This window comes from Malaya genurostris, chromosome 3, assembly GCF_030247185.1.
Source record: "Malaya genurostris strain Urasoe2022 chromosome 3, Malgen_1.1, whole genome shotgun sequence".
In the NCBI taxonomy this organism is placed as follows: domain Eukaryota; kingdom Metazoa; phylum Arthropoda; class Insecta; order Diptera; family Culicidae; genus Malaya; species Malaya genurostris.
In genome coordinates, this window is record NC_080572.1 from 74,542,444 (window position 1) to 74,686,622 (window position 144,179).

At 37.4% G+C, this 144,179-nt stretch overlaps 5 protein-coding genes and 1 long non-coding RNA gene across 6 annotated transcripts; 2 read left to right on the forward strand and 4 right to left on the reverse strand.

Moving 5' to 3' along the window:
• The first annotated feature begins 4,338 nt into the window (after nt 1-4,338).
• On the forward strand, nt 4,339-5,788 carry LOC131437351 (uncharacterized). The gene is made up of 2 exons (XR_009230749.1): nt 4,339-4,721; nt 4,791-5,788. It is a non-coding gene; the product is annotated as an uncharacterized LOC131437351 (long non-coding RNA).
• Nucleotides 5,723-8,300, reverse strand: LOC131437350 (WD repeat-containing protein 43). The gene is made up of 5 exons (XM_058606624.1): nt 7,340-8,300; nt 6,938-7,286; nt 6,619-6,875; nt 6,210-6,359; nt 5,723-6,142 (listed from the first exon to the last, which is right to left on the reverse strand). Exons 1-5 carry the CDS (start codon nt 8,164-8,166, stop codon nt 5,803-5,805), a joined length of 1,923 nt encoding a protein of 640 aa, XP_058462607.1. The 5' UTR covers nt 8,167-8,300; the 3' UTR covers nt 5,723-5,802.
• A 7,377-nt stretch (nt 8,301-15,677) lies between these two features.
• Nucleotides 15,678-48,208, forward strand: LOC131439347 (PHD and RING finger domain-containing protein 1). Its single transcript, XM_058610255.1, has 6 exons — nt 15,678-16,312; nt 33,906-36,540; nt 37,651-40,233; nt 40,297-40,352; nt 40,424-40,552; nt 46,801-48,208. The coding sequence occupies exons 1-6, from the start codon at nt 16,079-16,081 to the stop codon at nt 46,972-46,974; spliced, it is 5,811 nt and encodes a 1,936-aa protein (XP_058466238.1). The 5' UTR covers nt 15,678-16,078; the 3' UTR covers nt 46,975-48,208.
• A 4,798-nt stretch (nt 48,209-53,006) lies between these two features.
• LOC131439349 (dehydrogenase/reductase SDR family member 7-like) lies at nt 53,007-70,576 on the reverse strand. The gene is made up of 6 exons (XM_058610256.1): nt 70,014-70,576; nt 69,809-69,958; nt 69,383-69,738; nt 53,816-53,929; nt 53,592-53,758; nt 53,007-53,529 (listed from the first exon to the last, which is right to left on the reverse strand). Exons 1-6 carry the CDS (start codon nt 70,138-70,140, stop codon nt 53,475-53,477), a joined length of 969 nt encoding a protein of 322 aa, XP_058466239.1. The 5' UTR covers nt 70,141-70,576; the 3' UTR covers nt 53,007-53,474.
• Nucleotides 70,577-76,448: 5,872 nt separating this feature from the next.
• On the reverse strand, nt 76,449-78,163 carry LOC131438804 (dehydrogenase/reductase SDR family member 7-like). The gene is made up of 5 exons (XM_058609095.1): nt 77,962-78,163; nt 77,390-77,895; nt 76,940-77,053; nt 76,711-76,877; nt 76,449-76,650 (listed from the first exon to the last, which is right to left on the reverse strand). Exons 1-5 carry the CDS (start codon nt 78,083-78,085, stop codon nt 76,581-76,583), a joined length of 981 nt encoding a protein of 326 aa, XP_058465078.1. The 5' UTR covers nt 78,086-78,163; the 3' UTR covers nt 76,449-76,580.
• Nucleotides 78,164-89,776: 11,613 nt separating this feature from the next.
• LOC131437493 (elongation of very long chain fatty acids protein 4-like) lies at nt 89,777-103,940 on the reverse strand. Its single transcript, XM_058606878.1, has 6 exons — nt 103,440-103,940; nt 93,268-93,465; nt 93,037-93,199; nt 90,435-90,606; nt 90,231-90,358; nt 89,777-90,156 (listed from the first exon to the last, which is right to left on the reverse strand). Exons 2-6 carry the CDS (start codon nt 93,450-93,452, stop codon nt 89,938-89,940), a joined length of 867 nt encoding a protein of 288 aa, XP_058462861.1. The 5' UTR covers nt 93,453-93,465; nt 103,440-103,940; the 3' UTR covers nt 89,777-89,937.
• Between the last annotated feature and the right edge of the window lie 40,239 nt (nt 103,941-144,179).

Sequence of the window (144,179 nt, forward strand, 5' to 3'; positions counted from 1 at the left end):
ATTCATTTGTAGTCCGGTAGCTTACACGGACGCAAAAAAGCTATTAAAATCCATAAGAAACATATGGATTTCGTAAACCATACTCATGAAGTTCGTGAGGTAGACTTATGATTAATGTAGAAATGTAGACATGAATATAAGTTATTTATATATTTCATAACCCCAACTTATGAAATTCATTGCTACTTTCTTATGGTTTTCATTACGATTGCTACTGATTTCCATGGCGTTTGTTGTGTTTGAATAAATAAATAAATAAATATATATATATTCTGAACGAACGGGATATTCATGTCTTCATCTTCACAGGCGATCAATTGTAATTTCGAATTATGAAAAAGTGTTTTCCACGCTTCAGATGGTGCGCTTTGCACAACGTTTTGAAGCAAAACAACGTCTTCGTTTTCCATTTTTATGGTTTGATTGTTCGTCTAAGGAATGACATTTTTACAAAGTAGACTGTTATAAAAATCATAAATTGTGTTTTAAGGAATTGGTAGGTGAGAGAAACTCGATTTATTTAATTTTGTAAGATTCGCCCATCTTTGAAAAACAGCTAATGTGTGCTTACTGAATGCATAAGTCTTCAATGAAATCAAAATTGTGCAGGTTTGTAAGTCACAACTTATGAAATTATTAGGGCAAATTCAGCAGTTAAAAGTTCTACGTGGAAGATCTATAACATAACAGAAACTGAAACAAACGTGTCCCCAGCAAGCCGTTCTAGTTTTATTTATTCGACCAGTTCTTTTGTCAAATTTAAAACAGGTCTACGATGCCGTTCTATTTTTTGTATATTTAAAACATGAGTAAAACACTGCTGGGGCTGCCAGCTTTTCTTGTTATAAAATTCAGATTTAAATTTTGTAACTGACATAAATTATGAATCTAGAACTAAAACACTACTGAATATGCCCTTAGGTTTTTTATGAATTTTATTTCTTCGGTGTAATGTTCAGCAAGATTTATGTACGATTCAGACGATCCGTTTCCTTCCGTCACAGTCAACATTAATTACATGCATTCTTATGGAGACGTTCACACGTAACGTCACCGTCATGGAACGTTCTGGTAAAGAAAGTATTATGTACGATTCAGACGGTCCGCCTTCTTCCGTCACCGTCACCGGAACGTTAGCTCCCATCAAAATTAGTTTAATACTTTCTTTACCGGAACGTTCACACGCTCCGTCCGTCAAGACGTTCCGTGACGGTGACGTTACGTGTGAATGGCTCCATAAGAATGCATGTAATAAATGTTGACGGTGACGGTGACAGATGTTGACTATGACGGAAGGAGACGGATCGTGTGAATCGTACATTAAACTAATTTTGATGGAAACTAACGTTCCGGTGACGGTGACGGAAGAAGGCGGACCGTCAGAATCGTACATTAGGCGGCCATTACACGAGAATTATTAATGTCATTAATGATAACAAAAGTAATGACATTCCAAATTTGTATAGCACCCCTTACACAATTATTGAAAGTGTCATTATTAAAAAGTAATGTCATTTTTAATAAACGTGCAAGTAATGATGAATTCTGTATAAAATGTTCATTACGACTTAAGTAACAAAAGTAAACAAACCGAGATTTTTATTGCATTTTGTTAGGAATGTCCTAATACACGCACTATCCGAGCACCGTTTCTCAATTCACTATAGATTCACTAAAAAATCTGTCAACACATTTGATGTATGTCGAAATCAATGAAAAATAATCATTAATGCTACTTACGTCAATTGGCAATGTTTTGACCAATGTACCAAAGCATAAACAAAAGTGTATGCGCGGACATATGACAAAATAGTTTTCCACGAAAAAGCCGATCTAGTGTGATATTATGAACGTGCGACTTACTGTAGAGTTGGAGATATTTAATGAGATCGAGTTGCTACTAAGCTTGTTGAAAAATACGCTGATTAATTTGGAAAGAAACTGATTTGTTTCCAATCGTAGAAACCGTTATGAATATTCGTCAAACAAAAGCGAAAATTATCAAAACACACTAAAAACGATTCGACTGTCATTTTTTCCACTTGATATGCAAAACTAGCTCTTACTAATGTTTTCGATCAAAACTGGCTTTCACACAAGTGCGAGTAACAAAACGATGAATGAACACTGTGACTTTCGCAAAACGACGTAACTAACAGAAGCAAAACGACTTATGTGTCAAGTCAACCAGGAAAAAACGACCTATCATACTGTCCAATGTACATGATCAAATTACAAAACGACGTAAGTGTCGTTTTTGCCTAAAAGTTATCTTTGTAGTTGAAAATTGTGAATTAGTCACTATGATACGTTGCACGCATACAAATTGGACGATTTAGTAAAGAGATGAAGTTGTTTCAATTACTCATTTTTAAATAGGATTTAAAATTGTGCGATTATTTTTCAACATCGCTTTTCTCGGTTCAGCTGGAATGTTACATACGTCGTTTTGAACATTTTATGCAGCTGTATAAAATGTTCATTACGACTTAAGTAACAAAAGTAAACAAACCGAGATTTTTATTGCATTTTGTTAGGAATGTCCTAATACACGCACTATCCGAGCACCGTTTCTCAATTCACTATAGATTCACTAAAAAATCTGTCAACACATTTGACGTATGTCGAAATCAATGAAAAATAATCATTAATGCTACTTACGCCAATTGGCAATGTTTTGACCAATGTACCAAAGCATAAACAAAAGTGTATGCGCGGACATATGACAAAATAGTTTTCCACGAAAAAGCCGATCTAGTGTGATATTATGAACGTGCGACTTACTGTAGAGTTGGAGATATTTAATGGGATCGAGTTGCTACTAAGCTTGTTGAAAAATACGCTGAATAATTTGGAAAGAAACTGATTTGTTTCCAATCGTAGAAACCGTTATGAATCTTCGTCAAACAAAAGCGAAAATTATCAAAACACACTAAAAACGAGTCGACTGTCATTTTTTCCACTTGATATGCAAAACTAGCTCTTACTAATGTTTTCGATCAAAACTGGCTTTCACACAAGTGCGAGTAACAAAACGACGAATGAACACTGTGACTTTCGCAAAACGACGTAACTAACAGAAGCAAAACGACTTATGTGTCAAGTCAACCAGGAAAAAAACGACCTATCATACTGTCCAATGTACATGATCAAATTACAAAACGACGTAAGTGTCGTTTTTGCCTAAAAGTTATCTTTGTAGTTGAAAATTGTGAATTAGTCACTATGATACGTTGCACGCATACAAATTGGACGATTTAGTAAAGAGATGAAGTTGTTTCAATTACTCATTTTTAAATAGGATTTAAAATTGTGCGATTATTTTTCAACATCGCTTTTCTCGGTTCAGCTGGAATGTTACGTACGTCGTTTTGAACATTTTATGCAGCTGTATAAAATGTTCATTACGACTTAAGTAACAAAAGTAAACAAACCGAGATTTTTATTGCATTTTGTTAGGAATGTCCTAATACACGCACTATCCGAGCACCGTTTCTCAATTCAGTATAGATTCACTAAAAAATCTGTCAACACATTTGACGTATGTCGAAATCAATGAAAAATAATCATTAATGCTACTTACGCCAATTGGCAATGTTTTGACCAATGTACCAAAGCATAAACAAAAGTGTATGCGCGGACATATGACAAAATAGTTTTCCACGAAAAAGCCGATCTAGTGTGATATTATGAACGTGCGACTTACTGTAGAGTTGGAGATATTTAATGGGATCGAGTTGCTACTAAGCTTGTTGAAAAATACGCTGATTAATTTGGAAAGAAACTGATTTGTTTCCAATCGTAGAAACCGTTATGAATCTTCGTCAAACAAAAGCGAAAATTATCAAAACACACTAAAAACGAGTCGACTGTCATTTTTTCCACTTGATATGCAAAACTAGCTCTTACTAATGTTTTCGATTAAAACTGGCTTTCACACAAGTGCGAGTAACAAAACGACGAATGAACACTGTGACTTTCGCAAAACGACGTAACTAACAGAAGCAAAACGACTTATGTGTCAAGTCAACCAGGAAAAAACGACCTATCATACTGTCCAATGTACATGATCAAATTACAAAACGACGTAAGTGTCGTTTATGCCTAAAAGTTATCTTTGTAGTTGAAAATTGTGAATTAGTCACTATGATACGTTGCACGCATACAAATTGGACGATTTAGTAAAGAGATGAAGTTGTTTCAATTACTCATTTTTAAATAGGATTTAAAATTGTGCGATTATTTTTCAACATCGCTTTTCTCGGTTCAGCTGGAATGTTACATACGTCGTTTTGAACATTTTATGCAGAATTCTCGGTTGATTTTTGAATAGGGCGTATAAGCAAGTGACAGTTTCTCTTTAATCACTCTCTTTTTCGATTATTGTGATGTGATTAAAAAGATTTTCTTTGATATCACTATTCTGTTTGAAAGTCGAAAGTTTCGGGTATCATTTCATGCAAAGAGTTGAGTAATAAACGTGGGAACTGCTTGATAATTAATAGAAGAGAAAGTAAATAAAGAGAAACTGTCACTTGCTTATACGCCCTATTGAAAAATCAACCGAGAATTCTCCATACAAATTTGGATTTTCATTATTTTAGTAATCATTAAAAATGACAATAATAGTTCTCGGCCCTTGCACGAGTGAGGGCCGCTTCAGATTCGAGAACCACTTAATCAAGCGCGAAAGTGTACGTTAATGGTGAAATCATCTGGATGTTAGTGATTTTTTTTCTTATGTATTGATAAATTATAGTGTTTAGTTTTAAAGTTTTCCGTATTTTTAGTGAAATGGAATCATCAAATCCTCAAAAATGTCCGATTTGTGGCAAGCACTTTACAAGGAAGCGTCAACTCCACGAACATATGTTGTCACATGAAAACAAGGAACCATTTAGTTGCAACATTTGTTGAAAATTCATCCAATGTCTGTCGTCAGCAAAATAGGTTATCCAGCGTAAAAAACTGCCGGCAACCTGCCGCACTAAGGATTTGTTCACAATATTGAAGATTAGTCTATATTTTTCTTAGCTTTAAGTTAGTTCCAAAAACAATACATTTCTACACGAAATTTTCAAAACGACGAAAGTAACATTTCGGTAGAACAGAGAAAAACTATGTTGAAAACAATTTAAATTTATATTCAAAATTGAGTAATTATAAGACCCTGTTCTTGAATGGTGTTTTTTCACTATCACAGAACGTCTCATGTGGGTTATTCACACACAACGTCGCCACCACGGAACGTTCATGTACTATTCAGACGATCCGTCTCCTTCCATCACAGTCGACCTCCGTCACCGTCAACAACCGAAGGTCAACTTGCTGAAGTGGACAGTTCTCTACGACAGAGTTCAAATCGGTTCGATACTTTTTCTTGATTTGTGAGAGCTTCACCACCCCCTGGGTTCCATGAACACTAAATATGTTATATAGACGTGAAAATAACTTCACTTTTCTTTCAAATTTTTATGAGCCCCCCAGCTTTCTCCTCCCTCTCAATCTCCACCCCCCCTGAACCACCACCCTTTTGAACCATCCCTTGAAACCCGTCCACTGCAGAAAGTTCACTTGCTGATGAGCACAGCAATCATCTCCACAGGATTCCAGAGCCGCACAGAGGTGCAAGTCGGTTTGATACTAATTCTGTGTGAACGGGTTCTGTATATATAGTAGCGCCTATGTCATGCGAAATTGTCCTACTCAATAACATAACCAATTGTACGGAGAAATCAGTGTATTGTGAACAAAAATACAACGACGTAATCGAATGTAACACGAATAACTGATCTACACTAGTTAATCCGAGACATCCATCTCATCGTTTGAGAGTACTTGTTGTGTACCATCTTCCTCCTCACTCAGTTCGTCGTCGTGATTATTCGTTCCGTTGCGCAGACGAACGAAACTTCCGGCCATTTCGTCCTCCTCCTCACCTTCATCATCCATTACACCATCAAATTCATCGTCAGATGATCCTTCGCTAGAAACAAGCTCTTTACCAATAACTGAATCCACATCAGAGTCTTCTTCCTCTTGATATACGAGACAGTTGGAATCAGTCCGATCTTCTGGATTTGCTGCCAAACGTTCGGTCCGATCGATTTGTCCTACAAGCAGGTCTAGGCGGCCACTTAATCTGGAAGTTTCGAAGATAGATGATATATTAATAATATATTTAAGTAAACCACACTCGAGAAACTTACTTGGACAATGAACTCGCATGCTGCGCTCGATACTCAATGATTCCTAAGCAGGTACCGAAATTAGAAAGAAGGTTTTCTGATCCGAGTGCCATTAGCTGACTAGCGTGACTGTTGATAAGGGCTTTCAACCAGCACGTGGCCGTGGCGACACTGTGAAAAAGATGCGCAATGGAAATGGAAAATGGAATTCACAATTCTAGCCATTACTGCAATTTCTTGAAAGATTCCACTATAAATCAAAAGTTTGTGGTTGAAAACTTACTGCAAATAGTAAGGCGTCAAATATAAAATCAATTCTGTAAATCGTGAAGGAAAAATTGAACAAAGAGAAACTGTCATTTGCAGTTAGGTCCTCGTTTCAAGCAACAAAAATCACACGGTTGATTACAAGGGTTTACAGTCAACTTACTGGACAGTTTTCTTCTGCATCAAGCTGGAAATTTCACTCAAAAGCGTACTAACATATTGTGCCGGTATTCTTTCCACGGTTCGCTCTATCACTTCCGGTTCTGTTTTACTAAAGACTGTTCGCAACAGAGCAGCATCCTTACTGTGAAGACCCTGTATTAATAAGTGAGCCATATTTTTAGGACTGAAAGTACTTTTAGAACTAACGTCCGCAGTAAGAGCCAAGTTTTCTAGTCGTGCTTCCATTGGGATCTCAACCTGAAATAGAAACATTGCATAATCACAATAACCGATTTCACAATAGCTCTGACAGATATTACAGTTTTCAAAGACTTTTTGCCAGCATTTGCAGGATTCAAGAACTCGGCTACGGCAGAAACAACGGCGGGTGTTTTGCTTTTCATTTTATCATCTTGCCCCTTCCGTTGGAAGACAGACATTTGTTCCCGGATTATTACATTTTGTTTGATTCCTTTATCGATGGCGATTTGTTCAAACTTAAGACTGAGCTCGGTTCCGTATGCAATTAGCAATCGTTCCTGGTTCGAAGAGAACTGAATACTCGCAGTGAATATTGATAGCCGTTCAACGGTTTTTGAACCACTTTCTGTTGTGTTTACAGCTACTTCATATGTGTGGCTTGCCTTGATGGGCTTTGTGGATTTAATTCTGAAAAGAATATTTATGAAACTCACGAATTCAAGAATGAAACAAATACTTACTTCTCCACATCTTTGACATAGTAATACGCTACACCCGATTTGGAGACTGCCACCAAATGTATCTTGGAATCAACCAGTTGTGTAGAAATGTACTCCGGACTATCATCCATAGAAAACAGCCCTATCGGAGAATTCTGGTCCTCTTCCAAGCACCATAATGATATATTGCGATCGTTAACCGATCCAGTTAGAACATAGTTTTGCTTGTTATGCCCAATGAGCTTTTCGATCAACACCACACTGGACGTGTGACCCACCAAGGTTTTAACGATTTTCTCGCTTGACGTGTCCCACAACTTTATCTGTTTAGAACCCGTTAACAGGTTTGTACCCTCATCGAATACCGCCAAACAACTGAGTTTCTCTATACCGACATTGTAAACCTGTTTCTGCTCACATTTACTCAAGCTCCATTCCAGTACTTTTCCATCTACACCAGCTGTATAGATAGTATCGTTTTTCTGGTTCGCGTAAATGGCCGTTATCGAACCGGAGTGTCCAGCACCTTGGAACGTTTGTTCAATCTTGGCTACGGCTAAACTGTACAGAGCCACTCCACCTTTGCTGGTCCCAAACGCGACCATTGTTTGCGGTTCACTAAACTGACTAGTGCTGGATCGTTTTTTCTTTTTAACACTTTGTCCGCCGCCACCAGCAACTTTAATCCAAGCAAAACACGTACATGGAGAATTTAGGTGTAGGTTTGGAGTGTATACTTGACTCACGTTGCCTGTTTCAACCTCGTGTACTACGAACTTGCCTTGACTGTTGATGAAGGCAAAATATTTACCGTCACAGGAAAATTCCCGCGGAGTTGGGACGGACATTACGCTCAAGACTGTTTACTGCACTGTTCCAGCAATGAGGAAAACCCGGTAACTAATAAAGAAATGATCGAGAGACCGACTCAAAACTACGGACAGAAAAAGCGTGTTTCGAGACACGAGCTATAACACCTATAGAATTGTCAAACGATGTTTATAACATTACTGAACGTCTTCTTGTATAAAAATACACAATGACATATAGGAACGCGTTCTTGAAAAATACATTAACCGAGAGTGGCCCTCACACGTTGCCAGGTATACAGATTTTTGACTGTGGTACATAAATAGAAAAATAGAGTTTGAAATAACCTGTCTAAAAAAATTTATCTCCAAAAGAGAACATTTTCAGTCTGTGAAACAGCAGACCCTGTCAGCTTGGAGCGAAATCAATCTTCAGTTCAACAACTCCGTCGCACGGCATCACATTCAACATATCTTGTCAATTGTATGGGTGCGCAGCCCTGCTATTTTGACGCGCACGAATTTGACATTTCTCTCCCCTACTTATATGTATGAGATTCGATGCGTACTCACCTGAGGGCGACATGCTCGCAAAAAAGGATGTTGCCAATGATTTGTTCGGGAAATGTGAGAGCTGGATATCTTGTTAATATGATGTCTTTGGAAACAGTTAGCCAAGGAAAAGGAGTCAGTGATTTGGAAACAGCCGAGCAAGCAAGATGTCTCGTTTGGTAGAAGAGTTGCGTGAAGGGTGCGACATTGACCTCTATACCGCAATACAGATATGTACTCCCAAAATACCGATAATTCACGGATCATACAGATAAATACCAATTTTAGTTTTTTGCTGGAATAGACATTAGAAAAGGTTGTCGTGGAATCTTGTTTTTTTTTTGTTACCTAAATATTTATGTAGAAGAGATTTTGATACCGATGTGATACAGATAGATTTTTGGAAAAATGATCTGGCAACGCTGGTCTGCAAATTTGTTTATTCATTTCTGCTGTTTTTCAAAGAACGGCGAATCTAACATTGACAGCCAATCATTATCGTATACTCTCAGATCAATGTATGATTAGTCGATGAATCGTTAGTTTATCTTCAAAAGGCATGTAAATGTGACCACTTTCCTTTTATATCCACTGAATAAATCAACATAAAAAGAGTTTCGTCGACGACACGAGCTGCCACTCGACTATCAAAACTGTATCGCAAATTTAACTACCCCTGAGTAACTGGTAATGTCAAAACGGATTTGCTTGAAAAAATGTTGGAACTGGCAACACAAGTTGGTAAGTTATTGATTTTGAAAAACAGTTACCAGTAGCCTTGGTAACTACATATGGAATGTAAACAAAAACAAGATATTCTCACTTGAAACGAAACCACTGAGTGTAGTTGGCCCGCTGGCAAGTATTAAATTTATTCTTTCAAAGAGTTTTGAGTCATTTTTGCTCATTTTTTTAATTTGTATCTTTTTATTGCCAGGCAGTTACCTCTAGCTTCGGCTATCAGCTCGATGTTTCTTTCCATAATCTTCTCAAAGTTACGTGTCACAATATCAACATCGTCAGCGAAGCCAAAGAGCTGTACGTACTTTCAGAAGATCGTGTTGATCCGCGCTCTTCGAAGCAATATTGAACAAGAGACAAAAGAATCCAAAACCTTGCCGTAGCCCTCTCTGAGACTTGAAACGACTCGAGAGCGTCCCAGATACTTGGACGTAGCACATTACTTATCGTTGCTTCGATCAACTACGTCAAATTATACGGAAATCCGCATTCGTGCATAACCTGCCATAGCGATTGTACGCCGCTTTGAAGTCAATGGTGCGTTGTATTCTCGACACTTCTGGAGTACTTGTCTCATAACGAATATGTAATTCGTAGTGACGTATCGTACCGGAAACGCAAATTATTCACTACCAAAAATTTGATTTCGGTTGTTTAAGGCAATAAAAAATTTCTCGTGTGTTATCTTCAGAGGGAATATATTCATCTAACTAAGCATTTATCACTTTCATAACGTTCCCAGAATTACATCACTAGTTCAACGTTACTAGTTTGTAATTGCCCTTGCTGGATTGAACTTTGAAGTGCCGATTGGGCTAGATCTATGTAACCGGTAACCAGATTTCAGAGGTGATTTCAAAGCATTTATGAAGTCTTGTTCCAATCAACTAGATTGCGTTCCATTCGAACGTCGAATGCACTTCCGAATAATGAAAAATACATCATCCAACATGCTGGAGCATTGCTGCCCCGTTTCAATGCTGTCCAAAATTATCGCTTTCAGGATGATTTCTTCCATGAAATAACACTCAAAAAGTAAATATATCCCAGGATTTTCCTGCATTTGCGTATTCAATCGGGACTTTTCAATCAACTTACAAAATTTGGTTCCAGAGAACTTTTTTTCGAAATCAAACTAAAAAACACAAAGCGATTAGAAATCTATTTATACGAAGATAAACCACTCACCAAGAATCGGCGTTTGACCAATTTTATAAATTTTATATATTATAATTCAGCCCTCGAATGAATTATTGTTATTCCACCAATGAGGGCATCAATGTCTTTCGCATTCAGTTTATCAACCGATCCTCCACCAGATGTTTTCCTTGATCGTGCATTCCAAGTAAAGAAACAATTTTGAAGAATCGTTCTACCGATGCCAAATTAACTTTTTTGATTGCATCATCAAACTTTTGACAAACGACGTCGCGGATCTGTGTCGTATGTTGTTCTAGTGTAGAAACAACTTTTCGAACGGAAGCTATCGATCCAGACACGTCATCAGCAATTTTTTAATAATGAAATGTGGAATTATTCCATAACTATTTAAAACTGTTTGTTTATTTATTCTGGTGCTCCTTGGTAACTAGTTCATAGCAACCTAAACAGTGTTGCTCGAATAGTTAGTTTTTGTCATTTTCAAGGGGTCGCTATATTTATGGTAACTGGTGGTAAATCGCTCACGAACACTTTTTATTCCGATTTTTCTTAGGAGTGTCTGGTCGTGTCGTCGGTTTCGTCCTTTTTCGATTTGTTTACATTTATGCTTCCTGTATGAATTATAAAGATAAAGATTGCGATAGATAATTTTATCGTCTCCTTTACTATTTCCAGTAGTAAAAAGTTCGGAAACCATCTAAAATACAAAAATAAAAAAATTTCGCCCTTCCTTACTAGCAATTGAAGTATCGCCCTGTTTGTTGGCATGGAACACGGAGGGCGAAACTTGCGTAAACAAATGAAATGACAGTTTCGCCCTTTATAGTTCTTTGTATTACTAAGATTGAGATTTTTGTAGAATACGAATTTTTAGACAAAATTTTAGGATTTTGAAGCATTTATTGGTAGGAGAGAGAAACTAGATTTGTTTACTTTTGTAAGATTCGTCCAGGTGAGTAAATTTTTAATCGCATGTATTGAACGAATCATCGCACAAAACGTATCGTGCCAACCGACACATCAGTGATTGAGGGCAGTTGGATTACACGTTTTGTTTGCTAGTAAAACCCACCAATTATTATACATCACGAGTATTTTTAATTGATTAATATGAAGATACATTTCTGCATGTAGTTTAAGGCGGCCAGTTTAGTTATTCAACTTAAAATAAAACTGCTCTTATAATCGATATTCTCGCATATAGCGAAATTGTTCATTCATTGTAAATGATTCCAACTATGCATCATTTAAAAAAAAACAACTAAATAATATTCAAACAAGATCGTTTTTAGATGGAATTACTAATGGCTTGTAATATGTTCAATAAAAATATCTAGATTGTGAAGTGCGTATCATATCAGTATATAAGTGAATAATATTCTACCGTTTCTCTTGAATTTTTGAACAAATTATAGATACTTTGTGTTCACGCTTGGCGAGTTGATATCAATAATTTGTAGTTTTAGAATTCCTGAAATTAAAGATGGCGGCTTTCGATGCATATATTCTTCCAAATCGCTATATAATTTGTATGTTCGAGACGGATTTGACAAGTAAGTAATTAAATGTCATAATGTCATTAATCCCTAACTTAAATTCAGAAATCCTAGATGGTCTCAAACAATTTGAATAAATTTATGAATGAATTTTAACATTTGAATATTTTTTATGACATCGTCCCCTACCCAACCCTGTAATTTACTGACACCACATTCATCGAATGCATCATAACTGGTGATGAGGTGTGGATCTATGAATATGACGTCGAAACCGCACAACAATCGACTGAATGGCGCTTCGAAGGCGAGCCGTTGTTCTAAATTTTCATCCATTATAAAAATCAACTTCTTTGTATACACCCCAAACAAAAACTAATCGTACGATATGCGTCAAAATTTGACAGAATGTATATAAAAGTGTTGTCAATGTTGAGAGAATAGAAGTTTACCGATTGGACAAGCGCGGGAATTTTAAAATGAAAAATTCCGGTTCTTTTTTGATCATAAGGTATATGACATTATCCACCCGCCTTTTTCTAAGTCTCATTTATGATTTTATTTTATAATGACAAACACGTATCCGAGAAGGAACAATTCCTGTAGAAATTTTCGATTGGAATATGACGATGGTGACTGAAGGAAGGAACACTTTTTATCACCGACGATAATTAAGGAATTTCGGTTGATCCTCGACGATTTGGTTTTTTATGGCTGTTGTTGAGGAACATCAAATCCTGCTGCAGAGTGGCATTGTGTTAAGCTGTCATCATTCGCAATATTGCTGCAGCTAAATTTGCAACTACAGCAAGTCTCTCTGGAATATGTCGATCAACAGCAATATTGATATTCAAGCCGTATCTGTTCCTGCTTCCAAGGAGCACTGTTAGGTTTCACTCAACTACTTGTATGTACAAGATTCGATGTGGACTCGCCTGGGGCCATACTCGCAAAAAATGATGATGTGAGAGCTGGATATCTTGTTAATATGATGTCTACGGTTCTACTCAATTTTGGGTTAAACACCAATTTGTGCTACTGAGTAGCGGTGCTGCCAATGATTTATAAACCAGTATTTGTCGGCAAAATCTAGCTGTACAACATCTATGATGAAAAATCTATTGTTGGTTGGCCGGTTTGATTAAATGCAACGGAGTTATACATATTTTTACAATGATATTACAAAACTGAAAAGGGCGATTATTGGACTCTTATAGGATTATTACTCTTATAGATATTATTAAAATTTCGTTACTCCAAAATATAACATTGAATGTCGCCAATCGAATCCTGTTGCAAACGAAAACGACTGAAAGCTGGATCTATGCTTCTCGAGCATAGCAGATGTTGCATCTATAATTAGTGCCTCACCGTTCCCTTTTGTCAAATCTGTTCGACATCACCCGCCACTTCATATTGTGCTCAACTCTAATCTTCCACCAGACGGCTACAATACGACCGACATCATCAGCTAAAATTTTAATAAAGCTGACTACACTAAAATGACCGACTTTCTAATGCATATTGACTGGGACGAAATTCTCGACAATGATGATGTCAACGCTGCTGTACAAACGTTCTCTAACGTCATGAGCTACGCGATTGACTTATTTGTACCAAAACGATCCAAACGACTGTCCCTGCATCCACCATGGCAGACCACCTTAGTGAGACAACTGAAAACGACTAAAAGAGCCGCCCTAAAACGGTATTGAAAACATGGAGGGTATGCACTGCGTAATCAATATGTGCATATCAATCAATTATACAGGAAAACTGTCAAGAGTTGCCATGTTAACTACTTGGAAAATGTACAACGGAAATTGAAATCCAATCCGAAGGCTTTCTGGAAACACATGAACGAGCAAAGGAAGGAGTCTGAGTTACCTTCTATAATGAAGTTTGAAGTGTTTACTGGTTCGTGTAAGCGGGAAATCTTTACAAACGAAACCTTAAGCCCGCGACAAATTACACTCGCTGCGCTTAACGTTCCAGAATCTTTAAATCTCATTCATATTGACGAGGATTCGATTCGGACGGCAATCGCTTGCATGAAGTTTTATACCTCCTCTGGCCCTGACAGCTTACCGACAGTTATATTGAAAAATTGCTCGACTTGTGTAATTGCTCCCCTTTGTCGACTATTTCGGATGTCACTCTCTAAAGAAGTTTTTCCCAACTTATGGAAATCTTCTTTTATGTTCCCAGTGCCTAAGAAAGGTGACAAAAAAGACGTGAACAATTACCGTGGCATCACATCGCTTAGTGCAGCTCCTAAACTATTTGAAAAGGTTATTCTGACACCGATTTTCAACCACTGCAAGCAATATATTGTCGACACTCAACATGGCTTTATACCTAAGCGCTCCGCAACCACCAACCTATAGTCATTCATGTGCTACGCGACTGATGGTATGTCAAAAGGTTTACAAACCGACGCTATTTACACCGATCTCTCTTCTGCCTTTGATATAATAAACCACAATATAACAATCGCTAATTTGGAAAGACTTGGATTCGGCTCTAACATCATTTGATGGCTGCAGTCATATCTTATAGTCGTTTAGCAGTGAAAATCGGCGACCACGTTTCCAATGAGTTTATCGCTTCGTCCGGAATTCCGCAGGGTAGCCATCTCGAGCCTTTAATAGTTTTACTGTACTTCAACGACGTCAACTTTACTGTAGAGGGCCCTCGTCTATCGTTTGCCGATGACGTTAAGATCTACTGTTACATTCGAAGCCCAGTAGATGCAGGTTTTCTCCAACGACAGTTGTTGAGCTTCGCCGAGTGGTGTAAAGTAAACCGTATGAAATCGAATCCCAACAAATACTCGACCATCACGTTCTCGAAGAAGAAAGAGCCATTTCATTTTGATTACTTTTTGGAAGGATCCCCAATAGTCAGAACGACGTGTGTTGAAGACCTTGTTGTCTTTCTCGATGAGCAAGTGACATTCAAGCAACACATCAGCTATATCGTTTCTAAAGCTTCTCGCAACCTTGGATTTGTAATGTGGATGGCTAAACATTTTACAGACGTGTACTGTTTAAAATCTCTGTTTTGCTCACTTGTTCGTTCATCCCTGGAGTAACTCTTGTTTGAGATTAGACAAAGTTTTAAGTGATTTTTCCGAGATTTCCCCCTTCACTCTATTTGTAGATGTGGAACATGAAGGGCGAAACTTACTCAAACACTTGGATTGATAGATTAACGTTTTTTGCTGTACTTAGATTGAGAATCGAAATTCTGAAACTGAATTGTTTGTTTTTGAAACATTTATTTAAAAAAAAACGAAAAGTTCGATTTGTTTACAATTGTAAAATTTGCCCATCTTTGAAAAAAAGTTGATATTTAATGAATTTAAAAAATATTTTTTTCCGTGTTTAAATTGCAACTTTTCAGTTGCCGTGTGTAGATGTAGAAAAGTCATAACATCAGCGAACGCACCCTGTACTGATCTAGATATTAAAAAGAGATAACTTTATAGCTGATTCCAAAGGAGGAAGTGAGAAGCTGACTATTGTGGCATTTCTTGTGTGATGTTGGTTTAATAATTTTTTTCTCGTATCTTCGTTCTCGAACGAGTCTCTCTCGAAGTCGCCATTTTTGTCCTGACTCTTCTCCGGTGTTATACGTCAAGCCTTTCTATCTGCGATTGCCTGCATTTTTCAAGTGTGAATTATTGTTGCAAAAAGTTGAAATCAGGCAGTGAAAAGTGCTTTAAACAATAGTTAAACTTACCAGGAAACGTTCTGTGGTAATAGAAGCCAGAATAAGACCCATTGCCGGGTGATTTTGGCAGTTGAAAAGTTGAATTTTTCAACCCATAAGACCTCCGAGTGGGTGACGAAGAGGAAAAAATCCTGTGTTTATTAGGCACAATAATGGCTGCTTACGGCAGCAGCGATTGAGTAGCAAAGCAAGCCTAATATTCTGTTCTGTTTGAAAGGTGTGAAGCCAGCACGGGCCAAGGTGGCCACCGTAATCATACCGTCAGCATGAGTGAGTCCGAGGAGGAATCTGTAACCCGCGGTGGTCGATCATTGCGACGTCGGGGAGGAACACGGGTTTCAGGTGCAACCGGCAGACGGTTGCAGGATGATAGCGACACGGCAGAAAGCAACGGTAGCGATAGTGGAAGCGAAATCGAACAACCTGCACGCAAGAAGAAGGGCAAAAAAATTCTAGAAGAAAAAGATGAGGCGGGTCCGAGCGGAATGCAGCAGCAGCAGGTATTAGCAAGGAAGAGGGTGCGAACGGGTGCTGGTCACGTTCGTGGGTTTGTTAACGAAGTGGGTGTGGGTAGTGAAAGAGTACTGTGATGTGGAGGGCAAGGGTTCATTGTAAGCTATCGTACATTCGGAGTGCAATTTTAGTTTGGCCCTTTAAATCTTTATTGATGTTTGGAAGTGGTGTGATGTGTGAATTTGTTGATTTGTGTGAGTTGATTTGTGTATCGAGTTCCACTTTTCTGAAGAAAATACTAGTTTTAGTATAGTTTTGGAATAAATTAAGGTGAACAAATATCGTTGTTTCTAAGCAAATATATTTCTTTTTAATAGTAACTAATATGTCACTAGACACATTGTAGTGAACTTTGTTTTTAAACACTAACAAAATTGACAACTTAGTGTATAAAAACAATGCAAAGGTTTTGGCATTATAGAGGCATTTTTTTGTTTTTGGAAAACTAAACAAGTGCCATTTTGTTACTGTTATTTTTTATATATTCAGGTGATTAGGTAATAGTTAGAACACCAACAATCAGAAAAAATAGCTGTAATTTGATGATGTAAAAATTTTAGTACGTACACACTTAAATTTTTTAGCTGAGTCTCGGCAAAAAAATGCCGAGATTCGCACAGCCGAGTAATCAGCAATCATCTCGGCAAAAATAAAATAACTGAGCGTCTCGGCACCCTCAAATTTGACAAACGTCAAATATTGCCGAAATCGCCAGCATAAGATTTACTGTTTGCTCAGTGAAACGTTCGCTGAATATTCGGCAATAAAATAAAACGAAAAAATGAAAAAAAATTACCGAATCATCAGTAATTAAAAATCCAGGCAATTAATTTTGTTTGTAATTTCTAAACATTATAAACACACCATTCAGGATCAAAAATTCATTTTATTAACACTTAAAGGAGGCTTACAAATTTGTTGCCAGTAGTGCTTAAAGCCTCTACCTTAAAACATGTAGCATAATAAAAAGCGGCGTTTCCGGATTCGGCCACCTTGAGTCGAGCTGGAAATATGAAAATTAAAATAAATATACAAAAATTTTCGATATTTAATGATGCATATACGGTATTGTTCAAAAAATAAACTTACTTGGATCTATTGAATTTGTCCATGCATTGGGTTATTTTTTCGCATATTCCCCAAAGTTTTGTCTCGAGGACTCTGAGCCCCGTGTTGGGTGTTTTTCCCTTATAATGTGATCTGATAAAGTCGCTTTTTATAAAGCGAAACATGTCACTATATTTATTCAATATTTTTACTTGCAAGTTTCTTCGAAGATTATCCATTTTTTCACTCGAGAATTTCATCAGAAAATAATCGCGCAATGCGAAGCGAAAATGTAACGCGGCAATAAATGACAGCTGTCGTGCTGAATCTCGGCAACAGCTAGCGCATATTCCGAAATCTCGGCAAACGTCTCTGCTGATGTCGGCATATCTGTTGTTTACTGATAAATTCAGCAAGCAATTATGCCAAATTTCGGCAAAGTGAAGCATTTTACCGAAATATATGTGAATGCATTTAACGAAGTTCAGAAACATGCGTATTGATTACTGAGCAATCAGCAAATTTAGGTGTTGCTGATCAGTTTCGGCATTTTATTATGCCGAGCTCAAGAAATGGTTTTAAGTGTGTATCCGTTATCCGGTCGCAAGAACAAATTGTGCTAGCTGTTCCTAAGGTAAATGTACTTTTTTGTAAACCTATCGGTTACAGGATTGTGAATATTTCTTTGCATACTTCAGTTAGGTACATTTACCTTAGTTATGAACATGCGACAGACAAAGATTTGACAAATTTTCTTGCGACCGGATGACGGATTAGTACCCAAATTTTTGTTTTCTGTTTTGGGTTGCATTTCAAAACTTGGAGTACGAAATTCGGCCATGGTTCGTATTAGCGATATTATTGCTTCAGCCGCTTTGTAATATTTCTACGCATTGATTAAAATGGATAACGTAATTGTAATTCGAAGAGGACTTTCCCTTACAGACATTATTGAAGAAATGAGCGACATATTCATTTATTTAATTCGCTATAATCAATAGACACAATCAGGCTTATTCTGAATAACGACGTATCGATTTTTCGATCGTATCTCATTTGTATTCCTAATAACGCTAGCAAAATCAAAGGTAGCTAGGATTCGATCGAAAAGTCAATACGTCGTTATTCAGAATAAGGGCGAATATGATCATAATGAGAATGTATAACTATGTGATAGATTAAAGCAAAGACATCATATTAACAAGATATCCAGCTCACAGATTTCTCGAACAAATTGTTGGCAACATCCTTTTTTGCGAGCATGGCGCCCTCAGGTGAGTCCTCATCGAATCTCGTACATAGAAGTAGGGGAGAGATATGTCAAATTCGGGCGCGCCGAAATAGCAGCACTGCGCACCGATACAATTGATATGATATGTTGAATGTGATGCCGTGCGATGGCGTTGCTAAACTGAAGATTGATTTCGCTCCAAGCTGACAGGGTCTGATTGAAGTCAAATTCTAATGATACGTGATTGAAGGATCTCTGCAAGCAAATAACAGCATTGTTGGCACCATAGTTGGTCGGACGTTGATATTAGTTGCGCGAAGCAAAGCGGGGTAGTCAAGCTTGTTTAAAACCTCTGCTATTGATAAAGCACGTGAAACATCTTGACGAACTTGTAGTGTATCGTGTCCGATTAGTAACCAACGACTTTCGTAACTTGGTAGTTGTTGAGGATTGCTCCACGATAAACGCCGAAGAGTGAAGCGAATAAATCTGTATTGTATCGATTCGATTCTATAAGTACCGTTTAGGTAGTGAGGATTCCAAACGACTGAGCAGTACTCTAGAGTACAAGTAAAGAGATGGAGCCGTATACGCCTGTAAAATCATTTAGGGGTTAGCCAAATTGAACTGCTTAGTGATGAACTTGGCAGTTCAATTTGAACCGCTAAGCAGACGTAAAGTTTTTGCTACTTACAGAACATTTTTTGTTTTGCAACGGAGTGCAATGTCTTTTCTGTAAAATGTTTAGCCATCCTCACAAACGATAGATGAGGGTCCTCCTGAGAAAAGTTGACGTTGTTGAAGTACAGTAAGAATATCAAAGGCCCGGATGGCTGCTCTGCGGAATTCCGGACGATGCGATGAGCTCATTGGAAACGTGATCGCAGATTTTTCCTACTTATAGACGATAGCAACCATCAAAGGAACCGAATCCAATGGCGTTTTTCATTGAAAAACACTGGTGGCGTGGATTGCTCTGGTTTTGCACTTTCGAGCAGAAATGGCAATGAAACACCGTCAGAATGTTGCATTTCTGCTCGAAAGTGCAAAACCAGAGCAATCCACGCCACCAGAGTTTTTCAAAGAAAAACGGCACAAGTCTTTCCAATTTAGCGATCGTGAATCAGAGTAAATAGCGTATGTTTGTAAACCTTTTGACATGCCATCAGTCACGTAGGACATAAATGACAATAGGTTGGTGGTTGTGGTTCGCTTAAGCATTAAGCCATGTTGAGTATCCCGGGTTGGCGGTTCAATGCATAGGACGCTGGTCTTACAAGCCAGTTGTCGTATGTTCGAGCCCCGACCTGGAAGGATTCTTAGTGTCAGTAGGATCCATAGTACTAGCCATGCAATGATTCTGTACTCTAAGAATCAGCTGCGAAGTCTGTTGAAACAGAAAGGCTAAATTCCACAAAAGGAATGTAATGCCAGGACTTTGCTTTATGTTGAGTATCGACAATGTATTACTTATAGTGATTGATACATCTTTTCAAACAATTAAGGAACTGCACTGGGAGATGCGATGCCACGGTAGTTGTTTACCTCTTTTTTGTCACCTTTCTTATATACCAGTAAGCTCTCCAAATTTTATAATAGACGATAATTCAGATTCTTTCCTCTACTCGATCACATGTTTCCAAAAAGCTTTCGAATTGGATTTCAATTTCCGTTGTACATTTTTCAAGTAGTTGACTTGGCAACGGTTGACAGTTTTCCTGCATAATTGATTAATCTGCATGCAGTAATTACGCAGGGCATATTCTCCTCGGTTGAAGGCGGCTCTTTTATAACGTTTTGCATTGAAAAACACTGGTGGCGTGGATTGCTCTGATTTGCAATGAAAAACGTCATTTAGTCATTTAGGTTTTGGTACCTCGTTAGTGGGGTTTTGAATTGTCTCACTATGGTGGTTTGTCATGTCTGCCTGACACAAGGCCTGACATCATCATTGTCGAGAATTTCATCCTAGTCAATATGCATTAGTAAGTCAGTCATTTGAGTGTAGTTGTCTTTATTAAAATTATAGTCATTTGTAAGAGATTAGAATTGAGCACAATATGAAGTGGCGAGTGACGCCGACCAGATTTGACCAAAGGGAATGGTGCGGTACTAATTATGGGGGCAACATCAGTTCTGCTGGAGAATCATAATCGGTTATAAAGCATCATCCTGATTAGTCGGACATATGTAAGTAACATTTTGTTCACTGTTAAATTCTTTTGAATTACAGCGGCGTACGAATCAAATGTAAGACCCGAAATTCGAGAATAGATTTAATTGTATTAGAGCTGTTCTTCAAATGAGGGCGAAACTAACACTAAAAACAAATTGGGGATAACAAAGATGAATGTTTTTACTGTGGTTTCCATTATTATACAGGAATTATCGTAAATTTTCCGATCAATGTTTGATAAGTCGATATAAATTGATGGTTATTCTTTAAAACTATTAAGCCAGTGCTTATCACCTTTAAAGTTGATGTTACCACTGTACCTTCATAAGGACTGTTTGAAGATAGTTTCGAATCTGCTTTCAACGTTGTTGAACTGAAAATCGAGTCAGTTTCGAACCTGATTTGTATATCAGCAGTGATGGCATTTCACCAGAGTGATACACGCTAGTGTCAGATTCTTGTCTACACAGGGGATGCAAAAGGCGAAATATCGCACAAAGAGGAAAGCGCACACTCAGTATCGAATAGACAGCATTTGAGTGTGTGCTTGTGGTTAAAGCAGCTGGCGCGAGTGAAATACATTCTCTTCGCATGAATCGCTCTCACGCGCTCTCGCCTAAGTACACCCAAGTGGCCACTGGTGCGTGCTAGTGAGCGAACACTTCTGTGATTTAATTTTTAAATTTACAGAAGGTAACGATGGCTTTGCTATGACAATCTTTTTCGCAGCAAGGAAAAACTAAACTTTAACGATAAATTGTACTTTTGCTGAATATGCGTGCCCCACGCTTCTCTTATGCGAATCATACACCAGAGTCCTCAGCGGAGAAAATATCTTCATCCACCTCAGAATTTCAGAGCTCTGATCTAGCAATTTAGTGTGATCGAATGCTAGAGTTAAAAATTAAATACTCGCTCTCATGATGCGTGCACACTTTATATAACAGTGGTTTATATGTGTGAAAGAGAAGAGCTCTCGTTGATGTTGTCAGTGCGAGGGGAGAAATTATACTTACTCTTCGTCACAAATAGGAGATGGACATCTCTATATTGCAGGTTTGGTCAAACCCCCGTTGCTAAGTGCGAACCCAACACAGTTTCGTGAAAAGTGTTTGTTTGATGAAACTACCCTGGGTCAGTTTCAGTTTTCTCAAGCGAAAACGACATGAATAATATCGAATTCATCACTAAGTGATAAGGTAACGGTACTACTATTCATCTCAGCTCCAGTAATCATTTCATATACGAAAACCATTAGTCAGAGTGAGATCGGTTGTCTCTGTTCGATAGATTGCCTTTAAGAGTAAGATGAAAGGTACATACGCTTCGAGTTTTCGCGACGCTATAGCAGCAGTATTGCACCATTTTCGAACTATTTTTATACTGTATAGCTTCTAGCAGTAAAGACGTTGTACTTCGATTATTGTCACAACATTTCTTTCTTCTTAAGCAAACGACATGATATAGGTATATAACAAAATTATTCGGATACAAATACATTTTAAAATATCATATATGAATAGCTCAATAATTCTTTCAACTTCAAATTTAATTCTCGACAGTAGCTACTTCCAATGTACTACACCTAGTTGCTACGAAGCTTTCGATCGCGTAACTATGGAATTTCTCTTGTTCGCCTTGGCCTTGTTCCTCTCGAGCCTATATCCCGTAACCGACCGAGACATCCGGAAAGCATTTGGAATTATTTTCCTTGTTCAAAGATATTCTTGAGGCAAATCCTCTCGAGGGCATTGATTCTGCGATTTGCGTCTACTTCTCTCGAATGCAATCTTCAACTGATGCCTGTGTGCATTAGGTTACAAACTAACTTGCTTGCTAACTAGGACATGAAAAACATTTAATGACAATCTTTCAATCATCTAGGGCAATTCGATAGTCCCACGACAAACGGGCCATATTGCGAATGAGAGTCTCTCTTTGTTTACCTTATTTTTTGAGCCATTACTGTAATTTCTCGAAAGTTTCTAATATAAATCGAAAGCTTGTGGTTTTTGCTTATAAGTTTTGCGAAGATTAATGCGTCAAATATAAAATCAGTGCGGCAAATCGTGAGAGCAAAGTAAACAAAGAGAAACTGTTATTTGCGCGAGACTGTCGAATTGTTGACATTCTGATGTGGAACACATCTTTATTTTCTATATACGGATGCAATCATAAACTAAAGGAAAAATACACGTAGAAATGTGGTCAGGTTTTAAACACTTACAGTTTTTTTTATATCAATTATTTATATTTATTTTATATCAATTATTAATATTATTACATCGTTTGATTGGAAATATTTCTAAGTTTCGATTTGAATGTATCAAGCCACATATTTTCAGTTATATATGATTGAAATTTTGATTAGCAGCGAGTAGTGTCCTATTTTGTCTGCTAAAAATCTCCGGCATACCGGATTTCCCTGCCATATACGACGGTTTTGAAGGAGTATATCAAAGGGAGAGCATCCCGAATAAAAAATATTGTAGAAAAACAATACGATTTGCTGTTACAAAACCTGCCAAAATTTTGCTTTGACCATTGAAAAATATTTTAATGTATTGTTACACACTATTCAATTAATTGTGAATATGCTTTTGACAATAGAATGTATAGGTTGTTAAGTATCGTAACAATTCAAATCATAAAATTTTCTCATACATGTTTTCTTGAAAAACCATCAAATGTACAGTTTGCATATTGTTTGAAACACCACGTGTACAATAAGTTCAATTGTAGAATCGTAGGAACAATATATTGAATCGTTGGGAATGAAAAAAATCTTGTCAAGATACAATGAAATGTATTGTAACCCATATGTCTAATTGTGAATCAATTGTTTATGCTGTAAAATCAATGGTTTATTATTTTACGGGATCGCTCTGATTGGTCAATCGATGCAAAAGCGAAGCTGTTTTAAGCACGTGAATCTATAAATAGAAACGAAATTATAGCTACCGTTTTAGTCCTACGCGTAGCTTGCTAGAGGTAGGTTGTTACTAAACAAAAAGTACCATAAAACGATTAGAAGCTTTAATTGGTATGCTCTGATCTTGTTGCATGCAAGCTCGGATGAAATTCCATGTTATGTCGTTTCACCTGAGAAATTGACAACTACTCCAGGGTAAATTTTGAGTGCTTAAGATTAATTTCTATTGTATATAAGATGTACTCGATTTATAATGAGAAAAGTTTATCGCTTCAACCGAAATCGCAGAATGGTAGAGAACGCGATAAAAATAACTGCTTGCATTCAAAACTTGAAGAGAAGCCTAAATATCGAAATCCGTATCGCAAGTAAGTAAGAAAATATAATTGCATACATTTGGGATATTGGTGTAATTTCGTCGGCTAAAAAACAAATACAAATCAAGACAAACAATGTTCGGTGTTGGTTCCTAATCAAGATCAATCTAAGCAGACCTTCGTGTAATTGCAGCTTCAAAGGTGTGACGATTTATTGACCTGTTTGATTGTAGAACATTAGAAATTTTGGTTGCCTTGTTCCACATCAATGGCTCGAACAACCCCATGGGACTGATCCTTGTAGTTTTATAGTATAGTTTATAGAAATGTAACTTCTATACCCGAATATTTTTATCAAGCAAATATATTTTTAGGAATTCTTTTGTTACCCTTACAATCCTTGGTCAGCTTGACCATCACTACCTGATTGTCAGAATCAGAACTAATTGGCTCCCATCAGTGTTTACCACGTCTGGAAGTCCAAATCGAGCAATCACTGAGGGGAACTTCTTAATAACCAATCTAGCTGTTGTACCGGAACGCATCCGTTCGATCCTCTCGTCTCACCACTTGTGCTGTGAACCATTTCGCGGTTAAAATCTTAAACTTTTGGTTAAAATCTGACACTTAAGTCGTTATTTTGTGTCGAGTAGTTAAATTTAACTAAAACTGCGGCTCATTTCAAAGTTTGACGGATGGAAAGTTATTTAGGTTTATTTTGCACTGGAAATAATTTTGACTAAAGAATTAATATTAGAATTTTCTTTGCAAGATTTTTTTCAGTGTCGGAAAATGACCATCGATCTGTCGGTCTTTGGAGCAGGGTTATTTTTGACAACATCAAAATAACCACTCAAGTATCAAATTTCAACCAAAAGTTGAAATTAACCACGAAATGGTTCACAGCCTTAGTATGACTGTCAACTATTAAAAGAAAATTGTTCCCATCTAAATAAAAGACAGGTTGGTAATGTCAGTGACATAATTGGCGAGCTGAGCTGAGTGATTCCTTTCCTTCTGGAATCTGTTCAGTAACTCATGTCAAATAATTGAATGCGGATGAGGCTGCAGTGATTTCCTTCAATTGGACCAGTTGTGCAGTGCACGAGGTGCACATGAGGACGAGACGCCACTGATAATTGAATGATGTGAATACGAACAAAACAGACAAGCTTCTTTCACACTTCCGAATATCAATAATCGTTCGTATTAGTTGATTGTGTGAACTTCGCAGCTTTTACCGATTCGCTTCCAGAATTGTAACGGTTCATCAATACTGAAGTATGACTTATTGACGAAAAAAATATTCTTCCACGCAAATAACGCTGAACGAGAGTAACACAATTCAACAAACATTGTTATTCTATTAAGAATATTTTAATGGTTCTAGAAAGAACCGATTTGAAAAGTTTATCCGATGTTTACAACTGTTGCCACCGTTTATTTATCTACACCACAACCTGAAAGCTGGAATTCAGGAACTGGAACTGAATTAAAAGAACTAAATTCGGAACCTGGAACTGACTTCGATTTCAGTTGCAAAATTCAAGTTCATGAATTTAGCTATAGAACTTAGATCCAGATTCCTAATTTAATTTTGGAACTGTATTCTGACCTTGAATTTTGAACGTTTATTAAGGAATAATTGTAGAATCATTTTACTATTGTATGGCTATCGCTACTTGAACAATATACATATGTATCATTATAACTCCAGTATATTTATTTATTTATTTACAATCAACAGACACAATTTGGTCCTAATGATAATTCCTAATATTATTCAGAAAATTTGTACGTATTCTGCTTCGTGACACATTAAAATCATACCCAGATGAAACGCGGTTGAACGATCTCTGTAAACCAATAATAGAACCGTTTGCGCCATAGTTGGTACGTCGTATAGGAAGTCGAAGAAAAGCACTGTTGCGGAGAGCTCTGGGTCGCACATTAATATTAATTTCGTTAAGCAAAACGGGACAGTCGATCCTACCGTTGAATATATCTGCTATTATCAAAGCGCGTGATAATTCTCGTCGCACTTGTAATGTGTCGAGACCCATTAATAACCCACGACTTTCATAACTAGGTAGTTGATGAGGATCGGTCCACGGCAATCGGCGAAGAGCGAAGCGAACAAATCTGCGCTGTATTCCCTCAATTCTATGAGCACCGTTCAGGTAGCATGGGTTCCAAACTGCCGAGCAATGTTCGAGAGTTGAACGAACAAGCGAGCAGTAAAGCGATTTTAGACAGTGAATGTCTGTAAAGTGCTTAGTTATTTTCATTAAGAATCCTAAGCTACGGGAAGCTTTAGCTACAATGTAACTGATGTGATGCTTGAATGTGAGTTGTTCATCGAGATGGACGTCAAGGTCCTTAACGCTAGTAGATCTTCCAATCAAGGATCCATCCAGAAAGTATTCAACATGCTTTTATGTATTCAAACGGGACAGGCTGATGCTATACAGGAATAGCAGTCTCTGAGGAATATAGATCAATAAAGAAATAACTACGTGTTTTCGTGTCCAGTAACCAAAACGTTCTGCTCCAGTTTTATTACTCTCATACCTTCGACCCTTTATTCTTACACTCGATCACTCATTCGTTTAACGAGAGGGTTCATGCATTTTACCGAACGTATTTTAAATCGAATCATATAGTATCGTATACTACAGTCCTTCCTTCTCAAGAACTGTTTTACATATTATTAAACAAGTTGGAAATACTTTTTCAATCGATTATACCTCAAAAGTAATTCATGATCAAAATATTTACAAATCGATTGCATTACATGCATAATTTTTCATTAATCAATTAAACATTTTTCTTGACAATTCGAGCCCGACTCCTGGTCATAATCAGGCTATCGCTCGCTTTTCGATATTTCATTTGACTGGGGTTTTGATCGCCTATATCTTCTGAGAATCCTAAAAATGGTCCTTCCTCGACCTCAGATCCCGTACAGCCCCGAAATTCTTCCGACTCTGCACGACTGCGTTTCCTTTGATTGACTTCCGGGAGTAAAACCATCGAGCTTCGAATCGGAGAATGAGCCAGCTTCAATTGGTTTCTGTGGGCCATTATCGTAGAGCTGTGAAGTATAATTTGAAATGTATTTTTAGAGAGCTGTTTGATGAACTTCGCCTCGATCCATCTTTGAGGATCGGTTTTCTTATAGTTTTTGTAATAAATTTTATCACCTGCAACTAGTTTTTTAAATGGGTCTGTTTGAGGAAATTGTGGCGTTGGCGAATTTACGAGACTAGAATTTTCTAAAAATTGCTTATGTTGTTTCTTTGGATGAATCAAATCAATTAAAACTTTTGGTTGAAAGGATAAAATTTTGTGTGATGGTGGAGTCCCTTCTTTAGTAGCAATTTGGTTACGATAGTTGATAAGAAAATAGTTTATTTTACTCGTTAAATCTAACTGTCGCAATTGATGATCCAGCAAAAACTTTTTAAAAGAATCTTTTACTACTCTTACTAGACGCTCTGCTTGACCGTTACTGCTTGGATTGTAAGGAGGGCTTTTCATTACCCTCACACCATGTTTTTCTAAAAATACAACAAATTCTTTGGAATTGAAGGGAGGACCTCCATCTGTAACCATCACATCAGGAAGGCCGAACCTAGCAAAAAGAGTCGTGAGTGGGGCGATTACTCGTTTTGCGTCTGTTCCGTGTAGCATAACCTCTACTTCTACCCATTTTGAGTTACTGTCGACGACTAAAAGAAAAGTTTTTCCATCGAAATGAAAGAAATCTGCATGCAAACGACTGAAAGGCCTTGACGTTGGCAACCATTGACCATGGTCAGATTTTGAAGAACCCGTTCCCATTTTGATACATGCCTCGCACATCTTTACAAAATTCTCTATATCAGAACTAATTCCTGGCCAGAAAACTTTATTACGTGCTAACTGTTTCATCTTGACAATGCCGATATGATTTGCATGCATGAGCGTGAGCACATTTCCCTTCAATATTGATGGAATTATTACTCTATCTTGGTAAAGAAGGCAATTTTGTACCACTTCAAGATCTGCCCTGATTGAGAAAAAATTCTTAACCGAACTATCCGGATTTTTAGGCCATTCAGTTTCTACAAATTGTATCACTTTATTTAAGTATGGATCTTTTTCAGATTCTCTAGCAATTAAGTAATAATCCAACGGAAATACCTCTGAGAAGTTTAAGCTGTTTATTTTCCCGATATCCAGGCTTTTGGGAACAGGTTGTTTTAATGGAAATCGCGAGCAGAAATCCGCGTTTCCCATATCTCTTGATGCTCTGTAGGCTATTTCAAAGTCGTAGATTGATAACTCCATGGTGTATCTCTGAAGTCTAGTTACAAATAGCGAATTGTTACCAGATTTGCCAAATATTCCCACCAAAGGTTTATGATCAGTGTACACCTTAAACCTTTGGCCAAAAAGAAATTTATGAAATTTCTTCACTGTACAAACTAACGCCAATGCTTCTAAGTGAAGGATAGGGTATCGTTTTTGAGCAGAATTTAGCGAAAATGATGTGAAACAAATAGGTCTTTCTAATCCATTAATTTCATGGGCTAGAACACCTCCTAATCCGCTTGAACTAGCATCCGAGACAACAATTAACGGCTTACTAGGGTCGTAGAATTCCAGTATATCTGCGTTTAATAAAGCATTTTTGCTAGCCTGAAATGCCTTCTCGCATTCCTCTGTCCAATCAAAAACTGTATTATTTGCTAGAAGAGCGTATAAGCATTTTAATTTTGTAGATAAATTAGGGACAAATTTATTGTAAAAATTTATCAACCCAAGAAATGCTCTCAGCTGAGTTACGTTTGTCGGAGGTTCAGCTTGACTAATCGTCGAAACTTTTTCAGGAGAAGGTGAAAGTCCCTTATCAGTTACCAAGTGTCCTAGATATGGTAATTGTGTAACGAAAAATTTGCATTTTTTTAAATTCACTTTTATGTTTGCTTTGAAAAGTCGTTCAAGCACTGAATCTAACGTTTTTGTGCATTTTTCAAAATTTTCAGATGCAATGAGGACATCATCTAAATAGCAGTTTACACCTTCTAGTCCGTGTAACACCTTGTCCATAATTTGCTGAAAAATTGCCGCAGAGCTTGATGCCCCTTGCGGAAGTCGATTGTAGATGAATAACCCTTTTACTGTGTTGATAACCGTGTACTTTTTGGAGCGCTCAGATAAAGGAACTTGTGTATATGCTCCTGCTAGGTCCAGGCAACAAAATATTTTGCAGCCCGCCAAGGAAGCGAATATGTCCTGTGCTAGTGGTAGAGGATATGTATTAGGTACTAATGCTTTATTTATAGAGACCTTGCAATCTATTACTAAACGTATATTTTGATCCCGTTTAACTACCACTATTACAGGTGACGCCCATTCACTAGCCTTTATAGGTGTGATTACCTTTTGTTGTTCCAGTATATCCAAATGTTCCATAAGCTTGTCTTTCAATTTGTAGGGTACCGTGTATGCCTTCTTAAAAATGGGTTGTTGATATTTCAGGATCAGCTCTCCCTCATAGCCTATGATAGGTTCTGAAAAATCCTTGTCGAAAATTTTCTTGTATTTTAATTTCATATTATCAACCACGTCATCTATACTTTTATTGAATTTCAAATTATTTATTAACGCTGTGTTCAAAAACCCAGATCTCCAACCAGAAAAGAAACAATCCAGCCACGATCGTCCAATCAGAGGAACAAAGCTGTTGCCACATTTCAACACAATCAAGTTTTGTTGCATTTTTAACCCATTTAACTCTACTTGCACAGAAATTTCCCCCAGAATCCTCAATCGAGCACCATCAACAACAATAAGCTGTCTACCAGAGCTACGTATTGAGATTGATTTGAAAAATTTCCTATAATCGGTCTCACTGATCACGGAAACAGCTGACCCAGAATCAACTTCCATCACCAAAAAACTGTCCTCTATCTTTGCCTTAATCATGCACGGCTCATTCAATTTGTTTACGGCTGAAATCATTAGGCATTCAACATCATCAGTTTCTTCCCCTGAGTCTTCATGCACACCTCTTTTAAAATCGTAGCTCGTATCATTATTAACCTTTTCTATGTGATTCACCAAATTTCGATTTCTCAAACTGTAACAGTCTCTCCGCAAATGACCTCGCTTTTTGCAATAATTACAAATTGCATTAGCATACGCATTACGTCTTCTGATTTCCGATGGAGATCTATCACGGAATGTAACTCGCCTGTCATTCCAATTTCCGCTTCTACCTCTGTATGGTTTGTCTCGTCCATAGTCTTTACCACTATCATTAATTTTTCCACCTAATCTATTCTTAACTGAGAACACTTCATCATTTCGATGATCACTATTACTTATTGCTTTGGTCTGTTTATTAGCTACTTCACTACTGAGTATTTTTTTTTCTATGGCTTCTAGTGATAGAGTATCCGACATAAGTAAGGTTTTTTGCAACTCCCGATCATGTAGCCCCATTATTAAACGATCTCTAATGGCAGTTTCCTTAAATTCTTGAAAATTGCACAGCTCTGCCTGAAGTTTTATAGACAATATATAACTTTCGGCGGATTCGTCTAATTTTTGAAATCTGTTGTAAAAATAAAATCTCTGCATCATTTCAGGATCAACTTTGTCGAATCTCTCTTTCAGTTTTTTTACCATATCTGCATAATTCAGAGTAACTAACTCAACTGTCGGAAACATAAGTTTTAATTCATCATATACCACTGGACCGGTAAGAGCAATCAACACCGATTTTTTATTCTCTTCCGACCAACCATTGAAAGAACTGAGATGCTCTAAACGTTCCAAATAATTTGTGAAGGACGTGCCCTTCACGTAATGGTCAAGAGTTCCAAATGAAGGCATGCTGCTATTGCAGAACAAAAGTAATAAAATATTAAATGTCACTTACTTGAAAACTTTCGCTCACCGAGAATGAGAAAAACTCTTGTTTTTGCTTTACACTAACGAGTGGTTCTTTCCCACAACTCACTGTGAGAGCTCTTTATCTTTTGAGGGTTTCTCACCCGGAAACTCACAATTATGAATTCTACTATCACACAGTCACTCACACTGCTACCAAATGAGTGTCTCTTTCTATCTCTCTCTGTGTACCGAGTCTTGTTCGATGATTTACTAATTCTCTGAAAGATTGAACAATGCCTCTTTTGTATAGATGACAATAGCCAAATCAAGGAACCTCTGACCTGCGAATAATCATAAAAGGAAACAAAATGGCCTCAGTAAGTGGAATATTTAATCAAAAAGGAAGCCTAGCTTCGAATGTATAATATGCACTCTATTTCTATATCAGCTTTATTAATTTGATCAAGGTGTGACGACCTCTTCCAATTGATTCAAACACAGCACAAGTTCTCTAGAGCTTACCACTCCCCAAAAACTTTACTTTATCTTACTTACTCAGCTCACTCTGAAATTTCCTTGCTACAGGAGTTATTTCGTTTGAGGAAGAATAAAAATGTTTCCCTCGTCGCCAGCTTTTATGTATTCAAACGGGACAGGCTGATGCTATACAGGAATAGCAGTCTCTGAGGAATATAGATCAATAAAGAAATAACTACGTGTTTTCGTGTCCAGTAACCAAAACGTTCTGCTCCAGTTTTATTACTCTCATACCTTCGACCCTTTATTCTTACACTCGATCACTCATTCGTTTAACGAGAGGGTTCATGCATTTTACCGAACGTATTTTAAATCGAATCATATAGTATCGTATACTACACATGCAATGGCATTTTTCTCCTCGTGAACGTAACGGCCGAGCATTTCTCTGGATTTACAATCATACGGTTAACTTTACACCAATCTGCGAAGATTAACAATTGCCGCTGGAGAAAGGCTGCGTCTTCTAAGTTGCGGATGTATCTTGACATCATCAGCAAACGATAAGCGAGGACCTTCCAAGGCAAAATTGACATCATTGAAGTACAGTAAAAATATTAACGGTCCTAGATGACTTCCCTGTGGTATTCCGGATGATGCGAGGAACTCTCCGGAAGTATGATCGTCAATTTTAACTGCTAAACGACGATTCCTAAGATACGACTGCAACCAACGAAGAATGCTCGAACTGAATCCAAGTCTGTCCAACTTAGCAACCGTGATGTCGTGGTTGATTATATCGAAAGCGGAGGAAAGATCTGTGTAGATAACGTCCGTTTGTAAACCGTTAGACATTGCATCAAACACATAAGATAAAAACGATAGTAAGTTTGTGGTTGTTGAGCGGTTAGGCATGAAACCGTGTTGAGTATCGACGATATATTGCTTGCAGTGAGTGAAAATTGGTGTCAGTATAACCTTTTCGAACAGATAATTCAACGTGCGTATTTCTTGCTGTTCAGAAGTTTTCAGAAGAGTATTTTTCCGATGGATGGGAGCGTCCCTAACATAATATAAGATAAGAGATATAGGATAAAACTAAGCAAATTTGGCAAAGATCGTTACTATTGACAAGTACAGATACGTCTTGTGCAACTCAGGGAAGATCATAAGAGTGGACCAGAATCCAGGTTCTGATTACAGTTTTAGAATTCAGTTCTAGCACGAAAACGCAATCAAGCGTTGTTTTTAAGTTATTTGTGTACTGTATTTTACTTTCTCTTTCGATTACTGCGAAATACTCCTGCTTTTTTCGGTAATTTCTTCAGTGCAGATTAAAAGATGATAGCTTTAGTTATCATTATCGGAAAATAATTTGAGAAAAGGATGGCTAAGAGTACCGTAATAATCGAAAGAGAAAGTAAATATAGAGAATCTGTCATTGTGACATTCGTCGTTTTGAACTTTTTATACAGATTTATGGTTACTTAGCAACGTTGAAATTTCATCATAATGTTCAGCAGGATCATAATTCTGTTGGCATAGAGCAAGAATTATTGTGTTGTCAGTATAATTCTAAATTATAAAAATTAAATTACGATAAAATTCTACCCATTATCTTACAGGACGAATTTTGAAAAGGCACCCCATAGTAAAGTAAGCCGTATTCACGAAAAAAAAATCCGCGTGCAAACGACTAAAAGGCCGCGTGGTGGCCCGTGGCTTACCAAAAATCAGTAGCTTTGGTTTTACTTACTAATTCCATTTTTGCGCATATGTCACATGATTTCACAAAATGCTTAATGTCTAACGATAGACCGGGCCAATGCACCGACTTTCTCACAAAAAAATTTTTTTTTGATTGTCCATTTTAATTGATTTTAATGGTTTATGATCTGTATATACCTACCGCAAAAGCCTGACCAAAAAAGAATTTGTAAAACTTTCATTACTCATACCACATTTCAGCTGTTTTTCAAAGAAGGGCGAATCTAAACTTGACAGTAAATGGAGAAAAACATCGATGGATGTTTCGGCTTTGGTTTCAAATCCTATTTAGAAATTATCGTATATTCTCAAAACAATTTTTGATTAGTCGATTGGTCGAATTAATATAAAAAAAGTTTCGCCTTTCTTGCAAATTATGAAAACGAGATCTATGTCCAGTAAATGACAAAAGCGAACCAGTAGTTTTAAAATTTTGTTCTTTCTTTCTTATACTCTCAGTCATTTTTGGGTTTTCAGTGAAAATCGCGTACTGTGCAGTGTCGGTACTCAACCGATGCTTCGAATTGGTGCTTGAACTATAGTACTTTTGGTCTATAGGACGAGACGCCACTGTATTATTTATTTATTATATAGGTTAGCAAATATTCGAAATTTAACTGAAGCATAAAACCAGTCGCTCGTATGAAAGCTTACAGAACCTTTTCTGTTCGGATCGTTCTCCCTAGTCTAAACTTTATCAGTTTGATGTCAGATATTAAAACAGTTTCAATTTTGCTTTCAATTCCAGACACCTGGCAACGAGAGCTCCGAGTGGGAATCGGACTGGAACAGTGATGACGAGCAGCTGCTGAAGGAAGGTGGTGAAAAGGCAGCCGCCGCTCTAATTAGCAATCTAGGATATGCATCGGATTCGTCGACCAGCAGCAATGAGAGCGAGAAATGTCCGATCTGTTTACTGTCGCTGCAGGGACAGGAAATCGGGGTCCCGGAGGTATGTGAGCATGTGTTCTGCGCTCCCTGCATCGAGGAGTGGGCTAAGAATGTGACGACTTGTCCCATCGATCGGAAGAATTTCGACGTGCTTAACATCTACAGCACTGTCACGAGGAAGGAACTGTTACGCCAGAATAAGGTACAGAAAAAGGCTCCTGAGGATGTACCGCTGCTGGAAGATCACGAGCTGACCTACTGTGAAGTTTGCCGACGTCCGGATCGGGAGGACACTATGCTGTTGTGTGACTCGTGTAATCTGGGTTATCACATGGAATGTTTGGATCCACCTCTGACGGAAGTTCCCTCGGGATCGTGGTACTGCGATTGTTGTTTCGCTTCCGGTTCAGACGAAGATGACGAAGAGGTACAGGATCTTCTCAATGACCTCAACGAAATTGGAGGAATCCGTCAGAATCGCTTGCGCGAGAGGTTGAACAGTCCACCGAGAATCGTACGCACACGACAAAGCGAACGCATTCGGTCGGCAATTTTAACTCGTACTGCAACTAATGTCCGCATAAACGTAGTTCAAGATTCAGCTCAACCTGGTCCTTCTTCTAGAAGATCCGGTGCTTCATCAAGCGCTGTCCGAACATCGTCAACATCAGCAGCAACACCCGCGAGAACAACGCGTAAGCGTTATAAACGGCGTACTCGACGTAAAATTCTTCGCATGATCATCTCGGAATATGATGTCAACGATGGTGATGACAAATTTGCTATAAAAAGAACTAAAATTTATAAGAAACTCAAGAAACTTAGCAAGAAACGTTCCAAGCGTAAACTCGCCAAATGTCGCAGCAACCGCAAAAAGAAAGCAGTTGGTTTGACACCCGGTTTAACGGACGAAGCCGAGGCGTTGCAGAACCAACGTTTCAGTACAGGCATTCCGACACTGAAATTATTCGGTGGGGCAAATGATTTGGATTATTTCTCAGACGAAGATCGGGAAGATATGGATGCAGACATTTCTACTGGTCCGCTCGGAGAAACGGCCATCCAGAGCATTCGTGCTTCTCTACGAAATCCTCTTGGGCGTCGTCGAGTTTTGAAAAGTGGATTCGAGGCGAGCTCTAGCAGTGGACCAGTCGACCTACTCGGAAGCATTTTGGAAAGTCAAGAGCGCTGGCACTCCAGCAAGGGTCTCGGAGATGTCAAGATCAACAACGGCAAAATAGTTTTTCAAATTGAAAAGCCTCAAAAGAAAAATGCCAATCCCCCGGGAGCCATGCAAGCGGGAATCGGGCAAAACTCACAGAATAATAACAACTTTTCCGCGGGAGCTCACACAGGAGCGGCTGATTCTACCAGTTTCAATCGTACTGCGGGCCCAAGCCAGTCAGTAGAATATGGACCGAGTTTACAAGGAACGAGCTCTTTGAGTGGATTTGGTGCGAATGATCCGAACGAAGATAGTGTTCCTGACCCTTCGGATATGTCGATTTTCGTTGATCTACCTCCTTTGAAAACACCGCCTCGCGAGGACGAAGAAAAGAAAAAGAAGAACGAAGGATTGGATATGTTTGATATAGACAGTCCGATTCCACTGCCCCCGATGAATCCAGCTCCTGAAATATCGGAACCTGAAGATTCTAGCAAAACTGTTGTCGATGCGCTGGCACCGGGGACATCCAGAGGATTTGGAAAGTTCAAATTCACCATGACCACGGAAACCAACAACTGTCCGAATTTTTCTGTATATTCTTCTGAGACTCTTCAGTATGCTAAAAGCGGTGGTGAAGAGCCATACGATCCTTTTAACAGTGAACAGAAAACTGATGATGAATTTGACGAACGAGATGAAGATCTCGTTCAGCTTGACGACGAGGAACCGGTGGTAGCTCACAAACCCGCAGATTCTCCAGTCGACACCGATCAGGAAAATATCCCTAATGGAACGGACAAATTACCAACTGGAGTACCGGATCACGATGCGTTCGAATCGGACTCTGAAGATGAATTGAAGAAAATAGAAGAAGTTTCCACACCTGTTGGACCTGAACCAGAACCCACTAACGAACTGGAAACGCTTACTCCGCCACTCACGACGACGGTGGTTGCCGCATTAGCATGTACCACAACCGCTGTCAAAATCACAGATAGTTCCGTGCCGGATACGGTTATCACCGGCGATGGTATCACAACGACACCTCCGGTTATTGCGGACAGCATCACCGCTTCTCCAGTGATTGCAGACAGCATCACCGCTTCTCCAGTGATTGCAGACAGCATGGCAGTTTCACCAGGCATTGCGGACACGGAAACCCCTCCCGTCTCTTCACCGATAGAAGCTGCCAATGTTACTGTTAACTCCGCACAAGGCGAAGAAGATCGGAGCTACACGCCCTGTCTGGACGAGAAATACCAGGAAGCACGCCGAGAGCAGGACAGAAGAAGTAGTTCACCGACATTGCCGTTGTCGACTGATGGTAAGCTCTTTGTGTCATTGCCATTAATTTCTGTTTCATCGACACATTCTCAATAAAATATTGTTTACCTTTTTATTGAGATAATTTCTAACACTAATTCGGACTCGCTTATTCAGATTGATTCGGTAGTGCATAAAAGTATGCTTCAGCGATTAGGTCACATACTCGGCAACATCTCTCGGACCAAGCGCATCAGTAATAATACATTTGAACTTGTTCATTGGCCACATTCTGGAATAATTGGGGGCAAGAAAAATTGATTCGTTGATTACGCCATTTGTACGAATTGATCTTCGAAATCTCGAACGAGCCTAAAATTATTGATATCAGCTAATCCATTTACAAGAAAATTGAGCAGTAATGAGTTTTGACGTTTACGTCACTTATGCCGTATGTGATATCCAAACCTGTTCAATGTACCAATAGTAGTTTCCAAGTGAGTTTTACTTTGTTGAAATCGGTTCGGCCATCACGGGAAAATTGTGCGGTAATAAAACAACGCGATTCGTCAGCTACGTCACTTATACCAATATAACTCCGGAAACAGAAGTCATTTGTTCTTTGAAATTGATCAACGTTCCCATCGCAGTTTTCAAACGAGCCTATTTATGTTGAAATCGGTTTAGCCATCTTCGAGAAAATTGAGTGGTAAAGAGTTTTGACGTTTAGGTCATTTATGCCATTAGATCACCAGAACCGTGAAGTGATAGCCATTTGAACTTCAAACTTGTTCAATGTACCCATAATGGTTTCCAAAATGAACCTAAGTTTGTTGAAATCGGTTCAGCCATGTTCGAGAAAATTTAGCACGAAAAAACAACGCGTTTTGTCGGTTACGTAACTTATACGATTATATCTCCGGAATCAGGAGTCACACTCATTCGATCTTCAAACAATGGCCTAATAGTACTTTTCAAACGAGCCTATGTTTGTTGAAACATACTTTTATTTTAAAAATTGTGCCATTTCAAAATTTCCACTTACATTCATTACTAATGTACCGAATGTCGGTGTTCTTATTGAATACACAAGAATAAGTACAATTATTGCACGTTCGATTTATGTAACAATGAATGATTGTCTAGTGATGGATAAATCGCTTCTTTTCAGGCATCGACGGGATGGACACTGAGTTGATCTCGGAAGAGGAGGAAAACAATTTCCCAGAGGACGAAACACGGCCGTCATCAGCTTCCAAACTGTTGGCGGGTGCCAAGAAGAAAGAGCTCGCCTTCAAAAAGGTTAACAAAAGAGGAAAGGATCGAAACTATCGCGACAAGGACGGTAAGAAAAAAGACCGTAACGATGACAAGGAAAATGAGTCGCGCCGTTCGCGGGAACGTAACAGAGATCGACGTCCGAAGCGTAAGGAAATGCCTCGTTACGACGTCCGCACCATGATGGAGAAGCGACCAAAGCCAGCGAAGGATCCATTCGGGCGGGATGTTACACCGAAACCTCGCTCGAAGACACGCAGTAGAAGTCGAAGTCCGGAACGGCGACGGGAACTGTCGATTTCACTGAGCCCCGAACCTCCACGTCGATACACCAGACGGCGATCATTTTCGCCCAGATTCAGAGCACGTAACCGAACTCCACCACATTTCCGTAGAAATGTTTCCAGATCACCTTCCAGAGGACCTCGGATGAGATCTGCTAGCAGATCTCGCTCCCGATCAGCAGTTATAGTTCGACATCGTAATCCTTCAAGGTCGCGTTCACCATCGCCACTTCGTTTGCGTCTTCCTCCGCGACCAGTTTCCCGGTCTCCAAGACCTCGATCCCGGTCACCGGAAATCCGTGGAGCGAAAGTAAAGAAAACCAAGAAAAAGAAGCGCATGACATCGCCACCGGCTAGCAGAAGCCGCAGTCCAAGTATGGATCGTAGCAAAAAGAAGAACAAGAAAGGACGCAAGAAGAAAACCAAGCGTCGGTCAAGTACTCCTGCCAAAAAGAAAAAGACTAGAAGACGATCTATCTCACCGATTGTACTACGCTCTCGCTCGAGGTCACCATCAATTTCGAACATTGGAACGACCGGAGTATTGACGGAAAGATTCACCAAAGTGCGACAGCGAAACACCTGGACACCTCCCCAGCAGATGCGACCGAAGACGAACGGCACGAATCTAACAGTGATTTTAACTAACGAGGAAGCCCTTGCAAAGCAGGCCAGAGAGCGCGATCGGAAACGGAGAGAAGCTCGTCGTCGAGAACACCGAGCTCGTGACAAAAACCTACCCTCGAAGGAAGTATTTACATCAGGTGATAATATATTAGTTAGTGTTAGTTTTAATGACAAAAATCTGAATAAAGAGAATCAGGAGACGGCCGATGGTCCGGTTTCGGTGGCAGCGACACAGAAGAGATTGAAAGACATGGCGAAGAAACGAACGGATGCGGAAAAGGCCAAACGAAGGCGAATGGAACGATTGAAGAGAACACGTGGCGAAGCACCCAAACCAGTGGTTATAATTGATCTGGATCGATCGCCGTTCCGTGTAATGACACCATCACCTAGGGCTATCATTGTGCTCAGTGACAGTGACACGGAGAAGGAGAAGGATCGCCGTGAAGTGGAGTCCAGTCGAACTGGAACGGTAAGCACTCAGCAACCAAGTGTCGAGGTTAGCACGAATGTACCATCTTCGACGTTACGTAAGTCACCGGTCGAGCGACATATGGAGGAGGATATGTTCGGACCAAAAACCCCGCCCGGTTTCCCAGCACAGCAGCAAGCTCAACCGAATAAAACTGCGGCACCAAAATTCACCATGCAAGTCAAATCCAAACAGTCGAGCATTCGTCCGTTAAACTTACTCTATGAACCAGGGGAGCTGAACGAAGATAAAACTCCCGAACGAATGGATAACACGGACAATTCTAATATGAACTACAATATGGTTGGTCCTAACACTCCTCCGGAACCGGCTCCACAGTCACCATCACCAGATGTGTACGATCCTTTCGAACCGACGAAATCTCCTTCACCGTCGCCGCCTCGACGAGACAATGCTTCAATTGAGCGTCTCTCAGATTTGGATGATGCGGTATTACCAACTAGCAGTGGTAAAGTTGATGGTGCCGACTCGGGCACTAGCGGTGATCCAAAAGTGGATTCTCAAAATCAAGATGAAGTCATGAACGGTGAAATGGAACCTCCACGGGGAAGCAAAATCACAATTCTCAGTAACATAGTCATCAGTCAACCCGCCAACAGCGGTCAAGGTGTGGTTAGTGGCTCGGGGGTTTCCGCTAGCCAGCACAACACTGGCGATGATTCCGACGTTATCTTCGACGATTTTGTTTCTTCGTCAGCACCGGCACCCAGTCAATCCGTCGGTTACAGTTGTACCAACTCGAATCCAATCAAATCGTACAGCACAGCCGCTAATTCATCGAGTTTAATCTCGAAATTACCACTGCCACCGGGTGTTAACGCTAACCAGAAGTTTACTGACTTCATTAATCCGACTGATTCACCGTATTCGCCTGGAGCGAGCGACTTCGAAGATATGTTCGAAACGGGAGCGGGTGACATAGATTCACCGCCGGCTGCACCAATCAAACAATCCTACAAACCTATGAAGATGATGTCCAAAGGCGCGAAGAAAGGTGTGTTTGACAATCTGTTCGGAAGTTCACCCAATAACAACTTCAAACGCATGAAGAAACCACCGCATAAGAGACGAAGTAAATGCATTCTACGGTGCTTTTTATGTCTTCTCTACTAACTTTGATTACTTTATTTTCCAGGCAAATTTAAGGGCGACGATGACGAAGATCTCTCCAAATTGTCAGCGAAAGAAAGGGTATGTTTTGTTCAACATTGCTGGACTAAACGAGATTTGGTGATCTATAATTGACTTTTTATCGTTTGTAGTTCCTCAAAAAATTAAATCGCTTGGAACGAGTAGTGGAAGAAGTGAAATTGGTCATAAAACCCTTTTACAACAAGAAACAAATCAACAAAGAAGAGTATAAAGATATCTTACGGCGTGCTGTTCCGAAGGTAAGTGTTGTTGAATGGTTCACTGTATCAATACAAGGTAACTTTAGACTGCAGAGCATATGTTAACGAAATTATCTAGCTGGAGATTACCTAGTTGGGAAATATAAACACTCAAGTCCAACTGCAATTCTCTTGATTCTAGTGTATTGCCTTGAAAATTTGTCTCCAAAAAGACAATAATTACAATTAACCAGTTGTCTAAGGAGAAGTTCAAGAAATGCACTTCAAATATATTTATTTATTTATTGTAAAATCAACAGCCGCATTGTAGTTCTAATTAGAGATGGTCGGGTATAGAAATTCTTATACCCGAACCCGACCCGTACCCGAGTGATCAGCAAAAAAATTTACCCGTACCCGACCCGTACCCGATCAAAAATTTAAAAAATTACCCGTACCCGACCCGTACCCGATCAATAATTAAAAAAAATTACCCGTACCCGAAAAAAAATTAAAAATTTTACCCGTACCCGATTAAAAATTACCTGTTCCCGTACCCGACCCGAATGAGTAGTAAAAATTTTACCAAAACTCAGTTTGGAAAAATTAAAGTGTTTTAGATATCGAGCCGTATCAGGCTCTAGTTGGTAAGTAAAATACATTAAAATGCTTGTTTACATTTAAAAATATAAATACAGTGTGAAGCATGAATACAGGGTCCGCCATGTAACTTTTTTTTAAACATGCAATAAAACACAAACGGTTCATCCGATTTCAAAATTTATTTTTTTCATATTAAAGTACAATCCTTCCGGTTAATTGTGGAATATAATTTCATTCAAATGGCTGCCTCGGCTGGCCTTGCAGTACGCCATACGGTCGGTCCAGTTTTTTAGTACATTTTCGATTGTATGCAGTTTTATTTCAGCTATGGCTGCACGAATGGTGTCCTTCAAGGCTTGAATTGTCTCTGGCTTGTCCACATAACACTTATCTTTGACAGCTCCCCAAAGATAATAGTCTAACGGCGTCAAATCACAGCTCCGAGGCGGCCAAACGACATTCGAATTTCGACTGATAATCCGATCTTCGAGGACTGTGCGCAGAAGATCGATCGTAGCGTTGGATGTGTGGCTCGGAGCGCCATCTTGTTGGAACCAAATGGTGTCCAAATCTTCCTCTTCAAGTAACAGGAAGAACCAATCGCTAATCATGGTGCGGTAGCTCTCGCCATTGACCGTGGCGACGGTTCCTGCCTCATTTACGAAGATAGATGGGCCAATGATACACCAAACCATCACTCTCTGAGGATGCATCGGCTTCTCCACGATAACGTGCGGATTTTCCGTCCCCCAGATGCGACAATTTTGCTTATTAACAGACCCGCCGAGATGAAAATGTGCCTCATCAGAGAAGATGATTTTTTTGCACACATTCCGCAACATTACCATGATTTTGAAAGTAAAACTGCACTATTTTCACGCGGTCCTCAAGCGTATACACAACCATTTTCGTTCAGCGGAAGGATACAACTAAGTTTCTGTCAAATCAGAAGTGACATTGAGGTTACCAATGTCGAAATAACCGCTAGTTCAAAAATAAATGTTAGATGGCGGACCCTGTAGATTTCCAATGTTTTTGGTACTTTATACTCATTTACAAATGTCAACAAAAGGGAGTAATATCTACTCAAATTTTTCGAGAAGCATATTTACCCAAAATGTCGTAATACCCGTTGTATTCAATTTTGGGTAGGTATGGTTTTTACGAAACAGTGTGACTTTTGATTCGATTCTTTAGAGCCACAAGTAAGCGTGCTCATTATTTTGACACACAAATAAAAATTCACATTCAAATCACTTGAAAAATCACGTAAAATGGTTCCAAATGTCTAATTGAATATTATACGTGACGAAAATGAATGTTATGCGAGCATCCCCTAAAATGAATAGAGTATCATCAGTTCGTTTACGTGTATTGACCAAACATCAAACAATGTACGTGTATTCCCGGTGTGAAAAAATCAATTTTGAAAATGGTGAACAGTGAGTCCTTCAAGTGTAAGTAGCTTGAACATTCGCAGGAATTTTTTTTTGGTTACAATTTTTTACTACAAAGCAAAATGAATTATGATTTTGATTTAAATTTATCTGTCAACTGTGCCCGTTTTGTAAGCCTCACAAACCCACACCCACTATGTTAACGGTAGCTGGTGGTTTTTGCAGCAATTGAACTTCTTTGCCACCTCCGGTGGAACCCTCAACGAGTGAACACGGTGAAAATTTCGCGGTGAGTATTTCGCGAGAAAAGATTTTCACCCGTACTTTTGCGACTCCACGTTGTCACGTATCGAGATTTTCACTTGTAGTCCAGTGAAAAGAAACGAAAATTAACTGGCAATATAGCCCAACTTGATGTGCCATCAATCGGTGTCATTTCAAGTGAGGTGACACCACCCAGAAGTGAAGAATGAGAAGAACTTCTATGCAGAATTTCTGAAATAAATGTTCATGTTTTTATGGCAAAAATCGTAATGATTTATATGAAAATTTTGAAAATCTCAAACCAATATTTAAAATAAAATTTTTCTTGTTTCTGAATGTGATATGAGTACTACACTACATTTTATATATGAATCAAATAATTTTTACTGGATTGTGCATTAAACAGCTTTAAAATGGCAGTCCATTAAAACCTACGCGAAAAGTAGATTCCGACCGCAACATCTTAGAGCTAAGGCAGTGTGTCTTATTAAATATGTTATAAACAAAGTAGGGCGGGAAATATTCACATAACTTTTCACGTAACTATGATTGATCGCTTTTTTTTTTAAATGAAGAAAAGAAATGTTTTTTTTTCTGGAAATATCAAAACCCCTTGAATCAAATTGTTTATTTTTCGGAAGAACTGTTTTGCAATAAAAAATTCTCGTCAACCTGTATGTGAAGTACAAATGGTCGGGTAATCGATCAGAAAAAAAAATTACCCGTACCCGAGTTAGCAGTAAATTTTTTTACCCGTACCCGACCCGTACCCGAGTGAGCAGTAAAATTTTTTACCCGTACCCGACCCGTACCCGATTGAAAATAAAAAATTTTACCCGTACCCGACCAAAAACCCGTCGGGTACGGGTACGGGTCGGGTTTCGGGTAAAATACCCGATACCCGACCATCTCTAGTTCTAATGATGACTACTTAAAAAGTTACGCGGAAGGTAGAAGTCGAATCTAGATGATACTCGATTGAACGATCTTCGATACATTCGAAGGTCATTTGCGAAAGACACTCGTGGTACGTCCAGGAAAGAATTTACCTCGTCGAATTACAGTAAGAAAGTTAGAGGAACAAGATAATTCCCCAGTGGAATTCCGGATGCTGCCACCTATTCGGATCAACGTCGATTGTTGAAAAAAGTGACTGTATTCATTGAATGACGTTTCTACCAAAGCCGAGTCGAGCCTTTGTGGAAAATTCGTACTCGACTGAAATACAGAATGCAAGATTTCGTGTTCGATCGGAATAATCCGACTCGAACGAAATACAGAATCGAGGTGAATATTAGAGAAGAGAGCGTCGCATCAGATAAATGTTCCACCGAAGGAAGTCTACAGCGATAGCTTATTCTGAGGACATATAAATCATGAGATGGCATGGGATTTCAAAGAACAACTTCGACAAATCGCTGTAGCTCAAAGGATTTATGAAACTGTAGTCAATGAGTCAAAAAAGATTGTATTTACTGAAACCTGAGTTTTTTGGGATGGCATTCCCATTAAAAAATAAAGATGTTTTTTTGAACTTGCACAGACGAACGTTTTCAGTTTAAAAAAATGTTGGGATACGACATGGCAGTACTTTTCATATATTTCCTACATCATAAATATTATATTTCCTACATCATAAAAACGTGAGACATAAAACACACAAATATATTTTGCAATTTTGCTTTCACAATTGTTTTTATTTCTCAACCATGAATTTAATTTGTTACAAAACTGTTTCAATGTACAATGGAAGGTTTCTCGCTACAATAAACCTTCATTGGTATTTCTTGCTAAAGTTATTCAGCACAATTCTGTATTTTGTTCAAATTAATTCGATTCAATACGATATTTTGCATTTTGTATCTCAATCGAGTTCGAGTTTTCCTTACAAAAGCTTCACTCGATCGAATTACAAAATAGGGGTGATTACAACTCAATCATTAAAACACTAATCAATGCTTTCTACTTTATTTTAATCCAAATTGATTCACTTTTCAAGCTAGTTATGCAGATATGTATCTGCTGCTCTATAAAATTATTGTTTATTTATTCTAGGCTCCACTTGTTCGTTGTAACTTGAACAGTGTTGCTCGAGAAGATTACTTTTATCATTCTCGAGGGGTGAATCGTTACCGGACAATTTTAATGCCGATTTTTCTTCGGAGTACCTGATTGTGTTGTCGGTAATACTGACACCAATTTTCAAAAATTGTTTCGATAAAATTAACTATGACATCACAATAGCAAAATTAGATCGACTTGGTTTTGGTACAAACGATACAATCATATCTCAGAAATCGTCATCTTGTGGTTAAAATTGACGATTGTGTTTCGGAAGAATTTATTGCAACATCTGGAATTCTGCAGGGGACCCTTTATTCGCAGCTCAGAGGATGCTACGTTTCTTCAACGACAAATGGAATTCTTTTCGGATTGGTGCAAATTGAATCACATGACTGTTAATCCAGAAAAATGCTCGATCATTAGATTTACGAGAAAAAAAAGTGCCTTTGGAATTCGAATACTTTATTGAGCGACCTGGGCGTTTTTCTTGACGAGCAGTTAACATTCAAGCTACACACCAACTGCATTGTGGCCAAAGCTTCTCGCTGCCTTGGATTCGTGATGAGAACGGCTAAGCATTTTACGGATGTTTACTGCTGGAATATTGTTCAGTTGTTTGGAACCCTCACTACCTCAATGGCGTTGATAGAGTCGAGTCGATTCAACGTAGATTCGTTCGATTCGCTCTTCGCCGTTTACCTTGGACCAATCCTCATCAACTACCGAGCTATGAAAGTCGCGGATTGCTAATCGGTCTAGACACACTGCAAGTAAGACGGGAGCTATCGCGTGCTTTAATGATAGCAGATGTTTTGAATGATAGGATCGACTGCCCCCCTTTGCTCCGTGAATTCAACATCATTGTTCGTCCTCGAGCTCTACGCAACAACGCTTTTCTTCGACTTCCTTTACGCCGCACCAACTAAGGGATAAACTATGCGATTATCGGCTTACAACGGTCATTCAATCGAGTGTCATCTGAGTTCGACTTCAATCTTTCACGACATAAAACAAGGACCAAATTCTTACATAGTATCTGAATTAACCATTAGGACCCCATCGTTTCTGTGGATTTTACAATAAATAAATAAGTATCAGTACATCAAAATATTACGAAAAGTGTTACATTGAGGAGAAAGAATGTGGAATCATATTATACTGGAGTTCTAAAAATAATTGCATAGGAAGTTCCGCAGAATATGGGACAATTATTCGAATAACGGCAGTATAGTGTTTGAAAGATAATGTTTATTATAACAATTGAAGTTTTGCAAATGCCTATAAAATATTCTAGCTATTTAATCTTCATTTTTTGAAAAAACACTAATCAAATTAATGCCAAATGTTGGTTTTAATGAGAGGTTTAAAGTAAATTTATAGCAAAACGTTAAATATGCGTTGATATTTTTTTGTTTTTTTTTCGGTTTAATTTTTAGTTATTGGAAAAGGTTAAACTTTGTTTCATTGAATATTTATTTTAGAGAGTCCATTTAAATTACTTCTTCCTGGACATATGTCTTGAGTCGAATTGGTCTATCCATCCGTGCAAAGTCAATGGCTTTTCATACTAAAAACGTTTAAAAAGTTTGATTCAGATCGATGTAAAGTCCCCGGTTTGACAAAGAAAAAAAACTTAGTTTTAGATTCCGTTTTTATTCTTCAATGTGTTTTTCTTGTTTCTACTGCGTTCCACTATTCCCATATACTACGATTTCTCCTTAGCCTCTAAAAAACGCTCAAGTCTCAGCGATGACCTCATCATTCGATATAGGTCTTTGCAGCAAACTTTTTTCAAATCTGATTGCAAATAATTTGTCGGTTAATGTGGATGGGAAGATGGTACCTTGTATATTCATAATTGCTTTCTGAACTATGTAATCTTCAGCCCACTGGATGGTATTAAACAAAAACAAAATATTGCTTATTAGATTAACAAATTTTTAAATTCCCAAAATTGATAAACTAATTGTGTACTTCCAGATCTGTCACAGTCGAACCGGTGAGATCAACCCGATTAAGATCCAGAAACTAATCAAGGCATACGTGCGCAAGGTGCGCGCCAGAAGACGCCTCTTGAAGAAAGGCCAAGGGGCTGGATTGGCAGGCGGTCCGCTTGGGTTTCCGGGAGTCAATAGCAATCCGATGATTATTTAAAAGGCTGGATACAATTCTTCCGTTACGTATGGCAGCACGATTGCCACTACAAAAAAGCAATGCACTTATACCCGGAACATGTGGGTAACGTGAGCGCAGGGTAAAGTTGAATGATTTGCTTCGTTGATTGCCCATTATATATTTTTATCGGAGTTTTCCTTTCGGTTTTACGCGTTCCACACTGTTTAGTCGCGGCGTTAACGCGTATGTATGTAAGTCCTAGTAATACTTTTGTTACATTCTGACGCTTTCACCTGTGCGTCAAGCGTGAGTTTGTATTGCCCGGGTAGAATTTTTTTCTGTTCCGGAAACGAATCGGAACCATTGGAATGAATTGAACATACGAAAGAAAGTAATACAAATATTGCATTCTTAGATTCCTTATCGAAAAATAAAGTTATGCTGTTAGCAGTTCGTAACGACGGAACACACGATCACGCATCAAATTAACTCGTAGTTCTGGTAGCAACAAAGACTCAACAGAAAAGGGCGAGTCTAGTAGAAAAAGGGGTATTTATAATAACTATCATGAAATATTTATTGGATATACACAATTACTAGAGTTAAAGTAAGTTGATTAGATTGTGCTATTTGTAGGAAATAATCTCTTTAAGATACATTATCAGTGTAAAGTTTGTCCAATTACATGCTAGTGTTTATCGAATCTACGTTTGCCAACATTTTTTATTTCATTTCCATCACCACGCTACATTTTCTGTGGCTACCGGACCGGTTGTTCGCTGGTGAACAATGTTCGAGCGTTGGTTCTCGAAAATCAACATGCTTCCCGCTTAACCTATCGTACTTTTTTCTTTGGTTTGAAGTGATTTGTGTAAACAAAACCTTTCACATCCAGGTACTACCGTATGGACACACAATTATTTTTTTATGAATTTACGAAACCACAGTAGAATTGGCTCCTACGGCTGCATTAGGAAATCACTAAGCTACTGTTAGTCTACTTATAACCGGATTAGTTCCAGGTGTCCCATCACCGGTCGCAGAGGAAAGGTGAAAATAATCATCTGCAGTTCCCTGTGTGTTTGACCGCCCCCGCAATCAGTAAATCAGATAATGGAACGAAGCTGTTTCGCTAAACTAGCCGATCGAAATAATGCGATTTATTTGAAGCATACCTAAAAGTGAATAATTTTAAATTTGTAGTATTGCCTACACACATATGAATACAATTATAACAGAGAAAATGCTAATAAAACATGAATAGTTTAAGTCATTCCCCGGTCGCAATTTATTTAGAAAGAAATTTTTGTCCTGTCACTGAAATTGCAACGGAGAAAGTAAGGGAGTCTGGATCGCCGAGTGGCTTATACGATGAGGCTATTATGCGCAGTGATTTGATGGGGTATTATGTCTTATGCTAATGACAGACATGTGATATCGAAATCACTTCCATTATAATATTATATTACAGCCTAGTAGACCATTTTTCATAAGATTTATGAAGCAAAATGAAGCATCAAGCCTATGTCAAATCTATTTCGGAATCACTTCAATTTCAAAAAGCTTTTTAAATCAGTCTTATGATAAACATAATAGTTTTTATGTAAATTTCGTAGTGAATAAACTGTTACGTTGATAGCATTTTTCTGGAATATGAGTGTGCCATGCCGGTTTTGATGGTTACATACTAAGGCTGTGAACCATTTCGCGGTTAATTTTAACTTTTGGGTAAAATCTGACACTTGAGTGGTTATTTTGTGTCGAGTAGTTAAATTTAACTAAAACTGTGGCCCATTTCAAAATTTGACGGATGGAAAGTTATTCGGGTTTATTTTCCACTGGAAATAATTTCAACTAAAGAATTAATATTAGAATTTTCATTGCAAGATTTTTTTTAGTGTCGGAAAATAACTATCGATCTGTCAAAAATAAACATGCTCTCGAGCAGGGTTATTTTTGACAACATCAAATTAACCGCTTGAGTGTCAGATTTTAACCAAAAGTTAAAATTAACCACGAAATGGTTCACAGCCTAAGAATATCTTAGATTTGTATACTATTTTGAGGCTCAATGTTAAAAGTTTATGCGCTCTTATTTATATCGTGAATAAGTGGGTAAAAAAGCAATCATGACTGAACACCTTGAAATTTATGCGGATTTTGCAAAAGTCGGCATGATTCACAAACAAAATTCATTACCTGGTATGGTGGCGATGAAATCTAAATTTTGTTCTACCCTAATGTGCACTGTGATATTCGTAAAAGGCTTTGGAGGGTGTAAAAAGAAAAGCGGGTATCGTTGCGAGTGGCTTAGTCGATATATAAATCTACTTCTACGAACGCACCGGTAATAGTAAAGAAAAGCATCCAAAAACGGAACTCACTTCGATTTCTCAGCAACGGTTAAACCGATTTTTACAATCATGAGTGTCTTAAAAGATACTGTGCAATTTAATCCGAAATTATAATCAAACTGTCATATAAAATGATGCAAAACCGGTATGGTTATGGTAGTGTATACCCAAAAAAAGTTTTTGATTTTATTCAAGTTGAACAAAAATCTTGACAGAATGTTCTAGTGATGCTTTTGAAAATATAAGTAATATAAGAAAGGCATCAATACACATCTGGGTGGATTAAAAAGGGTTTTTTTTAGAAGAATTGACGAGCTCTTCTATGAGCTACCCAAAATTAGATAGGAAACAAAATTGGCTACCACTAAAATTTTGGGTAAATAACCGATTACTCTTTCTAAGTTCATAGTGGTTAGTAACTGAATCGTAATCAAACTTCGATTTGATCGTAAAAAATGTCAAAAATAGGTAGCAAGCATTGTTAAAGTTGCCATAACAACACTTTGTGCAATCTTACATCATACATTAAGGTCATCGCTCGTTAGTCTTCACTTTTGTGACTGACACACAAAGCTCGGTTGATTTTTCATTAGGGCGTATAAGCAAGTGACAGTTTCTATTTGTTTACTTTCTCTTCTATTAATTACGGAGCGGTTCCCACGTTTATCACTCAACTCTTTGCATGAAATGATAGCCGAAACTTTCGACTTTCAAACAGAATAGTGATATCAAAGAAAATGTTTTTAATCACATCACAATAATCGAAAGAGAGAGAGTGATTCAAGAGAAACTGTTACTTGCTTATACGCCCTAATGAAAAATCAACCGAGATATGACATTATCATTGTCAAATCCGTATGACGTTTATGAAGTACTACCTTGTAAGCTTAGAGAGAAACCAACAGTTTCCTTCTAGAAAGCATCCTTCTGCAAGGATAAAACAGCCAAGAAGAATGGCTAACAAAAATTCTGATATTACTAATTCAATATGAATTCAGTGCCTGTGATCATACTATCGCACAAATTATCGATCAGAATATTTTCACTACGGCAAAGAAATTACGACTTCACACGATTTATAATGCTCGATTGTTTACCATATTGTGAGCAACATGATCATCAATTAAATTACCGAGATGTTGGCTACGAAAAAATTTACTAGTTTTTTTCTTGCTACCGGGCTGGAAATCAGTCTTCAGTTCAGTTACGCCATCGTACGGCATCACATTGAACATACTGGCTCTTATTACCGTTCTCACTTCCACTTTCACATTGCATATCATTTGAGACATTAATTAAAATCGCGTGAAAAGTATGTTCATCACATCATTCCATATAATCCATATTTAAAATCTATATACTTTAAAACATAAAGCCTGGATTTATGTTGCAAAGATCAGCATCGTAGCAGCAACACGCCTGAAGTTATACCCATGAGTGTAATGTGCGTTACACTTAAATTTCATGCCAAATTGTTGATGATCCGAGAATCATGGTGTATTATCATAACATGAAAATATACTCTTATTCCCAAATCATGACTCGTTTTGCTCATTTCTAGAATCGAAATTTTGCCCGTGCAGCTTAAAATCAATTCTCGATATTGGTAAAGTAATTTTTAGGCTAATTCTTGGGCAAAGTTTATCTGTTTGCCGAAAATTAGCAAAATCTTGTGCTGAACTCATCAGTTAATCAAATTAAATAATTATCCCGAAATCAACAAATGCGTTTTCCGAACATTTGAAATATGTGTGAGATTTTGCCGAAATTCGTCGTCATTTACGTTGTACATTTTCGATTGGCACTACGCAGTTAATTTCTGACGAAATATTTCGAAGTTATTGTTGATTATTTAAAAAAAGAATCTTTCCAGATTGAATTTTTACTGTCGGGAAGTAATTATAGAATATGCCACAGAACTTCAACATGTCAACTAACATATTCGACAATCGACGTTTAGTCCGAATTGCATATTTTACAATTATACGTCCTCGAAATATAAGTAATGAAATGTAAATTTTCTGTATGTTTTGCTTTTGTATCTTATGCCAAACATTCAAATACCATTTAGGGGTTTTGTTTGTTTGTGCAAAAAGCACATATTTTGTTTCTATTTCTTCGTGTTTTGCCTTCGGCTCATCAGTGCTTAAGGCAGTTCAAATTGAACTGCCATCTCGTGCCTAGTAGTTCAACTTAAACCGCTAAGCAGACGCAAAGTTTTCACTATTTATGTAACCCTTAAATAATATAACACAGGTGTTATATTATTTCTATTTCTTCGCGTTTCGCCTTCGCCTTCTGATACTAAGAATCCTGCCAGGTTGGGACTCGAACATACGACAACTGGGTTGCACACAACCAGACCCTGTCAGCTTGGAGCGAAATCAATCTTCAGTTCAGCAACGCCATCGCACGGTGTCACATTCAACATATCATGTCAATTGTATGGGTGCGCAGTGCTGCTATTTTGGCGCGAACGAATTTGATATTTCTTTTCCCTACTTCTGTGTACGAGATTCGATGCGGACTCGCCTGAGGGTGCCATGCGCGCAAAAAATGTTGTCGCCAATGATTTGTTTGGGAAATGTGAGACCTGGATATCTTGTTAATAAGATGTCTTTGACACAACCCTGTATCGGTTCCATATATCGCTATTGCATTTTCTCCCGATCCGACTTCCGGTTCCGGAATTACAGGCTGATATGCACGCTCTTTTGGTGTGACCGATTTTCGCAAACTTAGATTCAATCGAAAGTTCTTATGGTCCCATAGATCGGAATTGAATTTTATCATTATTCGACTTCAGGCTCCGGAATTACAAGGCAATATGTGCTAATCTATAAGAAAATGCGCATTTAATTTTCTCGGAAATTTCTCAGCGGATTTATATAAACTAAGATGCAAATGAAAGTTCTTGAAAATAATTAAAAAGTTATCGAAAGGTTGATCCAGATTCGACTTCCGGTTCCGGTATCACGGTGGGATTAGTAAAAGTTTTCAATTTCATGAGTATTTTTTCACAAGCGATGACGAAACAAGGTGCACATTTATAAAAAAATTTACTAGTAAATTCATCTAATTGGCAGACCATGTTAGTTGGTGAACATATAAATCTACTTTGGGACTACTAGTGCTCGGCTTCCGCTTCCGAACGCACCGGTAATAGTGAAGAGAAGCTACTCACTACGGAACTAACTTTGATTTCTCAGCAACGGATAAACCGATTTTCACAATTCAAGATTCAAATTAAAGCTCTCAGTGTCTTAAAAGATACTGCACAATTTCATCCAGATCCGACTTTCGGTTCCGAAATTATAAGGCATCGAGTATCAAAACTTTCAAACTGTCATACAAAATGATACAAAATCGGTACGCATTGGTACGTGCTGGTATGGAAGAAGAAGAAGAAAACGCACCCGCCTAGCACACAGCGTGCTTTGTTTAATTTTGTATAGCGGTTGCCATATTTAAATCTATATTAACTTGACATGAGTGTTTTCAAATTGAAAAGGTGATGGTAGTTTATACCGAAGAAAGTTTTTGATTTTGTTCAAGTTTAAAAAAAAAGAAACTTGACAGAATCTTCTAGTGATGTTGTTGAAAATGTAAGTAATATGAGAAAGGCATCATTAAACCACTAGGTGGATTAAAATAGGTTTTTGTTATGTTCATCAGGGTACATGTTTGCTGAGACATCAACAAAATGAAACAATAGCATTCCGATAGCATCGATTACTTTATTCAACGGATAACTTGTGGTTGACAACGGTTTTTTTCAAAATACTTCATTTATACTGTGTGGTTTTCCAGGTGCATCAGTGAATTGTTATGAATTTTTTTGAATATATGTAGAAAAGTATAAAAATGCAATTTTGTGTTTTCATATTATGGCATTTCCTTTCGAAAGGAAATTTTATTTTGCTAGCAACTTATTTCCATTAGTTACTCTGAAACAAAGCTTGTAAATTAACTATTTATTATGAATTAACAACAATTTCTAAACTTTACAAAACTACAAGTGCTTTCGTGGTACAATGCAACTTACAACCTGTTTTATGAAAATGCATTTCGAACGATGTGCTTGTGCTGCCAATTAGCATATAAGCGCTGTGTAAGTAGAGTCGAAGCTGGCTTAAGGTTAAACTTTGCAATAAACTGCGAAGTAAGAAGCAATGGGTTTTGTTTCTATCTACTATCTCGCACCTGTCGCAGGCGTCGCATGCCGATAATTTTCAATAACCTAACAACGTAATAGTGATAATTAGTTTCAGCAATTAGAAGAATGTTAGCATAGGTACTTACAATTTCTTGATATTTGGATAGTAACAGCCAATGTAGAGTATCGGATTAATAGGAAAATTGCCGACCCAGCTAAGCTGAGTTTTGTTGGCCAAAGCAATTGCATACAGATAGCCACACCGTTCACTGGTCATACGTTTGTCTTCTGCACGTACAGCTTGGTTGTGTTTCTATTCAAATGTATGTATTTTAGAAACTAAAAACTTTTTCTACGTAACATACAGTACCTGTCCTGGTGTATCCGTGAAGCATTCCTGCAGAAAGTTGGTAGCGGTGGGCCCCGGACAGAAAATCGTAATATTCACATCGAACGGCTCGTTTCGAAGTGTTTCGAAGTAGCCCTAGTGGAAAGAGAAAAAAATAATATGCTTACTCATAAGAGTTACATAGGGACATAGTATTTTGAAATTGACACTGTTGTTACTGAAATTGAATACTTCGAACCTAATCGGTTCAGACATCTCGGAGACAATTGAGCGGTAAAAAAAATTCGTTGATAGATGCACACATCATACGCACACACACAGACATTTTCCGATCTGCAATTGTATTCGAATTGCATCTAGAACATAATTCACAGTGTCTGTATTTCCTCTGATTGATATATGGCTTTCGCAAATATTATTTAAATTTGTATGTGTGTATCGAATGTCGCTTATCACAGAAGAGCTTCCAGCAGTTTGGAACTCTCTTTCATGAACCCGGTTTACATAAGAGGAGAGAAAACTGAAATCGATAACTACCGCACAATTACATCTCTAAGCACTATTCCAGAATTGTTCGAGCTAGTTTTTTCGGATCCTTTCTTCAACCACTGTTAGCTATACAGCGTCGAGACTCAGGGGAACGTCGAGACCTAGGGGAACGTGCCACTAGGGCTAGTTAGTTCTGATTCCCGGGTCCTTTGATCTTCCTACTTTACTTCAATGATGTCAATTTTTGTCTGAAAGGTCCACGTGTGTCGTTTGCCGATGATCCTAAACTGTTTTTTGAAATCCGCAACAGCGAGGATGCTGCTTTTCTCCAACGACAAATAGAGAATTTCTCCGAATGGTGTAGAATCAATCAAATGACACTGAACCCGGATAAGTGTTCCATTATAACGTTTTCTCAAATTCAATTATCACATCGGGGGATCGTAAGATATATAGAACGACAGGTGTGAATGATCTAGAAGTCTTCCTTGATGAATAATTGACGTTTGAACGGAAGCTGTACCGCACGTGGTTGGTGCAGTTTAAATGCATCGTAATGGACGACGAGACGTACATAACACCAATCAGATCCCAGGTCTGGATTCCGGAGAAGTTTCAGAAGAATAAGGGCTAATAATTTGCCAAAAAGTTTCGGGTTATCTGTGGGTGCATTTAATTGAGCAAGCCAAATATTGTATTGTTCATATCGTGCGATTGCGTGAAACCGGTGACGCAGTGGTACAAAGCATACGATGCGGTTTATATACCGAATGAGGAAAATCCGACAAACTTTTCGGAACTTCACCCAATAGAGAAATGTTGAATAATTATGAAGGAAAAGCTTCGGAAAACAATAAAAATCCCGAAAAGAATTTGAAAAAAGAGAGAACAAAAGTGTTTAAGAGTAATTGCGCACAGCACTGCACAGGTCAGTTCGCTTTCACATCTCATCCAAGTCAGTCGATAAAACAAAACCGCTTACGTTCGGGACAGAAGAAACCAAGTACAGTATTGTGTGGTGAACAATAGAACGACCTCGAAATAAGTGAACCAAACGAACAAAAGCTACCGCCGACACGAAAGAATACAATTGTTGTTGACTTCACGCAGTGCAAAATTCGACTTCGATATGAGAACTTGAAGGTTTGCTTAAGGAATAAATGCATCTTGACATTAAACGTGTGCATTTACTTCAATGCAATAAGACAAATAATGTTGTTTACATCCAGTTTTATAAAGAGTTGGATGGAATTCAATTCGTAAAAGACAATAACAATGTGCACTATGTGGAGCACGAGAACATTAAGTACAACATTCCAGTATATATGGAAGATAGTTCTATAGAAGTGCATGTGCATGATCTTCCCTCAAGCGTCACCGATTCATATATTCGCAAAACTATGTCCCGATAGAGAGAGATTCTCTCTATCGAAAAAGAAAGGTGGAAGATTTTTTTCCGCGGTTTTCTAAATGGCGTACGTTTATTACGCATACACTTGAAGAGGCCTATATTTTCTTATGTGATTTTCGGTCAAAATACAAGAATTCCGTGCAAATCACTTGTTACCTATGACAATCAGATGGCATCATGTCAATAAAGCTGTTCACTACGGTCCCAAGTAGCAAATGTAACTTATTAAAATTTCAAGAGGTTCTACAATTGATTTAGAATTGTTTTTTATGTTAGATAAGTTCAGAAAGATTTTATAATCGGTTGTGCAACTTATCACTGTTAAGTTTTACAATACTACCCAAGAAATCACTATAGAACAATTTAAGGTACACCTGAAACAATTGTGCAGCAAATCACCAACTTGCCCACGTTGCACTAGTAGTTATAGAAACTCTGCAAAAATTTTCACATTGTCATGTAAAAACGAAGTAACTAAAAAAATTGTTCAACTTATCGACAATTTTCCAAATGACTGTCATAATGACTCAATATATGCCGAAATGGTTGTTTATCTATTGTGAAGAAAAAACCAGTGAAATTATACTCTCCGCAAGGCAAAAAATGGTAAGCTGAATTGAAAACCTCGCAGTAAAAACTATTTTGCTGCCGAGCCTGCACAGTCTTGGTTGCTTAATGAAATATTAGGTCAGTGTGTGCAGATTTCTTCATTTTTAGAAACACAATTCGAAACTTGCAAATAAATTGTACCAGATTTATCTGCTTCAAATGAACGCAAAACTTGCCGACATGAGAATATTATCATGAACGTTTCAGAAATACAGTATTACATATGCAATGAAAACAAAAATACAATGAGATAATTCGTATCCGGTTTTGATCTCGCGAAAAAAATGAACAGACCTGACATCACTTTTTAAAGATATTGAACGAAAAGTTAAGTTCATCATAGTTACTCTCCAAGTTATATATTACCGCTTGTGCAACTGGGTTTTGCAACTAAAGCACACCTACAGTGCGTATCACAAAAGTCGGGTTCACTAAGATGAATGACTAAACTGTATTGTTGTTCAAGTAAACTATAGTTTGATAAAAATAAAAACAACTATTTTTATAAAAATAACAACAAAAATTTCTCTTTTCAATATTTACATGTTTATATTTTCTTTTATTTAGGTGAAATATATCATTACGTTGGGTGAACCATTTTCTTTTCAACACACTGTTACCCTCGATGCCATGTTGGAAAGTATTGAAAAAAGTTTATTTCAAGATTTTTCAGATTAATTGAAACATCAATATGTTTAAAATCGTCTGAAAAGGTGTATGGATGTTTGATAGCTTTCTTATACATATTTTGAACACTATTTCGATCATATTCATTGAAAAGAATAGATTGTTATTTTCATAGAAATTGATGTGCAATCATCAAAACACGTACATTCAAAGGCGCTTGAAAATTTCAGGCGTACAAAGACATGTTTCACCATAAAAATGCAGTTCGTTGTCGATTTTTTATTCACTAAAACCTAAAAGATCAATTCTACAATATGTAGTATTACCATTTATTTATACGCAGAATATTTTTAAAGTTCCATGTTTGTGTTTCTAGCAGTTGTATAGAAAATCAAATGTGAAACTTATTCATTAGAAATTATATTTGCTATGTGCTTGTAAACACCAATTCAATTTTTGTTTACATTAAGAAGTAGTTTCCATGAGTTTCACAATTGTTTTTCGCTGATTTAATTGCTGCATTTGTAATGGGATCGATGCATGAGTTTTTGTAATAGTTGCACAATAATTGTGAATAAATGTTCGTAACAACGGAAGAACTTAAAGATATGTTGCACAACAAAGAAAAATTGCGCTTTTTCCATAACACAACAGTTACAAGAATAGTAATATAAACTTATTTGATAAATTGCACAATCAGTAGAAAAATACAGGACAGCAACTTAACGTGCTATTTGGGGTGAGTCATGTGATAAACTGGATAAGGAGACAACTACACCAAAGAACAACGGTGTTTCCTTCACACCAACCCCAAGCAACCCCAGTACACCTGTGACAGCCACCAACAACAATGAAGCATCCCCCTCAACGAAACCATCAGTATCTCCTATAGAACAAAGTACACCAGCTGCAGTTAACAACTTACCCTCCAACCAACCAGCAACTGCAACCAATGTACAACAAGGTGCATCTACAGCAACTAGCAATGAAAATAAGACGGAAATCGACAACAATACCATTGATGCGGCAATGGATGACGAGACGAACCACGAACGAAGTGCCCCTCAATCCTCGCAGGAGGGAAATGGAAGCTCCTCTCCCCCTAGAAAACGGGTGACTACGAGATCCAACTAAAAAAAAAATTATTAAAAATATCGGCTCAATCGGCCACGTAAAGCTTGTACGCAAATAAGCCTGAATAAAAATATCTTTAAATAAAAAAATGTAATAGGTAGTGTTAGGTCCAAGATACGAGTATTTACCATTTGAGAGAAGGTCCGGTAGTCGGTGATTGGTTGCCAACTAATAAAGTGGCACATTAATCAACTAAACAATCAGATATCTTCTCAATGTCCTCTTTTTTGCACCTTCTACTCGGACAAGAAAACTACTGCAATGCAACAATATCGACGCTACGAGTTTGTTACTCGCTTTTCTGTATTTGATTGCATCTCGATGAATTCAGGCGATTTAAAGTTCCATGTGTCGTTTCCGATTATTTCAAGTCAACCTCTGTTTCGCCGTAGGTTTTCTTTGTCATCCGTCAGTTCACATAACCAGCACCCCTACGGTAGGATTATAACACTCGTACGTGCTAGCACCCTCTCATTTTGCTACTACCACAGAAGACGATAGCACCAAGAATGCAAAAAAGTACTCTCGAAAATATCTTTGGCTAGGTGATGAACAGATGAAAATATAAGTTAATTATATAATTTGTGGATTATTATACAATGACAATGACTAAGAAAAGAATTTCATAAGACTAAGGCTGATGAACCAATCAGAAATCAATTCCATTGAGAAGTAGAGATTTTCTTAAACAATCATATGCTTTCATTTTGTTGCAAACGAGGAAAGAATGATTTCGAAACTGAAAATATTGATAATTGAATCACAAATTTTATTATTTGAGTCTCAATATGTAACTGTAAAAATGTACTTTGGAGAGAATCCTTCTGAAACCCGCCATGCATCAAAAATGTATCATATGTGATGTAAGTAGTTTTTAGTATGGGTTGGTTTGAACTGAAAATATCTTCAAAATGTTTTTCAACAGTTGGTGCATGGAATGTTCTAAAAACAATTATTGAATTGAATTACAGAACTGAATTTATTATACTACAGAATAATTATCACAAAACGTAAGCTCTGGGATTCATTCAAACATTTTTGTGAATTTCATAAGACTATCTTATGAATATCTGAAGTAAAATATTGAAGAATGTCCCCTCTACATCATAAGACAAACCTATATAATACATTTATTATACTTATATCCGAAAATCCAATTTCGTTCATATGACTTTCGAAGAAATTTTTGGCTGAGTGTAGCTACATCACTGATAACAGATTGTTACAGAGTGCAGTAAGCGAGACTAGAGGGAAACAATTAAAAGCAGTTGATTTCTGAACTGTTCTGATCGGTGGTTAGGTTTGTACTGACGAAAGGTTTTTCTTCTCTAACAGCTACGGTTGTTATAGCTGTTACTGTTGACGACAGTTGGAGTCGTAGTAACTTGTCAGCTACTGCGTTAACAAGATATATAGTCTTGAATAAAAATTTTCAAAACCTAATTTGGAATTCGCTATACGTCGGAAATAAGAAATCTTCTACTGCCGCCTACTCGAATGTTTGCTGCAATTTTTGAAACTTTTCATTTCGTTCCATAACGAACAATAACAAAGTAATACCAAAGATAAATAATAAAGACATGTACGTGCATATAAATATTTTTTAAAAATGTGGTTCATTCCCGGTGCCTTCTGAAATGACCGCACTCACCGCTTGGTGGAGCGCGAGATTAATTGCATTGTTATCATTTCAACCAAAGTGTGCCATAAAATCTCAATGTATACAAATGAGCTACCGAATCGAAAGTGTTCTCACGGTTTGACATTTGCATTATGAATGCGATGATGGGAACTCAGCAGTGCAACCAATTTATCAGCATTGGTGCCAGTTTCACGGAGGACCGTAGATGTGCGCCAAAAAAAGATCGTGACTGTCATGTCTGGAAATTGGTTTGTGGTAATACCACACAAAAAAAATGCACTTACAACTTTACAAAACCGTTTCATTGATCGACTTTAGGGACAAAACACTGGCACCGTGCGAGTGGAATCAATGAAAAACAACAGAAATTTGCCAACTACAACAATTGAAACACTTTTCACACAATTTCCACAAGTGTAAAACACATATTTTATCCCGGTGTCGTTTATCTTATGTTACATCAATCGAAAATCGTGGTTGTCAAATGGTGAGATAACTAAGTCCTCCCAAGTTCCTATCTCATGCCTCCCCGAGCGTCTATGATGACATTTGGTCAATAGAACATCGTCGACTGGGTGCTATCGCCTTCTGCGTTAGTAGCAGAATGAGAGGGTGCGAAATGGCTTGTAGTTGAAGCTCATCCTAAAGTGCAATATTTAATGGTAGTACAGGGTGATTTTTTAAGAGCTTGAGAACTTTTTTAAACAATAAAACGCATAAAATTTGCAAAATCTCATCGGTTCTTTATTTTAAACGTTAGATTGGTACATGACATTTACTTTTTGAAGATAATTTCATTTAAATGTTGACCGCGGCTGCGTCTTAGGTGGTCCATTCGGAAAGTCCAATTTTGGGCAACTTTTTCGAGCATTTCGGCCGGAATAGCCCGAATTTCTTCGGAAATGTTGTCTTCCAAAGCTGGAATAGTTACTGGCTTATTTCTGTAGACTTTAGACTTGACGTAGCCCCACAAAAAATAGTCTAAAGGCGTCAAATCGCATGATCTTGGTGGCCAACTTACCGGTCCATTTCTTGAGATGAATTGTTCTCCGAAGTTTTCCCTCAAAATGGCCATAGAATCGCGAGCTGTGTGGCATGTAGCGCCATCTTGTTGAAACCACATGTCAACCAAGTTCAGTTCTTCCATTTTTGGCAACAAAAAGTTTGTTAGCATCGAACGATAGCGATCGCCATTCACTGTAACGTTGCGTCCAACAGCATCTTTGAAAAAATACGGTCCAATGATTCCACCAGCGTACAAACCACACCAAACAGTGCATTTTTCGGGATGCATGGGCAGTTCTTGAACGGCTTCTGGTTGCTCTTTACTCCAAATGCGGCAATTTTGCTTATTTACGTAGCCATTCAACCAGAAATGAGCCTCATCGCTGAACAAAATTTGTCGATAAAAAAGCGGATTTTCTGCCAACTTTTCTAGGGCCCATTCACTGATTTGCAAGCGTTGCTCGTTAGTAAGTCTATTCATGATGAAATGTCAGAGCATACTGAGCAAATAATAATGCATGAAAATCATAACCTCAAAAAATCTGAGCAAATACTAATGCATGAAAATCCTAACCTCAAAAAAATCACCTTTTATATTGCCACATGTGGTTCTGTTGTTTGTTGCATTATTTGTTATATAGGTATAAATTGAATTGAATTAAATTACATTGTATTATATATTGTTGTTATTATTATTATTATTATTATTATTATTATTATTATTATTATTATTATTATTACTATTATTATAATTATTATTATGATTAACAAATAAATATTATATTTCCTGCAGTACTGCGACGAAAGAAGAGCATAACTTACACTGCGACATCAACTGTTATACATTGTATCATAGCATATTATTTCATATAGTATCTTCTGTTATGTTATATTATGTTGTATGGTATTATACTGCATTGCATTATATCATATTATATTGTATTATATTATATTATAAGTATATGTATTGTGTTGTATTGTATTATGTTATAGTAAATTGTTAGAATATATTCTGTAATGTTATACTATATTGTGATTTTTTATATTATATATTATGCTATATTTTATTACATTACATTATATTATATTATGTTATATCACAGAGAACAGATATCCAACAGACATTCATACGTGCAAAGTCATGTGTAACGGTGATTTTTAACGGATTTTCACTTGTATGCTTTACACAGCTTTTTAAAAAAGTTTGTACTAGCTTGGTAGTATACCGTATTGCATTAAATTATGTTATATTATGATATATTGTGTTATCTTTAATGAATTATATCATATTATATTGATTTTTATTGCATTAGGATGTGATATATTATATTGTACTGTATTATATTATATTTTTTATATAAATTTATATTATATTATATTATAATATATCAGGTGTACAACTTTGCTTCCGCCGTTTTTTTCCAAAATTAAAAGCTTTATTGCGAAAAAGTGCATACAGATGTATTATTCAAAGTATTGTCCGTCGCTAGCGACAACTTTCTCCCATCTTTCCGGCAATTTTCGGATCCCGGCTCGAAAAAAGGAGTCCTCTTTTGACGCTATCCATGAAGCAATCCATTTTACCAACTCTTCGAAGGATTGAAAATGGTGATCTGCCAGGCCGTGTGCCATCGAACGGAATAAGTGGAAGTCAGAAGGGGCGACATCTGGGGAATACGGCGGGTGAGGCAAGACTTCCCATTTCAGCGTTTCCAGATACTTTTTGACCACTTTTGCGACGTGAGGCCGAGCATTGTCGTGTTGGAGGACGTCTTTGTCATGTCGCTCTTGATATTGTGGCCGCTTTTCTTTTAGCGCGCGACTAAGGGGCATCAGTTGCGTTCGGTAGTGATCTTCTGTGATGGTTTCACCCGGTTTTAAGAGCTCGTAGTGAATCATACCGAGCTGATCCCACCAAATTGAAGGTTTTTTTTTTCTTCCACCACCATGTTCGTCTTCGACATCGAAATCACCATTTTTAAAACGTTGAAACCACTCCCGACACGTTCTTTTACTCAGAGCATCATCACCGTAAGTTTCTGAGAGCATTCGATGCGCTTCAGCTGAATTTTTTTTCGAATTGTAATAGAAAAGTGAAACTTCCCTCAAATGGCGAGAATTGGGCACATAAACAGACATTTTCAAGCGTGAATAATACGAAAACAAGAACAACTGTCACTGAAACGGCGATGACAATTCGTTCGGCACTGTACACTTCCACTTTAAAGGCATTATCATCTATGTATTTTGACCAGTCTCAGCCGGTACAGCCACCTATCGGAAAGCGGCGGAAGCAAAGTTGTACACCTGATATTATATTATATTATATTACAATATATTATATTATTTGTCCCGCGTACAAACTGCGAGGTGATCGAATGAAGCGTTCCCTAAAGGAGCACTCCAAGCGTTCTTTCGCCGAGATGCTTAAAAGTGCCACCCCTCCTAAACAGACAACGAACCCATATGCCTGCTTGTCAACTGACGAGAGCGATTCTGACGACCCTTTGGAAGGTCCATCTTCGGCGGTCCCTCATAGCTGTAGGAAAAGAATAAATAAATCCTCTCATAAGCTACCTAGTAAGGGTTCGAAGGTGTCTTCCGAAGGGCTTCGAAAAGTTACAGCTAACGGGAATCGGGACACAACACCGAAGCAAAAAGCTCCTGGTCTCGGAAAACTCAATTCCGAGATGGAATTCCCACGACTTCCCGGGACTACAAAATCCCCAAGCGTCCCAGAAAATCTACCAGAGAACCAACTAGGTGCTGGACTTATCAAGTTCTCTGATGTTGTGGACTGGATTTTTACAACTTTCAATATTTCAGACCCTCTTAGAAGCATTTTAATTGCTTTCATGCCAACAGTAAAAACATATTTGAAGCAGTTGACTGCAAATTGGCCCCTTCTCTCAGCGATTGTATCCTTCGATGGCTAAATCATCCACCGAGGTCACGGATCTAATCACTGTTTTACAGTGGAATTGCAGAAGTATCATCCCAAAAATAGATTCTTTTAAATTTCTAGTAAATAATCTGAAATGTGACGCATTTGCATTGTGCGAAACATGGCTAACTTCTGAAATATCCTTAAACTTCCACGATTTTAACATTATTCGCCTGGATCGAGATGATCCCTATGGAGGAGTACTTTTAGGGATCAAAAAGTGCTATTCTTTTTATCGAATTAACCTCCCCTCGATACCAGGTATTGAAGTTGTCGCATGTCATGTTACAATCAAAGGTAAGGACCTTTGTATTGCTTCCATCTACATTCCCCCTAGAGCCTTGGTTGGGCATCGGCGGCTCAGTAATATCATAGAGCTCCTTCCCGCACCGACGTTGGTTTTAGGAGACTTTAACTCACACGATACGGGATGGGGCTGTCTTCACGACGATAACAGATCAGCTATGATCCATGATATTTGCGACAACTTCAATATGACAATCTTGAATACGGGAGAAATGACACGGATTCCTGCACCACCAGCAAGACCAAGTGCGCTGGATTTATCCCTTTGCTCGACATCGCTACGGTTGGATTGCACGTGGGAGGTAATTCCTGATCCCCACGGTAGTGATCATCTACCGATCGTAATATCAATCACCAGCGGCTTAAAACCATCGAAGACAATCAATGTTTCGTATGACCTCACACGAAATATTGATTGGAATAGCTATGCGACCGCGATATCTGAGAAACTTGAAAGAACTCAACAACTTCCTCCGGAGGAAGAGTACACGTTTTTGGCTGGCTTGATTCTCGATACTGCGATTCAAGCTCAGACGAAACGTGTACCCGGCGCAAAAACTAACATCCGTCCTCCCAACCCGTGGTGGGACAAAGAGTGCACAAATTTAAACGCGGAGAGAGCCTCCGCGTATAAAAAATTCAGAAAAAATGGAACACCTGATAATTACCGGAATTACGCGGCGTTAGACGTTAAAACTAAGAACTTGATTAGAGCCAAGAAACGCGGTTACTGGCGTCGGTTTATAGACGGCTTAACGAAAGAAACATCTATGAGCACTCTTTGGAACACAGCCCGACGAATGCGCAATCATAACACCACGAATGAAAGCGAGGAATACTCCAACCGCTGGATATTCGATTTCGCTAAAAAAGTATGCCCAGACTCTGTTCCGGAACAGAAGATCACCCGCGCCGCGACACCAAATACAAACGAATCACCGTTTTCGATGGTAGAGCTTTCACTTGCACTTTTGTCATGTAACAATAAAGCCCCGGGATTAGACAAAATAAAATTCAACTTGTTGAAAAATCTGCCTGACCCCGCCGAAAGGCGCTTGCTGAATTTATTCAACAAGTTCCTCACGAGTAATATTGTCCCACACGACTGGAGACAAGTCAGAGTTATCGCCATTCAAAAACCAGGGAAACCAGCCTCCGATCACAATTCGTATCGGCCGATTGCTATGCTTTCCTGTATCCGGAAATTGTTCGAAAAAATGATTCTTTTTCGTCTAGACAATTGGGTCGAAACTAATGGTTTACTTTCAGATACACAATTTGGTTTCCGCAGGGGCAAAGGAACGAACGATTGTCTTGCGTTGCTCTCAACAGAAATTCAAATGGCATTTGCTCGTAAAGAACAAATGGCGTCAGTTTTCCTAGACATTAAGGGGGCTTTTGACTCAGTTTCTATAAATATCCTATCTGAGAAGTTGCATCAGCATGGTCTTTCGCCAGTTTTGAACAACTTTTTACATAATCTATTGTCTGAGAAACACATGTACTTTGCGCATGGTGATTTGTCGACAATACGATTCAGCTACATGGGTCTTCCTCAGGGCTCATGCTTAAGCCCCCTTTTATACAATTTTTACGTAAGTAATATCGATGAATTTATCAACACATCTTGCACGCTAAGACAACTTGCCGACGACAGCGTTGTGTCTATTATAGGACCCAAAGCTGCCGATCTCCAAGGACCATTACAAGATACTCTCGACAACTTATCATCATGGGCTCTTCAAATGGGTATCGAGTTCTCTACGGAGAAAACTGAGCTGGTTGTATTTTCGAGGAAGCGAGAACCAGCACAATTACAGCTTCAACTAGGGGGTGAAACCATAGCTCAGGCCTTCACATTTAAATATCTCGGGGTCTGGTTCGACTCCAAAGGCAACTGGGGATGGCACATTAGGTATCTGAAACAAAAATGCCAGCAGAGAATCAACTTTCTTCGTACAATAACCGGATCATGGTGGGGTGCCCACCCAGGAGACCTGATCAGGTTGTATCAAACAACGATATTGTCCGTGATGGAATACGGATGCTTCTGCTTCCGATCAGTGGCGAACACTCATTTCATCAAGCTGGAAAGAATTCAGTATCGTTGTTTGCGTATTGCGTTGGGTTGCATGCAATCGACTCATACGATGAGCCTCGAAGTGCTGGCGGGCGTTCTTCCACTGAAAAACCGGTTCTGGGATCTCTCATATCGTTTGCTCATTCGATGCGACATTTTGAATCCTCTGGTGATTGAAAACTTCGAAAGGTTAGTTGAGCTTAACTCTCAAACCCGTTTTATGTCCTTGTATTTTGATTACATGGCTCAGAATATTAATCCTTCTTCGTTTGTTTCCAACCGTGCTCATTTCTTGGATACTTCTGATTCTACTGTGTTTTTCGACACATCCATGAGAGAAGAAATTCGTGGAATTCCGGATCACGTGCGCCCTCAAGTGGCCCCAAATATTTTTTATAATAAATTTAGAACAGTCAACTGTGAAAAGGTGTTTTACACTGACGGATCAAACATCAACGAGTCCACAGGCTTCGGCATCTTCAATCAAAACATCACCGCTTCTTACAAACTCAGTGATCCGGCTTCAGTTTACGTCGCAGAATTAGCTGCTATTCAGTACACCCTCGAGATCATTGAAACCATGCCCAAAGACCATTACTTCATTGTCACGGACAGTCTAAGTTCAATAGAAGCTCTCCGGGCAATGAAGCCAGGAAAGTATCCCCCATATTTCCTGGGGAAAATACGGGAACATTTGAGAACTTTATCTGAACGGTCTTATTTAATATCGTTAGTCTGGGTCCCTTCGCATTGTTCCATTCCGGGCAATGAAAAGGCAGACTTATTGGCTAAAGTGGGCGCATTGGAAGGTGATATTTATGAAAGACCAATCTGCTTCAATGAATTTTTCAGTATTTCTCGTCAGAAAACTCTCGAAAGTTGGCAAACTTCATGGACGAATGACGAACTGGGACGATGGCTACACTCCATTATCCCTAAGGTATCGACGAAACCTTGGTTCAAGGGGATGAACATGAGTCGTGATTTCATTCGCGTTATGTCACGGCTCATGTCAAATCACTATACATTCAACGCACATCTCCGGCGTGTCGGGATCGTGGAGAACGGGCTCTGCACCTGTGGCGACGGTTATCAGGACATCGAGCATGTCGTGTGGTCGTGCGTAGAGTATCGTGACGCCAGGTCGAAGCTACTGGAATCCCTCAGGGCCCGAGGTAGACCGCCTGAGGTGCCGGTTCGGGATGTGTTGGCGAGTCGGGATAGTTCATATATGCTTCTCATATACCAGTACCTTAAACACATTGATATACAAGTGTAATGTGTTATTCCTCGCTCAGAAAATATAATCTCCACCTACAGGTTCGACACTAACATCCGCCCGATTCTCTCGATCCCCGTCCCTGTTCACCATCTTCATTGGAATTAACAAGATCTTTTTTTTGTCACTAACTTTTTCGTTCCCCTTTCCCTGTTTTTTCACCATCTCGATGGCAACTAATTAGATCTCTGTCGTTTTCAAACATTTTGTTCCCACACCCCTTTTTACCCCGTTTCCCACCATATTTACTTCTTTTTTTCATTCTCTTCCGTAACATCACCATCACCGGAAGACCGCTCCAGTCAATGACCAGCATGCGGGCCACCCGCCGGGCCTTCGTAGCCTGGGGGTGTTTCCCGCGGACCCTCACGGACCGAAGAATGCGGCCAACATAGAAAATTACCATCGCCATCTGGAATCATCTCATCCTAAATTCAATTCACCGGCCACTACCGATCGCCAGATACTATATTACATAATGATACTACTCTAGTTTTAAGTTAGACGATAATTAAGATTAGTAAATACCCTTGGCATCTTAGAGCTTAAGCAGTGTGCCTTAATATTATATTATACTATTGAATAAAAAAAAAAAAAATATATTATATTATATTATATTATATTATATTATATTATACTATATTATATTATATTATATTATATTATATTATATTATATTATATTATATTATATTATATTGTATTATGTTCAAGTATATCGACAAGTAAATGACTGGATGATGGAGTGGATTGCCAACCTGAGTCACGTGGGGGAAGCTTTGTGTTTTTCCTGAAGGTCTGAAATGAGTAAGACACACCCTTCTAACAAACAAACCATCAGGCTGGTTTAAGCTGGTACAGCGAAATTCTTTATTACATGGCCGGATGTTCTTGCTGGGAGGCACCGGGTCCTCAAACCCCATTTTGGCCTTCTTAACAGCAATTATATGAAAGCTATCTGATAATCAAATTCGAATCTACTGTAAGTCTACCCGCATACACTGGTAATGCCTTGAACTGATGGTGGCTTAAAACATACATACAACATACAAAATTAAATTTGTAAAATGAAAAACAACTAATGTCTATTACAGAAATTTCCCAACTACAACGATTTAAACACTTTTCACACAATTTCCACAAGTGTAAAACACACATTTTATCCCCGTGTCGTTTATCTCATGTGATATCAATCGGTAAATCGCAAAAAAAAACAACATTAAATTTGTAATTTTAATCTAAAGTATCATCATCACAGAGAATAATGTCGATCGCGGCGACATCTGCAAGTGTTCGCTCGGTTGCTCATTCCGAATTTTACACACTTTTTATCTGTGGCTACATTATAGCTCACTTGAAGTTAGTGATCCTATAATCAGAGATCAGCGGAGAAATTGTTATGATTTCAATTGAACTGTCAAAAGCGGATTCTAATCGGCATGTTTACAATTGCCTTGTTGCTCGTTGTTCACCATCCGTGGGGAGTATTGATACCAGATAACGAGTATATGATATTTGAAAGAAACGTGTAACAATACACAAATGATTATTGCAGTTTTCTCCCTGAATTCCACCAATACAGATGAATACACTTAATTTTTTTTTGTTTTGATACAAGTGTAATATTCCACAAGCAAATAAACTCAAACATTGAAAAAGTCACTCGCACACAGATTAAAATGAGAGCGGTGCTAGAATTTTTGTTATGTATATCACGTTCCCAGATCTACGACTTTTCTATCCGCTTGTCTCTGGTTTTAGGATCTCTACTTGATGGCAAATAATGAGATTTCAACACCTTCGAGTTCGGTTTCGAACCAGATTCCTATATCGGGCTAGTACACTACCGATGTTCAGTGCGAACTCAACTCAGTTTCGTGAAAATTGTTGGAAGAAACCACCTTGGTCTAGCTTCAGGTTTTTAAAGTGAAATCTGACATTAGAGACCTCAAAAAACAAAATATGGAAAGACGGTTCTTCCGGGTTATAATTCAAAACTGGAAACTGCGCTTGATCGGAATATACGGTAATCTGCGTATTGATCACTTAACACTAAAACTTACGTGCAGCGCATGTTTAGCGCCAGTGTAGCTGGCGGAATTGGGTGCTCCTATCAAACCGGCTGTGCTGCTTGTGACTGCCAGGTGACCCTTAATCGAGTTGCGCAGAAAAAAGTTCAAAGCAATACGTGACAGATGAATCACTGCGAAAACGTCCAATTCGAACAATTCCCGATCGACCTTAACGCTGATATTGTTCCACTCGGCTCGTTGTGATCGACCTGCATTGTTGACTAGAATATCGACCGATTTGAAGTGATCTATCACCATGTTGAAGTAATCGTTGTGATGATTGATATCCAGCATATCCATCTGTAATACGTAAACGTCATTCGGTCCGAGGGTTCCATTTGATTGCGCTAGTCATAGAACAGATCGATCGATTAGTTGATTTCTCACAGCATAGATATTTATGGTCTTAGCGCTTACCTATACAATCTTGTTTGACCCTTAATAACTCGGATATATTGCGAGCTGATAAGCACAGTCGAACACCATTCTTAGCTAGGGCGATTGCCAAATCTCGACCTATGCCACTTGAAGCACCCGTAATCCATACAACCTTTCCTTTTAATGAAGCTACAGAGAAATCAAGATAGTAATGAATTAGTGAACATTAGTATTAAATACCTACCAATGGGTTTTCCTAATTTGGATAGGAGAAAAAGTTCAATGTCCGCATCCAGTATCAGCCATAAAACTATTTGTACTAAATAATAGATAATCGTGCAGAAGGCAACAAAATTTAAGATAAAGGCCATAATTGCGGCTGTTCAATAGCTCGGTAGCGGAGGCATACGCCCCTGCAACAGTAATCACTTCACAAAATTCCAGAAACGGCAGACGGCAAAGTTACTGCGTTGATTACTACGACGACAAATCGTCGTTTCCACTGACCCAAAACGAAACAATACTATCAACAGCGAAATGCAGCACTGCTGACTGATGCGTATACAAACACCTATGCGCAGTCTGGAATAGTCATACGTATGCGCGTCGTACACACCTCGCAGCTGTCTCTATAGTGACACTTATTTACTTGTACCTCCTGTGTCACTTTCTTCGGAAATGCAACCAACAAGACATCAATCAACCAATCATCCGGCTATATAACCACAGTACAGAGTTTTGATCTTTGAAGAAAAACACAGAGAGTTGGAGAGAATCCTCCCAAACTGCGAGATATCACGGCTAATGTCAATGGCGAGTGCGCAACGCACTTACGTCAGTCGATTAGTGTGGCTCAAATAAACAGTTGAATGCAAACATCGAGCAAATGCATCCAATTTCGATAAACTATTTTAAGTAGTTTTGAATGCAAAAGCCGGGCCAAAATGAGAGCAATAGCTTTTCAAAAAATCTCTTGTGTTAGAAACGAACAACAACCTTTGAATTTCAACGTCCAACTTTGTTGTCCGTTTCTTTTTGCACTTATAACAGTTCTTAAATATGTCTCGGATGCTATCTAAAAACTACCTGTTGAACCTGTAAAAGTATTTGTTGATTGCAATCGAAAGCAGTTTAGCAGTTCACGACGGTCTCTGATATGATGTATGAGCCACCCTATTTTTCCTCTACAACTACCTGTTTTAGACTCTTTCGCTATCTCTCTCGTCATGTGGACACTACCCGAGCTATGCCAAATATCAATCAGTATCAAATTTTGTTTACCTGTCTGAAAAATTCTACACGGAAAATCATGTGACAGTAAAACAACTTAAATATTAGATATTTTGCTGAATTTTATTGGTGTTAATTTGGCACAACTAATTGAATGTTGATTATTTTTAAACTGTTATTTTTAAACTTGATTTATGACACACGCCGGTAATGAAACACTACAATTGAGCAATTTTGTGCCATTGTTATAACTGAGCAATGGTTTACCTGGATTGTAACAATAAACGTATTTGCTGATTTTGAAATTTGCTTATGTTGAAATCAAAAGGTGTCTCAGTTGTGTTAACTAATATTTAGTAGATTGAGCTGAATTGCCTATGGCATTGCAATTTTTTTCTACTGTTGGTTCCTTCGCGATATACCACAATGTAATGTTATTCATTTGGGTGTAATAGTACATTTTTTGTTGAATGTTTCACTGAATCAAGGCAATTTTGGTTTGAAAAAGGCTGTGAAATGCGTGGTTTGAACAAAACAAATTTTGCCTAAGCAGGTGCTCTTTAATCATTACATTAAACTTGATGTGTCCAACAATGTACACTATTAAGAATTATTTAATTAGTTCAAAGGATTTCATTCGTTTTAACATCACCATGTGCCAAAAACGCTCATGAAATAGATTTTTTCTGTATCACCCTGAAATTTCGGAACCGAATGTCATATCGAAATTAAATTTAATAGTGTTCTATAAGATTGTAAGGCTTTTCATTTTAATCTAAGTTTGTGAAAATTGGTTTAGACATCTCAGAGAAAATAGACTGACATTGTTTCACATAGCAAAGCTTGGCATTACATTCCTTTTGTGAAATTTGGCCTTTCTGTTTCAACAGACTTCGCAGCCGATTCTTAGCGTACAGAATCATTACATGGCTAGTACTACGGTCCTACTGACACTATGAATCCTTCCAGGTCGGGGCTCGAACATATGACAACTGGCTTGTAAGGTCAGCGCCGTATGCATTGAACCCGGGTCGACATTGTTTCACATGCTTTATTTTATTATTTAAATCATTTCATTATTTCACATACTCACACATACATTTAGCGATCCCGACGAATTAAATCGAATGGTATATGTCACTCGCAAAATGGCAAAACTATCGTTTTGTCCTTTATGTAACTTATACCATTATATTTTCGGAACCAGAAGTGACCGCCATTCGATCCTCGAACTAAATCAATGTCCAAAAATTAGCTTTCAAATGAGATTAAGCTTATTGAAATCGGTGAAAGCGGCTCTGAGAAAATTGAGCACTAATAAAAAGTGAGTTTTGGCGGTTACGTCACTTATACTATTATAACTATGGAACCAGAATTGGCAGTTTATTAACTTACTACTTGATGAATGACACCCTAATAGCTCTCAAACGAGCGTATGCTAGCTGAAATCGGTTCAGCCATCTTCGAAAAAATAGACGATGAGTGAAACATAGGTTTTGTCGTTCACGTCACTTATATCATTACATCTCTGGAACCATAAGTGATAGAAGTTAATATTCGTACTTGATCAACAGTTCAATAGTAGTTTTTAAACGAGCCTAGGCTTGTAGAAAACGGATCAGCCATTGCCAAGTAATTGAGCGGTTAGTAAAAACCTTGAAAGGTAGTTGATTAAGTTGCAACTTGAAATTGTATCCGAAAATAGCGACATGTATGAAGATGTCAATAATGACATTTTTCGTTGTTTAGTAATTATTCACAATTTAATGTGATTTTTTCTGAAGGAGGAAAAGTAATGTTGGTTCCAGGTGCTATTCCAGTTTACGAGTCGGTTCCGAAACTTTGCGTTTCAGAAAATTGTTCTTGCAACGTGGCTTATAAGATTAACTTGACCGACCACACTTGGTTACCACTCCGTTATTGATCGGGGTAAGTGGAAAGTGTACAGAGAATTTTTAAAAGATCAGTCCTGGGATTGGCAAATCTTCTTCTGAGTTCATTGATCAGTACCGGCGCCGGCCAAGCCCGGTCGATCTACGAGTAAGGAATGGGAAGGGATGTTAATCCAAGTTTTTTTCTTACTAGAGGCCGTATAGAATTAAACATTAAAATGAAAATTGTTGGGTGAACGAAGTGATAGTTTAGCAATTAACTGACACTGACCCAGAGTAGCTTCATCGAACAAACACTTTTCACGAAACTGTGTCATATATCTTAAATTTTCCGCTATCCTAAAAGGCATCAATTATGATTGATAGAATATTAAAATTTTAAATTCACAAACTTTGAATTATTTCGGAATGTATAGGATTCGAAAATTATTTGAATTTTCTATTAGTAAACTCCACTCGAAAATCTATCATATACTTGTTTTACAATTCAGGAAAAGAATTCCGAATTTAACACAAAAAATTACACGAAATTAAGTAAAACCTGTTTTTATCCACTTGGTGGTGTAATGAGGCCTTTCTCATATCTCTCTTATTCTCATATAAAAAAGGTATTCTTCAAACTATTTTGTTTAATTTTTGAAAAACATGAAAGATAGTGCATGAACTAGTGAAACCTACAAAATGAAACAGTTCTCAGATCGGTTAGGCCGAATTCACAGCTCAGTGAAGTGAGTTCCGCTATTCCAGGTATCTATGAAACTATTTGCAGCTTCGTCTCGAAAAACAACCTCTCCGTTTGAATGCTTTTACTGAATGAAATTCTACACCTATGTTATCAGAACTAATTGGCTCGAGTAGCACGTTCCCTTAGTTGTTTGGAGATTTGTGCCTTACCGTAGCTTCTCATCAACTTCCTGATGGGAAGAGAAGGATAAAAGAAACATGGAAGGGTATTGGGAAGTGGGTAAGGTGGGAAAACAGCACAAAACATAAATAAATAAATCGTTCTGCATCCCCGAAAGGATGCTGAACGATCTGCAGGTGCCAAAATGCACGGTTAAAAAACCTCCAACCCCGAGAGGATTTAGAGATTTTACAAAAGTGACACCATTCTGCATTCCCAGAAGAATGCAGAACGATTTCTTCCCGAATATGCACAGGAATTAATTTAACACTTTAGAAGACAAAAATACCTTATTTTAATATATAGCTAATAAATGCCTTACATGATAGAGTATTTCTCAAAAAAAAACCCAATGTTTGAACACAATTTAAAAAAAATTGAAAAATATCTCCTCCGCCTTTTTTTAATGAACATGCTCGAAAATATTTTCTGTTAATACCTCAGTGTTAGATATAGCAGTTTAAAATTAACCTGTTTTTTAACTAGTTTTTCTCATAACTTCGGTTCAGAAAACTCTACCTGTTTGTGCCAGTGATTGAAAAATTGGTTTTAACAAACTCTAAAAGATGTTCAAAGAAACCTAATTTAAAATTTCCTATCTTCTACCTATTTTTTGAGATTCTACGGCAAACCTTAAACAAAATCAGAATTTAGGTAGTTATCAATTGCGTTTGAGTTGTGCATAAAAATTTTTTAGATCTTTTGTCCAATAAAGTATAATTATTTTTAGAGTTTAGGTATATTTACCAAATTTTTTAAGATTTTCATTGAAATCCAAGTTTCAGTTGTTTTTGTAAAGTGACTGTGCAGGAATGGTAGTTGAGCGTAAAATTATAGCTGGTATCACTAGCAATCGAATGATGTGTAAAAATATATAGGTAATCGCTTTGAATTTCGATATATTTACGATCATTGTAAAAAGTCTCACCTTTTTTTAGGGCATCTATCTACAGTTTTCATTATAACTTTGGGTAGACAACCCTATTTTTCAATTGGACTCGGTAAAGTTGAAGTTATGACTCGGTAAAGTTGAAGTTCTCAATATCCGATTCGCAATGCAGGTGCCGCATGAATGCAGATAGGGCACATTTTGAGCTTGAAAAAAAACTTGGAATGGGAAAAATTTGATTTTCATTAGTTTTTCCTAAACGATCGTCAATAATGATATACTTAAAATAATCTACAAACTTCACAAAATTCGTGGGTGTAGAATTTATCGAAATTGGTCAAGTAACAACTGAGCTATGGTAGCTCAAAGTTACCCGTTCCAACTTTTTTTGAGGTTTGGTGCTCCGTGTAACCTTTTCAGGCTTGGTATTAGGAGTGTTAAAGAGGGAACCCTGTTCAATGTATTGAATCAAAGGATGAGATGACAATCTGTGCATTCATTTTTGCTTAACAGAAGAAATGCAAATTTTAACATTAAATTTTGGTGATATTATTTTTGGGTCAAAGCGAATGTGTGGCGCATTCCGTTGATTGTAGGTTAATTAATCAGTACAATAATGGAGAGAGACGTTAACAACTTAGTCGTTTGACAATTTTACTGCCCGAACATATAAATTCGAAAAAATAATTTTGGGCGAGTCGTAGTTCGATGGGTAGTCTATCTATATATAAAGAAAGATGTAAGTTTGAATGTTGGTAACGACATAACTCCGGAACAAGTTATCTAACTTGACGAGAATCGATACTTTTTGAAGACCATAGATACTTTATAATAATTTATAATCATATCATATTTAAGGGTTTTCGTAGGGAATGTAATGTTTGTAACGGTATAACTCCGAAGTTATTGAACGGATTGCTACCAAACTTGGCACAGGTACTTCTTGCTCTTTAGAGATGGTCATAAAGACATTTTTAGGGGGGATAGTGTGTAGTAAGTATCCATAACAGGGAGAGTCATGACAAATTTATATAAGACCATACATAATTTTTGTCAAACTTCTTATATTGTTTTAAGGGTGTTTGTTGAGAGTGGATATAATGAGTGCGAGTTTAGATATTATTTGCACTTCAGATGATCATAACGGTATCCTAAGGAAGGGGGAGGGAGGTTGAATGAAGTAAGGGTGACATCCCGTCCGCAAAGGATAAATTGTTTATATGATCGAACATAACTCCGAAACAACTCAACAGACCACCACCTACCTTGGCACAAGTATTTCTTGCTGTTCATAGGTTTCTATGATACGACGATGATCGCTAGGATATTTATACGCGAGAAAAGATAGCAAGTGTTTCTAATAAAGAAGCTCTCTGTCCAATTGATTGTATATCGAAATAATTCTATAACAACTCAGTAAAGTATCACCAAACTTGATATAGGTACTTTTTGAAATTCAGATGTTGCCATAAGGATACCTATAAATTTTTTTTGCGAGTTTAGATATTCATTGCAGAGGTGAACAAAAGGATGGAGTTTGTAGCAAGTGCCTCTAAAAAGCGGTGTTCATAGATGGGCTAGAATTTTTAAGAACGTGCTAGATAGTATTGCTATTGTTAATTTGAATGAAACGTAATGCTTTTAAAATATTTTCAAAACAACCAAACTAATCACCACCTAATTTGGCACATGTACCAAAGGTGTAAGTCGATACTTTTTGATGAGCACAGAAACTTTCTACACTTCGTGAATAAAATCGAAGTGTGTGGATCATCGCCATAACTGTTATTTATTCAATTCTTGTTGGCAGTTTGCATAAAATTTAATAATGTACGTATTATACAACTTTTTAATTATTATTGATTGAATTGTTCATTATCTGCATTTAGATATTCTCTATTTGGCCTTGAGTGGACGTCCATTTCGTAATCTATCGATGTTTTCAATCCCGAGGAACCTAATCAATCTGAAAAAAGTAAAACGTGGAATTAGGTGTTGCTTTTAAAGAAGTTCTAAACTTCGTTACAGTCGTCTGAGGTTCGGATAATAACATCCAATGTAGAAGATAAAATTCATCGGTCGTGTTCCGGCCCAGCTGAAGGGAGTCTTGTTAGCCAAAGCAATTGCATACAGTTCGGCGCACCGTTCACTGGTGAGTCGCTTGTCATCGGAACCGACTGGTTTATTGAATTTCTTGAATGAATTTAAACAAAAAAATTATGGTGAATGAACAAAAAGTATAATCATTGAATCACCTCTCCTGGCGTATTGGTGAAGCACTCTTGCAGGAAGTTGGTAGCGGTTGGACCAGGACAGAAGATGGAGACATCAATCCCGAATAACTCGTTTTGTAGCGTTTCGAAATAACCCTACAAATTAACAATTTTGTGAGAACAGACATTTTTCTAATTTGAATTACCGGTTGTATCGCATTATTTCAAAGATCGCCAAGCACGCATGTATGCTTTCTGTATGACATAACCATTTCACATTAATTATTAAATAAAGTAGTGTCAATAATTACGATAACAATCATCACAAACAGGTACATTTTAATATACGAAAATGCATGTGCCGAAATGCTAAACAACTGTGTGATTTGTTTGCCGTAGGTAAATTTAAATAAAACGATCAAACTGTTGTTTTGATTTGTTTCGATGCTGACACAAACTGGTTTCCTGCCTAGATACAAAAGCGACACTTACGTGCAGAGCATGTTTTGCTGCGGTGTAGGTGGCGGAATTAGGGAAAGCAACGAGTCCTGTCACACTACTAGTAACAGCGATGTGGCCTTTCACGGAGTTCTCGATGAAGTAATTCAAAGCAATACGAGACAGATTGATCACGGCAAACACATCCAGTTCGAACAGTTCTCGATCGACCTTTAGCTGGATAGTGTTCCATTCGGCCCTTTGGGAGCGACCCGCGTTGTTGACTAGAATATCCACTGTGCTAAAATGGTCGACCACTTTGTCGAAATACTTTTGATGACTTTCAATTTCCAGCATGTCCATTGGCATCACGAAGATATCGTCATCGTGCAGTTTTCCTCCACAAGCAGTCAAACATTCTTGTTTCACTTTTGTAAGTTCGGGTAACTTTCGGGATGATATGCACAATCGGACTCCATGCGTCGCCAAGATAATTGCAAGATCCCGACCGATTCCGCTAGATGCACCGGTAATCCAGACTACCTTACCTTGAAGAGTGCCTTGAATGATAATGCTAGAGGTAGTATTTTGTATTTTACGAACCAGCCCTTTTCAATAACACTTACTGATAGGCTTGCCCAGCTTTGATAGTAAATATAACTCTAGGTCAGAGTCCAAGTAATAGAAAACACATAATTGAACCACGTAATACAGAATGAAACAGAATCCTACTATTGAAAGTAAACACATCCTTATAGTAAACGTTCGAAAATAAAAAACAGACTGAACCAAAGCGCGATTGACTACGAACTGTGGTCAGCATCACAAACGTTCTGAATACTTATCTGATGCTGAGTGGGTTTCCAAGCAAAACGAAGATTAACGTACACTCATAGACAAATAGATCTAATCCTTCTGTCAACTTAGATAGTGCTACGGAGACCATCACGACTACCGAGTCGGTTTTAATACAATTTAGTTCTTTTATTGAGATTTTTGTATATGGTCAGAAATTTCCAGCGTTAAGCTAAAAAAATTTTGTAAAGCGATTCGGAAGTACAGGGTTGCGCAAAGGAACCTGACACACTTTGAGCTCCGGTTACACTGGAACCAAACAAGGGATGGAGGTTATAGGGTCAGAAAGTTTTTCTGACCGGAAGAGGCGAATTACCTTAAAGTTAAATCCTCTAATATCGAAAACAAAAGAGGTCGAGATCTCAGAGATGACTGGAGCGATTTTGATCAAACTAGTTGCAAATGAAATGTCTCCTCGTCACCCTGAACGTTATTGAATGTTTTTAAGATCGGATGTACACTTTTCGAGATATACGAAGTTTTATGTCAAATTTTTCATTTTTTGGACAATATCTGTCACAATTGTCAATATATCTTGAGACTTAGATTTTACACGGTAATAACTATCCAACAATCCAATTGTTTTCTCGAAGAAGACCAAATTTATAAACAAAAATTTAAATTAAAAGACTTATGGTCCCAATCAAAATTGGAGAAGTTTGTGCGAGCTCGACTTCCGATTCTGGGGTTACAGGGTGATGAGTTTTTAAAAATCAAACCGTAGTAAAGGATGACGATACCAACAAATCCTCAAGGTTGTGTTCAAAACTATTCCAATGTATTCGTCAAAATTCGGAAATACGAACCGTTATGGGGTTTTCCGGTCCCTCAATACAGGTTCTGGAAGTACCACAAACTCTAAAGCTGAACTCACTTCGACATCTCATGGAATGCTGAACCGATTGTCACACGTTAAGATTCAAAAGAATAGTTTTATGGTTTCATAGAATTTCTCTTTTAGATCCGAATTGTAGTTCCGAAATTACCGGGTAAAGCAATTGAAATTTCAAACTGTCATTTAAAACGAAGGTCACTGAAATAATTTCATGAGAATTAGAAAAACACATAAGAATATTCATGCAAAAACACAAACGGATTGATAAAAGGCTATCCTCTCACTGATAGGTGGATTAAACACGTTTATAAACTCACGAATAATTGTAACGACCCGATCAACAGAGCATAACAGGATTCTATCAAAATTATATATGATGTTAATATTTATATCTCATTATGTTATATGATTCCAAATCAGAAGCAAACATTCAGATTTTATTAGGATTATAGCAAGTCCAGATATTATATTAGGGGCCGTTATATTTCAGGTAAAACTATACTAGAGGATTGAGAAAAAAGGAGTTCAAACACTTTTGTCGATCAGGTTTTCGACTTTCAACCCAGAAAATGCTATGCTTCAATAAAGACCAGTAACAAACATTTTTTCTAATTTCACATACCTGTAGATGCTTTTGAAAACAATAATTTGATATTTGATTTTGAAATGACGGCCTAAATTTTAAAATTGAGAACGTTCCTAAGTAATTCCTACTTAAATTGTTTAAAGTTTTTATTCAAATATTAATTAAAAATCGAAAATAAATATTTTTCAAGATAATTTTGTGCTTTTTCTCTTACGAATAAAGAAAGGTAAGGCAAAAGCTTTAAAATTTGCAATGTTTTCTCAGATATGATTTTCACAAGCTTGGAATCGAATGAATGATTCAATTCTTCAATTTTATCGGTGATCGATTTTTTTCCGAAATCACATGTCCTGCAAACACCACCCTCCACATAAAAGGTATGTACAGGCTCTGTACAACACTCTCAATAATAAAAACTTTTTTTTAAAATAACTTTTTATTGGAATATGAGTTAAAATTAAATTATTAAGATTTAAATTGAGTGTTCAGCCACAAGTGGTACTTTTCAGCCCTATTATATATATGATTTGGTTATTACCATGAAGACATCATTTGCTTCCGCAATTCTGTGATTTTTGTATTTGGAAAATTGTAAGCCTACTTGTATTGTGTAACGGGGAAAAGGAACTTATATATTAACTTACTAACTAATACAAAGAGCGAAAGAGCGAAGAGGAGATAAACATTTATTTTTTTTTATTCAATAATGAAATATAATTTTAGGCACACTGCTTAAGCCCTAAGATGCCAAGGGTATTTTCTAATCTTAATTAACGACTAACTTAAAACTATAATAGTATCATTAGACTATGTCATCTCGGGTTCTCGTAAATCGTAATGGCGATCGGCAGTGGTTTTTTTTTTTTTTCATAAATACGTTTATTTCTTAAGGCAGTTTACATAAGTTTTTCTTCGCCGTAGCATCACTTTTACATAATATTCTTATCCTAATTTAATTCTAACATAGTCACAACGTTTTGCATTTATTAAAACATATTCTCTTATTACTTAAATATCATCTTAGGTAACTCGTCATTAATTATGAAATCTACTCGGAAATATTATTTGAACCAAACGATTAACTTCTATAAATTATAAAATAAGCTGTTATTTTCAGACATTTTGTTAATAATTTCATAAACTGTTTCGAGTTTGTTTGTATCATTACATTATTTTTATTCTAATTTAGCTATTGGTTGAACTCATGGACGCAGCTGGGATCAGAACTAAGTCTTGAAAGGGGCCTTTATTAAATTGAAACTCCAGTTTTCTTTATGAAATGATAAATAAGTTTCATGTATGAAAGGTCACGACAAGCAAGAATGTCTCGAACTGGGATATTGGATAGTCTACCTTGGGTACGCAAAGAATTTATTAGTTGAGATCTGACATCACGATACTCCACGCATGTCCAAACGACATGATCAATATCTCGATAACCTTCGCCACAAGCACAATGATTAGTCTCGGAGAGCCCAATTCGAAGGAGATGTGCATCTAACGTGTAGTGATTGGACATGAGTCTGGACATCACACGAATGAAATCTCTACTCACATCCAGTCCCCTGAACCATGCCTTTGTCGATATTTTCGGAATAATTGAGTGCATCCACCGACCCAGATCATCTTTATCCCAAGAAGCTTGCCAGCTGGCAAGTGTTCTTTGGCGAGACGAGCTATAGAATTCGTTGAAAGCAATTGGTCTCTCATAAATTTCACCCTCAATAGCACCACGTTTGGCTAAAATATCGGCTCTTTCATTGCCAGGAATGGAGCAATGAGCCGGGACCCAGACTATAGTGATTAGATAATTATTGTTCAATATGTCGTTCAGGCACTGTTTTATTTTGCCCAGGAAAAACGGTTCAGTCTTGCCAGTCATGTTTGAGCGAATGGCTTCAATTGCACTCAGACTATCTGTGAAGAGGAAATAATGGTTTGGAATTAATGTGACGATTACACTCAAACTATAATGAACTGCTGCTAGCTCTGCTATATAAACAGATGCAGGTTCTTGAAGCCTAAATGAGGCCGAAACATTATTGTTGAACATACCAAACCCTGTCGCTTCTTCAATTCGCGATCCGTCCGTGTAAAACATTTTCTCAGAGTCAATATGCCTGAACTTACTTGAAAATATTTTTGGGATTTCCGTCGAACGTAGATGATCCGGGATTCCACGCACTTCGCGCTGCATGGATGTATCGAAAAATAAAGTTGAGTCAGGGACATTTAGGAGGCTGACACTGATAGGAATATATCTTGAAGGGTTGATTTCCTGTGACATATGGTTAAAATATACTGTCATGAATTTTGTTTGAGATCGAAGCTCGACTAGTCGTTCGAAATTATTAATTACCATGGGATTCAGCACCTCACATCTTATTAGCAGGCGTGATGAAAGCTCCCAAAATCGATCTTTTAATGGAAGAACTCCCGCCAGAACTTCAAGACTCATTGTATGTGTCGAATGCATGCACCCTAAAGCAATTCGCAAACAACGATACTGAATTCGCTCCAGTTTGATAATATGAGAGTTTGCAGCGGAACGAAAGCAAACGCATCCATATTCCATCACTGAAAGTATCGTTGTCTGATACAATTTTATTAGATCTTCCGGATGAGCACCCCACCAAGATCCTGTTATTGTTCGAAGAAAATTTACTCTTTGTTGGCATTTTGTTATCAGAAACCTTATGTGTCCTCCCCACGTGCATTTGGAATCGAACCACACCCCGAGGTATTTAAAAGTTAAAACCTGTTGGATCATTCTTCCCATCATATGGAGCTGAAGCTGCGCGGGATCATGCTTTCTTGAAAAGACGACTAACTCTGTTTTCTCCGCAGAGAATTCGATACCAAGATGAACAGCCCAATCGGACAAGTTATCTAAGGTATCTTGCAATGGTTTATGCAGATCAATAGCTTTGGGTCCAGTAACTGAAACCACGCCATCATCTGCCAATTGCCTTAGTGTACATGGGGTTACTAGACAGCTGTCAATGTCATTTACGTAAAAATTATAGAGGAGCGGACTGAGGCATGAGCCTTGCGGGAGACCCATGTAACTATTTCTGAGTGTTGCCAAATCGCCATGTGAAAAATGCATGTGTTTCTCTGACAAAAGGTTGTGCAAATAATTATTTATAACCGCTGGGAGTCCATTTTGGTGAAGCTTGTCTGAAAGAACATCAATGGAAACTGAATCAAATGCTCCTTTAATGTCTAAAAATACAGATGCCATTTGTTGCTTTTGAGCGAAGGCAATTTGGATGTCAGACGAAAGTAATGCAAGGCAATCATTCGTCCCTTTATTTCTACGGAAGCCAAACTGAGTATCTGACAACAAACCGTTCGTCTCGACCCAAGTGTCGAGACGTCGTAGAATAATTTTTTCGAACAATTTTCTGATGCAGGACAACATCGCAATGGGTCTATATGAGTTGTGATTGGAAGCTGGTTTCCCCGGTTTTTGAATGGCGATAACTTTCACTTGTCTCCAGTCAGGTGGAACAATATTTTGCTCAAGAAACTTGTTGAACAATTCCAACAAACGTCTTTTTGCGAGGTTGGGCAGATTCTTCACCAAGTTGAATTTAATTCTGTCCAACCCTGGAGCGTTATTGTTACAAGACAAGAGTGCTATAGAAGATTCCATCATTGAAAATGGGTTATTAATAAAACCATTATTTGGAGGAGATTCCCGTATAATGCTCTGCGTAGGAACAGAATCTGGGCAAACTTTCCTAGCAAAGTCAAATATCCATCGGTTCGAGTATTCATCACTCTCATTGCCCACGTTACGATTCCTCATTCGTCTGGCCGTGTTCCAAAGAGTGCTCATTGAGGTATCTCTTGACAAACCTTCGACAAAATGTCTCCAATAGCTACATTTTTTGGCTCGAAGTATGCTCTTGTACTTGGTTTCTAAAACCATAAGTTTTTCAAAATTCTGAGGAGTTCCTCCTCCCCGTTTTAGAAACGTCTTGCAAGCATTTTGTTTTGCGAGTTTAGCCTCTGAGCACTCTTTGTCCCACCAGGGGTTGGGAGGCCTTCTGTTAGTCGTTGGCCCAGGAAAGCGTTTAGTTTGGGATTGTTCGGCTGCCTCCAGAATCGAACAAATGAGGAAGTCATATTCTTCAAGTGGAGGGAGCTCTTCCATTGAATTCAAAATACTAGAGATACTACTTTGGTATTTAATCCAGTCGATATTTTTTGTCAAATCATATGGAATACTAGCGGAAGTAGCAATGCAACTGCTACTGCTAATTGAGATGATGATTGGTAAATGATCGCTACCGTGTAAATCAGGCAGTATTTTCCAGGTGCAATCTAGTCGAATTGATGTTGAGCAAAGAGATAGATCTAATGCACTTGGGCGTGCCGGAGGTCTTGGGATCCGTGTCATGCTACCCATATTTAATACCGTCATGCTAAAATTGTCACAAATGTTTTGTATTAAAGATGATCTGCTATCATTGTAAACGGAGCCCCACATAATACCGTGCGAATTTAAATCCCCCAGAATCAATCGTGGTGCAGGAAGGGCTTCAACCATTTCATTAAGCTGTTGCTGTCCAACTTGTGCTTTTGGAGGAATATAAACCGAAGCTATGCAAATATCTTTGCCTTTAATGTTTATTTGGCAAGCAACAACTTCTATACTAGAAGTTGAAGGGATGTTTAATCTATAAAAGGAATAGCATTTCTTAATTCCCAAAAGCACTCCACCATACGGAGAGTCTCTATCGAGACGTATAATGTTAAAATCATTAAAATTTAAAGCTATGTTTGAAGTAAGCCATGTTTCGCATAAAGCAAATACATCACATTTTTGACTATGCAATAATATTTTAAATGAATCAAGTTTTGGCATGATGCTTCGACAATTCCACTGCAGGACAGTGATTGTATCATTTGCGACGGGTGATAAATTATCCATCAAAAGATACAAAACCTGAGACAATTGGCCATTGAGCTGATAATTGCTTCAAAAAGGTTCTAGCTATTGGAAGGAATGCCATTATGAGGGTCTTTAAGGGTTCAGATATATTGAATGCTGAGAAAATCCATTCAACAATTTCCGAAAACTTCAGTAATCCTGTTGGTGGCTGTGAAATGGAGCCCACTGGATTATTATCTTTTTCTGTACTAGATCCTGGATTGGTTTGTGAATTTGACAAACCAGGAGGCACAGTCTTTGGTTTTGACTTTTTTTGTTTAACACGGGGATCTTTTTTTGAAGATGAAATTTTAGGTGTCTTTTTTGGTAATTTGGAGGAAGACTTCTTTCTCTTAACTGACCCTTGGGTAGTGATAAACGAATTACCTTCACTATTTTCGTCAGAGTCAGAGTCCTCTGGTTCCTCTAGATTTGAAACCCCGTTTTCGGTTTCCAAAGGGGGGACATCAATGACCGTTTTAAGCATTTCTGCATATGTGCGCTTAGACCGTGCTTTTAAAGAAAGCTTAATTTTGTCTTTGTGCACTTTAAATGCAGTGCATACTGAAATATCAGATCGGCAGTGGTCGATGAATTGAGTGTTGCATGAGCCTTCCAGATGGCGTTGGTCACAAACATTTAATATATTTATTACACTTTGCCTGGATTCCTTCAATGTGATCCTTGAAAGTGAGTTTTTTGTTATACGTTAAACCTAAGTATTTTGCTTGATCAGACCATGTCAATTCCAAGCCATTCAATTTGATAATGTGATTATTGTTTTGTTTAAGAACACCAACCAACGGGTAGATTTGGAAGATTAGAAGTGGAAATATTATATAAGATTGGAGCAACGCTCGAACCCTGCGGAACACCTGTTCGTATGGGTAGCAATTCAGAATTGCAATTCTGATAACTAATCTGAAGAGTACGATTAGTTAAATAATTTTGATTCAATTTGATCAAATAAATTGGGAACTGGAAATCATACATTTATTGCTATTAACCCTTTGTGCCAAACACTGTCGAATGCTTTTTCTATGTCTAGAAGAGCAACTCCAGTGGATAACCTAGAAGATTTATCTGCTTTTATCATGTTCGTTACTCTTACAAGTTGATGAGTAGTTGAATGTTCATGACAAGAAAAAAAATTGAACATCATTCTCAACAAGATATTTTTTTCAAAAAGTTTACTGATAGAAGAAAGTAATCTAATTCGTCGATAACTTAATGCTTCTGCTGGGTTTTTATTAGGTTCGAGGATAGGAATTACTTTAGCGTTTTCCATCTTTTTGGGAAGTAAGCTAATGAAAAACACTTGTTGAAAATTTTAACCAAGAGTCTCAAGGCAACATCGGGAAGATTTTTAATAAGAATATTAAAAATTCCATCATTACCAGGAGCCTTCATGTCTTTAAGTTTTCTAATAATTGACTTAATTTTCACAAAATTCGCCTCAGTAATGTCATATTGTAATAACAGTTGAAATATGATCATATTTTAGAGAGACCTCATTTTCAATAGGACTCACAACGTTCAAATTAAAATTGTGGACACTATCGAACTGCTGAGCAAGTTTTTGAGCTTTCTCGCCATTTGTAAGAAGTGTTTGATTTCCTTCCTTGAGAGCAGGAATTCATTTCTGATGTTTCTTAAGAACCTTAGAAAATTTCCAGAAAGGTTTAGAATATGGTTTAATTTGTTCATCTTCTTTAGCTGTTTAATTTCTTTTTTGTAAATCCTTAACTATGTATTTCATAGCAGGATCACGAGAACGTTGGTATTGTCGTCGATGAACATTCTTCAACCGAATGACCAGATGAAGATTGTCATCGATGATAGGAGAATTTAACTTAGTTTGAGCTTTGGGAACTGAGAGATTTCTAGCTTCGATAATGTAATGATTCAAATTAGCTATTGCTGTGTCGATGTCCGCAGAATTTTCAATAATTATTTCATGATCCACATGATTTTCAATGTGAGATCTGTATTCAAACCAATTGGCTCTATGATAGTTGAATATAGAACTAATTGGATTAATTATAGCTTCGTTGGAAAGTCTGAATGTTACAGGAAGATGATCTGAGTCAAAGTCAGCATGTGTAATCGGTTCACTACAAATGTGACTTTGATCTGTTAGAACCAGATCAATTGTAGACGGGTTTTTCACGGAAGAGAAACAAGTCGGATTACTGGGATGAAGAACTGAGAAGTAACCAGCTGAGAGTTGATTATGAAGTATTTTACCATTATGGTTAATTTGCCTACAATTCCACTGGACATGCTTTGCATTTAAGTCTCCTATTACGAAAATTTCAGTCGATATTTAGTGAGTTTTTGCAAATCAAGGCGAAATATAATTGTTCGCCAGTGCATTGGAATGGCAAATATGCTTCAGCGATGGAATAATTTCCATGAATGGTTTCAACTTCGATTCCCAAGCTTTCAATAACTTTAGTATTGAAAGAAGGTAAAATTCGTTGTTTAATTTGCCGTTGGACAAAAATGGCAACTCCACCACCCATTCCAGTAAACCTGTCAAATCGATGAACCACATAATGTGGATTGCTTTTCAATTTGACATTTGGTTTAAGAAATGTTTCTGTCACAATGGCAATATGAATTTTGCGAACTTTGAGAAAATTATAAAATTCATCTTCAATCGATTTTAAAGATCGAGCAATTCAATTTAAAATATTCAAATAATTATTTAACATCACTGTTAAATTTTAAATTCATTATAATATTATTTGAACATTGCTATCCAACTTGAAATGCTTCAAAAAAAGATGGAGTCGAATTCTTTCGGATGATCATTTGAAAAAGTTGATCTTGTAGGTAGATCATTTTATTTTCAGTTATATCGCCTAAATCGACTTCGTTTAAAGAAGCGAATGGCATTGAAGAAATATTAGTAGGTAGATGTCTACCTGTTACGCTAGTGTAACTGTCATTAGAAGAAGATGACGTGGCCGATCTACCTATTAATAAATTGTTTTCGTTAGAAGACGAATTGGAAGGTGCACCTCTTTTTTGTTTTACATTCGAAGAAATAAGTGCCTTAGAAGAATTAGGCGTGGCATTTGTATCTTTTTTTTATATTCAGGTATGTTCTGTAAATTTAAGGACGTTGATTTGACTTGTTGTCTAAGCGAACGAGCGTTTATTTTTGTTTCCCTGACAGGACATTTCGAATAATTGGATTTATGATTTCCATCACAATTATAACATGAAAATTTAGCAGTGGTTTCATCCATTGGACAGACGTCTTTCGTATGCGATTTACCACAATTCAAACGCCATATATTCATATAACAGGTTATGGTAACATGGCCGAAGCCTTGATAACGACGACATTGCGTTAAGTTTGCAATACCATTTTGCCGTTTATAATGTTCCCAATAAATTTTAATGTGGAAAATGAAACGTACTTTTTCTAACGTTTTCAAATTGTTTACATCACTACGATTAAAGTGTATTAGGTAAAGTTCATTGGAAATTCTAGAGCGTGGTTTAGAAGTACCATTCGCTCTTTTTTTCATAAGTATTACTTGGGAAGCAATTCTTTTATTTCATTTTTAATTTCATCAGTACTTTGATAAGCCTTTCAAGACAGCCTTGAAGCAAAGTCTTGGCATTACATACCTTTTGTGGAATTTTGCCTTTCTGTTTCAACAGACTTCGAAGCCGATTCTTAGTGTACAGAATCATTGCATGGCTAGTACTATGGATCCTACTGACACTAAGAATTCTTCCAGGTCGGGGCTCGAACATACGACAACTGGCTTGTAAGACCAGCGTCCTATGCATTGAACCGCCAACCCGGGGCAGCCTTGAAGGGTCTGTCTGATTTTCTATCATTCATATCATTTATCCGATTTGCAATGAGACTTTTACTTCCGGGAGAAAAGTAGAAAGCTCAGTACGGAATGCTTTGAAGTCGGAAATCATCACCGTCACTGGAGGCATAGATTGATGTTTTTTCCCAGATCGACAAGCGTCCATTTTGGGAGTTTTTGAAGAATTTTCTTCTATGTCGCTACAATCAGATTCAGGAAGAATATCTTAAATATTGTTAGACGGCAGAGTATCAACGGAAGGGAAGTCCGTCCGTTGTCTTTTATTTTTACATTAATATTCTATAAGATCGTCAATGTTATTAGAAAAATTTTGAATAACGGATTGTGATTTCTTCAGTATTGAATTATTTTTAGCCTTAGGCTTGTTGCCTTTCCGGTTGGATGCAAGCATTTTTGAAGAATATAAATTAACTATGCTGAATTAGTCTTCGATTAGACTCCTAGTTTGGATAAGTCTTGATTAAGACTGATATTGTTTTAGTCGTAATAAGACTGATTAGTTCGAAGAATAATTCTTTGAATGGCTAGCCTTAAAAAGGCTGATTAATTTCTTATTCTTGAAAAAGACTGATTATATTAGAATATCACTCTTTGTATATCCTTGAGAAAGGCTGACTTATTGTTAGTTTTCAAAAAGAATGTTAGTGATTCAGGTAGCCCCGAAACTCTTTACTTTCTCGTAAATGTCGAAATCGCCTTTAAGCATAAATTTGACAATTATTTTCTGTCAAACTGTTGTATCCTGTCGCAAGACTGAAAGTGAGAATTTTTTTAAAACTTGTTTAAAATGTTCATACTTATCTAGAGTTACACTGGAAAAATTCCATCTCTTCCAAGTCCTGTACTGAACAAAACTCTCAATTGCCCATTTGATCGATTAAATCGTCAGTATTCTTTGAGCAAATGCCCAAGAACCGTGACTACCTGACAAAGCTTTAAAAACAGATATAGGTGATGAATCCATACATCCTGGAAAATGTATGTTGAAAGGATAGGTTAGTACACCATCTTTATCAGTCAAGTACTCACCATCTGACAGCTCTATTACATTGGGTATGATAAAATCTAAATTAGGGTAACGGAGGTATTTTGGCCACCCTGATATATTTTGGTCCAGTGTATATATTTCTAGATGTAATCAAAATGCAGTACATCGTGTCTCAGAATTGTATAGATTATTCCATTCTTTAACATATTAGGTATGAATATGTACTTTATTTTAATTACAACCGAAAATATGAGCTCCGGGCCAAAATGTATAAAAGTGACCAAAATACCAAAGGATATCGGAGGATTCAGTACTCATTTTTAAATCCAACTCCACGCGGCAGTGGTGATAAATAGTTTAAATGTATGTAAGCCATTTCCATGTGAATCGTTTTATTTTGTATAACATAAACCTACACTCTTTGCTTTTCTCATAACTCGTGTATTGTCATTTGGAATACGCTTTCAAATCTATATTTATAGCCTATCTCGTATAAGTTAAGTCACTATTTTGAATGTTTTTTTTTAATACCGACACTACTCATCTTTGTTCCTCGATTTAAGATCCAAACAGTTGGCATTGATTTCGAACTGTTTGATGGAATGTCCCTTAAGGTAGGCCTGAGCGTAGAAATTACCGAATAGGACGATGAAGGAAATCATATATCCGATGAGCGTATAGTGCATCCACAGGGGGAACTCACATCCGGTAACGATACCGTTAACTCCGAGCAGCATTGCGAAGGTAAACTGAATCTGTTTCCGGAAGAAAAAAAAATGTAACGTTTCGTTAGAAATAATAAAATTCGGGTTCCATTTGACAGGATTACCAATTGCAGCATGGTCAGGTACTTTTTCCACCACAGATATTTATTCATGTGCGGACCTAGGGCAGATACTCCGTAGTACGTATACATAAGAACGTGTATGAACGAGTTAACCATAGCGGGTAAAAAGGCTGAAATATATAAATTATGATTTTTACATGTCTCGCCTTATTGCATGTGTTGCAAAATCGTATGTCAAATACTTACTACTACCACTGGGTACCCATTTCACGCCAATCCACCAGAAAGAGAACATGGTGCTGTGATGATACACATGAAGGAATGACAATTGATTGTCTTTTTTACGAAGAATAAAGAACAACGTATCTGCGAACTCTAGCACTTTGGAGAAATAGTACCACCACACTGCTCCTACAATCTGAGAAAGAAAATAGTAATAAAATTTCTAAATTCAAACAAATAATCCTTGAAATTTTTTTCTCCGAAGCGTACTTTTTATATTTTGACTTTATTAATTAAATTTATAATGCTTTTATGAGAGTTTATCATGCAGGGCAATTGATCGTCAATCATCCATGACTATCTGAAAAATATCACAGTTCTTCATATCGCCAAAAAATTTCACTAAATTCCCATAAAAACAGGAAACGAAATCACAGAATAATTAAAACCGGTTGCCGAATACTGAATCGAAACGAAATTGCAAGTTGCGACGAAGAAGACCTCGGTGGAAAAATAAAAATAAATTAAGATCCTTCCCCAATCGACAAGAGTTACAGTTGGTAGTGGCACCGTCAGTGGCCAAGGAAGAGATAAATTACGAACAAAGAGATAAACACATATGGTCCTATGAACTACTACCGTGCTTGCAGCGCCTGCTGCGACGATACAAAGCTGGGGTATGTCGAAATAAATTTCGCCTGATTAATTATAATCGCCCAGTTTGTTTCAAAATGCCGCGAACAACTTGTGAAATGTCCCGCGATGAAGCTTCATTCATTTTTCACAACTGGTTGTCATGATACTATATTTATTGGATGCAATATCACTTTCGGGGGTCAAGCCGGGATTCCATCATAAATCCACAGCGAAATCATGATGTTTTTCTAGAAAAGAACAACATGAAACATGATTTTGAATTATAGGAAATTGAACGAATGTGGACATTGAAATCTTTGAAAGAATTATGATCAGTGTTGGTTATTGCTGAAAATTTGACAGAAGCTGCTATATTGCTATCTATATTGTATACAACAGAAGATGCTACAAGAACTCGAGTCTCTCAATGCATGAACCGTGAGAGAATTTTGCTACATTTCTTCGCTCCACTTCATACTCTGAGTATTTCACGCCCTTAGAAAAATTACAGTCTGAAAATGATCGTTGCTGTGTGGAATTTCTCAAGAGAGAATCGCAAGTTCACAATTATCGCAGAAAATCGAATCGAGGATTCAACTTGATGATTCTCATACTAGGTTGCAATATTTCAAAACCCTTGTGTGGAACATTCACAGACATTTTCATAGACACAACTTATACAAAGGTTATATGCACATAGTTGAATAAGCGGCAATAGTAAAATGATTCTATCGCAATTATCAACTGTCTGTACAGAATCGGATCGCGAAACGAGAATAAGCGACCGTTTGTTGCTTCAGAGAGTATCCCCACAGCATCGTGCTAGCCTTTGATTCTCATAAGTGTCATCGAGAGAAATTCGCTCTCGCACTGGTGTCGATTCTATGTTAAATGAGCCATGCCAGGTTTTTGTTGTTGCGATGATATCCGTCTTTCTTTGATGGCACTGATTTAATCGTGTGAAGAGTTGCCAGTGAGCGTTCTTTGATACGATAAAAGCCATCCTTGATTATGTTTCTTAAGGGTTACTTTCTAAACAAAATACTCAATTTTCAGGGGAATCTGAAAATAAAATTTACTCTGGATTATGGAACCCATGGCCTTTTTTTAGACATACTATTCGATGAGTTGATTTTTGGATGGCAGTCATTAAGACTTTTTCGCAACGAAATCTTGACACCCCTAAATACGTATATCTCTAAAAATACTTCATCAACCCGTGAAATATTCCGCAAAACGATAAACATAGTCTGTTCATTGTGTAAAATTATTTTTTGGTGATATTACAAGCGTTTAGGTCGAAAAGCAAATGCGAAAAGCAATTTTCTGCGGTCGCAATGAAAATCCGGATCTATCAGTAAGGAAATTTGCGAAGAAGCTTGATTTTCCTGCAACCACTGTCCACAACGTTCTTAAATCTTTCGATACACGTTTGACAACAGCCAGGAAGGCTTGGAGCGGAACAAAAAAGGTTCTCAAAAACCACCAGAAGGACGCGAAGGTGACGTAAATATTGCAGAAGACACCAAATCTTTTTTTACGTACTGTGGCAGGAAAAATGGAAATGTCGCAAACTTTCGTGCATTCTTTAAAGCATCGCCAAGGTATGAAGACGGCAAGTTAGTATAAAGCGAATGGAGTCCATGTTATACCGAAAGAGGTGAATCCACCTAACTGCCCGGAGTTGCGACTTATCGTGCGGTATTGGGCATAGGCCCGTACCCAGGATTTCGTTTCGGGAGGGGCCCAAAGATGAAAAAATAATGTTGCTGATGATTGCTGATGTACCTAATTCTCGGAGTGCCCTTTACGGGTGTTTTTAACACACACTTTAAACTTTTCCACTGAAACTGTTATTATATTACATTTCTTTACGTTTACTGTCTTGTTATTTCTGTAACAAATGTCTGAGACCTAAATAATTATATATCTCTTTTGATTTCGGGAGGGAGCAAGGGTTTTATGTTTATCCCCTTCCGGTTTAACTTACCCTCATCTCAGGAGCAGAAAAACTCTGCCTGCACGGCTCACAAATATAGCTGTACCGTAACTGCACCGAACCAATGAACAATTGAACACAAATGTACAAATTGAGCAACGCCATCACAAGGTTGTATGGTATCAATATCGAGTTAAGGTCGAAAGGTTTACGGCTAAAATAGTAAAAGAAGTTGAAGATTTTTAAAATAGGTTTGGTCGTGCTTCTTTATTGTATACTTACTCTTGCATTAATTTGGGACCAATTCGAACCACAAAAAGGTAGACACATACACAAAGCAGGGTCGGCACAGGTGAATCCACTAGCAGCCATCCTTTCGTTCGAGGATCTGCCAGTGTGAGAGTCCATTCGTAGTAACCGAAGATGTCATAAAACGGTATGCTTTCGTTTTGGTTGTACATTTTCATATACAATGTAAGTCTGCAAAGAGAAATTCATTGTTCATTGGTAAAATTATTTAAATTCGTTTAATATAAAACTGAGTAAAAATCAGATACATCATTTATTATATGACATGATTGAGCTAAGTTTGAAATAATTTTTTTTACGAAAAAAAGTAATCCTGGTATGACTATACTTAATAAGCTTTGTAATATAAAAAGGTATTAGTCTGTATTTTAGAGAACAGGAAGGATTTCAATGTAAAAAACCTCATATGCACTGATTTACTATAATCGAGCCCACATATTTCAGTTTTCTGTAATAACGGCCAAAAAACCATCTGTCAATATACCTTTTTAAGGGAAATTACTGGACATCCAAACCATGAGTGATAGTTTTTTGGCCGCCAAAAAACCGCGAGATAGCCTCGTATTGAACAAGCTTATTTTGAACATTTAGGAGTTTTGTTGGTTTGTGCAAAAAGCATATATTTTGTTTCTATTTCTTCCCGTTTCGCCTTCGGCTCGTCAGTGCTTAAAAGCAGTTCAAATTGAACTGCCATCTCGTGCCTAGCAGTTTAACTTGAACCGATAAGCAGACGCAAAGTTTGCACTACTTATGCAACCCTCAAACAATATTGCACAAGTGCTATATTATTTCTGACGTCTCAGGCGTAAACGAGTGACGGCTTATTACTGGCCGTCGCAGAATGTGAACATTTAGGGGTTTTGTTGGTTTTATTGTTTGAGGGTTGCATAAGTAGTGCAAACTTTGCGTCTGCTTAGCGGTTTAAGTTGAACTGCTAGGCACGAGATGGCAGTTCAATTTGAACTGCTTTAAGCACTGACGAGCCGAAGGCGAAACGCGAAGAAATAGAAACAAAATATGTGCTTTTTGCACAAACCAACAAAACCCCTAAATGTTCACATTCTGCGACGGCCAGTAATAAGCCGTCACTCGTTTACGCCTGAGACGTCAGAAATAATATAGCACTTGTGCAATATTGTTTGAGGGTTGCATAAGTAGTGCAATCTTTGCGTCTGCTTAGCGGTTTAAGTTAAACTGAAGCTTAATTTGTTATTTATATAGGAAGGAAAAAAACAGGAGTTTCACAAGCAGAGCCGAAAATTGTCATCTATTTTTTATGTAAGAATCTATTAGCCTCTTCGTTTGTCGACTGTCTTATTCGTAAATGAATGAAGTATTTTTGCCTTCCACTCCAACTGAAGAGAGTATCGATGCTAACGTCATTCGATTCAGTGGATAAATAACATTCAATACCATGATAATCAGTGAAATTGGTATAAAAAGTATATCTGAAATATGATCAATCAAACTCTTTGGGAATACGGACCATCAGGTAAAATTGTTGTGAATTGTTTTCTGTTATCATTGATTCTCGAAACTTCGGTTCAATATCGATATGATTTTCACTGAATACCAAAAATGAATGAAAGGGTAAACGAAACTATTTTGCCAATTTTGTGTTCGAGCGGCCGATATAAGGCGTTAAGATACAAAATTGATTAGCTTCAACTAGATGCATCTTTCTAAAGATATGTATGATTTTGACATTTACTCTTCAATAGTGGGAATTATAGTGACTATAACAAGAGCGACGATAGCTGTTCGTTTCGTGACAATATTGTGATCAAACAACCTGTCAAATATAATGTAAATCTAACGAAAATGCCAACATTACGGATGAAAGGCAGACTTTAAAAAAATTCCTGGACACGATTATTATATGAAAACTAGGGGAAGTAAGCAAACAGGGATTTTCAAACACACTAAGCTGTTGAAATGCGCAAAGAAATATATCGTGAGGTAGGCCATCTGCACCTGTGGCTTGAAGAGCGGTATTTACATCACACTCGGGGAAGCGAGGAAATTCATGTGTAGAATTTTCTCAAGATCTCCTGTTGCGTTCTATTTTGGCCATTTTTGTATTTTGCTTTACGAAAAAGGCTATGGGTTGTATGCCGCGAAAAACGTCTAGGTGCTGCCCAACACAACAATTTTTCAATGAGTGCATTTTTTGCCTGTATTATATATTTCAGTCAAGATATGATATTTTATATTGGATTCTTGCTCATGGAAACAATGTTTATTTATATTTCAAATATTCGGTATTCGCTTATGGATCGACATTTCAATAATGAGATGACAAAGAATGTAAAATGTTTGTCAAGCTAAAACGTATTTATAAGTAATATTCATATTTTGTGAAATTTGTAATTTTATACTTACTTCTCCGTAAAAATCCGTAAAAATCCATATTCTATTTAAAAACTGCATGTGCATGAGAAAATCAGTTTAAGTTAAGATATTTTTCACGAATATTGCAGAACCAATTTTCACAAAATTACATCCTAATAAAAGGTCGTAAGGTCCATTTTTCCATATTCATCCGGATCAGACTTTCAGTTCCGAATCACCAAGCGATACGTGCTTGAAACCTTGTTTTAATCCACCTAGTGGTATAATGATGCCTTTCTCATTTAATTCATGTTCTCATAAATATTACTAAAGGATTCTTCAAAAAAGTTTTATTTGAATGAATATGAACAAAACAATTTGTTTGAGTATACACTAACATAACCTTTCAAATTTATAAAAAGTTTTGAGCCAAATTTAAAAGAATTCTTCGTTTTCGTTTGTATTTTTGCTCTACATGACAGTATAAATTTTAAATACACTTCACCTTGTTGTTCCGGAACCGGAAGTCGCTTCCAAATAAAAGTCAATTTTTTAGTAGCCCTCCGCACTCCCCGCAACAAAAAGCTCACAATTGGAGCTCCCTGGTCACGAACACATGCATACCTCAGCTTGAAAAAAAGCAAAAACTATAGCAAAAAAAAGAAAAACCACGATGATGACAAGCTGAGGCCATTACTACTAACGTTATATCCCAAGTAACAATTTTTGTTACGCCAGCTTATTTCTGACTAGTTTGCAACCAGAAATTTAATATCTGACCACTTGCGTGACACAAAAAGCGAAGTTTCTACTAGTTGTTAAGTCGGCTAAAAATAAGTTAATAAGTCGTTACGTTGTAATGCCATACTGAAATAACTTATCATTCCATAACTTGAAAATAACTTGTGTTCAAGTAAACTAGTGGAAACTTAGTCACCATCGACATTATAAACAATGAATGGATCCAGAGAACTTTTCTATCAGCAATAAAAAGTTAGTAGAGTACTTGAAATCACAAACTTGATACAAGGTAGAAATTTCACAACGATTTTAAAACTGTCGAGCGGAACTTAAGTTTAATTACCTGTTTTTTAGGCACCTTAAATCTAAATTTGTTTATGAATGTATGAACAATAAACAACAAAAAAAACTCTATGTTCAGAATGCTCAAAATTAATCTAAGTAGAGTGATTTCTCATTACTTTAAATTCATATTTTGTAATATAACAATCGATGTTTAATCCTTATATTGTTTTCTTCGTGTTTATGATAGTGCATAAAACAAAAATGACTATTTTCCCTTTCATTATTTTCCCCAAAAAGTAGTTTTGAAACAAGTAATATCCTGGTTTTATACATGTTTTATACACTTCCTGTGACTCCATAGTGTGATCGCCATGTTCAAGCCACCAAAGTTTTTTTGGTTGTATTTCCGTTATCATTAGGTTGGAAAAACCTATCGATAGCTATCTGAATCTTAAGTATTTATAATGGGTTCGCAACCTTTTTTCAACTAGTAGCTAAAACCATAGTTGTGATAAAAGATATGTTAGAATCAAGTAACGATAACTTACAAATGATAGCTATTTCAATGTTTATGTTATAAAGAAACACTGCCGTCACCTTGTTTTAATCAGCATAACATAAAAAACATGTTAGTGCTCTTGTTGCAACATAGTTGGGATAAGTGGTATCAGAACTAGTTACGGGTTGCTACTATTTGAGTCGAATAAACTTATTTTCAACTAGTAGCTAGAAGCGTAGTTGCTATTAAAGATATGTTTGGATTAAGTAACGATAGCTTAAAAATTATAATTAATTCAATATGACAAAAATATGTGGTGATTTGAAACCTAAATAACTAGTTATGTTATGAAGAAACATTATTGTCACCTTGTTTTAACCAATATAACTTAAAAAAACATATTCGTGCTCTTGTTGCAACATAGTTTGGACTTAGTCGTATCAGAACTAGTTGCGCATTGCTACTTGGGATACTAGCGAAGAGACATATAACTATTTACATATGCTAGAGCTCCAAGTGGAATGTAGAATTCCTTTTAAGGGGCTCTTACTAATATTTCAAAGCTTACAAAAACGAGCAGTAATTATTTATTAACTAGTTAACTTCCAACACTTGAGCAGGAGAAACAACTCTCTTGAGTAGACTGTGGCACCAGCACTTGCTCGAAAGGGCACAGGGCACAAAAACTTCCTAAGATTGCAACATTTGAACAAAGACTCGAATTGATAAATTAATAAATGTATGAATGAATGGGTGCATGATGTTACGAATGAATAAAAGAATTAATCAATGAACGAGTGAATAAAAGAGTTTATGAGTGTGGGACGTAATGATTGAGTGAAACAGTGTATGAATGTGTTGCTGATTAATAATCGTCGACCCCTCGACGCTTGACCGGTCTATATTATCTTGTATTTCATTTGCTACGAACAGAAGATTTCATGTATCCATTATTATATGAACAAACATTAAAAAGTAATAGTACAGTAACGCGCGGTCACGTTTTTTCGCTTTACGCTGGTAATACCGAAATCGGAGCGTTTCCGGTTTGGTTTCGGTCTCAAGTGTCAGTACCCGGTCCAAGTTCGTTCCGCCTCTCTCCTTTCCAAACAAATGAGTGAATGAATGAATAAATGGATGCGTGAATGAATGAGTAGATGATGGATGGATGAACGGTACAGATACAAAAACCCGGTTGATACGATTACAGAATTTAGTTAGCTATCTCTGTCTTTAGGTAGCGCTTTAATCTCATTTTAAATACGACTGGATTGGGGGTTTGTTTAAGCTCATCAGGAAGACTATTATATATCGATGGACCGTAATATGCCATACGAGTTTGACCCAAATTCGAATAAATTCTTACTCGAAATATGGTTGTGGTTGATGGAGAACTTTGTGCACAAACAAAATAGCCTGTATATCACGAAGTTCCAGGAGAGGTAAGGTACAGTGTGAAGAATCGGAATAAAGTTGCAATGTTGGATGAAGGTATAGAAGGTTGTATATAGTTTTTAGGCAGCGATTCTGCAGTACTTGAATTCTTTTTAGTTTGGATTTCGAGGCATGAACCCATAAAATATTGTATATGAAAGTGGATACATGCAAAGTAGAAGTTGATCAAAGCTTTCCTAGGATCAAAATTGCAAACTTTCCTGAGAACACCAGCAAGTGAAGATAGTTTGCTTTCAATCACTTTGATGTGACAATCCCAAGATAGTGTTGAATTTAGGTGGATTCCTAAGTATTTAAAACTACCAACTTTCTCTATAAATATTTGACCAATGCATGGGTTCGTTTGATGCGTCAGTTTTTTCCTAGGTGAATGAAATACCATGTATTTTGTTTTCGCTATGTTCAAAGACAGTAAATTTGGGTTAAAGTAGCCCATTAGGATACGTAAGTCGTTTTCTATGCATGTCACTAAAGTTAATGTGTTTCTACATGGATAAAAAAGTACAGTGTCATCAGCAATCAATCTCGGAATACCTCGGTTACCAATATCATTGATATATACCAAGAACAAGCGAGGTCCAATATTGCTGCCTTGTGAAACACCTATGATTTGACGTCTTCAGCTTTTCGCATCCCCTATATTTACAAAGTGTGTTCTATTTGAAAGGTAACTTCGAAAGATGCCATTGGCAATTCCTCTGACTAAATACCGATCCAGTTTCCGCAGGAAAATGTTGTGGTCCAGGGTATCGAAAGCTTTCCTTAGGTAATAAGAAGTTTCTCTAAAATTTTGTTGAACACTGATAGAGTTGAAATTGGACGGTAGTTGCATGGATCGTGAGGATTTCCCGACTTAAATATTGGAACAACTCTGGCAACTTTGAGACATTCAGGATAAATTCCGGTAATCAGAATTCCGTTCACTGTAGCTGGCCTCAGAAATATAGAGTTAGGTAAAGACTGTCCCAGAAAGTATGGACGCAACCAAAAACCGCTTCCATTTCGCAATGGTTCAGAATCTGTCAATTTTTATGGCTGCGTCCTGTTGTTTACACTCTTCTTTAACCACTTGTGCAGTTGTTTATTCGTTTTCATTAGTTTGTATCGAAGTGCGTGGACTTTCAGCAGAACAACGTCGAAAAATTGTGTACAAATGGTGCACAGAACGCGGACTGTCACTGAGAAAGATAGCAAAAATGGAAGGAGTAAGTGAAAAAACCGTGCGAAATGCAATCAGGAAGTTCGGTGAGGATAACACCTTTGAGAATAACCCGAAAACGGGTCGAAAAAAAGGTCCTGCTAACCCCCAGTTGGATAAACGTCCTGCTAACCCCACTTCGATGTTAAATGTTCTTCGTGCTAAAGAACTTTTTCCCTTACTATAAGAAGCAGAAACAACCAAAACGTAGTCCACAACAAAAAGCATCGATCAGGCCGAGGGTTCGAAGGATGTACAATACGATTCTTGCTGGAAATTTGAACTGCATAATTATGGACGACGAAACCTACGTGAAACTCGATTACAAATCCTTGCCGGGACCACAATATTATACGGTGTGAGAAGGGCAAGTGTTAAACCAGTCCGAGCCATCGATTGAAGTCGAAAAATTTGGTAAGAAAGCTATGGTCTGGCAAGCAATTTGTAGCTGCGGTAAGATTTCGAAACCCTTCATCACCACTGCTTCAATGAACAGCGAAATATATATCAAGGAATGTTTACAAAAACGACTTCTACCCATGATTCGAAGCCACAAGGATTATGTTGTCTTCTGGCCAGATCTTGCTTCTTGCCACTACTCGAAATCAACGATAGAATGGTATACTACCAAAAATGTCACTTTCGTTCCAAAAGACATGAATCCACCAAATTGCCCACAACTTCGAGGTATTTTTGGCATTAACGAAGGCACATCTTAGGAAACATGTCTCGGCAGCCGAAACCATTCAATAGTTCGAAAAAGATTGGAAAAAAGTGTCAAAATTTGTCGCCAAGAAGTCTGTACGGAATTTAATGAGGAACGTTCGCAAGAAAGTTCGCCAGCTAGTCTACAATAGCTAAGTAGCAAATGTTGAGAATAATATTCTGTTTTTGTAGTCTAATATTATCAGTATATCGAATAAAATTTGAATATCTAACACTTATGAATTATTTACAGCGAAATCAAAGTGCGTCCATACTTTCTGGGACATTCTTTATATTGATAACGGGGTCGATATTAGTGGTTGGGATACTGGTCGCTAGAGTACTACCAATACTTGAGGGATATTTGTTAAAAGCTTCACATACTTCCTGGTCATTTGACGTATGGATTCCATCTGCAACTAGTTTGATTTTTTTTCTGTTTCCCTTACTCGACCCATAACTGCATTGAGGTTTTTCCACAGTTTAGAGTGACAAGTTGTGTTAAGCAAATTAGCATAATATAACTTTTTGCTTGATCTTTTCAGTTTATCGACCTTAATAGTTACGTACTTAAGTAAATCTTGTAAGTGTAAATCTCCCGGATGTTTACGTACTTACAATTGCAGTCTATGAAACCACAAAACCTATCACTCAAGTCTAAATTTATAAAAGTCTGAAGAAATGAAGAGAATACCGTTATTGAGCTTTTGACCACTCTTCTCGGTACTTCCGGAATCGGGAACTGGGAATAACTGGCATAACTAAAATCGGTCCGTTTGACCAGTAACTAACACAAACTACAGGCGGTTGAGCTTTGAAAATTTTCGATCTTGAAAAATTATTATATGAGATTTCCGAAATCGAAAATTTTTGTTTGATGCTAAAAATCTTAGAATTGCATGAAACTTCGAGATTTAGTCTCATCTCGAAACCAATTTTTTTTTCGATCGATTTTCTGGGACTTAGTTTAATGAATATTTTCGTTTCGGATATCTCCTATGGTAATTTTTTAAGATCAAAAATTTCCAAACTTTAACCGCCGAACAGTACCCCACCCATATCTGATTTAGATCAAATTTTGCATGGGGATTTTACTCGAGATGCCTAAACTTTTGAGTACAAGCGCTTCACGAAACTAGAGGTGATCCCAAAATTTTGGCAACTTTATTTATATAAACAACGCGTTTTGTCGGTTATGTCACTTATATCATCATATTTCCGGAACCAAAAGCCACAGCCGATTGATCCTTAAACTTAATTAAAGGCCTAATAATAGCTCTCAAGCGGACCTAGGGTTGTTAAAATCGGTACATCCGTCTCCGAGAAACTTGCGTGGTAAAAAAACAAAGCGTTTCGTCGGTTACGTCCCTTATACCATCATATCTCCGGAACCAATTGTCCAAGCCATTTGATCTTTGAACTTGACCAATGGCCCGACAGTAGCTTTCAAAATTTGTTAAAATCGGTTCCGCCATCTCTGAGAAAATTGAGGGGTAAAAAAATCTTCGAAAAGTGCACACACATACACACAGCCATTTTCTGATCTTGCCGAACTGAGTCGAATGGTACATAACTCTTTGGGCCTCCGAGGCTCCGTTCGAAAGTCGGGTTTTCCAGCAATTGTAATACCTTACTATAGAGAAAGGCAAAAATTCTATATCGGCCTCAAACCAACTCCAATCGGTAGTCATTATCAGCAGACCAAAAAACCCGATTCCGGTTATTTTTTAAGAATCGAAGGAAATTATTATGAAGAATGCCACATAATTTTATATGATAGTATGATAGATTTATATAGAAAAGGCATCATTACATCACTAGGTGGATTAAAACAGGCCGTTTTGCATTATCGATCTAAATAACGGGTTGCAATTTCATACACACTTAACCCTGTATTTCCGGAACCGAAGATCGCATCCAAATAAAATTATACACTTAATTATGAAAACATAATACAATTCATTTGAATCCAAGTTTGTGAAAATTGGTCCAGAAGTCCAATGAACCGGAGGTCAGATCAAGATGAAATTCCATAACAGACTATGGGACTATATGGCCTTGCATTTGAATCTGAGTTGAAAAAAATAGGTTATGTGGTTTCTGAGAATATCAAGTGAACTTTTATTTTTTTGTACATTTTACCTCATAACTCTCAAATCCGAGGTTCGATTTCAATAGCAGGCTATGGGACCGAGGGACCTTTTATATGAATCTAATGCAGGTTGTTCAATATGTCAGCTCTTTAAAAAAATTGATCTGTATTTTATTAGCATGAAGCTTTGTTACTAGAGTTAGATGCCAAACTTAAATTTTCTCCTTGATGAACTGCCGATTTTTTACGCATGGACTAGTGTAATAATCGACTGTTTTGATTGGCGATCGATTGCTTCAATTTCTTGCAACTCAACACATATTGCTTAGATCTCATGCCGGCTCGGAGCTCTTGAAATGTAAGTTCTCGGCTATTGGCTGTGAAAAATCGAACAGTTACCAAACCATTCGATTGTCGGTTCTTTCGTAGCTTCTTTTTATTAACAACCTGCGAAAGAGTAACGGTGTGCAAAGCAAATAAACTAGTAGGTGCTGGTTGAACGATAATCGTAGAAAGAAAAGCACGCGTCGCTAGGTTTTTGTAGAAAGTAGAATGATAATTGCTTACTTTTTTCTTATAATGAAGCTTGACTAACTGGCTAACTTTGAATGTAGTACAAAAATTCTCATTCTCCTATGATTTTCGCATTTTTGAAATCTTCAAGAAAATATCGTTTTTTTTTTATTTGTGAATTAAAAAAGTTGATAAACATAATAAGAACGATTTAATAAAATCTTTCTTTAACTCGTATTCAATACTTAACCACAACATTTCATTATAACTTAGCTATTACCAATTGGGTATAACTTCTTCGAAATATTCACATTGTGTGATCCTACCTTAGCTAAATTTTGAATAGTTCCACTCCGTGGTCAACAGTCAAGCCTAGAGCATGTCACCCGTAAATTTCTTTGCCAAATTATTACCACACATCAGTACAAACAACGCAAAGCAATCACCAGTTTCACTTTTCCAGTACTTCTTGTTTGACTTTTCACAACGAAGAAAGTGATTCCAACCTGGTCGCCTGGTCCGTGGAGTCGCACCAAAAACCGGCAACGAACCCGGCTAATATTTGTTCTTCTTTCCCACCGTCAATCACACAAATAATTCGATGTCGCTAAACGTACACACACCGTGGTCTAGACACTATTTGTTATTTCACTTTCAAGCAGCTTAGTGGGGCATATTGCCTAAGAACTTTGGTAGGTTTCTACTCAATGAAATTCCAGGTAACTAAACCGGATAGACGGAAGCGCTTTCGTTATTGTAAACTTTTCTCGGTAGGACCACAACGATTTCGGAATCACACGCGGAGAGCTCGCGTGGTGCGCTGTTCAACGGACTGACGAATAATGACGAGGGAACGTTGTCGCGAATTGAAAACCCGATGCTTGTCCGACATTACCCTTAGTGCTGCATTGTTTCCTCCCTTCGTCGATATGATCGTCGCTGGTGATTGAGAGATTCCGCTTTAGGCTGGTGGAGGTCCTCGTATCCGTACCTCTGTTAGTTGGTTTAAATTTTGAGAATTGTTGAACTCAGCAGACGGTACTCAGTTAGGTCAGGAACAGTTTTCAAACTGAAACTTCCGATTGGATTTGGTTTGATGAAATTATTATCGCACATATTATGTACAACCATAATATTTACTTCACCATGTATCTAACTGAGTTGTCACGATCGAGAGAAAGAAACGTACCGTATTCAGTATTCGTCGTTTTATTCATTTCGGAACGATGAGTGAAGACGAGGCGATATGTGTACCATATCTTTCCCGAAGGAGGCGAACACCTTTTGCGAAAGCGTTCATTCTTTCCACTTTCAATTTTATTTCAGAAAAACGATTTACTGTAACATAATCACAACTACTCTGTAACATAATACAACTAGTCTTTCAACTGGTTGTTTGAATGATAATCATATGTTGACTGTTATGAATGTGCAGCCAATTTTTTTCCTTATATTCAGAAAACTGTAATGACATTTAATGACAGATATAATTGCTTAGAAGAAATGAATTGCCGAAATACTCCGTAACTGCCTTGTATATCTCAGTGGCATGAGAGTATATAACCGTTAAATCTAGTGCGGAATATTGTCCTTAGATACGGAACCTTCTAAGTCTGTCATTTAGGGGTTTGGTACCTTATGTGTACCGTTTTGTGCTAAAGTGCACATGACTAGTTTTCATTTTTACGTTTCGCATTCAGCTCATCAGTGCGTCAGCAGTTTATGTTGAACTGCTAACGCCACCTAACGGTTCAACATAAACCGCTGAGCAGACGTAAAGTATTTGCTACTTACAAATCACTTCATTGGCACCGAAGTGCCATGTCTATCCTGACGTGCCGAAAGAACAAAACAAAATTGACGACATACTGGCCGGCAACAGATTGTAGTCATTTAGGGGTTTGGTACCTCATGTGTACCGTTTTGTGCTTTACGTCTGCTCAGCGGTTTATGTTGAACCGTTAGGTGGCGTTACCAGTTCAACATAAACTGCTGACGCACTGATGAGCTGAATGCGAAACGTAAAAATGAAAACTAGTCATGTGCACTTTAGCACAAAACGGTACACATGAGGTACCAAACCCCTAAATGACTACAATCTGTTGGCGGCCAGTATGTCGTCAATTTTGTTTTGATCTTTCGGCACGTCAGGATAGACATGGCACTTCGGTGCCAATGAAGTGATTTGTAAGTAGCAAATACTTTACGTCTGCTCAGCGGTTTATGTTGAACCGTTAGGTGGCGTTAGCAGTTCAACATAAACTGCTGATGCACTGATGAGCTGAATGCGAAACGTAAAAATGATTCTAAGTCTGTGTTTTTCAAACATTTTGATGAGCAAAACATCTTTGTTTTCTATGAATTTATTTCTGGATTTTGGTAAACTCTAGGGAAACATTGTAGTTATTTTATTCGAAATTCTACCTGGTAATTTGGGGATACCATGCCAGTGAAATAGTCTGCCTTTGTTAAAGGCAAACTATTGGTACTTTAACCGATTTTCGTAAGAATCGAAGCGTTGCTTAGAAAGTGAGTGGCCCAACGAAACAAAGGGATGGTAGTCGGATGCGGCCAGATCTTGTGAGCTAGCCGCATACTCAAACATTTCCCAATGCAGACTTCTCAACGGATCGCGAAATTCTTATATATACCATTCGATTCAGTTCGACGAGATCGGAAAACATCTGAGTGTATATGCGTGTGTATGTAATGGATGGTCTACCAGCATTTTCTTCGTCTTTAATGAGTTGTCTGCACTTTCAAACTTGATCAATGATCCCATTGTAGCTATTAAAAAAGGCCAAGTTTATCGAAATTCGTTGAGTCATTTTCGAGAAAATATAGTCGATGAAAAATACTCAGTTTTACTAGTATATCTCTTGAACCGATTTTGACAGGGTCTCGTTGACCAGTCTGAAACATGCTAATGAGATCGCTCGAAACGATCCCTTTACGCGGACTACCGCGTTTACATACCAGCTCGCGAAGTCGAGATAGACGGAGTGATCACGGATCCAAGTCTAACATGCGAGGACATTCTTAAACATGGGGTCGGATGTTTTAAAGATCCCTTGCTTAAGAATGTCGAGATACTGGACTGCAAACGTTTGCATTCAGTATCGATCGCCGCGGATGGGACAAAGTCTTATCCCTTCTCGGACTCGGCTTTGCCGAAAGTTGTTCTCTTGGACAGGGTTCGTCTGCCTGTACGACTTTTCGTACCACGGGTCATGAATTGCACTAGTTGTCAACAACTAGGACACACAGCTTCTCATTGTGGAAATCGGCCCCGCTGCTCGAAGTGTGGAGAGAGTCATGCGGATGGCGTTTGCGACAGAGACATTGAAAAGTGTCACAGCATGTTTTGCGTATAAATTGCGTGGAGATCATTTGAAACGATCTCTCAAGCAACGATCTCTTGAAGGCCCTCCAAAAGTAACAGCAGAAGGAAGTGTTGGTAAAAAAACAAAAAGACGAAGCCAAAAGGTCCTAGTTCCGGAGACCTGAAATCTGAGAAAGAATATCCAACACTTCCGGGGAAACCCAAAACCCCGAAAGTCCCCAAGGAACCAGAAAACACGTCAAGTGCTGGACTTGTAAAATTCACTGACATTGTGGACTTTATATTTTCCGTCTTCAACATTTCTGACCCCCTAAATAGTATTTTCATGACTTTCCTACCAAAAGTTAAAATGTTTTTGATGCAACTGACTGCAAAATGGCCCCTCCTCTCAGCAATCGTTTCTTTCTATGGCTAATTTTTCGAACCAGGTCATGGATTCGATCACTGTTTTACAGTGGAACTGTAGAAGTATCATCCCGAAAATAGATCCTTTTAAATATCTAGTAAACAATCTGAAATGTGACGCATTTGCATTGTGCGAAACTTGGTTAACTTCTGAAATATCTCTCAACTTCCACAATTTTAATATTATTCGTTTGGATCGAGAAAACCCCTATGGAGGAGTACTTTTGGGAATCAAAAAGTGCGATTCCTTCTATACAATTAACCTCCCCTCGATACCAGGCATTGAAGTAGTTACATGTCATGTTACAATCAAAGGCAAGGACCTTTGCATTGCTTCCATCTACATTCCCCCAAGAGCCTCGATTGAGCATCAGCGGCTCAGTGATATCATAGAGCTCCTTCCCGCACCGACGTTGGTTTTAGGAGACTTTAACTCACACGGTACGGGATGGGGCTGTCTTCACGACGATAACAGATCAGCTATGATCCATGATATTTGCGACAACTTCAATATGACTATATTGAATACGGGAGAAATGACACGGATTCCTGCACCACCAGCAAGACCAAGTGCGCTGGATTTATCCCTTTGCTCGACATCGCTACGGTTGGATTGCACGTGGAAGGCAATTCCCGATCCCCACGGTAGCGATCATCTACCTATCGTAATTTCAATCAATCAATGTTTCGTATGACCTCACACGAAATATTGATTGGAAATATTACGAAAATTCGATGTCAGAGAAACTGGAAACAACACAAAAACTTTCTCCGGAGAAAGAGTACACGTTTTTGGCTGGCTTGATTCTCGACTCCGCGATTCAAGCTCAGACGAAACGTGTATCCGGGGCGAACACTAACATCCGTCCTCCCAATCCGTGTTGGGACAAAGAGTGCTCATCACTGAACGCGGAAAGAACCTCAGTGTTCAAACAGTTTAGAGCCAATGGAACACCTGATAATTACCATAATTACGCAACGTTAGACACGCAAATGAAGAACTTAATTAAAGCAAAAAACGCGGTTACTGGTTCCGGTTTGTTGACGGATTAACAAAAGAAACATCGATGAGCACTCTTTGGAACACAGCCCGACGAATGCGCAACCAAAACACCACGAACGAAAGTGAGGAATATTCTAACCGCTGGATATTCGATTTCGCTAGAAAAGTATGCCCTTACTCTGTTCCGGAACAGAAGATCTTCCGCGTCACGACATCGAATACAAACGAAACGCCGTTTTCGGTGGTAGAGTTCTCACTTGCGCTCTTGTCATGTAACAATGAAGCCCCGGGGTTAGACAGAATTAAAATCAACTTGCTGAAAAATTTTCCTGGCTCTGCCAAAAGGCGCTTGTTGAATTTATTCAACAAGTTCCTCGAGGGTAATATTGTTCCACACGACTGGAGACAAGTGAGAGTTATCGCCATTCAAAAACCTGGGAAGCCGCCTTCGATCACAATTCGTATCGGCCAATTGCTATGCTTTCCTGTATCCGGAAGTTTTTCGAAAAAACGATTCTCTTCCGTCTAGACAAATGGGTCGAAACTAATGGCTTGCTTTCAGATACACAATTTGGTTTCCGCAGGGGTAAAGGAACGAACGATTGTCTTGCGTTGCTCTCAACAGAAATTCAAATGGCATTTGTTCGTAAAGAACAAATGGCATCAGTATTTTTAGACATCAAGGGGGCTTTTGATTCAGTTTCTATAAATATCCTATCTAAGAAGCTGCACCAGCATGGCTCTTATATGCTTCTTATATACCAGTACCTCAGACACATTAATATACAAGTGTAATCTGTTAATACTCGCTCAGAAAGTATAATCTCCACCTACAGGTTCGATACTAACATCCGCCTTATTCTCTCGATCCCTGTCCCTGTCCACCATCTTCATTGGGACTAACAAGATCTTTTTTTTTGTCACTAACTTTTTCGTTCCCCTTTCCCCCGTCTCTTCACCATCTCGATGGCAACTAATTAGAACTCTATCGTTTTAGACGTTTTGTTCCCCGTTTTTCGCAATATTTACTTCTCTTTCATTCTCTTCCGTAACATGACCAACATTCCGTCGATGGCCAGCATGCGGGCCTTCGTAGCCTGGGGGTGTTTCCCGCGAACCAACACGGACCGAAGAATGCATCCAACATAGATATTTACCAACGTCATCTGGAAGACTCATGCAATATTCAATTCTCCGGCCACTGCCGATCTTCAGCTGGAAGCTGAATTTTCGAGAATCCGAGACACCGATACGACATTATCTAATGATACTATTCTAGTTTCAAGTTAGTCGTTCATTAAGATTAGAAAATATCCTTGGCATCTTAGAGCTTAAGCAGTGTGCCTAAAAATGTATTCTATTATTGAATAAAAAAACCTTCTATCTTTATGCGGCATTCTACTATCTACCTCTTAATCACTAACAAAATCACTATAAGCGTCTCGAAGAAACATGCGTATCTCGAACATTAATGACTTGTTTTTACTTGAAATTTTACATAGATATCAGGAAACAGTGTTGCCACAGAAAAGAACCCGTTGAAAATAATAACCAGCGCAGTTAAATTTTATTAGTCGTATATTTAAATTTCGAATACACATTTATACGAACGAGATTGATGAAACTTAGTAGTGTATATTTTACTACAAGGTTAAAAAGTTTAATTCGAAAACATCGAATTAAACGTGTTGTTTTCTTTCAAACAAAATTGTAATTGCACGTCAAAAGTCGGTAGTTTCATCGTAATCGGAAATGTACGGGTACAAAAGTGTGTCGGTAATTGGTGGAATGACCCTCAGACTGTCAGACAAGCAATGTAACCCTCAGTATTTTGTACTTCGGAAAACATTCTGGAAACGACGTAAAGTATCTAGAAAAACAGCATATCAAAAGCTGCGATGGTGCATTATAACCTTCTAACAACTTTTTTCGCTGCTTATGGTAAAGGTTTCCGTCCAGTGAAACAGCTCCAGCCACCCGCTGTTTCCATAGTCAGATTAATACGTGTTTTGGTGCGTTTCCTGAAAACAGAACAGTTCTTGCAGAAAACTGACAATCGTGCGTTCTACGCAATGTTGTTATCTTACAATTGCCTTCTACGCAATGTATTTATCCAAACAACTCAATAATGATCCCAATTTGAGGCGAATGTAGCTTGATGTGATGCAGTTAGTCTGACATCATCACTTAACTTCCGCATTCGACATCAAACTGATTTTTTAAGAAGTAAAGGATCAAACAGTAATACTATTATTAAAATTAACTCATCTCATAATCATAAATTGTCAACATTATCTTAAATGGAGCATATAAAACCAATAATCAAAAATATAGATACGTAATGGTAAATTTTTTTAAATATTCTCGTGATCATATTCATTATAAGGTGATTGTTCAATAGTCATCTGATCAGTTCAGTCACCCCTTTTATTTGTGTATCACCCGTTGCCTAGTTGATCAAAAAAATTACATTACTGGTTCTTGTGTAAAATCCCTTAAAATATTCAGTTTGCCTTTGAGGTTTCTCTTGTTACGTCAGAAAAACAACCGATGTCTAAAAACACAAGAGCAGTTTTCTCCGCTATTACTAGCTGAAACTTCTTGAAAAATACATCATTTTATTCAGAAAAATGTTCTAAATCAGGGGTTCCCAAAGTGGTCGTATAAACCCCTTAGGGTCGATATTCTTTTGCGGGGGTCGACGTAAACGAAAACTGACTATGGGGGTCAAAGAGGTCTAGAAATCAACCCCCTGTTGTTTGATATAAGTTGTTATTTGAAATATTTACGCTAAAAAAAGTTGTGTTCATTTGACCGTCCGCCGAAATGCGTAAGTATTTTACATCAATATTAAAAAAGCAAGAAATTGAATTTTCAAAGGAATTTCTTAATGGGGGTCTGAAACCTAAGTTAATTTTAGTAAAGCAGCTCATGACCCAAAATAGTTTGAGAACCCCTGTTCTAAATGAACGGATATTTCTTATTAGAAATTGCTCTCAACAACAGTGAAGAAAACTGCTTTTGTGTGAATCTTGTCATTGACTTTACAGCTGATTTATCTGAATTTGATATCGGAATTGAGGCAGAATTAAAATTACGGTATATCCAGTTTTTTTTCGTAGAAACTGACGATCATTTGGTTCGAAGTGCTTCATGCGCGAACAACGTTTGTTTGAATTGGCTTGTCTTGAAACATTTCGATAGAATTATCTCATCATTTTTATTCACCAATTGAAACAAAACTATTTCGAATAATTTGTCCAGTTGAGCGGTATTCAACGCGTCATTTGTTCACTAAGTGACGTGTCAATCTTTCGAAATCAGGTCTTGCACAACATTAATGTTTTCTGGCACATTGATTTTGACGTCTCTATGGTTCTTTATCATCAAGCACTATGGTTCTTTGTCATCAAGGACTTAAGCGAGTTGAGTTTAACGGTACACGTTTGCTAAGTTAAACCATGGTAAAAATCGTAAAAATGATCATTTCCCCGAGAAAATTCAATGTTTCGAATTTTGCAACTTACTACATTGAAGTCTTTCTTCATGCGGAATATGGGCATATAAACACGCATAGCTTTGAAAATTCGCTTAAAAATCAGTATAACTTTGAGAATTCGCTTTAAAAAGTTTTGTACTGCTACTGCTACTGCTACTGCTACTGCTACTGCCAATGTTACTGGTGCTCCGGTCGTAAGCGGTTTACACACCAATTCATTTTTTACGAATGTCGATGTCTTCTTAGTGCAAAACCTAATTAAAGCTGTAAAATATTACTGCTTTTTCACTGAAAACCCGTTCAAAAGCAAAGTTCAGGATATGAATTCATCAATAAGTGCTAGAGGATGGCTTAGACACACTGTAATGAATAATACTCGAAAATTAGCGACGACTTACATATTTTAGGCGATCGTTGTCAGCGATCCAGTTCCAGTGAATTTTATAGTAACTTGCTATTTTATTGGAGTGTTGAAATTGGAATCACGTAAGGACAATTAGGAAATATTTTATAAAAATGTGTTTACCACTTAAGAAATTTGCGGAGATCAATTTGAAACGAAGGTACCTAAAATTTGTCTATTTGACAGCTAGAATTTCTACCTAAGCGTTTAGTAATCTTTGCTGAAATTCTTCATTATTTTAAATTCATTCAATTGAATTTTGATTGGTAAATCTTCCACTGAATCGGGACAAAGTTATAACATTCCAAGCTGTTTTTTAATATTTTTATAGGATTTGCTGAAATCCAGTAGTTTGTTGAAAATTGAAAAAACACACAGATCGTTCGGAGCAAATAGTATTTTGCAGATCATAACCGTAAAAATTATTACTGAGTTCCAGAAGTATACAAGCTCTTTTAAAAAGACAGTTTAAAATTTTCGCATAACGGACCTAAAACAAATAAACCAAAAATTTACTATCGATCTTCCAACATTATCTTAATTTTGAGTGTAATTTATAAATTCAACTGTATTGATGATATGGAAACATTACCTGAGGAATGAGATTCAGTTTATTCATATAATATAAAGAATAGTAAATGATAACTTCCTGCTGTCAACAATGTACATTTAACCTTTAGAACACTTCCGTTAAACTCAAGGGGAAGAGCTTACTCTTATCTGCGGGGTGTCCTGAAGTTGTCCATCAAGTTTCTGTAATATCCTACCTACAATGTCTTGACGATTAGATACAGCGAGTAATGATTGATCACCTTTTAAATGGTGTAGATCATTGTAATAAAGCAACTGTTTTGCTGCAATACTTATCATGCATCATATTGGAAGTACATAAAAGTACCTACATAAACCTTAGCTCAGTTGTCCTTAAGTGCACAAACATTGTCATAACATGCAGCTCAAACGCCAATGAAGGCAGTTGAAATTGTGTGGTTGTGCAAAATATATCATAATCATTACGTTTTTCTGTTGAACAAACATCTTCAAAGTGCCTACTTTCGTGCTTGTCACTTCATTCACTATTTGCGTTTTGACTTTGACAAATATAAGTCATTACTGTACTGTCGATGGAAATATTACTATGCAATATCAAAGAATGACGGCACAGAAAAAATACTATAAGAAACTGACCTGAAACATTAAAAATATGTAGTATCGCAAAATGAAATTCAGAATTCAGAACAATGCGAAATTCAGTTCCTACCAGGCAGTTACAGTAAGCATGCTTTACGACAAACCACGTGGAAATATTATCAATCAGTCATTACTCTTATCCTGAGGCTGGCAGCGATAGACATATGTTATTCATTACTATATTCCGTAACTCTGATGACGACGACGACGATGGTAGTGTGATGGGTGGAAAAAGGTTTTTTTCACTTTCAGTTAGCCTTTTGTTGAGGTAAGCTCTTTTCTCGATCACTCTGTACCAGTGCAGCGTAATGCGCATTCATTCCAGCGTACCTTGCAAGTCCGAGGAAAAATGACAGGCAACATGAAATCACTGCATTATCGGTGTGACCCGTCCAACAGAGGCGATTTTCTCTCCTTTCAGACTTCGAATAATTGATTTCACGTAGTACATTAGATACGTCGACATACCATCGGTGGCATTATTGAATGCCGTGAGCAGGTGCCGCCCGGCGGTGATCGGGGGCAGGTAAGGATTGCCATGTCTGTAGCCCTTAAGCCATAAAGTGTCGTGGTTAATTACTAAAAGGGGGATTTGAGTCTAGGCAATAAAGTGAGATTTACGGTGTGTTGTATCTATTTGCTATTGTTTAAACAATTTTCCACTAGAAAAATCTAATCTAGAAGGTTGAGTTATTATTCGTGCCTGATATTATACAGAAGCTTAAATACTGAATCTTGATTATTGGAGTTGCTTGATTCAAGTATATTCATAAATTCTTCAAAAGGTATTAATTGAAAGGTCAGATCGAAAATGTTAGTCTCACATTTGTGAAAAGGATCATTAGATTCCTACTGTGTCCAATGCTATCAAATTCAATTGTGTGTTTAGAAGCAGCCATTAAATCAAAGGCTATTTATTTATATTTTATAGGCATATTAAAATTGATCCGGCAAAAAATACATCACACGCGGATGTTGGTGAAATAAAGGTTTAACGTGTGATTGAAAAACCTGATGAGTGGGTACAAAAGCCTTTTTCGGACAGTAATCATTGAACAACAGTTAATGGAATGGGTAAATAGTGCGGTACAATTTCTGCAGAAGAGTATAAGCTATTGGATAATTAGGCTGTGGCATTGACCTCTAAGCTCATTTGCGGAAATAGACGAGACCGTATCAGGTACCTGTTGACGTAATAATGTTCAGTTAAATTCCAAAACCTTTTTCAAAGAAGCTTCAAGTCAAGTCACTGAACTTCGCAAAAATTCCATTTTAACTTTATTTCGTTGGAATACAAATGTACCCCAGAAAGCGTTCTAGGGTTAAAAATAAACGCTTCACCGAAATAACTCTTCCGGAGATTGACCCAATCGACGAAACAGCTTTCGGTGAAAAAGCTTTCTGCGAAACGGCTTTTATCTACGTTACGTTCGTTCAATCAGTACCACGATAATGTCTCAATGAAATACTGCACGAACGGGAAAGGGGAAGAGTATCGAGTGTCATATAAGCCAACAAAAACGAGTAGCAGAATCACTGAAATGCTCCTCCACTTGTAATGTAATCAAAGATGAGTATTATTATGATTGTAAGCCAAAACCTGGTGAAATCTGCAAATTAAGCACAGTAGATTGTAGCACTTAAACATGTTTGATATATACAGTTCAAGAAGATTAAATTTCTCTGCAGGAACTACAGACAGGTCAATTATGTGTGGTATTGAATTTTATATCCCTGTGTATTATAGCTTGACTACATCGAGGGACACTTTAATCGAGCCTATATCTCATGGTCCCAATAAATGGATCCAAAACCCACATTAAATCAGGTAACCCTTCCCCATCGCCATGGCGTGATTTAGTATGTACTGGCTAGGAGTGTGTCGAGATACTGCATAAATAACCGTCATAAAGTATGCGACCATATGAGTACCAAAAGGGGCGCGTTCAGTTGCGGTGTCTGCGCACTTTGACCACAACTGGTTGATCAGCGCGAAATTTCTTTTCGAGTGAAATTTTTTGAAGTTCGATCCAGAAGATAAAAAAGAAAATAAAAAGGCCGTTAAATGACCCTTTAATTTAACAAGTTCAAATTCAGCGCAGGAATTCAAGCCAAAAAAGAGATTAAGAAAGTCACACCTTGAATGTTCCGTTTAATTTTGTCTTATTCCAAATTCAATTTATGGGAGATGTAATAATATGGCAAGCGTGTGTCAAAGTTCTCTTTTCCATTACTGTTATGAGTTACATGTTAATTTACCAATTATTGTGAATTTGAGGTTTCATATGCCAAGGTTGCCAAAGAAATGTAGGCATTGAAGCCTCCAGATCTGATAAACGCTCATCGGCAACCATAAAACGGGTTTCAACTTCCCATCGGTCAGTGGAAGATCTCCATGATTTCCGACCTAGCATGCAAGTTTCGTTCACTGCAAGTTTTTTATTTGTATGACCGTACGTGCATAAGTCATTCTTGTTTGCCTTAAACACCGCGGCAACCAGAACTGCAGGGCCCGGAGGTGAAGAAGGATGGTGAGATTTTCACTTTTAACGAACCATGACCAGCGCCCGTGAAACAGGCGCACATATCCTGACCAACCGACCTCGGTTTATGCCAAGTAATGATGCATGATGAATTTTTTGCCTGTAAAATTATATTCGTCTTCGTTGCGTATATTTACATTGTGAACACCATTCATGTACTGAAGACATAAATAACAATTTGATCAACCCTCGTTGTCGAAAAGGTTACCCCTTATCAAAATAATGCTAGTGGACAAGATGTCAAAACTCGAATTTTTCTGCCGTTGCCAAATGTGACAAGATGATCAAGTGCTAAGAGCTTGTTTTCGCCGCGCTGGCTGTCTTACGCTGTGCATTGGTTTGAAATTGCCGAATTTCACTTTCTTTCCGGCGTTGGTTGTGTCCTGCCCATCGTAAAACCTGATAATGACTGGCCTTTTCGTCTCAATCAATGGCAGAGCAGGTTGTAATTCAACGCAGGATCATTGGTGGCGTTCGGACTCATCAGCGATTACTTAATCAGGTCACGGAACGTATCCTCTACAGGTACAAATTGACGACATATGCAATATTTGGTCATGACAAGAAAATTCGATGATTGCTGTTCAGGGTTATCGGTTTTTGATACATACTCATGTTTTATAATGTATTTAATATCAACATAAATTTCATGCATTAGTGGAATTTCATAGCATGCACCACACGCACATGGGCTATTTAAGATACCTAAATGACCAAGAGATGAATAAATGGATTTTTAACATAATTATAACTTAAAAACATTGAACCGAACCTCATTTAATATATTTATTGAAGGGGCTGGGATTCAATTGGATATAGATAGTACCTAGTATCTTTTTCCGAACAGGACCAGACTAGATCCCGTATAAAATCCGGCGCAAAAATGTAAACAAGAATACAGGGTCCGCCATCTAACTTTTTTTTGAACTAGCGGTTATTTCGACCTTGGTAACCTTAATGTCACTTCTGATTTGACAGAAACTTAGTTTTATCCTTCCGCTGAACGAAAATGGTTGTGTATACGCTTGAGGAACGCGAGAAAATAGTGCTAACTGGGCTTGCGATTTTTTTTCGAAAATGAGGCAGGAGCCGCCGCCACGGTCAATGGCGAGCGCTACCGCGCCATGATTAGTGATTGCCCGAGCAGAGTGTGAGATCAAATAGAAAACTCATTTTGATGTTGTGATGTTCGCATTTATCGATTACTCAAATTGCTGTTGTTTTGGTCGTTTTAAGTGGCAAAACATCAAAATCGAAAGCAAAAAGATATTCCGATGATAGCAAAAAGAAAACTATTTTTGCTAACAGCGAAAGCAAACTGAAATCTAAATAAGATATAGATTTTTTCTTGTTGATAGCAAAACTAGTTTTCAATTTGAAGTTATTATCAAACAACGAAAACAAACCTGGAATGCATAATCAGTTATTGATTTGCTTTAAGGTAGCGCTTCGCCGTGGTCAAGTCGAAGCGAGACAACTCACTGCTTCCTCTTGCTTTGTCGCCGAAATTTCACTCTAAATTGCAAATTTCTCCAATACTAACCCGATTCACGAAAAATCAAAAACATACGATTGTAGGTAAATGATTTTACTATGCATTTGGCGAAAAATATTAGTTAGAAAGCTTTTCTTTCGCGAGATTTCGTGCGAGTTTTGTTAAACCTTTTGTTTTCTTTTTTCCATTTCTCGCTATAAACAACTCGCATATGTAGGGATGTGCTACGTTTTCAACAAAGCTTCAAAGCTAAAGGGTGATTTTTTAAGAGCTTGAGAACTTTTTTAAACAATAAAACGCATAAAATTTGCAAAATCTCATCGGTTCTTTATTTTAAACGTTAGATTGGTACATGACATTTACTTTTTGAAGATAATTTCATTTAAATGTTGACCGCGGCTGCGTCTTAGGTGGTCCATTCGGAAAATCCGCTTTTTTATCGACAAATTTTGTTCAGCGATGAGGCTCATTTCTGGTTGAATGGCTACGTAAATAAGCAAAATTGCCGCATTTGGAGTGAAGAGCAACCAGAAGCCGTTCAAGAACTGCCCATGCATCCCGAAAAATGCACTGTTTGGTGTGGTTTGTACGCTGGTGGAATCATTGGACCGTATTTTTTCAAAGATGCTGTTGGACGCAACGTTACAGTGAATGGCGATCGCTATCGTTCGATGCTAACAAACTTTTTGTTGCCAAAAATGGAAGAACTGAACTTGGTTGACATGTGGTTTCAACAAGATGGCGCTACATGCCACACAGCTCGCGATTCTATGGCCATTTTGAGGGAAAACTTCGGAGAACAATTCATCTCAAGAAATGGACCGGTAAGTTGGCCACCAAGATCATGCGATTTGACGCCTTTAGACTATTTTTTGTGGGGCTACGTCAAGTCTAAAGTCTACAGAAATAAGCCAGTAACTATTCCAGCTTTGGAAGACAACATTTCCGAAGAAATTCGGGCTATTCCGGCCGAAATGCTCGAAAAAGTTGCCCAAAATTGGACTTTCCGAATGGACCACCTAAGACGCAGCCGCGGTCAACATTTAAATGAAATTATCTTCAAAAAGTAAATGTCATGTACCAATCTAACGTTTAAAATAAAGAACCGATGAGATTTTGCAAATTTTATGCGTTTTATTGTTTAAAAAAGTTCTCAAGCTCTTAAAAAATCACCCTTTAGTAGCGATGAAAATCATTACTGATTTCTGGTTCTACTGAAACATGAATAGAATATAATTTAACAAAGTAGTAACACTTACTTACATTTTCTACTCATCTTTATTCAACGTTTACACAGAGAGAACGGACAACGAAAACAAAAGAAATGTTGTTAGCGTCTACCGCATGTGGCATTTTTCACACCCCAATGCATGCGTTGACATTGTGTGCGTGCGAAAGAATAAGGAAAAACTCATTTATTTTTAAAACTCGCACGAAATCTTTCGATAAAAACGTTTATCAGGCACAGTTTATATACGAATCGATAGAAAAATTAATTATCTAGAATCGTATGTTCTTGGAATTTCCGTTTTCTTTACCGTTTTCTCACAATTTTGGGTAAAGTGCGTGAAACCCCGGGATAGGCAGCGAACTCCCGTGACCACGGCGAAGCGCTACCTTAAAAAGACATTACTGAAAACAAACAAGTCGCGAGCATAAGCTAAAAATAGATCGGGCAAAAGACCCGGGATAGTATACCTTTAGGCGATATTACTTGCAACAATAAAAAAGCGTCAAAAAGCACAACACCTCCACAGAGAGAGACTTGGGTTCCGAACCTAGGTGATTCGGATTCCGAACTTTCTGCGAATGCTATGGACTGTGACGTTAAGTTGTGAGTAGATGGAGAATTTTCGATCATATGACAAGCAGTGTTGATTCACCAAGCTGTATACAGGTAGTTTTAGCCGATGTACAGTCGTTTCGTCGCATCCGTCCCGCAGCCATCGTGAATGGCAGTGCGGCTATTTGATAGGTATGAAAATGTGGTCTTTGTCTTTCTCGTATCCAGAAGCTGTAGCATTTGAACATCATAATATCAAATTGAGTTATTTATTTGATGTCACACTACTCGAGTATGTAATCACTTTGAAATACGAATTTCTAGGCTCAGAAGAGCGAGCGCTTTAGAGTGAAGTCTTTTACAGCAAAGGCTTACTGGAGACGTGCATTAGGAATCTGACAATAAGCAATCCCAGATCATATGTTATTTCGATTCCAAAAAAAATATCTTGATTATTTCGACTAATTGGGACAATGAACGAGTATCTCACTTCTACCCACAGACAGCATCACACTGATTTAGCAAGTTTTTAATTCTTGTGTAGACTTAAATTCGGGATCATTCGATGAAGATTAATTTCGGAGCGAACATTAAGCAATTCATTTGCTTGCTTCAGATAAAAAGGATTAAACATAGATAATTCATGGAAATCTGATTATTTAGAGAATAGGGTTTTCAAACTAGTTTTCTAAATTTTTCAAATATTAATGCAAAATCGCTGTACTATATGGACTATATTTGACTATAATATGATCTAGCTCAGAACCTGAAATCTTCAAAGCTTTTTTTTTTCTAAGGAAAGTTGTGCGGGATGTCAAGGTCTACAATATGAAAAATATGTTAGTTAGGAATTTTTTTTTTTCATAAATACGTTTATTTCTTAAGGCAGTTTACATAAGTTTTTCTTCGCCGTAGCATCACTTTTACATAATATTCTTATCCTAATTTAATTCTAACATAGTCACAACGTTTTGCATTTATTAAAACATATTCTCTTATTACTTAAATATCATCTTAGGTAACTCGTCATTAATTATGAAATCTACTCGGAAATATTATTTGAACCAAACGATTAACTTCTATAAATTATAAAATAAGCTGTTATTTTCAGACATTTTGTTAATAATTTCATAATCTGTTTCGAGTTTGTTTGTATCATTACATTATTTTTATTCTAATTTAGCTATTGGTTGAACTCATGGACGCAGCTGGGATCAGAACTAAGTCTTGAAAGGGGCCTTTATTAAATTGAAACTCCAGTTTTCTTTATGAAATGATAAATAAGTTTCATGTATGAAAGGTCACGACAAGCAAGAATGTCTCGAACTGGGATATTGGATAGTCTACCTTGGGTACGCAAAGAATTTATTAGTTGAGATCTGACATCACGATACTCCACGCATGTCCAAACGACATGATCAATATCTCGATAACCTTCGCCACAAGCACAATGATTAGTCTCGGAGAGCCCAATTCGAAGGAGATGTGCATCTAACGTGTAGTGATTGGACATGAGTCTGGACATCACACGAATGAAATCTCTACTCACATCCAGTCCCCTGAACCATGCCTTTGTCGATATTTTCGGAATAATTGAGTGCATCCACCGACCCAGATCATCTTTATCCCAAGAAGCTTGCCAGCTGGCAAGTGTTCTTTGGCGAGACGAGCTATAGAATTCGTTGAAAGCAATTGGTCTCTCATAAATTTCACCCTCAATAGCACCACGTTTGGCTAAAATATCGGCTCTTTCATTGCCAGGAATGGAGCAATGAGCCGGGACCCAGACTATAGTGATTAGATAATTATTGTTCAATATGTCGTTCAGGCACTGTTTTATTTTGCCCAGGAAAAACGGTTCAGTCTTGCCAGTCATGTTTGAGCGAATGGCTTCAATTGCACTCAGACTATCTGTGAAGAGGAAATAATGGTTTGGAATTAATGTGACGATTACACTCAAACTATAATGAACTGCTGCTAGCTCTGCTATATAAACAGATGCAGGTTCTTGAAGCCTAAATGAGGCCGAAACATTATTGTTGAACATACCAAACCCTGTCGCTTCTTCAATTCGCGATCCGTCCGTGTAAAACATTTTCTCAGAGTCAATATGCCTGAACTTACTTGAAAATATTTTTGGGATTGCCGTCGAACGTAGATGATCCGGGATTCCACGCACTTCGCGCTGCATGGATGTATCGAAAAATAAAGTTGAGTCAGGGACATTTAGGAGGCTGACACGAATAGGAATATATCTTGAAGGGTTGATTTCCTGTGACATATGGTTAAAATATACTGTCATGAATTTTGTTTGAGATCGAAGCTCGACTAGTCGTTCGAAATTATTAATTACCATGGGATTCAGCACCTCACATCTTATTAGCAGGCGTGATGAAAGCTCCCAAAATCGATCTTTTAATGGAAGAACTCCCGCCAGAACTTCAAGACTCATTGTATGTGTCGAATGCATGCACCCTAAAGCAATTCGCAAACAACGATACTGAATTCGCTCCAGTTTGATAATATGAGAGTTTGCAGCGGAACGAAAGCAAACGCATCCATATTCCATCACTGAAAGTATCGTTGTCTGATACAATTTTATTAGATCTTCCGGATGAGCACCCCACCAAGATCCTGTTATTGTTCGAAGAAAATTTACTCTTTGTTGGCATTTTGTTATCAGAAACCTAATGTGTCCTCCCCACGTGCATTTGGAATCGAACCACACCCCGAGGTATTTAAAAGTTAAAACCTGTTGGATCATTCTTCCCATCATATGGAGCTGAAGCTGCGCGGGATCATGCTTTCTTGAAAAGACGACTAACTCTGTTTTCTCCGCAGAGAATTCGATACCAAGATGAACAGCCCAATCGGACAAGTTATCTAAGGTATCTTGCAATGGTTTATGCAGATCAATAGCTTTGGGTCCAGTAACTGAAACCACGCCATCATCTGCCAATTGTCTTAGTGTACATGGGGTTACTAGACAGCTGTCAATGTCATTTACGTAAAAATTATAGAGGAGCGGACTGAGGCATGAGCCTTGCGGGAGACCCATGTAACTATTTCTGAGTGTTGCCAAATCGCCATGTGAAAAATGCATGTGTTTCTCTGACAAAAGGTTGTGCAAATAATTATTTATAACCGCTGGGAGTCCATTTTGGTGAAGCTTGTCTGAAAGAACATCAATGGAAACTGAATCAAATGCTCCTTTAATGTCTAAAAATACAGATGCCATTTGTTGCTTTTGAGCGAAGGCAATTTGGATGTCAGACGAAAGTAATGCAAGGCAATCATTCGTCCCTTTATTTCTACGGAAGCCAAACTGAGTATCTGACAACAAACCGTTCGACTCGACCCAAGTGTCGAGACGTCGTAGAATAATTTTTTCGAACAATTTTCTGATGCAGGACAACATCGCAATGGGTCTATATGAGTTGTGATTGGAAGCTGGTTTCCCCGGTTTTTGAATGGCGATAACTTTCACTTGTCTCCAGTCAGGTGGAACAATATTTTGCTCAAGAAACTTGTTGAACAATTCCAACAAACGTCTTTTTGCGAGGTTGGGCAGATTCTTCACCAAGTTGAATTTAATTCTGTCCAACCCTGGAGCGTTATTGTTACAAGACAAGAGTGCTATAGAAAATTCCATAATTGAAAATGGGTTATTAATAAAACCATTATTTGGAGAAGATTCCCGTATAATGCTCTGCGTAGGAACAGAATCTGGGCAAACTTTCCTAGCAAAGTCAAATATCCATCGGTTCGAGTATTCATCACTCTCATTGCCCACGTTACGATTCCTCATTCGTCTGGCCGTGTTCCAAAGAGTGCTCATTGAGGTATCTCTTGACAAACCTTCGTCAAAATGTCTCCAATAGCTACATTTTTTGGCTCGAAGTATGCTCTTGTACTTGGTTTCTAGAACCATAAGTTTTTCAAAATTCTGAGGAGTTCCTCCTCCCCGTTTTAGAAACGTCTTGCAAGCATTTTGTTTTGCGAGTTTAGCCTCTGAGCACTCTTTGTCCCACCAGGGGTTGGGAGGCCTTCTGTTAGTCGTTGGCCCAGGAAAGCGTTTAGTTTGGGATTGTTCTGCTGCCTCCAGAATCGAACAAATGAGGAAGTCATATTCTTCAAGTGGAGGGAGCTCTTCCATTGAATTCAAAATACTAGAGATACTACTTTGGTATTTAATCCAGTCGATATTTTTTGTCAAATCATATGGAATACTAGCGGAAGTAGCAATGCAATTGCTACTGCTAATTGAGATGATGATTGGTAAATGATCGCTACCGTGTAAATCAGGCAGTATTTTCCAGGTGCAATCTAGTCGAATTGATGTTGAGCAAAGAGATAGATCTAATGCACTTGGGCGTGCCGGAGGTCTTGGGATCCGTGTCATGCTACCCATATTTAATACCGTCATGCTAAAATTGTCACAAATGTTTTGTATTAAAGATGATCTGCTATCATTGTAAACGGAACCCCACATAATACCGTGCGAATTTAAATCCCCCAGAATCAATCGTGGTGCAGGAAGGGCTTCAACCATTTCATTAAGCTGTTGCTGTCCAACTTGTGCTTTTGGAGGAATATAAACCGAAGCTATGCAAATATCTTTGCCTTTAATGTTTATTTGGCAAGCAACAACTTCTATACTAGAAGTTGAAGGGATGTTTAATCTATAAAAGGAATAGCATTTCTTAATTCCCAAAAGCACTCCACCATACGGAGAGTCTCTATCGAGACGTATAATGTTAAAATCATTAAAATTTAAAGCTATGTTTGAAGTAAGCCATGTTTCGCATAAAGCAAATACATCACATTTTTGACTATGCAATAATATTTTAAATGAATCAAGTTTTGGCATGATGCTTCGACAATTCCACTGCAGGACAGTGATTGTATCATTTGCGACGGGTGATAAATTATCCATCAAAAGATACAAAACCTGAGACAATTGGCCATTGAGCTGATAACTGCTTCAAAAAGGTTCTAGCTATTGGAAGGAATGCCATTATGAGGGTCTTTAAGGGTTCAGATATATTGAATGCTGAGAAAATCCATTCAACAATTTCCGAAAACTTCAGTAATCCTGTTGGTGGCTGTGAAATGGAGCCCACTGGATTATTATCTTTTTCTGTACTAGATCCTGGATTGGTTTGTGAATTTGACAAACCAGGAGGCACAGTCTTTGGTTTTGACTTTTTTTGTTTAACACGGGGATCTTTTTTTGAAGATGAAATTTTAGGTGTCTTTTTTGGTAATTTGGAGGAAGACTTCTTTCTCTTAACTGACCCTTGGGTAGTGATAAACGAATTACCTTCACTATTTTCGTCAGAGTCAGAGTCCTCTGGTTCCTCTAGATTTGAAAACCCGTTTTCGGTTTCCAAAGGGGGGACATCAATGACCGTTTTAAGCATTTCTGCATATGTGCGCTTAGACCGTGCTTTTAAAGAAAGCTTAATTTTGTCTTTGTGCACTTTAAATGCAGTGCATACTGAAATATCATCATGAGGACTATTCCCACAATAAATACATTTTTCAATTTCCTTGTTGCAATCATTATCTTTATGAGGCCCTTCACACTTAATACATTTTGGTTTATTACTACAGTAAGTAGCTGTGTGGCCGAATTTTTTGCAGTTCGTACAATTCATTACATTTGGAACAAAAAGCCGAACAGGGAGGCGAATTTTATCGACATAGACATGGGACGGCAACGCAGACCCGGCAAATGTCACTCGAAACGAGTCTGATGGGCGATAAACTTTTTTTTCCTCTTCATGAACTACTGAGTACAGTTGTTTGCACTCCAGTATTTTCACACCCTCATGCATAGAGTTCTTGAAACGACCAACACCATGCTTGAGTAAATCATCTACCGAAAGACTCGCTTCGGTAACAACACCGTCAATTTCGACATCTTTGGAGGGTATGTAAACTTTATACTCTTTATTGAAATGTTCCGAAGAGACAATATCATTCGCGTGTTTCAAATTATTTACCACAACACGAATTTTATCGTTATTTACTTTTATGATCTCTTTGATTGAAGAGTATCGTGATGTCAAACCTTTATTAATTTGAAAAATGTTTAATGGCTTTGATATACGTCTAAAAAAGACTATCCAAGGCCCAGAAGAGCTCTCCTGATATTTTTTCGTTCGTGGGGGTATCGGATTCATGCTAGGATTTACGTCCATGGATTCATCCATTACATTAAAATTTTTAACTAAACTTTAAAATAAAATTTGAAACCAACACTACACAGTACTCAATCAAAAGGAAAAGAAAAAACTTCTACCTTGAAATTGTTGTCTATCTCCGTTACACTGCCGTGTAGATCCTCGTTGCTCTAGATGTTCTTGTTGGATGTATCTGGACGTTGATACAATGCTGAAGCTCACTGTAGCGATAGAATATGATGTGATGCTACTGCTACCTGACATCCAGCACCACTCGAATTCCGATTTGCTTTCGTCTTCGCCAGCTGTAACCAGCGCAGGTCACCGGTGTATACCTGCGTGTTGTATGGCAGTGGAAAGACCGAGTTGTCTTGTCTCCTTCTTCCTAGTGCTCCGCACCGATATGCTTCTGCACCGAAGTGCCTTCGCACCGGTGTGCCTTTGCACTCTCCTGCTTCTGTGTGCCTTTGCACTCTTCTTCTTCAATGTGCCTTTGCACTCTCCTGCTCAGCACTTGTGGCTGTATATTGCGGCCTGGGTAGAGTTTGGGAAACGCCCTTTGTTGTTTCCTTCACCAGCTTGGCCCAGCACTAGGGCTCTCTTATGCAGCACGACTATACGTTTTAACGGCTGCTGCCAACAGGTCTCTACCTGTAGTTCAACCGTTGTCGTATTTAACGCGTGTAAACCAACCAGCGTTATTAAACTGTACGCTTCTATACACAACCTTCTCGGTTGAACGGCTATTACTGAATGAGTTAGGAATTTATTCGCCAAGCGCTCGAAAGTTTCTGATAGAAGACATATTACGCTATATCTCTGAAACGTGATGATTTATAACGTCGTTGATTGGAGTTAATAAAATTCTTTCATTTGGTGGCGCTAAAATGCAATCAAATATTCAAACTTTTTAGAGATGGTCCTTGGAATATTTTTAAATGGTTGGGACAAAACGAAGGGATGGGGGGGAGGGCTGTGTGGTTATGAAAAAATTCATATAACTTTGACGAGAATCGACAGGTTTTGAAGATCATAGAAATAGAATTGACGAGGGGTAGATGTAGCAAGTGCCTTCAAAACGGGGGTGTAATGTTAGTAACAGCATAACTCCAAAACTACTGAACGGATTGCCACCAAACTTGGCACAGATACTTCTTGCTCTTCAGAGATGATCATAAAAGGGAGAGAGCGTAGCAAGTGTCCTTTACCAGGGGATGATGGAGGGGGGGGGGGGGGGGGGAACAGGAAATCGATAGTTTTTTAAGACCATAGAAACATTTTGCATATCTTAGATATGGGGTGAATGCAGCAAGTGCCTTTGAAAAGGGGGGTGTAATGTTTTTTATGTTATAACTCCGAAACTACTGAACGGATTGCTATCAAATTTAGCACAGATACTTCTTGCTCTTCAGAGATGGTCATAAGTGTATTTTTATGGGAAAGGAGGCCTAGATAGGGTCTTCAACAGGAGATCAAAATCAAACATGCAAAGGATAAATTGTATATATGATCGAACATAACTCCAAAACAACTCAATAGATTATTAACTTTCTTGGCACAAGTAGTTCTTGCTGTTCATAGGTTCTTATAAGAGATATTTTAATGAGGAGAGGGTGGGAGAGGTGGTGGTTGCAGTATGTGTTTGCTAACAGGGGGAATTTGAGGCAAAATGTTTCGAGTTTTACGAAATCGAAATTTCTCGACAGGCTCAGATATTTATTACAACTAAGAGATGATCGTAAGGATATTTATACGCGTGAAAAGATAACAAGTGTCAATTGAAGAAGATCTCAGCTCAATTGTTTGTAAATATCGGAATAATTACATAACAACTCATCAAACTTGGCAGAGGTACATTTTGCAATTCAGAGGTGGTAATAAAACTATTTTTTCTTGTCGAGATCAGATATTCATTGCACAGGTGAACAAAATGTTGGAGTTTGTAGCAAGTGCCTCGAAAAAGAGGTTTATTGTTGAATTTATCTTATTTGTCGACAAACGAGGAAAGCCGGAGGAAATAGACTAGGAGAAAAGAGTCTGGAAAATCAATTTTAATCCCCCCTCTCTTTTTTGACGAGCACAGATACTTTTTACACTACTCAGAGGGCAGAGAGCTGTTGCAAATTCACTAACAAAAGAGGAGTTCCATGTAAAATTCATCGAACGAGAAACGATACTTCTTGATTAATACAGATACTACCTTCACATCAAATCAAGAGGCAGGGGAATAAATATTCTTAACCAAGGGAGGTAAAATTGATCTGAATTGTTGAAGAAATCATAAAATTAATGTGCATTTGAATTAACTGAATCGTTATTCTATAGAACGAAAGTATTATCTAACGTAGTTATGAACAGCTTTTCGTTATAAAATAATCATTATCACAATCTTGTGCAATTATGTGGAAATAAGTTGTGTTTCACTACGCTCTGAGTTTTTAAGGCCTTGTATGCACGAAACATTTCCGAGCAACGCCGGGTAATTCAGCTAGTATAATATAAAGAAGAGCGTATTATTCAAAGGACTTGTTAGTTGATGCACGAAAAAACAATCACTTTGGCAATACCGATACTCGAATTCTGAACCACAAATAACGGTCAAAACAACAACCGAAAATAATAGTCAGAACATTTAACATCTTTTTTTTAACTAAACGCGAAAACTGTTAGAGAATCTGATATTTAACGTACCCCACCAGAAGGAAATCGTGGACGTCAAATGTATTTTTCATATCAAGTTCCTGACGAAGGTCTTTCTGTGGCTGACGATCAGAGAGATGAGAATGCCCCTTTTGGCCGGATCTGGTGAAGGCCCAGTATGCCAGGAGATCGCTAAAGGAGATGAACTAGCTTCAAATAGACGTGGCACAAATGATCGTCAACCTATCCAATGTCCTCCAGATATGTGGTGCTACAACAATAATCTCGCAAGTAAAAATATAGAGGATTATTGATGTAAAGGTTGCAAAAGTGTTGACAAAAATCTTTTCCTTGATCACGCTTATGGTTCCGGACAACTGCCACAGGAAGCATTTTTGTAAAACGCAACATAGAATTAAAGGAATAATTGTTCCATTAAAATTTATTTTTGTATTTTTGTATCGCCTAATGAAATTAGTCCTATTTTGATGCAGTTATTATGTTGTTGCTTTTGAATAATCATTTTTGCCTCCCAAGTTTTTATTCCAAAATTAACAGCAAAATGATAACATAATGTGATATTAATTGAAAAATTAATGAGCTGAGATCAAATTAAGATTTCAATGTGATGTTGCTATCATAATAAGATTTCGATTTGCTCTCGTTTTGATGTTTGACTTTGCTCGGGTGGTTCTTCCCGTTACTTGAAGAGGAAGACTTGGACACTATTTGGTTCCAACAAGACGGCTCTCCGTGCCACACAGCCAACACTACGATCGATCTTCTGCGGACAGTCTTCGAATCAGTCGAAATTCGGATGTTGTTTGGCCGCCTCGGAGCTGTGATTTGACGCCGTTAGACTATTATCTCTGGAGGGCTGTCAAAGATAAGTGTTATGTGGACAAGCCAGAGACAATCCAAGCTTTGAAGGAAAACATTCGTTCAGTCATAGCTGGAATAAAGCTGCATACAATCGAAAATGTACTAAAAAACTGGACCGACCGTATGGCGTACTGCAAGGCCAGCCGAGGCAGCCATTTGAATGAAATTATATTCCACAATTAACCGGAAGGATTGCACCTTAATATGAAAAAATTAAATTTGAAATCGGATGAACCGTTTGTGTTTTATTGCATGTTTAAAAAAAAGCTATATGGCGGACCTGTAGATCCATTGGGTTTCTGTGCCCATGTTGTAAAAGGCCATAATTGCAAGAGTTTCTTATCACTTTTTTTTCAAAAAGTGTTTTTATTTATTCCTAATTTTTCGAGACAAGGCTTCCTTATCAATTCTTTCGAGTTTTAGATTTTTTAAAAGAATAAAAAATAGGTATAGAATTCGCTCAAACTTATGAAATTTTTTCCGGAGGGCCGAGTGTCATATACCAATCAATTCAATTTGACGAACTGAGCAAATGTCCGTGTGTGTGTTGTCAACAAAGAGGTCGAGATCTCAGAGATGACTGGACCGATTTTGATCAATCTACAGTCTGTTACATAAGAGCGTGGTCACGATTACTCGCGATCGGTAAAGGTTGTGTCCTTGATGCAATGCGAGAATAAATCAGCTGACTATTGTTTACAATTCTATTTCAGTAATTTTCCTAAATGAGTACCGCGTACGCTACGCGCTTCGAAGCAGTTTTTTGTGCTCGCACCCAAAAGATTGTGAGTAACTGGGTGAATCGTTTTAAAGGGTCGTCAAATGGTGAGATAACTAAGTCCTCACAAGTCCCTATCTCATGCCTCCCCGAGCATCTATGATGACATTTGGTCAATAGAACGGCGTCGACTGGGTGCTATCGCCTTCTGCGTTAGTAGCAGAATGAGAGGGTGCGAAATGACTTGTAGGTTGAAGCCCATACTAAAGTGCAGTGTTTATCATAGTATATTACAACATATAATTCTGTTGTTTATTACATCATGTAATATTATTATTATTATTATTATTATTATTATTATTATTATTATTATTATTATTATTATAATTATTATTATTATTATTATTATTACTCTCTTATTATTAGAAGAACGTAACTTACACTGCGACATTAACTGTTATATTGTATCATAGCATATTATTTCACATATTATCGTCTTATACTATTTCATGTTATTATATACTATGTTGTATGGTATTATACTGCATTGCATTATATCACATTATATTATATTATATTTTATTATATTAAATTATATTATCTTATATTATATTATAGAGTTTATTATGAGTAGTACTACGTAACTCTGCGCAAAATATTAATTTGTTTTCCTTATAAGTTATCATTTTTAAAGTAACTTTTAACTAAACATCAAGGTAACTTTTAACTAAATATCAAGGTCGTCACAAGGTGAGCTTGGTCCTCACTGGTTCCTGTTTCATGCCTACACGTGTGTCTGTGGTGACAATTGGTCGATGGAATGCGCTGATGGCAGAAAGAGAGGATGAGAAATGACATATAAATTGAAGTAATTATAATATCATAGCATCAGTCGGTGTTGAACAGTCGTTCGCACCGCACGCGTATAGCTCTTGGCTCCTGGAATTTTTTTCTGGCTACCTAGAGTTTCATTGGTTCAAGGCTTCAGTCTTTTTCAAGGCTACCTGAATCACTAACTAAGTGACTAAGTGATACAAAGAGTGATATTAGAGTGACTAAGTGATATTAGAGTGACTAAGAAATTAATCAGCCTTTTTTAAGGCTAGCTAGGAGTCTAATCGAAGACTAATTTAGCCTAGTTAATTTAATTTAAAATTACATTAATTTCAAAAATGCCTGCGTCCAACCGGAAAGGCAACAAGCCTAAGGCTAAAAATAATTCAATACGGAATAAATCACAATCCGTTATTCAACATTTTTCTAATAACATTCACGATCTTATAGAATCTGAATGTAAAAATAAAAGACAACGGACGGATTTCCCTTCCGTTGATCCTATGCCGTCTAACAATATTTACGAGATTCTTCCTGAATCCGATTGTAGCGACATAGAAGAAAATTCTTCAAAAATTCCCAAAATGGACGCTTGTCGTTCTGGGAAGAAACAACAATCTATGACACCAGTGACGGTGATGATTTCCGACTTCAAAGCATTCCGTACTGAGCTTTCTACTTTTCTCCCGGAAGTAAAAGCCTCATTTCAAATCGGACGAAGAGGAGAATGTCGAGTCTTGGTGGATGGATTGGAAGATTACGAACGTCTTATTCGATATTTGTCCGAGAAACTTCATAAATTTTATTCATATGATATAAAATCAGACAGACCCTTCAAGGCTGTCTTGAAAGGATTATCAAATGATCAAAGTATTGATGAAATTAAAAATGAACTAAAAGAATTGCTTGGTTTTGCCCCTTCCCAAGTAATACTTATGAAAAAAAGAGCGAATGGTACTTCTAAACCACGCTCTGGAATTTCCCATGAACTTTACCTAATACACTTCAATCGAAGTGATGTAAACAATTTGAAAAGTTTAGAAAAAGTACGTTTCATTTCCCACATTAAAATTCATTGGGAACATTATAAACGGCATAATCGTATTGCAAACTTAACGCAATGTCGTCGTTGCCAAGGCTTCGGTCATGGAACCAAAAATTGTCATAATTGTAAATCGCATTCGAAAGACGTTTGTCCAATGAATGAAACCACTGATAAATTTTCATGTTCAAATTGCAATGGAAATCATAAATCCAATTATTTGAAATGTCCTGTCAGGGAAAAAATTTTAAACGCTCGTTCGCTTCGACAACAAGTCAAATCAACGACCTTAAATTTACAGAACATACCTGGAAATCAAAAAACCGTTACAAATGCCACGCCTAATTCTTCTAAGGCACTGATTTCTTCGAAACAAAAAACAGGTACGCCTGCCAATTCGTCTTCTAACGAAAACAATTTATTGACAGGTAGATCGACCTCGTCATCATCTTCTTCTAATGTCAGTTATGCTGGTATATTAGGTAGAAATCTATCACCTATTTCTTCTAATGTAAATAATCAAAACACAGGACCGCCTTGCAGTTCTTCTTCTAACGAAAACAATTTATTACCAGGTAGACCGGCCAAATCATCTTCTTCTAATGGCAGTCTACCTATAAATATTCCTTCATTGCCATTCGCTTCTTTAAATGAAGTCGATTTAGGCGATATAACTGAAAATAAAATGATCTACCTACAAGATCAACTTTTTCAAATGATCATCCAAATGAATTCGACTTCATCACTTTTTGAAGCATTTCAAATCGGATGGAAATATGCAAATAATATTATAATGAATTTAAAATTTAACAGTGATGTTAAATAATTATTTGAATATTTTAAATTGGAATGCTCGATCTTTGAAATCGAGTGAAGATGAATTTTATAATTTTCTCAAAGTTCACAAAATTCATATTGCCATTGTGACAGAAACTTTTCTTAAACCAAATGTTAAATTTAAAAAGTAATCCACATTATGTGGTTCATCGATTTGACAGGATTACTGGAATGGGTGGTGGAGTTGCCATTTTTGTCCAACGGCAAATTAAACAACGAATTTTACCTTCTTTCAATACTAAAGTTATTGAAAGCTTGGGAATCGAAGTTGAAACCATTCATGGAAATTATTTCATCGCTGGAGCATATTTGCCATTCCAATGCACCGGCGAACAATTAAATTTCTTTAAAGGCGATTTGCAAAAACTTACAAGATATCGATCGAAATTTTTCGTAATAGGGGACTTAAATGCTAAGCATGTCCAGTGGAATTGTAGGCAAAATAACAGTAATGGTAAAATACTTCATAATCAACTCTCAGCTGGTTACTTCACAGTTCTTTATCCCAGTAATCCTACTTGTTTCTCTTCCGTGAAAAACCCGTCTACAATTGATCTGGTTCTAACAGATCAAAGTCACATTTGTAGTGAACCGATTACTCATGCTGACTTTGACTCAGATCATCTTCCAGTAACATTCAGACTTTCCAACGAAGCTATAATTAATCCAATTAGTTCTATTTTCAACTATCATAGAGTTAATTGGTTGGATTATAGATCTCACATTGAAAATCATGTGGATGATGAAACTATTTTAGAAAATTCTGCGGACATCGACACAGCAATTGACAATTTGAATCATTATATTATCGAAGCTAGAAATCTTCCAGTTCCCAAAGCTCAAACTAAATTAAATTCTCCTATCATCGATGACAATCTTCAACTGCTCATTCGGTTGAAGAATGTTCGTCGACGACAATATCAACGTTCTCGTGATCCTGCTATGAAAAACATAGTTAAGGATTTACAAAAAGAAATTAAACATAGATTTACTCTTTTGCGAAATGAAAATTTCGCTAATGAAGTTGAACAAATTAAACCATATTCTAAACCTTTCTGGAAACTTTCTAAGGTTCTTAAGAAACCTCAGAAACCAATTCCTGCTCTCAAGGAAGGAAATCAAATACTTCTTACAAATGGTGAAAAAGCTCAAAAACTTGCTCAGCAGTTCGAGAGTGTCCACAATTTTAATTTAAACGTTGTGAGTCCTATTGAAAATGAAGTCTCACTGAAATATGATCATATTTCAACCCAAGTGTTATCACACGATGACATTATTGAGACGAATTTTGATGAAATTAAATCAATTATTAGGAAACTCAAAAACATGAAGGCTCCTGGTAATGATGGAATTTTTAATATTCTTATTAAAAATCTTCCCGATGTTGCCTTGAGACTCCTGGTTAAAATTTTCAACAAGTGTTTTTCATTAGCTTACTTCCCAAAAAGATGGAAAAAACGCTAAAGTAATTCCTATCCTAAAACCTGATAAAAACCCAGCAGAAACATCAAGTTATCGCCCAATTAGCTTACTTTCTTCTATCAGTAAACTTTTTGAAAAAATTATCTTGTTGAGAATGATGACTCATATAAATGAGAATTCAATTTTTTTACCAGAGCAGTTTGGATTTCGTCATGAACATTCAACTACTCATCAACTTGTCAGAGTAACGAACATGATAAAAGAAAATAAATCTTCTGGGTTATCCACTGGAGTTGCTCTTCTAGACATAGAAAAAGCATTCGATAGTGTTTGGCACAAAGGTTTAATAGCAAAAATGTCTGATTTCCAGTTTCCTATTTATTTGATCAAAATGATTCAAAATTATTTAACTGATCGTACTCTTCAGGTTAGCTATCAGAATTGTAAATCTGAATTGCTACCCGTACGAGCCGGTGTTCCGCAGGGTTCGAGTGTAGCTCCAATCTTGTATAATATTTTCACTTCTGATCTTCCAAATCTACCCGTTGGTTGTCAGAAATCGCTATTCTGTGACGACACAAGTCTGTTAGCCACAGGTAGAAATCTAAGAGTGATCTGCAGTCGCCTACAAAGAAGTTTAAATATTTTCAGTGATTATCTGTCAAAATGGAAAATTAAACCAAATGCAGCAAAAACGCAATTAATTATCTTTCCTCACAAGCCAAGAGCTTCTTTTCTTAAACCAAACAATAATCACATTCTCAAATTGAATGGCTTGGAATTGACATGGTCTGATCAAGCTAAATACTTAGGTTTAACGTATGACAAAAAACTCACTTTCAAGGATCACATTGAAGGAATTCAGGCAAAGTGTAATAAATATATTAAATGTTTATATCCTCTTATAAACAGAGATTCTAAGCTCTGTCTAAAAAACAAATTGTTAATTTATAAACAAATTTTCAGACCAGCCATGCTTTATGCGGTACCAATTTGGTCAAGCTGTTGTTCCACCAGGAAGAAAACGCTTCAAAGGATTCAGAATAAAATTCTGAAAATGATTCTGAAGCGTCCTCCCTGGTTTAGTACAAATGAGTTACACAGACTCACAAATATAGAACCATTAGATGTAATGTCACATAATATTATAAGCAAATTCCGACAAAAATCGATGCAATCTTCAATTGAATCGATTCGCTCTCTGTATTAGTTAGTAAGTTAGTATATAAGTTCCTTTTCCCCATTACACAATACAAGTAGGTTTAGAATTTTCCCTACACAAAAATCTCAGAATTGCGGAAGCAAATGATGTCTTCATGGTAATAACCAAATCATATATATATATATATATATATATATATATATATATATATATATATATATATATATATATATATATATATATATATATATATATATATATATATATATATATATATATATATATATATATATATATATATATATATATATATATATATATATATATATATATATATATATATATATATATATATATAACAGGGCTGAAAAGTCACCACTTGTGGCTGAACACCCAATTTAAATCTTAATAATTTAATTTTAACTCATATTCCAATAAATAGTTATTTGAAAAAAAAAACAAAAAAAAATATAGCAAATCGAAACATATCATTTTATTCATTCTATTATTTATTATATAATTAATTGTACTATATTATGTTATTTTCTATTATTATTTTCATTATTATATTTATTGTTATAATTATTAATTTTTCATCAAAAAATAATAACATATATTATTTTTATAGATGTGGATATTATTTTTCTTATTAGAAGAGAAATATTCAACTTCCTGCAGTATTGCGAAGCTATCTTCGCAATACTGCAGGAAGTAGAATATTTCTCTTCTAATAACAAAAATAATATTCACATCTATAAAAAGAGCATAATTTTATTACACTATGTTTCATTGTATCAATATAAAACATTTTGCACAGGGGCGTAAAGAGGAGGGAGCATCAGGGCATCGGACGAATTGATGACTGGACGAGGGATTGTGGTTTGCCAGCCCAAGTCACTTGAAGGAAACTTGTTTCCTTCTGAAGGTTTGAAATGAGTCTGACGCGCCCTTCTCAAACAAACTATCAGGCGGGTTCAAGCATGTATAGCGATATGTTTCATCCATGCACTGGATATTATGGTTGGAAGAGCATCTTTTATTTCCGCGGAATACGAGTAAGTGACTCTACTTACATATCCGCCCAACCCTTTTTGTTCGCTTTTCGGTAACAGCTATAGTAAGAAGGTGAATGGATGAGTCATATCGGGGCTACTGTATATCTACCCGCATCCACTGGCAAGTCCTTGAACTGATGGTGGCTTCACTTCACATCACATCACATCACATCACATCACAACTGGGTGAATCGTTTTAAAGGGGTGAAAAATGTCGAAGACTCTCCAAATCACGGCTCTGTCGGTGTATTGGCGGAAGAGGACGAAAAATTGAAGATGAAGATGAAGCTTGGGACGACCATACAACATCTGGCGAAACAGCTTGTTCGCCGAATTCACAAATTTGGAGGTCGTTTTCAGAAGAATACGCGCAAAATCTCGCTCAAAGTATGCCTCGAAGGTGTCGAGCCATTATTAACGCTGAAGGGGATCCTTTTTCATAACGTTTCGATTTTAGCCATGTATTCATCGGCAGCAAAAAAATATGGAAATGCGACTGGAGACAACACGACGCAAAACAAAGAAATCACCGTCTACAAGAAAAAAAAGCTGAAAATGCTATTCGAAGGCGGAAACAACGTAAACGACAGCAACAAATACGCACGGAAAATAGACCATTGAGCAACAAGTATAACAGCAACAGCAATAATTCCAAAAATTCTTTGGCATCTACTAAACAAAAATTGTCTTTCGATAAGGAATTACTGGCAGCAGCACGAACTCAATTCTCTGGACCTCCAAGTGCTAGTATTGTCTCTACATTTGTAAACTTTTAAAAAGAGCGAAACCATAAACCCATATAGAAGAAATAAACACTCGGAAAATAACACCACCGTACCATCGCCATCTACTCGTAATAGCCAAATTATGGACAACATTCCGACTTTTTCAATTAACAGTGCTAAGGACAGCCAATTTGAACTGGACCCTATGCGACCTCCAGTTGTTCGTCTTACTGAACAGTCTACAACTGGCGACGGTCGCTTCTTGAAAGCTAGACTTCGTGACCCGAAAATTTTCAACATTGTGTGCACAGAAAGAAGAGATGAAACTTACACGACATGTAAACCAATAGTACTATTAAACAGACATCAGTTGAAACGAAAATCTGATTTAAAACCATGATTGATGTAAAATTACATTGAAATGCATTTACTTTTTCTTTGAACAAGGCTGTATATTTACAAATCGCTTTGTTTTGTAATGTAACTTTCCATTCAATTATCTGCTCCAAATATGTGCATGAAAATAAATGTAAATTCACAAAACATTTTTATCTGTCTGGCTGTATCATACATGAAGGACCAATCCTCCAACGTCTGCGTTGAAGGACAAACTCCAATAAGTCTAAAAATGCTGCTCGCGTCTGAAGGACTTCCTACATCACCTGAACATCTCCAGCGTATCTTCATTGGAGTGCATCATGAATATGGACTTAAACCGGACGAAGCCGTAGCAGACCTCGACGCATACCAAAATTATTTGTCCAGCGAGCGGACTCGTTACTTACAACAAGTACGCGACAGTGCTAGTAAATTTTATCAGCGAATTTTCGGAATTTAATTAGTAATGTAAGTATTCCAGAATTCTCAAAAACTTCTTCGCTTCATAGACAAAATGTGACTGAAATTTTGGTGAAATTGCCAAAATTTCAACCTCATGAAAAGCCCGACCAAAATGAAAGAAATTCATCAATTTAATAAGATCCTCTTTCGACGTAATCCTTGGAACTAAAAGCAGCTGGGATGAAAGTGTTAGAAGCGAAGAAGTATTTGGAAATAATTTTAACGTATTTCGGCACGACCGAAATTTATCTCATTGTCAGAAAAAATTTGGATGTGGAGCCCCAATAGCCATTAACTCTTGCTTTACTTCTGAAGAAATTAATACTCCTAAATATAAACAATTTGAATACGTATGGGCCAAAGTCTCAATATTGGGAGAAGAACATATTTATTGCTCTGTCTACTTCCCACCCGAAAATGCGAACAAATTCTCTTTTGAATTTTTCATACATCTTTAGACACAATTATTTCGAATATGGAACCTGAAGTAAAGATTCATATTTTTGGCAACTTCAATCAACGTAATTCGGACTTCATTTCTGACATTGAAAATGAATCAATCTTACTTCCAGTCGTAGGAGAAAACGAAGCATTGCACTACTTTTTCGACAAAATTTCTAATTTTGGCCTACATCAAGTAAACACCGTAAAAAATCAACAAAACGCATATTTAAACCTCCTTTTCACAAATTGCACAGAAGACTTTTGTGTGAATGCATCAAACCTGCCATTATGTAAAAATGAAGTATTTCACACCGCAATTGAATATTCATTATTTACACACAATGCATCCCTTCCCTACGACTTGGAATATATGGAAGTGCCGGAATACAATAAAATTGACTTTGAAGAAGTTAATTGTAGACTAAGTGTAATAAATTTACGGAACATACTGAGTACAGAAGGAAATGTCGACGTAGAAGTAATCAAATTCTATCACAAAATAAACAAAATATTAGCCAAAACTTTGCCTATGAAAAGAAGAAGACAAAATCATAACAGCAAATTACCTGTATGGTTCAATTCAATAGTACAGAAATCTGCAATCAATCAATTCCATCTACCGTGGAATAGCCATTATCTCATGCATTCCAAAATTATTTGAAAAAATTGTTAACGAAAAACTTTCTCATCAACTTAAAAATTTGATAACAAACAAACAACATGGCTTTTTTAAAGGCCGCTCAACTACAACAAATCAATTTCGTCCATCAAACATTCAAATAAAAGATCTTAAGGTCCCGAAAAAACTGCTAGTTTTTTTTATCACTCTAAAATTTAATGTGGAACGCACTACTATTTCTCTAAGACGGCTACACTGATTTTCAAAAATTCTGAATCTAATGTCGTTTTCGTTTTTAAATTGCACTACACAGGTGTAGCGAAAGCTGCACTGAAACCGTTCGTTTTTACCAATTGCACTACACCAGTGCTACACTTTTTCTGCACCGATACCACTAGTGTAGCACTCATCAAAAGTTTGGTGTAGCTCTGTGCAATGGAATCGTTTATTGTAGTCAATGGTTACTGTTTATGTTTTCATCATTTTTGTTCATTTATTCATGCCATGGTGTAGCACTCCACCGGTGTAGTGCAGTTTAAAAACGAAAACGACATAATTAAATGGTTTACAATCCATTAGGCAAATTCAACTGACTTCGGCTACATCGATTTCCAAATTCCGTTTCCGAAAGTATCGGGAACAGTGAAGCTAAAAGGAGGCCAATACAAAAAATATTGAGCAAAAAATAAAATTAAAATAAACTTATGGTCCCAAACAAAATGGGTTTTATCCGTTTCCGACTATCAATTTTGATATTACAAGGTGATGAGTTTTTAAAATTCGAACCGTCATAGAAGATGACGATACCCAATCTTCAAAGTTGGGCTCAAAACTATTTCAATTTATTCGTCATACTATCTCATGGACATACGAACTATTTTTGGTTATGCTGGTCACTGAATACCGTTTCTGGCAGTATGATAAATAATGACAAAAACTTTTTAGAGGAACTCACTTCTACATCTCATGGAATGCTTATTCGATTGTCACACGTTTAGATTGAAAGGAATAATCTTTAAGGTTTCATACAATTTCTATCTTCTATTTGTCTTGCAGTTCCAAAATTTTTATATTTAAATCATTAATATAATTTTATGAAAACTAAACACAATGAAGAATATCCGCGCGAAAAAGACATGCTGATTGAAAAAAAAAGGTATCATCTCACTGCTAGGTGGATTAAGCACGCTTTTTAAGAATAATTTAATCCGTTTTTTTTTTGTTTTTTCATGTTATTCCTCCTTTTTCAACACTATCTTGTCTTGCAATATACCTTTCATTTGAATCTAAGTTTGCGAAAATCGGTTGAGCCATTGCTGAAAAAAGTGAGTGAAAGAGATAAATCCAGGTGAAAATTTACAATATCTTCAGGTAGGGTTGTCTGAAAACTCAAAAAATGTCTGCGGACTTCAAGTTCTCTTTAGAGAATGATGCACGGATTTTCTTTACAAAAAAAAAAAAAAAAAGTTAGCAGCGATTTTAAAAGTCCGCAACAAATTTTGCAACTGAAACATGTCTGCAGCTTATTTTTGAAACTTGCAGATTTACAGATAAATCTGCAGACCTGGCATCCCTGGTGAGATCCATCTTGTAATATATGGCCGGTGCTCCCGGAATCGGAAACCAGGAACCAGAATATCCAGAATCGGTTTGTTTGGCTGCTGTCTATTGATAATGACTATTGGTTGAAGTAGTTTGGAGATCAGTTTAGAACATTTTTTACGTTTTTTTGTTTCACCGCTCCAAGAGATGGTCCTAATTTTTTATACACTTTGCCCTATAATTGTGGAACCGGAAGTCGGAACCGGATGAAATTTAGAAAGTTTACAAGACTTAAGTTTGTCGGGTCAGCCATGTCCGAGAAAACCTTATGAAATTATTTGACACATACACACACAGACATTGCTCAGCTCGACGAACTGAGTCGAATTGTATATAACATTTGCCCAAGCAAAGCCTTGGTATTACATACAGAAAACATTGCATAATTGACACTAGGTGCTCTATGCATTGAATCGCCAATCCGGGCAAAATTTTACTAGTCGATTATTCAAGTGATTTTATTACTATTATGTATGACAAAGGCAAAAATATTCCATTCTGAATATTGTTTATAGAGATCATCATCTCGTGCACTATTTCGATAAAAAAATCAAACGAGTGAAAATTCATACTATATAGGGTATTACTTTTGAGCCAGCAACATAAAATATGCTTTGTGGAAGAGTTCTGGCATCACTGGAGGATGAGTATTATGTCTCTAAGTCGTTCGATTAAAAAGTGAAATTAAAGTGTGCTGTTGGGTATGTAGTGTAACTATTCCAAATCGATGACGAATATGGGAAGAATAATTAATGTGAAAAAGCAAAAAAAAAATGAAAAAGGTTATGCTTTCAGTACCGGAATCAGGTCAGTCATATTTCAAAGGGAGTATTTTTTAATATATTTATGTATCATATTTTTAAACCTAATTACATAGCACCCTGTTTTCTTCAGGACTCCCGCGTTGCTCTCCATTTATATGAGAAGCGTGTTGCATGGGAGCTAATAATTTGTATCATTTTTAGAATCTGCACCACGTTCGGGATCTGTGAGGCACGAATTGGTCTGTGAACTCTGTTCATTTGGTGGGCCAGTACGGTACACACTGGGTTTTAGTTTACTGTGTCAGCCGTTGTCAGTTTTCGTTATCTTTACCGCGTGTACGAAATTGAACACAACACCCTGTAGTTCTGGAACTGGCAGTCAGACCGGGATGAAATTCGGTCACGCCATCTATGAGAAAAGTGAAGATGTTGGATCGAAATGAAATGCAGGAACTTTGTATGAAACAATTATACTTTTCATTTGAATATTAGTTTACTAGAATCGGTTCAGCCGTCAGCCGTTACTTATTTTAATATGTTTTGACATACCACCCTATAATTCCTGAACCGGAAGTCGGATTCAAACCAAATTCAGGAACTTTTTATGGACTGCAAAATCTTTCATTGAATCTAACTTTATTAAAACCAGTTTAGCCCACTCTGTGAAAATTAAGGGCAAAAAATGTTACATACATACATACACACACACTTTTACAAACAAAAAGCACAAACAAACCGGAAAGCAGGTAGCGTCATTCCTACAGATGTCATGTGTGTGTGTAATAGCAGCACGTTTTTTTGTACCGAATACCAAAGCAAACAGACACTTGTACTTTTTGCTGCGCTTAAAACAAATTTTAATTGTGTGAAAATCAACACAAAAGTTTTCTATGACTTTTTTTATAGTATCATAAATTGAAAAGCATCATTCGGAAAGGTGAGTGGATTGAACATTTATGAGGTGAAATCGATCTATTCCGTGATTTAGTACCGGATGCTATCAAAATGTTCGCAACCAAAGTTCTTTTTAGTAATTTTCAAAATGTCTACCGATTTCGGTTTCTGGCACCCTGAGGTGTTCAGCTACCGGTACCCCATTTTTTCGACAAATTGCGAAAAATTGTCAGTTATATGCAGAGATGCTAAGTCTAATGCTAATTATTATTAAATTTAATATAACTGCAGAAGTCCGAAAGTAGACATTTATAACAATAGTTGTAATAAATTATATAGAAAATTTAACACAGAAAAACTATATCACAGCCAACTTTTAGCATCGTTTCAATCCAAAATTGTTGAATGTTTTTTTTATTAAATGAATTTAGTGATCTGGTTTCTTGTTTTAATTTTTTGAAATTCTGATCATTCGATTCTGATCATTTCGATATAAAGCAACGGAAGAACTCATTTTTCCAATTAATGAACGTTATCATGAGTCTTGCAAACGAAAATAAAACATCATAACTGATTTTGTTATTATATTGTTATCATAAGTTTTAACTTTCAACTGTTTTCATTTGTTAAATATCCCAAAATAACACAAATTGTTATACATATCAACTGTTGATATACTTGTGTTATGATTTTGTTATGTGCATCTGATCGGGTCTCCCTTATTTCTTTCAAAGAGGGCCATAAAATGATTCCAACATCAATCAATGCCTCAAAAATCTTATCATGGGGCTTGGCTAAGGTTGCGGTCAACTCCCGCGAGTATCCAAGCATTTTTTCATCAGAAAAAATTGTTTCATTAAGTTGTCTTTTGTGATTTCTTTCGTCACCATCGGTCCTTTTCAAATGGCATACTATAACATAATGTTTTTACATGTTGTAACCTTTCCATCTTGAGAATTTAAATTGGAGTTCTGGTGTTTTTAGAAAATTAAACATTTAGCCATAACTTCGATTTCTTTCCTTGCCTAGCTACCAGACCTTTATTTTTATTTTTATTTGTAATTTTGTAACATATAAATTACATACGACGCACCTTGTTGGATTGTACATACATGTATGTCTCTGCTGTCATGTGATCATAGAAAACCCCAGAGAAGCCAAACCCGGATACTTAGTTTTTTTTGCGCATTTCTAACTCCTTACTCAAACTACGCGCCTCCCTCGGCTGAGACCAACGACAATAGCGAGATTTATTGAAAGTGCACAAGATGAGTGGTCATTTGTGTAACCCCATACATCTTATCCGGGCATCAACAGAAACCTTTTTGTGCTATGCAACTGAAGTAATTTCGCTTGATGTTGTAGATGCAAGTGCGAATTTTCACTGTTGTGTTACACTGTTGGTCAAACTGAACAAGTACTCACTGGTCCGACCAGTGCCGTCCCTCTTTCCTACCACAAGAGCCCTGTTGAGTCAATAATTCAGAATAAGTTTTGTCTGTTTGCTCATGAAGAAACGTTGCCGGACGAATAACTTATAACCATGTAAAAGGACTATATAAGTTTTACCTTTTTTTGGTATTCCCCATTACACAATACAAGTAGGTTTAGAATTTTCCCTACACAAAAATCTCAGAATTGCGGAAGCAAATGATGTCTTCATGGTAATAACCAAATCATATATATATATAACAGGGCTGAAAAGTCACCACTTGTGGCTGAACACCCAATTTAAATCTTAATAATTTAATTTTAACTCATATTCCAATAAATAGTTATTTAAAAAAAAAAAAAAAAAAAAAAAAAAAAAAAAGTTTTACCTTTTTATGACACCTATAGTAATCAGACGGATTGCACTTAGCTTTTGCCACCATCCTTGTTCACAGGTGAATGTTTATTCAAAAGTTCAACCAGCTGTGAAGGCAGTGATGCTGCACATTAAGGTTCCATTTCCAATCATCTCCATAAACAACTTATTTCTTTGATCTTGAACCGTTGAACTGGGCTGTGTCAGGAAGAAGATACTCATTAAGAATGTTTACAGTGACCGGTGATAGCTCTTTTCGCGATGAATATGAGTTTCTAAGGCTCGAACAAACCAGCTGGATGTTTGACCGATCGTTTGCTAAGCGGATAGAAGAAGCGTAAATGTTTGATATAATCGAACGTAATTGCTAGTGGCATTCAACGTGACGTTAGTTAGGGATCTTAGGATTCTAGTAACCGATAATCTTACCTAGGACAAACCCGTTAATGTTCTATGACAGGCTTTTGACATTTTCAACTTCGCAGGTCATATAGTATCCCTGTTGAAAGCCGAATGTTAAAAGGCAGTGAATGAAGTCTCGTATGAATCATCATGAACCTAAGAGCAGTAAACAAAATCTATCTCATTTACTAATCATTCAGATCGATTAAAACCCAAAACATGGGTATTTTCTTACATGAAAGCAGTTTTAAACACTACTTATTTTACAGTGCGTTTAGTGTTCGGTTCTGATACTGTTGTGACAGTAGATTTTAGATAGTTCTCATTTTCACCTTATCCTTTGAGTAAATGAATTGACCAGAGATCGCAGATCTCATTCCAACTAATGACTTCAGTATATAGAATATATGGAGAAACTGAGGTCATAATGGCTACAGTTATTCTATATTACGGCTAGTATCGTTGACTTAAAAAGACTTGAACAGTGATAGTGCACAATTCGGCGTAGTTCTAATAATGATAAA

What these genes read in the sequence shown, in the direction of transcription:
- LOC131437350 (XM_058606624.1), bottom strand. Translation starts at nt 8,166, where the DNA reads ATGTCCGTCCCAACTCCGCGGGAATTTTCCTGTGACGGTAAATATTTT. An exon ending in GCAAAAAGTCTTTGAAAACT is followed by an intron (nt 6,876 to 6,937) that starts GTAATATCTGTC and finishes TTTCTATTTCAG; the next exon opens with GTTGAGATCCCAATGGAAGC. An exon ending in CATGCGAGTTCATTGTCCAA is followed by an intron (nt 6,143 to 6,209) that starts GTAAGTTTCTCG and finishes CGAAACTTCCAG; the next exon opens with ATTAAGTGGCCGCCTAGACC.
- LOC131439347 (XM_058610255.1), top strand. Translation starts at nt 16,079, where the DNA reads ATGAGTGAGTCCGAGGAGGAATCTGTAACCCGCGGTGGTCGATCATTG. An exon ending in ACCACCGCATAAGAGACGAA is followed by an intron (nt 40,234 to 40,296) that starts GTAAATGCATTC and finishes TTTATTTTCCAG; the next exon opens with GCAAATTTAAGGGCGACGAT. An exon ending in TACGGCGTGCTGTTCCGAAG is followed by an intron (nt 40,553 to 46,800) that starts GTAAGTGTTGTT and finishes GTGTACTTCCAG; the next exon opens with ATCTGTCACAGTCGAACCGG.
- LOC131439349 (XM_058610256.1), bottom strand. Translation starts at nt 70,140, where the DNA reads ATGGCCTTTATCTTAAATTTTGTTGCCTTCTGCACGATTATCTATTAT. An exon ending in GCGCTAAACATGCGCTGCAC is followed by an intron (nt 53,930 to 69,382) that starts GTAAGTTTTAGT and finishes TCTTTCCACTAG; the next exon opens with GGCTACTTCGAAACACTTCG. An exon ending in TCACGGATACACCAGGACAG is followed by an intron (nt 53,759 to 53,815) that starts GTACTGTATGTT and finishes ACATTTGAATAG; the next exon opens with AAACACAACCAAGCTGTACG.
- LOC131438804 (XM_058609095.1), bottom strand. Translation starts at nt 78,085, where the DNA reads ATGTGTTTACTTTCAATAGTAGGATTCTGTTTCATTCTGTATTACGTG. An exon ending in TCACCAATACGCCAGGAGAG is followed by an intron (nt 76,878 to 76,939) that starts GTGATTCAATGA and finishes AATTCATTCAAG; the next exon opens with AAATTCAATAAACCAGTCGG. An exon ending in TATCCGAACCTCAGACGACT is followed by an intron (nt 76,651 to 76,710) that starts GTAACGAAGTTT and finishes TACTTTTTTCAG; the next exon opens with ATTGATTAGGTTCCTCGGGA.
- LOC131437493 (XM_058606878.1), bottom strand. Translation starts at nt 93,452, where the DNA reads ATGAAAATGTACAACCAAAACGAAAGCATACCGTTTTATGACATCTTC. An exon ending in GGTCCCAAATTAATGCAAGA is followed by an intron (nt 93,200 to 93,267) that starts GTAAGTATACAA and finishes TTACTATTTTAG; the next exon opens with CCGTAAACCTTTCGACCTTA. An exon ending in ATGGGTACCCAGTGGTAGTA is followed by an intron (nt 90,359 to 90,434) that starts GTAAGTATTTGA and finishes TATATATTTCAG; the next exon opens with CCTTTTTACCCGCTATGGTT.